This window comes from Salmo trutta, chromosome 38 (assembly GCF_901001165.1).
Source record: "Salmo trutta chromosome 38, fSalTru1.1, whole genome shotgun sequence".
NCBI classification, from domain to species: domain Eukaryota; kingdom Metazoa; phylum Chordata; class Actinopteri; order Salmoniformes; family Salmonidae; genus Salmo; species Salmo trutta.
In genome coordinates, this window is record NC_042994.1 from 7,029,566 (window position 1) to 7,133,413 (window position 103,848).

Consider the following 103,848-nt stretch of genomic DNA (forward strand, 5'->3'; position numbering starts at 1 on the left):
CACTCGTTTGAAGGACTTGCAATTTCGAGAGTGATACTGTATTAGTGAAACATTTTCCTATTGTAAGCCTTCTGCTACACATATTCAGCACCTAGGCTTAGTGTCATCTTGACATCTTCATTGAAAAATATGCTATTGCTAGAAATTCTTCTAATAAATAATGTTATGGAAAACTAGTAGAAATGTATAGAAAATGTCGATTTCCAGCTTTGTATTTGAAAAATATGACACTGTTTCAATGCAAGCTCGGTGCCGTTTTTCTCCCTTTCTCTGGTTCGCAATGCGCGTGCGCTCTGCATCCATCTGTGTACCACACATCGAGGAATTTGTAAGCTTAAATAAAGATGCTCAACGTCTCGGCTCGGTGGTGCCTTCGAATCGGCGATACTGATTTATCCTGAAAGGAAAACAGAAGAGCAGAACTGAATATAGGATTTTAACACACCTTTCCACAACCCATTAAAGTCATAGTGTATCATAAATCAATTCCAGCTATGGAATTGAAGAAATCAATTTCTGATACCGAGCGCTCATTGAAGAGCTACGGCTCTGTATCGGAAACGGAATGGACAAAAGACAAAGGTGAGCGTCATTCATTGCAAAGTAACGTTTTGGCCTGTTATAATGGATATTGCTCTGTGCAGAATAAAGCATGTGGTTTCAGATAGGGGATGTTGCGTTGCAAAACAACACCCGTTAATTACAATGGGTCCGTGCATTATTATTGTTTCCCAAATGTCATTCCCAGTGCCTTTAAAATAGACTGGAGACATCTCCATGCATGTGCTTTGCTTTCAATGCATTTTGGAGGTGCATTTGACCAGTTATTCAGTGATAATAACCATATCATTCATATTTGAGAAGATCTTTCTCAGAAGCATATTACAAAAAAACAGTTCCCATTTACAATAGCTTACCCACTGTATTAACAGTATATATTACTATAGCACAAAGGATAGGAGCCCCGAAATGTATACACGTATGTAATGCCCCATATCTACTAGCCTATTTCCATAACACTAAAGAAGGACTGAAATATGCCCAGCTCTTCGCTTTCAGCTGACTGTACATTCCAAAGTTGTCTGACTGGGTCTTTGGCCTAATATAGTGAACTGTACCCCTTCCAGTCGATGGATGCAGCAGGGTAGAACAAGCTAGAAGCCTACCTGCTGGGCTGTGAGTGTGTGAGTCAATACCAGCATCACCAGCACTGATACCAGCAAGGAAGGTGATATAAACAAACTGTAGAGACAGGCAAGAGGTTTTCATCCTCCTCGTTTTCATCCCTTTTTTTATCAGTAAGATATCAATGCATTATGAAAGGTCTTTCGAAGGAAGATACATTTTAAAATAAATGTTTCAATAATGTTGTTTATATGACGTGCCACGGTCATCTTAATTTTACTGGGATCTATTTGTGATGTTATGGGTAGGCTAGGCTAGTGTCACGAAGCTGTCATCACAACAGTATGATATATGTCTAATAATACAGACATAAAGAGGGTCATGGGGGTAAACAGAGGTCAGAGGTGAGAGGTCAGAGGTCAGGAATGACAGAGTCATAACAAGAGGTCATATTGTGTGCTTTATGTAACCAGAGATCCACAGCAGAGAATCCTGTCATGAGTCAGCCTCACACACCTACAAGGATTAAGTTCAATATTCACTTGACTTATACCGGTAGTTATGTTTCATTGTCTATTTTGTGTAGGACTGTCTGTGTGACATCTGTATAGGCCTAACTGCAATTATGACTGTTTATCTGCATTCAGATGCTCACAATGTCTTCCTATGCTATTTGACCATAACAGCCTGAATCGAACTTTCAGCAGAAATCAGCCCATTGCATCTTGGAATAATATATACTTTGAGTGTCCTCTTCATTAATTCCATTGAGTTAGAACAGGAATGAAAAAGAGAGATGAGAGGAGAGTGGGGTGCAGAAAGTCTGAGATGAATTCTGAGTTCTTCAGCTCATGAATATGAATAGAAGAAGGCTGCAGCTATTTTTAGAGATAGACTCTCTGTCCCCATTCTCCTTCCCCATCCAGTTCACCCCCCCCCCCCCCCCCCCCACACACACACACCTATTCATCATTCCCTTCCCCTGGTTCCTCCTTGTGTGTTCCAACTTTCAACTTCCATCTGTGTTGGGAGACGCATAGCTAGATACTAAAACACAGTGGGGAACATTACAATTAACACAGTACGTCTGGGCCCTGTTCATTAGGAGGACTGAAGACTGAAACAGGGAGGGGCTACCAGACTTTGTCCAATAAGAAAAGCTCATGTTCGTTTTCCATTACAAAACCTATTTTTTTTTATCCATTGCATGCCCTAATGAACATAACCTTGAAGTGGCTGCTACGCAGATGATATTCACATGACAGATCTGCTTCTCCTCATCAAGCAGACATCTGTCCGCCCTCCTCCTTCTGTCAAGGCTCTCATTATGCTGATCAGTTGATTGATAAACAGATGTTCAGGGTATTGATTAGGCAGTTTGTTTTAATGCAATTAGTGTGATTACATTGGGTTAATAACTAGCTTGGCTCTGCCAGTGATGACAGTGAAGCTACATTGATAGGGAAGTCTGGTATTTCTTCTAATAGTGACTGTGGGGACTGGGGAGGATCAAATGATGCTGTTACTGTATAGATTTAGAGCTAGATTCAATCCGTATTGCGGAAGATCGGCATTAAAATGTCAAGGTATTTTTCGACATATACAGCGTTTTCCGCGAACGCGGGAACATTGCCTTTAAATTTCAGCTATAAACCGGATCTTCCGTGATACTTCAGCGATTATTATTATTTTGGCTTTTGCTTTTCGATACAGTTCTGTCTGTAGGCCATACTGTGTCTGTTTTCCTGTAGTAGGTTTAGCATGATTCTTACTTTGTCTTTCAATGCTGCCTTCCATGGTGAAACAGAAAAACAAAACACTTTAAGCAACATTTAACTAAAATAAAACTAGACCTCATCTTGTAGTGGCAAAACTATTGAGGAGTGAATTAGAACACAAAGCATCAGTATCCATCTGCATGTCAGGGACACGGTTTGTCATGCATACAAGTGCTTATTTCAAGACATTTCAAATGTTTGTCTCAGTCATTCACTTTTAAAATGTCTAGCATACCACGAAGGATGCATGCCCAATACATTGCTTCATACTAATTGGTATGGTGCTGTGTATGTTGGAACAGAGCCTCAGTCTTCCATACTTAACATTTGCCATGTAGCCAGGAGTGTATCTGAAGACCCCCATGAGTAATATCTTCCTCCTCTCTAATCCTGCTGATGGCTGAATGTGGGCTACTGAGTACCGGAGTGTGTGCTGACTGAGTATGTACTGTATGTACTGCGTTAAGATAACTTCCTCAGCTCAGAGCAGTCGGCAGTTTAGATCCTTTGTGTGTTGTTCATTATAGACCTGGCTCTCTGCCATCATAATGGGCCAGTCAGGATTTTGTGTGGCTCGGTCCTATTGACAGTCAGCAGCAAATTGTGTGTGTGTGTGTGTGTGTGTGTCTTTGTGTGAGGTAGAAAGAGAGTAGCGAGGGAGAGAAAGAGGAGAGGGTAAAGAGATAGGTAGAGAGAGGAGGGGAGAGAGGGAGAGGGAGAGAACGATAGAGAGAGCAGTGAGGGGTAGAGAAAGAGAGAGAGAGAAACCACTTGGTATAAATCCTCCAAAGTTTACCACACTGTGTTATTGACTGCAGAGACAACTATGTTGGTATCAGCAATGTTTTCATGCTGCGGTTACCACAGCAGGGAAAACACGGCCGTTACTTTTTATTCAAGGACTCGACGTCAAGCTAAGCATTGAATCTCATCAGCTATGAACAGTCACAGGATGCAATTTCAATTCTTGTTACATTTGTCTTCAACAAAAACAGTCACTCAAATGAATGTCAAAATCTCATCCAGCCAAAGAAAAACAATATAGGGACAAAATTGAGTTGACATCATTTTTTGTTAGTTATTTCCAAGATTTGGAACGCCACTACTTTCCCTTTTGTCGATTGTCTTTAAGAGTCCTGCCTCCACATTAGCACCTTGTAAAGGTCTCTGGATGGATAGCATTACCAGTAGTTGGTTGAGGAGTCACAGAACAGTCAGTTCACCATTCTGGCCTCGTAGCCTGTCTCTCTCCATAGAGAAAATCTGTCTGTAAGGCCTGTCTCCCAGCAGTACTATACAGTACGTTCTTCTAACCCTGACTGAAATATTTAAGTCCTGCCTAGTGGGGGGTGGGAGGCTATAGTTTACAATGGATGTCCAAGGTGTGACGTTAGAGGATAGGTGGTTGCCCCCTAGGCCTATGCCACAGGAGGTTGGTGGAACCTTAATTGGGGAGGACGGGCTCGTGGTAATGACTGGAGTGGAATTAGTGGAATGGTAACAAATACATCAAACACATGGATTCCAGATGTTTAATGCCATTCCATTTCCATCGTTCTGGCTGTCATTATGAGCCGTTCTCCCTTCAGCAGCCTCCTGAGACCTATGCACACTTTCTGACAACGGTAGCGTGATGATTGTTCTGTGGCTTAGTGCTATTGACTGCAATATGCGTTTATTAATCACCCCCAGTTCGCTTTCTTGCTGACATAGGTTACACATTGGAGAAGCCTAGGATTATTGTTAGTAGTGTGTTCAGTTGGTTGACATTGGGATTGCGATGATCATTCAGTTGCTTATGCTGGCTTCACGTGCTCGTGGAAAATGGGAAGTCATAAGTCTGACATGATTGTGTTGAAGTGATTTTGAAGTCGGAACAATTCATTAAACAATTTTAGCTAGCTAACATTGCCAATAATAACATTAATTAGCTTGTTTAACATTGACAATATGGTGGAACTAACTTCATTCTCCATATTGATAAGGTTGTAATTGTCAAAAACAGATTTGTTGCCATCTTTTGGTTCAAAAGGTGAAAGGTTGTGGTGAAACGTCACAACTCAGCAACTCGGCTAACAACATTTTCTCCAAGTTTCCCGCTTGGAGGGTTATTAAAGTGAAATTTCCACTAGGAACTAGGAGCTCACGATAACTCCAATAGCACTTGAACGCTGCATTAGTGACTAGCAATATAGGTTAATTATTCCATCAGTTTGCATTTCTATTGGCTTCACTGTGTTGCTGTGTCCGGTCTTTGATTGCTATTGGTTGAATAGGTGGCTTTGTTAGGTCATTGGCCCCAGTTCAGGGTGTATTAGTCCAATCGGTGAAGAGTTACTCCAGGTCATTGATCTATGTCAGTACCAGTATCAGATTACTCTCATCTCTTTGGCTTGAGGCCCTTCCCACTGTCTGCATCCCAAATGGCTTTCTATTCCCTATATAATGCACTATATAGGGAATAGGGTGCCATTTGGGACACAAACACCGCCTTCTAGACCTCAACCAGTCAGCCCTTCCAAAACCTCACTAACACTCAGAGTCAATGACTCCTTCCATTATGTATTTTTATGCTCTTGATTCAGCGAGCGTCACACCAGAGTGCCTGAGCATCTGGCATCGAATTTAAGGTAGTCAGCTACTTCTTTCTTAGTCATCAGCCATTTTACTAGAACCTTCTATTCCTTTTAGGTGGGTACTGTGAGACACAATGACACATACCGTAGCTATCATCTGGACTTGTCTAGGTTTGCCAAGAAGCACTTTGACAGTGTGTGAGTGAGTCAGGTTTTTTGCTTTGAAGACTAGCTTTTGCTTTGAAGACAAGACTTGAAAAAGACAGCTAAAAAGCAACACCGTGCTTTTCATTTAGTCAAGAGAGAAATTCCATTTACATTTCAGATCATTTACTATGCGTATCTTGTCCCTTGACTTACTCGAGCGTCACATTCATAATTAGGACGTTGGATGGAGCAGGGAGTAGTGTTGTATTACTGTAAAATAAATCTGCCAAACAAGCCTTGGGCATTGTACTGGATAAAGGGAGGGGAACAATATGCAAGGCTAGACAGTAATGCAGTAATGCTTGGCAGGACCAAGTCCATTGTGATTCCATGTACTGTTCTTTAAGTCAGAGGAAGGAGGGAATAGGGAATAGGTCTCCTCTTCAGACTATTTGATGGTGGCAACAATAGAATAGGCCCTTTGGTTCTGAAGTCCAGAAGTTGGTATTGTATTGGTATTTTATGAATGATTTATTGAAATATTTAAGACTGAAATATTTAGAAATCTCTCTCTCCCTCCCTCCCTCCCTCCCTCCTGCCCTTCTCCCGATGTGTTAGAATGATGTAACTCACAATAGTGTTAAAACACAAAGTTCCCTCTCTCCCTCCAGGTCAGTCAGATGTGTCCATGGCGGAGAGCATCATGTCTCCAGATGAGATTGAAGTGGAGATGGCTCGCATCCAGCGCCTCAGGGAGGTGCTGGTAAGGAGGGAGTCCGAACTGCGCTTTATGTGAGTACTGTACAGAGACCATCAACACCACGATAAAATAATTACAGACTGCGGCTTTAATAAATCAATCAATCAAATATATTTATAAAGCCCTTCTTACATCAGCTGATGTCACAAAGTGATGTACAGAAACCCAGCCTAAAACCCCAAACAGCAAGCAATGCAGGTGTAGAAGCACGGTGGCTAGGAAAAACTCCCTAGAATGGCTAGAACCTAGGAAGAAACCTAGATAGGAACCAGGCTATGAGGAGTGGCCAGTCCTCTTCTGGCTGTGCCGGGTGGAGATTATAACAGAAATGTTCATAGATGACCAGCAGGGTCAAATAATAATAATCACAGTGGTTGTAGAGGGTGCAACAGGTCAGCGCCTCAGGAGTAAATGTCAGTTGGTCGATCATTCAGAGTATCTCTACTACTCCTGCTGTCTCTAGAGAGTTGAAAACAGCAGGTCTGGGACAGGTAGCACGTCCGGTGAACAGGTCAGGGTTCCATAGCCGCAGGCAGAACAGTTGAAACTGGAGCAGCAGCACGACCAGGTGGACTGGGGACAGCAAGGAGCCATCAGGCCAGGTAGTCCTGAAGCATGGTCCTAGGCCTCAGGTCCTCAGAAAGAAAGAAAGAAAGAAAGAAAGAAAGAAAGAAAGAGAGAGAGAGAGAGAAAAAGAAAGGGAGAATTAGAGAGAGCATACTTAAATTCACACAGGACACCGGATAAGACAGGAGAAATATTCCAGATATAACAGACTGACCCTAGCCCTCCGACACATAAAATATTGCAGCATAAATACTGGAGGCTGAGACAGGAGGGGTCAGGAGACACGAAGACGTGTTGGATTTGAATAATATAGAAGCTCATTGGAATAGATACATTGAATTTCCATTTTATTCCAAGAGTGGGTGAATTTATTATGTACAGTAAAGAGAGTACGTAGACTCTTTGGGACCCTTGAAAATAATGACACCCATACACATAAGCCTAATAGGTTTATACTGTGTATCCTGATGATAATGATATTATCCTGATGTAGATGTAGTAAAGCCATATTTCTGACACTGTGAATAATCAGTTAACTTGATTGCCAGGCTGCTCCATGCCAATACAGAAAGGAGTTGGCTAAAGCAGAAACAGAATGGCATCCATTCTATTACAGTGCCTTAAAAAAGTATTCACACTTTTCACAAATGTTGTTGTGTTACAGCCTGAATTGAATATGTATTACATTTATCACTGACCCACTCGCAATACCCACATAATGTCAAATTCAGAAAAAATGAAAAGCTGAAATATGTTCAACCCCTTTGTTATGCCAAGCCTACACAAGTTCAGCAGTAAAACTAGTCACATAAAAAGTGGCATGGACTCACTCTGTGTGCAATAATAGTGTTTAACATGATTTTTGAATAACTACCTCATCACTGTACCCCACACATACAGATAATTGTAAGGTACCTCAGTCGAGCGGTGAATTTCAAACACAGATTCAACCATAAAGACCAGGGAGGTTTTCCAATGCCTCGCAAAGAATGGCTCCTAGTGGTAGAGGGGTAAAAATGAAAAAGCAGACATTGAACATCCCTTTGAGCATGGTGAAACTATTAATTACACGTTGGATGGTGTATCAATACACCCAGTCACTACAAATATACAGGCGTCCTTCCTAACGCAGTTGCCAGAAGGAAGGAAACCGCTCAGGGATTTCACCATGAGGCCAATGGTGATTTTAAAACAGTTACAGAGTTTAATGACAGTGATAGGAGAAAATTGAGGATGGATCAACAACACTGTAGTTCTCCACAATACTAACCTAATTGAAAGAGTGAAAAGAAGGAGGCCTGTACAGAATAAAAATGTTCCAAAATATGCATCCTGTTTGCAACAAGGTACTGCAAAAAAATGTGGCAAAACAATTCACTTTTCTCCTGAATACAGTGTTATGTTTGTGGCAAATCCAATATAACACATGACAGAGTACCACTCTCCATATTTTCAAGCATAGTGGTGGCTGCATCATGCTATGGGTATGCTTGTAATTGTTAAGGACTGGGGAGTTTTTCAGGACAAAAATAAACTAAATGGAGCTAAGCACAGTCAACATCTTAGAGGAAAACCTGGTTAACTCTGCTTTCCACCAGACACTGTGAGATGAATTGAACCTTCAGCAGGACAATAACCTAAAATACAATGCCATTTTGACATTACAGAGTATTTTGTGTAGATTGATTTAAATCCCTGTTAATCCCACTTTGTAACAACAAAATGTGGAAAAAGTCAAGGGGTGTGAATACTTTCCGAAGGCACTGTACATTCCCATTCATATCGTCTATATGACAATTCATTATACTTACATATAATAATAATGTATTGCATTTTTAAAGCACTTTTCATTATACCGAATATTCTTAAAGTGCATAAAAAAATATAAAATACAAATAGAAGGAAAAAAATGGACACGGCTAGACGGCAACTGACACAAAGAACCCAGCTGATTCTACAAGAGACAAGGAGCTAGGTCCTGGGGGCGTGGAGGAGCAGTCTATCACTTGACCTGAGGGTGCGGGTAGGGTTATGGAGGGGGAGCAGTTCTTTGCCATGAATACACTGGAAAGTCAGCAGAAGGGTTTTGAATTCAACCCGGAATGAGACAGCCAGTGCATAGATGCCAGGATGGGGGTGATGTGATGGTGTTTCCTCACTCACATCAGGATCCTGGCAGTGCTGTTCTGGATGTATTGGAGCTTCTGAGGACTCCTGTCAGGGATCCCGGTGTAGAGAGTAATCCAGCCTTGAGGAGATAAAGGCATGGAACAGCTTCCCTGCGTCAGCCTGAGTGAGGGTGGGACGGAGTTTGGCAATGTTCTTAAGGTGATAGAATAACACTTTACACAGTCGTCTGATGTGGCTGTCAAAGGTCAGAGAGGAATCAAGATTTACACAGTCGTCTGATGTGGCTGTCAAAGGTCAGAGAGGAATTAAGATTTACACAGTCGTCTGATGTGGCTGTCAAAGGTCAGGGAGGAATCAAGCTGTACAGGCAGATTGGAATCTGAGGGGGAAAGAGGAGTGATCTGTCCTGCAATGATGAGGTGTGTTAACGGTGAGTGCTGGTCCTGGTGGGGGGTGCCAAGAAGTAGGGCCTCAGTTTTGCTGCTGTTCAGTTGAAGGAAGTTTTGCTTCATTCGTGCCCTTATCTGCTCACGGCAAGTGTTCAGACGGACACTTGCATCAGAGGGACAGGGGGACGTTTTTAGATACAGCTGGGTGTCATCAGCATAGTAGTGCAATGTGATTCCATGCCGGCTGATGACGCGACCGAGGGGGACCATGTAGAGAACAAACAGGATGGGTCAAAGAACAGATCCTTGTGGGACACCACAGTACTCATACTCAGTCCTGTCTGAGAGGTAGGAGTGGAACCAGCTCAGTGTCCCGGGAGGCGTTCCAGGAGGATAGGGTGATTGACAGTATCAAACACTGCCCTCAAGTCCAGGACGATCAGGAGACAGGGGGAGCCTGCAACCGCCATCAACAGGTCGTTGGTGCGCATTGGTCTTGTCACGGGGTCAGGTGACCAGATGATCAGAAGTTCATGCTTGATTTTCAGGGGAACTTGGACCACCATATTGTGTCACTATTGAGTTATAAACATTGAGAAAATAAACAGTGAAATGTTTTGGTGTGGTGGCAAATACAATCAATAGAAACTGGAAAGAGATTGATGGGAAGTGTGGCTTCATTAGCTTGGATGGCTTCATCAGCGAACAGTGATGCCAATACCTCCAGCTATGTGTGACTCAGACACACACACACACACATTCTGTAGCAGATGGAGTGGCAAAGCCTGCTGGAAGCACCGTTGGGTTCTAGTGAGTGAGTAAACAACACAAGGCAGATAGGGGATAGTGAGGAGGAGAGAAAAAGATGTTGAGGTTGAGAGACAGGAACAAGTGAGTGGGTGAGAAATTACAGGGGGTCGAAAGAGCAGAGGGAGAAGAGGCTGAAGAATGGGAACAGGGGAGAAAGAGGGAACTACAGGAGGTGGAGAGAGATGAAGGGAGGTAGGGAGGATAGCAGGGAGAGGGATGGTGGAAGAGGAGGAAGAGAGGGAGATGAAGAAGAGGGACAGGTAGAGAGTGGAGGAGGCAGAGGGGGAGGTGAGAGATGAAGGGAGGGATGGAAGGAGGGAGTGAGAGGAGACTGAGGAGGAACAGGGAGAGAGATGGAGGGAGGAGGAGGAGGGAGAGGTGTTGGGAGCTGGTGGATGAGTCATCAGTCTGTGATTTACAACAGAGAGACTTAAATCCCTGGTAGCTGTCACAGCGCTGCAGAGAGAAAGGTAGGGATGGATGGAGGGAGGGAAAGGAGGGGAGGAGAGAAAGAGAGAGATGAATGGGAGGGGGTGGAGAGGGAGAGTGGGAAGGGGCAGAGAAGAGAGGGGAAAGAGAGAAAGAGTGAAAGATGGAGGGAGGGAGTGATGGAGGGGAGGAGAGGGATGGATGGGAAGGAGTGGAAAGAGAGAGATGGAGGGAGGGGAGGTGAAGAACAAGGGATGGAGGGAGGATGGGGAGGAGAAGAGAGGGGGATGACATGACAGAGAGGTACCAGTAGGGTCCTCAGGGTGGGTCTTCAGGACCAGAGGATCTGGTAGAGGAGTGATTCATTCAACACTTTTCATCTGCCCACACTCTTCCCTAAGGGGGGGTGTAACTTTATATATTTCCCCCTATAGCTTTTATATGTGGATGTTTGCTTTATCTTTTATATTACTGTAAAACACTATTTGTATAAGATATCTATCTGTCAGTATGACTGCACAGTGTGTTTATTATGTACTGGGCCGCATTGATATATAGTAGGGCATTTTTATGTTAGGAAATGGATAGAGTGGATAGCGGGCACCATACCTTTTCAAATCCTATCCCGTTCCCCCTAGCTCACAGATCTGAAATAACTAAATGAATGCAAATTATATCAATAGGCCTCCAAGAGCCAAGTCACTTAGAGGAACCAAAATGGAACAGGGCCAGAGAGTCACACTGTGCTTTACCCTTCCTAACTGGAAGAAATGTTGTTGTCTTTTCCAGGGCGGACGACATCCAGCTCTGCAAAGACATCATGAGTCTGAAACAGGAGCTGAGGAAGGTGGTAACTGTACCAGGTAACTAACAGCAACAAATAGAGACAATCACAGTCACAACAGTTCCACTGCCCACAGCTATCCTACCCAATAACAGGCAGAAAAATCGACCATATATCAACCATATACCTGAGGTATATATTTAAGCAACAAGGCACAAGGGGGTGTGGTATAAGGCCAATATACCACGGCTAAGGACTGCTCTTAGGTGCGACTCAACACGGATTGCCTGGATACAGCCCTTAGCAGTTGGCCATATACCACAAACACCCAAGGTGCCTTATTGCTATTATAATAAGGATTGGACCCTTTTTTTCAATTTTCGCCTAAAATGACAGTAGCTGCCTGTAGCTTGAGGACCTGAAGCAAGGATATGCATATTCTTGATACCATTTGAAGGAAATACTTTGAAGTTTGTGTAAATGTGAAATTAATGTAGGAAAATATAACACATTAGATCTTGCATCTTTGAAATGCAAGAGAAAGGCCAAAATGTAATATTCCAGGTTAAGCACACTTTTTAATTTGGCCACTAGATGGCAGTAGTGTATGTACAAAGTTTTAGACTGATTCAATGAACCATTGCAGTTCTGTTCAAAATGTTGTATCAAGACTGCCCAAATGTGCCTAATTCGTTTATTAATACATTTTCAAGTTCATAGCTGTGCACTCTCCTCAAACAATAGCATGGTATTCTTTCACTGTAATAGCTACAGTAAATTGGACAGTGCAGTTAGATTAACAAGAATTTAAGCTTTCTGCCAATATCAGATATGTCTATGTCCTGGGAAATGTTCTTGTTACTTACAACCTCATGCTAATCACATTAGCCTACGTTAGCTCAACCGTCCCTGCCGGGGGGGACACTGATCCCGTAGAGGTTAAAAAGATTTTAATCTTTCTGCCCATATCAGATATGTCCTGGGAAATGTTCTTGTTACTTACAACCTCATGCTAATCACATTAGCGCACGTTAGCTCAACCTCCCAGTGGGAGCGACACCAATCCCATGGAAGTTAAACTGGTTACCAACGTCATTGGAGCAGTAAAAATACATGTTTTGTCATAACTGTGGTATACGGTCTGATATACCACGACTGTCAGTCAATCAGCATTCAGGGCTTGAACCACCCAGTTTACCAATAACCATATATCCAGGTAACTAACGGCAACACAGACATCACAAGACCTCCACTGGCTGCCCTCTCCTGTCCAATTGCCTTTCCTATCCTACCTGGCAACAGAGAGAAAAATGTACCATATAGTATTAACCATATATAACTACAGCCAATAAATCCACTTCACCGCACTCCCCTGTCCTATTCTACCCGGCAACATAACAGGGAGAAAAATGAGCCATACTGTGTATCCCTCTAGGAAATAGAACAAGCATATCAGGATGTATCCTCAGTGTACCCTTAGCTTAGCCAAATTGCTTCTGCATGCTGTAGAGCACGTGTCAAACTTATTCCACAGAGGGTCGAGTGTCTGCGGGTTTTCGCTCCTCCCTTGTACTTAATTGATGAATTAAGGTCACTGATTAGTTAGGAACTCCCCTCACCTGGTTGTCTAGGTCTGAATTGAAAGGAAAAACACCCCTGCTGTAGTGAGTATAGACCCAAAAATAGGGTAGAGGAGAAAAACTGCTACCGTATGCAGCTACCTGCTGCTACATGGTGAGGTGATTTGTGGGTAGGTTCACTGCGGTAAAGTAGCCGCACAATTGATTGTAACTCTCAGGGACATGGGAGAGTTATGAGGCGGGGAGGTACTTCCCCTCAGGTAGTTTAGAGCAGGCACAGTCATAATGGCCACACAGGTGCACAAACACACGCACGCATAGCTAACCGTAATGGCTATATGAGCCAATGGTCCATTTCCTGAGACTGTGGCCAAAGATTATTTCAACGAATACTACTTTAGTTATACTTTCCTCCACAAATGATGTTAGGTCTATTTGTGGCCACGGCTGACAGCAGATGGAGTCAAATAGCCACTACAACTTCACAACTCTACAACGTCACAGTCTAGAGTTAGCTGTCTAGCATGATCCCAGACAGCACAAACAGATCTGGTACCAGGCTAGTTTCTCCTTTTACTTATGAACTTGTGATGACATAGTGACTGGATCTGTATTAGTGATAATCTGGAATCGCAACAAACAAGAACAATGGAATTAATTGTTCATTAGAGCACACATAAAGCCTACATACTGTACAGATGCCATACTGCTTACATAGACGCTAAATCCAGTACACTATGCATGACATTCATTGACATTTAGCACACATTCCAAATCAAATCTAATTCCTTACACCATTATGAGTCATAATATACCATACTCTATGTATCAATATGTATGTGACCCAACAAGCTTTGTTATTAACTCAGTACAGAGAAAGGCCCTAGCCCCCGCTGCTTTTCCTTTTCCATTTGACATTCCGATTTCTGCATCCGTCTATGACACTGTGACTCCAGGGAATGGCTGTACAATCCAGTTCTATCCCGGTGGGAGAGAAAGATTTGAGACTGTCAACAACACTGTACACTGTTCTCCATCTATTGCAGTGTGTGTGTGTGTGTGTGTGTGTGTGTGTGTGTGTGTGTGTGTGTGTGTGTGTGTGTGTGTGTGTGTGTGTGTGTGTCTCAGTCTATCACTGGGTCCCACAAGGGTGCGTGCTCAGCCCTCTCCTGTAATTCCTGTTCACCCATGACTGCGCTGCCATGCGCGCCTCCAACTCAATCATCAAGTTTGCAGACAACACAACAGTAGTGGGCTTGATTACCAATGATGACGAGACAGCCTTAAGGGAGGAGGTGTGAGCACTCGGAGTGTGGTGTCAGGAAAACAACCTCTCACTCAACATCAACAAAACAAAGGAGATGATCATGGACTTCAGGAAACAGCAGAGGGAGCACCCCCCTATCCACATCAACGGGACAGTAGTGGAGAAGGTGGAAAGTTTTAAGTTCCTCGGCTTACACATCACGAACAAACTGAAATGGTCCACCCTCACAGACAGTGTGGTGAAGAAGGCGCAACAGCGCCTCTTCAACCTCAGGAGGCTGAAGAAATATGGTTTGTCACCTAAAACCCTCACAAACTTTTACAGGTGCACAATTGAGAGCATCCTGTCGGACTGTATCACCGCCTGGTACGGCAACTGCACCGCCCTCAATTGCAAGGGTCTCCAGAGGGTGGTGCGGTCTGCACAACGCATCACCGGAGGTAAACTACCTGCCCTCCAGGACACCTACAGCACCTAATGTCACAGGAAGGCCAAAAAGATAATCAAGGACAACAACCACCCGAGTCACTGCCTGTTCACCCCGCTACCATCCAGAAGGTGAGGTCAGTTTCAGGTGCATCAAATCTGGGACCGAGAGACTGAAAAACAGCTTCTATCTCAAGGCCATCAGACTGTTAAACAGCCATAACTAACACAGAGAGGCTGCTGCCTACATACAGACTCAAATCATTAGCCACTTTAATAAATGGATCACTAGTCACTTAAAAAAATTCCACTTTAATAATGTTTACATATCTTGCATTACTCATCTCATATGTATATACTGTATTTTATACCATCTATTGCATCTTGCCTATGCCGCTCGGCCATTGCTCATCCATATATACTGCTCAAAAAAATAAAGGGAACACTTAAACAACACAATGTAACTCCAAGTCAATCACACTTCTGTGAAATCAAACTGTCCACTTAGGAAGCAACACTGATTGACAATACATTTCACATGCTGTTGTGCAAATGGAATAGACAACAGGTGGAAATTATAGGCAATTAGCAAGACACCCCCAATAAAGGAGTGGTTCTGCAGGTGGTGACCACAGACCACTTCTCAGTTCCTATGCTTCCTGGCTGATGTTTTGGTCACTTTTGAATGCTGGCGGTGCTTTCACTCTAGTGGTAGCATGAGACGGAGTCTACAACCCACACAAGTGGCTCAGGTAGTGCAGCTCATCCAGGATGGCACATCAATGCGAGCTGTGGCAAGAAGGTTTGCTGTGTCTGTCAGCGTAGTGTCCAGAGCATGGAGGCGCTACCAGGAGACAGGCCAGTACATCAGGAGACGTGGAGGAGGCCGTAGGAGGGCAACAATCCAGCAGCAGGACCGCTACCTCCGCCTTTGTGCAAGGAGTAGCAGGAGGAGCACTGCCAGAGCCCTGCAAAATGACCTCCAGCAGGCCACAAATGTGCATGTGTCTGCTCAAACAGTCAGAAACAGACTCCATGAGGGTGGTATGAGGGCCCGACGTCCACAGGTGGGGGATGTGCTTACAGCCCAACACCGTGCAGGACGTTTGGCATTTGCCAGAGAACACCAAGATTGGCAAATTCGCCACTGGCGCCCTGTGCTCTTCACAGATGAAAGCAGGTTCACACTGAGCACGTGACAGACGTGACAGAGTCTGGAGACGCCGTGGAGAACGTTCTGCTGCCTGCAACATCCTCCAGCATGCCTGCAACATCCTCCAGTCATGGTGTGGGGTGGCATTTCTTTGGGGGCCACACAGCCCTCCATGTGCTCGCCAGAGGTAGCCTGACTGCCATTAGGTACCGAGATGAGATCCTCAGACCCCTTGTGAGACCATATGCTGGTGCGGTTGGCCCTGGGTTCCTCCTAATGCAAGACAATGCTAGACCTCATGTGGCTGGAGTGTGTCAGCAGTTCCTGCAAGAGGAAGGCATTGATGCTATGGACTGGCCCGCCCGTTCCCCAGACCTGAATCCAATTGAGCACATCTGGGACATCATGTCTCGCTCCATCCACCAATGTCACGTTGCACCACAGACTGTCCAGGAGTTGGCGGATGCTTTAGTCCAGGTCTGGGAGGAGATCCCTCAGGAGACCATCCGCCACCTCATCAGGAGCATGCCCAGGCGTTATAGGGAGGTCATACAGGCACGTGGAGGCCACACACACTACTGAGCCTCATTTTGACTTGTTTTAAGGACATTACATCAAAGTTGGATCAGCCTGTAGTGTGGTTTTCCACTTTAATTTTGAGTGTGACTCCAAATCCAGACCGCCATGGGTTGATAAATTGGATTTCCATTGATTATTTGTGTGTGATTTTGTTGTCAGCACATTCAACTATGTAAAGAAAAAAGTATTTAATAAGATTATTTCTTTCATTCAGATCTAGGATGTGTTATTTTAGTGTTCCCTTTCTTTTTTTGAGCAGTGTATTTGTATGTACATATTCTTCTTCCATCCCTTTACACTTGTGTCTATAAGGTAGTTGTTGTGAAATTGTTAGATTACTTGTTAGATATTACTGCACTGCCGGAACTAGAAGCACAAACATCTCGCTACACTCGCATTAACATCTGCTAACCATGTGTATGTGACCAATAAATTTGATTTGAGATCAGTGTGAAGGTCAGGGGAATAAAGTCGAAATCCTTTCCAGAGAATTGGATACGGAGTTTATGACTGCTTATGCAAATGAACCCATTGGGCTCTGGTGAAAAGTAATGTCCTGTGTAGGGCATAGGGTAACATTTGAGATTAATTCCATTAATATACGACTGCTTATGCAAATTCCCCCATTCAGACAGGACATTGCATCATTGAACAGCATTTGCATATTTTGTTTCCCGATTAGTTCTCATGAATTAAACACGAGGAGGACGATTTAAGAATCTAAATATCTAGGACTCTATTCAATCCGCATCGCAGAAGTTCAGCTTTATAGCATGATTGAAATTGAAAGGCAATGTCCCGCTTTAGCAGAGACTGCATTCACGGTATCACTGCATATCTCAGCTCAACTGGAAATTACCTTTACATTTCCATCACTTGAGCTTTACAGATTGAATAGGGTCCCTACTGTTTGTGATGTGAATCACTATTTGGTAGCATGCGCTGCCTTCCCAGGAAGTTTCCTCTTCCCCTGTAGCTCAGTATCTCACAAATGTTGTATCAGTTGAGAAACGTATTTAATATAAGATAAAAATATACTTTTTAGTTTGATATAAAACATCAATCATCTTTGAAATCTAACCCCCTCTCTACCTCCCTCCCTCTATCCCCTTCCCTCTCTCCCTCCCTCTCTCCCTCTCTTCTTCCTCCAGAGAGAGAGAAGACCAAGAAACAGAGACAGTGGGAGGAGGAGTTGATCCTGAAAATCCATAAACTGGTGCAGAAGAGGGATTTCCTAGTGGACGATGCAGAGGTGGAGAGATTAAGGTAGAACTGTGGTCCGAGGGAGGTGGAGAGAGGGAGGGAGATGGAGAGAGGGAGGTGGAGGGAGGGAGGGAGATGAAGAGAGGGAGGTGGAGGGAGGGAGCTGGAGAGAGGGAGGTGGAGGGAGGGAGCTGGAGAGAGGGAGGGAGATGGAGAGAGGGAGGTGGAGGGAGGGAGCTGGAGAGAGGGAAAGAGATGGAGAGAGGGAGGTGGAGGGAGGGAGTGGGCTGGAGAGAGGGAGGGAGATGGAGAGAGGGACATGGAGGGAGGGAGGGAGCTGGAGGGAGATGGAGAAAGGGAGGTGGAGGGAGGGAGGGAGGTGGAGGGAGGGAGCTGGAGAGAGGGAAAGAGATGGAGAGAGGGAGGTGGAGGGAGGGAGCTGGAGAGATTAAGGTAGAACTGCCCTACAGTCTGAGGGAGGTGGAGAGATTACGGTCTAACTGCCAGACAGTCTGAGGGAGGTGGAGAGATTACGGTCTAACTGCCAGACAATCTGAGGGAGGTGGAGAGATTACGGTCTAACTGCCAGACAGTCTGAGGGAGGTGGAGAGATTACGATCTAACTGCCAGACAGTCTGAGGGAGGTGGAGAGATTACGATCTAACTGCCAGACAGTCTGAGGGAGGTGGAGAGATTACGATCTAACTGCCAGACAGTCTGAGGGAGGTGACACATGCCCACAGTTCAACTCCTTATCATCTCCACTTCCTCTTCTACCTAGGCAGCTATCTTCGTCCCCCTTGGTCTCTCACTTACTCCCCATCCTCTGCCTGCTATCTTGGTCCCCTTTGGTCTCTCACTTACTCCCCATCCTCTGCCTGCTATCTTGGTCCCCTTTGGTCTCTCACTTACTCCCCATCCTCTGCCTGCTATCTTGGTCCCCCTTGGTCTCTCACTTACTCCCCATCCTCTGCCTGCTATCTTGGTCCCCCTTGGTCTCTCACTTACTCCCCATCCTCTGCCTGCTATCTTGGTCCTCCTTTCTTCGACATGGAGATTACTTACAGACAGCAGAGCTGATATGAGATCACAGTGTGTTATTCAGTGAATGTATGGAGTATTGAGGATATTGAGAAGTAAACTGCAACGGACAGATTGCGAGACATTCTTGGAAACAAAGCAATGTGCATGGAGATTTTATGTGCCGTAAATAGTCACTAACTTTATGGAATAGGAGTATGGCCGCAGGGTATGTTACAGTCTGGAATGTGACAACTGTTTAGGGGCAAATGCTTTGGTACGTACGTATGGGGGTATTCTACAGACTACAGACTGTGACGTTTTGCCATTGAGTAAGGGGTAACCACTAACTGTAACCCATATCCTCTCTACAGGGAGCAGGAGGAGGACAATGAGATGGCTGAGTTCCTGAGACAGAAGCTGATGCCTCTGGAGAAGCTGGCCAGAGAAGCTGCCCAAAGTGAGTAGTATCCTTCATACAAAACACACACTAGTACACACTCAATAGCTTAAATTCAATACACGTGTAGGACGCAGTGCAATGAAATGCTTACAGGTTCACCCTCTTGACAATGCAACAACAACATAGTCATGGTCACAGTGGCCTTGATGAAAACACTCAAGTACATATTAAAAGCACATATACAGTAAAGATGTAGATATGATATAATACCAAGCAGATTAGTTCTGTCATATCCAGAGTCACAGACCATATGAGTGGCCCTGACTGTCATACAGTTTCATACCAGGCACACTGTCTCTGTCACATTAGGTCAAGACCGAGATAAATCGAGTGGCAACAAGGAACAACTGACAAGCCACGTAATGGAATTAGTGTGATAACAGCTGATTAAAATCATATCAGAATATCGATTCGAGAACAGTCTTAGTTGTTATGGCGTTGATTTAATCTAATCATGGCTTGGACTTTATTCAGACAGATTCAAAGATGGGAATCTTAGAGAAATAGCTGTGCCTTTTTCATTTCCATCTAAAACCACAGAGAACGTGTCCAAATGTGCACCCCTATACGAGGCCCTGGTAGGAGTGCAAAAAGTAGTGCACTATGTTGGGAATAGACATCTCAGATTTGCCCATACTCTCTTACCCCAGATCCCCAGAAGCCCAAGAGACAAGTCCCTGATCCTCCGCCCAGCAAGCCGACCATCACCAAGTCCATCACCATCATCAAGGACTGCTGCGGAGCCACCCAGTGTTGTATCATGTAACCCATGGTTACAGAGGAGTTGAGGACAGTACACCCTCCCATTCACAGCACCACCCTAGTAACAACAACACAGTCACACTGTACATCTGTCACCTGACCTGGTCTCTTGGTGTCATATCACCTATCGTTACATCATTTCCTGGGATCCAGAGAACCCTGGTGCAAAATGGACACCCACATAGAGGTGATAGATGGACAGGCATGGCCACATGTAAATACAGTAAATGATGGAAATGAAATACGTGGCACTATATAATGTTAAAAGGCAATTGGAAATGTAATATATGGGACCTGTACAGTATTGTAAGCAAGCAACATAAGCTACAATGACATTTCAATAGACCAATTTATATTGAAACATTCTTCAGAGATCAATAATGACATTTATTCCTCAGATGTATAAGCACAACGTCCCGTACTGAACCACAAATGCATCACACCAAGGTTCTCTGTCCACCAGGAAATGACATGACTTAATTGTTATTCACTTTGTCATTTTGATAACGGGTATTTACTGTATGCTTCCATTCCAACCCTTTAACGGAACAACTAGAACTCCTCTCAGACTTAGGACTGTATGCTTAACAGGGTGGGCTCAATTCCATTTCAATTCAGTCAATTACTTACCGAATTACCAGATTTTAAAATGAATTGATCCAACCCTGATGCTCTGGAACTGTAGATAATGAAACACTTCACTCACTGTAGTACATTTTTTTGTATCCCTTTATTGTAAAGGTATACTTCCTATATAAACAGTATTACTGAACACAGTTGCTACGATACCATTTACATTGGCAAGCTGCAACAATCGCATGATTGAGTTATTTTGTTATTCTATGATGTATATTAACGTGTCAATAACCAGTATACACGCATTTATGTTGCTAAGACAAAGTCAGCCTTACAACTGGTCATTCTTATCTTCCCCAAAACATAGTGGTAGTTATTACCATGGTATCACTACAATATTATTCATGATTACAATGAATAAGTATTGGAAGGAAAACAATTAGCGTCATACTACGAGTCTTGCAATTTCTACGGCAAAACAAGAAGAGGTGAATGCAATTCTTTATTGTACACGCCTTTAAGATTCTGGAAAATAGTTTGTTGGAATCCAATGTTTGTAGAAGATTAGGGAGTCCTGTTCAACAAAGTGACCCTCTACTTCAGATTATTTTCCTCTAACCCCACGCCTCCCTTTGGGTAGATCTCAGAAATATTTTCCTTGACTCATCAAGTCCTTCTCCTTGCTTCCATCGGAGGTTTTGAGAAGCAAAGAATTGAGGAAAACACTGAGACCCATCCCTGAACTTTGTTCTGTAGTATATTAGTGATGCTTTAATGTCCAAATTGAACAATATGCATAAATGAGCCGAAAATACCTGTACATATACAGTACCAGTCAAAAGTTTGGACACACCTACTCATTACAGGGTTCTTTATTTTTACTATTTTCTACATTGTAGAATAATAGTGAAGACATCAAACCAATTAAATAACACATATGGAATCATGTAGTAACCAAAACAAGTGTTAAATCAAAATATATTTTATATTTGAGATTCTTCAAAGTAGCCAGTCTTTGTCTTGATGACAGCTTTGCACACTCTAGGCATTCTCTCAACCAGCTTCATGAGGTGCCTGGAATGTATTTCAATTAACAGGTGTGCCTTGTTAAAAGTTACTTTGTGGAATTTCTTTCCTTCTTAATGCATTTGAGCCAATCAGTTGTGCTGTGACAAGGTAGGGGTGGTATACAGAAGATAGCCCTATTTGGTAAAAGACCAAGTCCATATTTACATTTACATTTTAGTCATTTAGCAGACGCTCTTATTCAAAGCGACTTACAGTAGTGAATGCATACATTTCATTAAAAAAATTCCGTACTGGTCCCCCGTGGGAATATTATGGCAAGAACAGCTCAAATAAAAAAAGAGAAACAACAGTCCATCATTACTTTAAGACATGAAGGTCAGTCAATCTGGAAAATGAAGAACTTTGAAAGTTTCTTCAAGTGCAGTCGCAAAAACCATCAAGCGCTATGATGACACTGGCTCTCATGAGGACCACCACAGGAAAGGAAGACCCAGAGTTACCTCTGTTGCAGAGGATAAGTTCATTAGAGTTACCAGCCTCAGATTGCAGCCCAAATAACTGCTTCACAGAGTTCAAGTAACAGACACATCTCAACATCAACTGTTCAGAGGAGACTGTGTGAATCAGGCCTTCATGGTCAAATTGCTGCAACGAAATCACTACTTAAGGACACCAATAAGAGACTTGCTTGGGCCAAGAAACACAAGCAATGGACATTAGACCAGAGGAAATCTGTCCTTTGGTCCGTTGAGTCCAAATGTGAGATATTTGGTTCCAACCCGCCATGTCTTTGTGAGACGCAGAGTAGGTGAACGGATGATCTCCGCATCTGTGGTTCCCATCGTGAAGGAGTTGGTGCGATGGTGTTTTGCTGGTGACACTGGCAGTGATTTATTTAGAATTCAAGGCACACAACCAGTATGGCTCCCAGAGCATTCTGCAGCGCTACGCCATCCCATCTGGTTTGCGCTTAGTGGGACTATCATTTGTTTTTCAACAACCAAAAACACAGCTCCAGGCTGTGTAAGGGCTTTTTGACCAAGGAGAGTGGAGTGCTGCATCAGATGACCTGGCCTCCACAATCATCTGACCTCAACCCAATTGAGTTTGACCATAAAGGAAAAGCAGCCAACAAGTGCTCAGCATATGTTGGAACTCTTTTAAGACTGTTGGAAAAGCATTCCTAATGAAGCTGGTTGAGAGAATGCCAAGAGTGTGCAAAGCTGTCATCAAGGTAAACGGTGGCTACTTTGAAGAATCTAAAATATATTTTGATTTGTTAACACTTTTTTGGTTACTACATGATTCCATGTGTTTTTTCATAGTTTTGATGTATTCACTGTTATACTACAATGTAAAAAATAGTAAAAATAAAGAAAAACCCTTGAATGTGTTGGTGTGTCCAAACTTTTGACTGGTACGGTATGTAAATAAAAAGGCATTGATAATTCTCTTATCTAATAAAGGTAAATGAATCAATAAACCATGATGAATTATTAGTCATACAGCAGGTTTAATGAATAATCAATGTAATGATCAATGTAGGGATCGATTAGTCTGATTAGTTCCGTGAAGTCCAGGAACCACTGGAGAGGGAAAGAAATGTGTGTATGCAATTAGTATAGAGAGATAGAGAAGCAGATGGTCAAGGGAGTAAAACTTCAGAGAGTTCCTAACCTTGAAGGAAAGGAACAGGCTGAGCCAGAAGGTGATAAACAGTGTGAGAAGTTTATGGGGGTTGCAGGTCACCAACAGATTGTGTGTAAATGCATGTGCGTAAGTAAGCAAGAACTATATAATGACTGTTTTGTTATCCTGACGCCAGAACGTTCTCTGAATAAAGCTACAGAAACCTTTTGCAGAAAGCTGAGTCCTTGCCTAATTATTATAACCCATTGTCTTACAAACCTTGGGCATTAGTCAAGGCGAATTGATTATTGATTATTATCATCAAGATATAGAATTCTTATAACAGGCATCTTTCAGGAATTCACTGGTTTTCCAAGTCATTTAAAGGGATCGTTCAGTTTGAAATTTTAGTAACATTGCTAAATTACCAGCTAGCAAACCATAAAACCCTTTGCACTTACTGTCACTTTCAGCAAGTAAAAAATAACACCTTTAACTATCCCTTTAAGAGAAACTCAAGTCAAAAATAAGAGGAAGGAGTAATGCTTGAGTGATTTATTCAACAGAAATAATTTGGTCCCCTCAACATCAATGAAACGGTTACAACAACGTCTTGTATGTGTATGGTGAGATGAAGGGGGAACAGGGAGAAGGAACGATAGAATACTTCAGTGAAACAAATACAGAACAGAAAAATTATCACAAAAGATAACCTTGATGACAAAAACTGGAGGGGGGTGAGTTCCATGGGAGTACAACAGAGAGACTAAGAGAAGTGCAAACAAACATTGACAGACATGGCAGTATCCAAAATAGCACCCTATTCCCTATATAGTGCACTACTTTTGACCAGAGTTCATATAAAGTAGTACACTACATAGGGAATATGCTGCCGTTTCAGATGCAGACCATGATATACTCACTTCGAGATACAATTAAATCGCACTATAGTGGAGTAAATTAACCAACGACAAAACCTTGCAAAACAATTCTTTTTTTCACCTCAAATGAACAAACCCACAATAAACCTTTTACAAGAACCAAAGCTATGCAAAGGTGCATACGGAGTACTTTACCAGTACATGCTGCTTTTTACTGATGTAAGCAAACTTATGACAATTGTACCTCTTATTTTAACTCTGCCTTCTGAGATAGTGGACACTGTAGCACCTGGGAGTTAGTTCTAACGTAAAACGCAGTTGTATCTTTCGAGGCCAAACTAAAGTATAATTTAAGTTTTAGTGCACAATTTTAAGGCAACTTTTGTGCCAATTGTCCCTTTGTTAAAGAGAGAAATAAGATTCTGCCCATTGTTAAAACTGGGTCTAACACTTTCGGAAGATTCTGAGCCTTTAAGCCATTATCCCTCAATATACCGTATCGGAAATCGCTCAAGATTCTGGGAAATCCACCTCCTTTACTGAGTGAGTCATGTAATTAGAAACGGGAAGGAAATCTTGGGCTTCAAAACACAAAAGTCTAGTAATTAACGAGGAGAATCAAATTAGATGCTAATTTGAAACACAGTCAACAGGAAAAACACTAACAGGACAGGAATCTGAGCAGCCATATTGGCTCTTGGCAAGGAGATCACGATCATGGGCTCTGGCCCAATTTCTCTGGTCTTCAACTGAATCTCCAACACATACAGTAACACTGACAGAAGGAAGACATTTTGGATCAAAGGAGATGGACATCAGGGGCCCTGGCCCAATTCTCTGGTCTTTTCTGCATCTTCACAGTAGCACAAGAGCGAAAACTGCATCTTTCAACATCCGTTCATAGGGATGCTGTTTTTTTCCTTACATCAAGTCATGCCTTCTACTTTCCAAACCATGCTTGTAGGTAGGAACTCAATGTCATAACTTGGGGTTGGTTGGTACAATCGGCACTCATCAACACGTAGGATAGGCAACAAAAAATAAATCTATAGACCATCACAAGTAAAAAATGTTATATAAAGTCGGATGAGGTATGGTATGTCTCCAGTCCATTCAGACGCCATCCCTTACTAAGCGCCATGGCAGATACAAGCCATTGTAAGAGCCAGGCGTTGTCCAGAGCCACACGAGGGCCTTTGTCCCCTTGATCCTATCGGGGGCCTCCAGGGGCCCCTCTTGCTGTTTCATGTGCAGCTGGAGCACACAAGTGCCCATCTCATCTCTCCACTTTTACTAAAAACACCAAGTCTATCTCATTGTTTTAAAAATCAAAAATCCCAGCTCCTCTACTCAATCAGTAGAGACAACACTGAAGATGTAGACAAAAAGCAACAAGGTTGAACAAAAACAACCACAGTAACCAGGAGTGGGGGGGGGGGGGTGATGTAAACAATACCTCTAATTATGGTTTCTGCGGAAACAAGAGAACTTCAACTAATTTCTTTTAAAAAATGCAGTTCACTAACAGTCTGATTTCTGACCTAATAGGTTTACACCATGCATAAAATGTTTATTTTTTATGCACAACATGCATATTACACACCACCTATAAGTTATTCAAGTGTAAACCGCACTCAATCTCTAAAAATACAAAAACAGAAATTATTTCGACTTAGCTTCCGGCAGCAAACAGTGTCACCATATCTTTGTTCACGCTGCCTCCAAGCTTTTTAACACTTGGTCCAAGTATTCAGGGTCTCGGCTTCTGCCTTGCCTAAATAACGGCCCAAGGCAGACTGGCCCTCAACCTCGCCAAGAGCTCGTTCAAAACTCATCACTGAGGAATCAGAATTCCTTCTCTTTTACACTGTCGTACACATTGGAGACAGAGCAGATTGCGACACCGCATTGAGAACACACAGATACAAGCTTAGATCGATTTGACTGAGACCAGACTGCCGTCAAAGTTACTTCAAAGCCATTTTGGCAGTTTGATCACTCCTGCCATTGACTCGATACTTAACTGAGAAACTGAAAACACCAGCCATATAGGCTACTACTTTATGAAAGAACATAGTCAAGGTGGAACAATGTCTGAGGACTCGAACACTGGAGTGTGAACTGAACACAATGCTAAACATTGCCCAAGAGAGAGTTAAAAGAATGAGATGGGCATGGTTACTCAATAACGATAATTGTCAATACTACCTCCAAAGCTGCCTCAATGGCAAAGCTCAAATAAATATTTTTTTACTTCTAGCTGTATGAAGAAGTGCATTTGTCCGATGACAAAATGCAATGGGGACAACACAGCGGAGAGGGCAGTAGACACTTTACGGTTCCTTTCTTGAAACATAGCAAGGCGGTATCAAAATAACGACGTTTCTCTACATATTTATATAGCTTTCCCTCAGAGCTTCCTTGACACATGATATAAAATCCCTGTATAAGTTCCCATTTTTAAACAAGTTACTGTATTAAATCTCTGAGGGGTTTTGAGTTCAGGTAAGGGTATTCAGCGGTAAAATAGGCATCTTTTGAGTTTAAACTGCAAATCGCGTGGCTACAGTGCCAACTACCTCAGTATTTGTTGTTGCTGTATTGTCCAATGTGGGGAAGTTCTCTTCAACTTTCAGAGAATCATGTTTCCAAACAGCTTATCCATAGTATATAATTAATATCTACCACAAAACCTTTCCGGACATGCATTAATCTGACTAAAATTACACGGCTTTGAAAAATGAATGGCTGTGGCAGAAATAACTGCAACAAGAAAACGCATGGCTTTGTGAAGAAACACCTACATCAACATGATGATTGAGTTTGAAAAGATAAGGGGAAAAGGCAATGAAAGGAAATAATGTCAGTTTGTTGCGGGGGGCATGACTAAAAACAAATCATTCTTTTTGGGGCTTTTTACAATTTAGCCGATCAACTCTTCATTTTCGAGTTGTGTGTGATGAATGTGTGTGTGTGCGTGTGTGTATGTGCGAGTGTGTGCTTGTTCCAGCATGTGATTGTCAGTGAGTGTCTTAGGGGGCGGCTGTAAAAGAGAAGTTAGCTGCCAGCTTCACTTTATTGCGAGGAGCCCTCTTGCTGGGGCTGTTTTCAACAGACGCTGTTTTGCGGGTCACATTCTGTGGAGGCTTGGTAGTCGTGGAAACCAAAGCAACAACATTCTGGTTGTTGTCAGTAGCAGGAGCTGCTACTTCTTCTGCTACAGCTTCCTCCTCAGGTTTATCACGCTCTGAAAAACACACAATGGCAACACATATCCAGGTCAGTCCAAGGGAAGATGTCGGCTGTGTGTATAGCAGAGCACGAGTAAGCTTGAAGCTAATGCCTAGGAGGGCTAACAGTCTCATGGCACACAGAAGACCTGGGTTTGAACCGCGGTTGATCACGTGATCAGCTCACCTGCTGGTGATGGCGTCTGCTCGAAGCGGATGAGGTCAGCCTGTTGGAGAACGGGGTCAGGGTGCAGCTGGGGAGAGGGCAGGCAGGAGGGTACTGGGCCACACAGCAGGTCTACTGGAGAAGTCAGACACAGCAGCTCTGTCTCCACCCCACCAACACCTGATGGAGAAAAAGAGACTTAATTTCTGCTTCAATGTATAAACAACTATTAAAAAGCCTAAAAACACTAACAAGGCTAAAAGAAGAACATTAAAATATTGGTAATAGTGCCTAAGACTCTAGTGGTGTGGTTAGTTACCTGGGCTGTGAGTTCCAGACTCTGTGTTGCTACAGGGGCTGTCTCTCTGGCTGGCCCCGTCCTCAGGCTCCTCTGAGGCTGCAGGGCTGGCTCCAGTGGCTCGTGCTGCTGAGGAGAACCAACCCACAGACAATTATTACACTCTTTCCATTACAGAGTAATCACTGTACCTTCAAAACACTGTTCTGTTCCCATCATACAAGCAAAACACCACAAATTCTGTTCCCATTAAATGTAATATTCAACTTGTCTCGTGTTGAAGGATCATACAACATGATGCCCATGAGATGAACTGATAACAATCCCTTCCCGTATGTTAATAGTAAATGCAGGTAAGGCTAAAGCCATTTGTTTCCACAGTTCCTGCTGCCAGACGGTCAGGCTGATTTGTCTTTACCTTTCATATCGTTCTTCAAAACGATAATCCTCTTGTGGCCATGTCCTTTGATCCACACTACCTGCACACAGGCAGAAGCAACATCCCATTTAATTACCACAAACCCCATCCATCCGTCACCACAGAGTCTGCTGTGGGGCTAAAGCCGTACACAGTGCAGGGACAGAGAAGGCAACTAACCACATTGACTACATCTGCTGCTTCGACAGTGATATCCCAGTGCAGGTCCATATGCTGAAGAACTCTTTAGATACAAGTGTTATCAATTCCCATAACACATCTGTGTATTTCCAACATGTTGTTTAACGAGACGTTTCTTGTCTATCAGCTTTGAATTTGAGAAAAGCACTTCAAAGAAAAGTTTGGCCTAATTCTATACCTGTGGTATGGCGTTGAGCAGGTCGTCTACGCTGCCATAGCCGTAGGAGCGAGGTTGGAGGCCGCGACCGGTGAACTTGGCGTAGGCCCCGGGGAACTCCGTTAGGAAGATTTGGTGGTAGTGGTAGGTGTGGAGCAGGGCACGCACCCTACGGGCAAACTGGTACAGACGGGTTAGTCTAACTCTCTCCTCGCCACGCTCGCCTTCCTCCTCACCCTCACCGTAGAACAGCTGGGGGGGGGGGGGGGGGGGGGGGAGAGAGAAGGGAAGTTATGAGAAACACCAGGGGACAAACTTTGTGGCTCGAGGGCCACATTGGGATTTTGAAATTAAACAGAGGGCCACACACATTTTTTGGGGGGTGGGCCAGAACAGGCAGTTATTTGAAAATGTATAGGTCCATTGTCATTTCAACATATTTTGTCTAGTTTGAGGTTTAAGAGGGTTTTTTTAACCCGCGGGTCGTAGTTTGCCGACCCCTGGTCTAGACCTACACACAAAGACCTAGTGGTCATCATTCCAAATATTCTAACATATAAACCACAGTATTTCATTCAAAAGGATTGTGTAATACGTCTCAGACAATTACAAAACCCGACTAACACAACACTACCCAACTTTAAGACCCTGTGAAAAAGCCATAAAAAATGCTTTCCACAGGAATCCATGATCCTGCATTCTTCAAATCAGACAAATAGGCAGTAGAGCAAAAAGGTTCCAGTCTATAGAACTAAACATTAGTATAGTATGACATCTCTATGGTCCAGTCCACCGACCTCCACCAGGTAAGGCAGGCTCTTCAGCAGCTCGCTGAGCGAGAGGAAGCCGTATTCACAGGGGTTGAGCTGTACCCCATGTACAGAATGATACAGCAGACTCAAGCCCTCCACGCTGACGGAGCCGTCTCCCTCGTGCTGCCCCAGGCCCATCAGCAGGGACAGCAGCTGGCACGTTAACGAGCGCAGAGACTTCCTGTTGATCAGCTGGACCTCACGGCCGTTAGCACCGTCCAACACCTGAGAATATTAATCAGATGTATTTATAAAATCCCTTTATACTGCAGCAGTTATCACAAAGTGCATTCACAGTTGGAGGCAAGAGATTTTTATTCAGAAAAACATGGCTGAATCTGGAATTGATAGCTCATTTCCAATATAAAGATGACTTTTCAACGCACCAATAAGGGGCCTGCATGCTCAAACCTCATCAAAGCCACTTCAGTGACATCAATTCATATCAAGAAATACTGGTGACTCATCCTTAGGGGCCAAAATAATGTTGCTTGTTTAAACACGGTCTTGTGTAGCTCAGGATGTTCTTGTTCAGTGTTGGAGTCTACAACCATCAAAACATGCAGTATCACAACCATTTAAAATCGGTCTAAATCTATTAAGTACAACAGCCCACTACAGATGTATTTGACTGAACTGATACCTTGACGACGTGGCAGAGGTTGACGAGCAGGGCGGGCAGGGAGGAGACGTCGTAGTCCTGGAGCCTCAGGCCGTAGCCGAAGGTCTTGCTGTACTCAGACAGTAGCTGGGCAGCAGGCAGGCTGGAGTCTCTCTGGGAACGGAGCATCTTGACCAGCTGGGCAGCCAGGGCCTTCACACGCTCTTCCTCTGTTAGGGTCAGCACCTTCTCCTCTCCACACTCCAACACCTGGGGAGAGAGAGGGATTCCATAACAAAATGACCACTCTACTCTAGGAATAGTTATTTGTACTGATAATAAATTACCCATGGGACAGAAATGAGATGCACACCAATATTTATTACACACAATTTTTATGGCAGGTGAAAGAAAAATAGCTGCTGGGTACGAGTTATTACTGTCAGACGTTGCAATTAATTTCCACATCATTCCAGATGAAGGTAGTGCTGTGGATAAATTGAGGATAATCTGACATTATCACTGGCTTCTCCTGCAGCACTCTGAAGTCTACAAATAAAAAAAACACACATTCCTCCTGGGATAGAGAATAACTCTGGCCTCCACCCACCACGAGTACGTCGGGGATGGCCTCGAAGAGCTCCATGAGCTTGGTGAAGCCGTAGTAGGCGAGTTTGCACTGGCGTCCGAAGTGGTGGTGGTAGGTAGGGATGAACTTGGAGAAGGCCATGCGACAGTGGGGCTGGTGACGCAGTAGGTCCACCACCTCCTTACCAAACTGCTTGGTCCGCTCCATCTCATCTGATGTACGATCTGAGGGGGACGAGACAAAGGAGGGCAAGAGTTAAAAACTCTGTTTTTTTGTTTAAAATATATATTTTAAATAAGACATTTTAGTTACCGTAAATTCCGGACTATAAGCCGCAACTTTTTTCCCAGGCTTTGAACCTCGCGGCTTAAACAATGGATTTTTCCCGCTTTCGATTTTTTTTCTCTCCAAAAAAACACATTCTGTGACGTGCTCAGTTTTTTGGCGGCATGAAGCTTTCATTAGACCAATGAAATTGCCGAACGGGTTAAGGTCAAACAACTTTTTTGTTTACCGTTTAGATTAAATCGAGCGCTCTCAAACTTCCCATCATTCTGATTACGGTAGTCATTTTGTCACCCTCATCATGGCAAAGACACGGAGAAATGCATATGATGCAGCTTTCAAGTTGAAGGCGATTGTTCTGGCTGTTGGAAAAGGAAATAGAGCTGCTGCAAGGGAGCTTGGTCTTAATGAGTCGATGATAAGACGTTGGAAACTGCAGCGTGAGGAATTGACTCAGTGCAAAAAGACAACTAAAGCTTACTGCAAATGTTTTATTTTTTGTTACAAGCCGTGTTTCGTTAAAGCCTATTTATTTTTGTTACAAGCCGTGTTTCGTTAAAGCCTATTTATTTTTGTTACAAGCCGTGTTTCGTTAAAGCCTATTTATTTTTGTTACAAGCCGTGTTTCGTTAAAGCCTGTGTAAAGTTAATTTGTTTCAATGTACCGGTAGGCACCTGCGGCTTATAGACATGTGCGGCTTATTTATGTTAAAAAAAAATAAATAATAATTCAGTGGGTGCGGCTTATATTCAGGTGCGCTTAATAGTCCGGAAATTACGGTAGACATTTTCTCTGCTGGGTGGTGTCTGCCTGTTGTAATAAACCACTTATTTATAAATTTACTTCAACTTCTCTCTGTTTTGCTCACCAGGTAATTCCTATTACAGGTCATTTAATCTTTTTGCCTTTTTTTTTTATTTGCCATTTTAAAGATTATACAGAAATAACAGGTAGGGGGTAAAACAACCTGATCCCCAACCCCATACCAAGTATAACAGGGATTTTCAGACTTTATTGAACAGAGAGAAGATGACAGTATGGAAAGATAGGAGGTTGTGTCAAAAGGCAGTAGGCCGGATTTAAACCTACTGTATGCCGACACCGTAGACGTGTACCGAAGGCTGCGGCATCACCACTACACCAGCCAGGTCACAGTCAGGAGATAGTCAGGCATATGTGTGTGAAATGCATTTCTTTATTCCATGCCCCCCCATGGCAAGGATATTCTTATCCATATCTAAGGGAATTTCTGAGTTGAATAAATGTGAGAAAAAGAGAAAAAAATCCTCAACAATAAAAGTGACTAATATGTCACAATTTCCCCCCAGGGATCAAATGTACAACTACAGACACAAACAAGCCAACAACCCAACCATCTGGTCCCAAGTTCAACATATTTTCTAAACAAGCGTTACCAATATTTCACGTTCCTTCCAAAAGCTGGGTATGTTCCCCCAAGGGATCAAATGTACTAAAAAGAGAACAACCCTCTGGTAGTTTATCCATAACCCTGATATCAGACCCATTAGGGTTGAAAAATTCTTGTTACTTTCCCCAAATTCCCAGAAATCCCAGGTGGAAGTACACCGGAACAATAACCACGAAAAATACAGAATCCTTCAACCTGAGAATTTTGGGGAAGTTACCGGAATGTTGCGACCCTAAGACCCATAGAGTGGGACCTCATCTCACCTCTCTTGGGTACAGAGATGACAGTGTCCAAGTCCTGGTGTGTGATGGTGATGGTGGTGTCAGGGATCTCAGCTAGCAGGTCCATCAGATCACACATCCCATAGTCCAGCACCCGCCAGTCTCTGGAGAAGCACCTGTAGGAATAGAAACATATTGTATGAAAATACAGACAGGGTGCCATTTGACACAGAAAAAACACTTCAAATGAATTCATATAAACACCATCACAAGTAAATACACCTCCAAATAAGCCAATAGAAACAGAATCCAAATAAAGTCATAAAACTAAAATACTTTACTGTTAAATCAACAATAACTGCCAGGAATGTGCTTAGCTCTTGGGATAGACAACATGATTGGCTGAGAGCATGGGAATGAGCGGTCCTCCTATAGAATTGACCAGTGGTTGGCCTGCATGAATTTTAGACTCTTTGGCTAGACAGTATGATTTGCTGAGAGCGTGGCGGAGTGGGCAGTTCCTGTGGGCAGTTCCTGTGGTAGTACTGACCAATGGTAGGCCTGCATGAAGTCCGTGATGGCCACCTGTTTGCTGGCCTGGAACTTGAGCAGTTTGAGGAGGTCCTGGGTGAATCTCTTCACCTGGGCACGGTGGGTCAGGGTCAGCAGACGCTTGGTGCCCATGCCAAGGATCTGGAGTTGAGAGAGGAAAAACAGATTCATTCATGCTTTGTTTACTTCAGGGCCGCCACCACTTCCTGCTGCAATAATCTATTAGACGTTGTACTAATTGTTTCTGTCAGGGATCTAACCTCAAGGCTGTTGAAGTGTGTAATGAGAAACAAAGTGGGCAAGGCTTTGTCAGAAGGGATAGCAGATGGTCTCCCAGCCTCTTCATTGTGTGTTTGAGCTAGGAAGTCACTAAACTAGCAAGATTAATAGTGATCCATCATGTGTCAATTAATTGAGCTTGAGTAACTGCCATCTTTGATTATCTGTGGAATGGAGCGATTTTTTAAACTGTGTGTGTGTGTGTGTGTCTCATACCTGCAGGACGTGAGGCACAGCCTCCAGTAGCTCCAGCAGCTTAGAGTATCCGTAGTCAGAGACCCTACACTGCTTGGCATAGTGGTGGTGGTAGGCAGGTATGAACTTGCTGATGGGCATCAGGTTGCAGGGCTGACCCTTCATCAGGTCAATGAGCTCTCTACTGAACTGGATCAACTGGGGGTTCCCCACCGGGGACTTGCACCGCTGCGTCCACTGGTCTATGACACACAAACAGCAAGAGGTTAATGACTTCTATTATAATAGTAGTATGGGTGCAGCTCTGTCTTGGAGTGCTGGTATCTGCGTCAGCAGCACAGTATCCACCTACTAAAAATGTCAGGAAAGCAGTTTTTAGCTCAACATATCTCTGACACAATTCTTATTGCCTCCCGAGTATCTTCAACTGTCTTTGAGAATGGTCTTATGCGATAAGGGTTTCCATTTTTAATGACTATAGGGTTTAAATTCTGTAGGTTTGTATTGCTTTTATGAACCCCAGGGGATTCCTCTACGAGTCCAAATAAAGGTTTTCAATGTAATTCTCCCCGAGGGTTAGGGCTTCGAGTCAGGTCAGTACCTGTGTTGGATGCGGGCGGCTTGTTGTGGATCCACTTGATGACCTTGAAGCCGTTCTGAGCAGTGACGATGTTAATGCCTGGTATACAGGTGATGAGGTGCTCCAAGGGGACACTCCCCTCCACCTCCCCCTCCTCAGACACCGCCAGGGGGCCCAACTCTGATGCATAGCACTCTGAGAAACTGTCACAGGAAAGCAAAATTAATATTTATGAAACACAAAATCTAGTAACATTTACAGTATAATACGAAATGCCAAATGGCCATTGTACTCCATTTGTATGAAATGGGTTCTTGAAATATTGATTTAATTAATTAAAAGGTCTTTCTCATAAAAATTCACTGATTTCAAGGCAGATCTCTCCGACTCCATTTATTGAATTGAACTTTATTAAGCATCCACTGTCCGTTAATCTACCCAGGCAGAGACAGCGTTGGTTACCTGAGCAGGGGCAGGGTTCCCTCATGGGACTGTAGCAGACAGTGGACCTGGGAGGCCAGGGTCTTCAGAGACACCACCACAAAAGGAATCTTATACGAGTCTGGGTCAAAGTCTGCCTCACTACAGGGGGGACAGAGAGATCGAGCTCTTATGAAATACTTTTTCAAAAAGAGCCCTGTAAGATTACTTAAATGTGAGTGAGTGTGTGTGTGCGCATATGGGTCTTTCAGTCTATCCCTACCTGAAGTTCTGCTGTGTGTAGTGGTAACTGCAGACAGGCTCGTGGTACTCCAACTGTTCAAACACCACAGGACTACCATTTGCAGAGGACCCCTCCTGGGACTGAGACGACCCCAGAGGGCTCTGCCTGGCCTGGCTACTGGGGAGGAGACACACCAGTCTGCCTCCACCCTGCTCCCTCACCGCCACCACCTCTTGTAGTCTGTATAGGTCGCTCACCACCAGCTTACGACCAAATCTGGGGAGAGGTGGAGGGATGGGTGGAAAGGAATTAATAAAGTACATTGACATAGCCTCCGTTTCCACAGGCAGCCCAATTCTGATCTTTTTTCCCAAATGATTGGTCTTTTAACCAATCAAATCTTCTCACATCAGATCTTATTGGTCAAAAGACCAATTAGTGAAAAAAAAGATCAGGGCCTGTTTTCCCAAAAGCATCTTAAGGATAAGTTCATTAGAACCATAGGATCCCATAGTTCTAATGTTGAACTTAGCATTAAGATGCTTTTGGGATAAAGTGTAAACGCAGCCACAGTACTTAACATTGCATAGGACTAACTCCTACAGAGGTGGAGGGAGGTTGAGTGATGAGGAGGAGAGAAGCAACATGACTCACTTTTTCTCGTAGATTTCCGTGAACTTGAAAAGCGGAAGACAGCTGGCTGGCGCGTCCTGGAGAATCTGGAACATTTCAGAGCTGTAGAAAGGAAAGCGTTTAATACCATCCGAATCCATCTCAAACCAGGTACAAATCGTGTTTTGGCGACATTTAAAAAAAGGATGGTGACGAGTTCCCCGATCGAAGACATGAAACTGCCAAATGATGATGTGACACGTAGAGAGTACTACCTCAATGTTAGCTGTACTGTACATACCGGAGCATGGCTAGAGACTTGTTGCCGGCCCCGGTGATGAGGGAGACGTGGATGCGTTTGCTTCCTATCTTGTAGCGGTGCAGGCTGCTCACAGCACTGATGGCCTGCTGTAGGAAGACCATCTGGACGGTGGCCTTCAGCTGGTAGTCTGTGTGGGGACTCAACTCCACGCATTTAACCTGGAGGAAGACACGCACGTTAGCTTCTCATGTCGTCTACGGTGTCCGCAAATGACACAGAAGCAATTTGACCTCATTGTGACAGTGAAATCCCATCGCCTTCCTCAATGACATTGCAATAGGGCAGGGTTTCCCAAAATCGGTCCTCAGGACCCCAAGTTTTGTTTTTTGCCCTAACACAACACAGCTGATTCAAATAGTCAACTAATCATCAAGCTTTGATCATTTGAATCAGCTGTGTAGTGTTTGGGCAAGATTCCAAAACATGCACCCCTTGGGGTCCCAAGTACAGAGTTTGGGAAACGCTGGCATAGAGTGCAAGCTACCATGTAAATACTACAGAGCACTTTTGGCACAAAAGTCGTGTCAGAAAATGACAGAATAAGTTGAACCAATACAATGACACTAAACTACTAAATCCTGACCTCACCATTTTGCTATTTAGCATCAAATGGGAGACAGATTAAAGCTCTATACATCTATAATGAATAGCATCAGAATACTGTCTGTACAGGACTCACCCGTCCGTGTCTGGAGAAGGCGTCATGCACGCTCTGCTGAAGCTCCTTACGGGACATCCTGTAGTCCAGGTTGGCCACCTGTAAGTCTGCCCCGTCCGAGAAGGGCTCCGAGGCCTGGGGGCCCACAGGCAGACAGGGGCTGCTGCTGCCCCGGGGAGGAGGGCCTATTAGGGGGGAAGAGCGGCTCGACATGCAGGGGGATCCACTCCTGGAGCAGAGAGAGTGAGAGGAGTTGAGTGGGTTGGCAGCACCATAGGAAGGTATAGATTGAAATGTCATGACCAAATCATCAAAGAGTCAGATATTTGTGTAGCTCAATGAGGTTACTTTAAGACGATTTGTGCAGGAAATTTTAAAACTAATTTGGGGGATATTCCCTTGCATTGTTTTTTTGGGACAAAAAAGGCTCAAGTTAAAACCAAGGCATGGACTGACGTCTCTCCTCACCTAAAGACTGCTTACAGGGTAAGGAAACAAACGGGTAATTCTGTAGTGTCGGATGGTCTCACCGTGAGGACCAGGAGCCTTGGGAGAGGCCCTGTGGCTGGGGGAGGACCGAGGCGCTAAAGGTCTTGTGCAGGGTCAGCTTGCTGAAGGCAGAGGGGGTGCTGACCTGGAACTCTCCAGAGCTCCGGTCCACTTGACGCTCAGAGTCAGATGCACTGCGGGGGCTGGAGAGGTCCCTCCTGATGGGGGAGAGGAGAGAGGACATTAACTAGAAGTTTAAAGATTATGGCATACTCAGCTCTCTAAAAACAACAACTGCATGCGAGTTTTAGGCATCACCTCAGCTCCAGTAGTTTGAGCACAAACCACCTCATTTAGAAACAGCTGCTTATTAATTCCTACATCTACCTATGTGTTCTACACTTCCTTGGGTCGATGGACCCCTCCATAGCAGGGATACTTTTTGCAGGCCATTTTACAATATTGAAGGTAAAAACACATACAAGCCTGTGGGAACCAACTGTAACGGAACCGTCTAACAATTAGTACATTTGTTCTTTCTTCATTTTAGTCTGAAAGGGCCCCTGGCGTCCATAGCGTACCTCCTGCAGCTGAACATAGACTCTCCTATGAGGCCGGCCTTGATGGGGTGTTGCTGGGACGGCCCCTCTCCGTTACTGTGGGGGGAGGAGTTGCGCTGGCCTTTCTCTAGGGGGAAGCCCCCAATCTTGGGCTTGGTCTCCAGTCCACCTAGCTCCTGCACCAGGGGGACAACCAAAGTGTTACTAGATATGTAGTGGTGAATGTATTAGAATAGCCATCAGCTTGGCAGAATGGATGTGAAGTGGAAGAGGCTAATAGATAAACGATAGAGCTGAGAGGAAGGGGTCCTTGAGAATGGTGATTTTTTCCAAAGCTATTAAAAGAGCTATACGTTTCCCCCACTGTTAGTATTATTCAACCTCTTGTATTGCCATAACTCTGACATTATCATCACCATTCTCCAGTCTTCCCCTCAGCTCTATTGTCAGGTGGAGACAAAGCAACGGAGCAGCAGAATAAAAAGAGCAGAGAGCAAAGTAACAAATCAAAAGCATAGAAGAAAGAGACCATAAAAAAAACAGACTGTTACGGCCGGCAGGACAGGAAGCGATTACAAACAGAAGCAGGATTCTGACGAGACGAGGCATGGGATAGAGCAAAGATATGGGAGAAAGGGATATGCAATCATTAGATGAAACATTGATCGAGGCATTAATTAACGCGATGAATAGGAAAAAAAAGGATAAGCCAGACATTATATGAAGCATAGGACAAAGTGTTAAAATGCCACACATTGATTAAAACATTACATGAAATGTTGAACGAAGCACAGAAACAGACCAGGCATTAAACTACATGAAGCATGGGATGAAGCATGGCTATAGTTTAAAAGCCACAGGTTAGCGCAGGCAGAGTGGAGGACATGGACAGGGTTAGGGGAGGACAGGCAGCACGCGGGATGGGGGGGGCGGCAGGATGCTGCTGACCTGAGGAAGGGTTCTGGTTTGGGGGGGAACGGGGTAAAGTGCCCCCCCGCTCCCCCTCCTGGGGCTGTAGGGCCTCTCAGGCACCGGAACGGAGAGGGGGAGCGAGGATTCCCTCTCTCTCTGACACTCACGCCTCGCACGCCTTTTCCTCCTAGGGGAGCACAGCTTCTCCAGGGGAAGGAAGGAAAAAGAGGAGGAGGGAAGAGGTTGAACTGGAAGCGGAGGTGGAGTCTCAGATGAGGAGAGTGGTGGGGTCGGGTCGTTCCCCTCAGTGGACGGAGCTGAGAAGGAGAGGGTGATGCGCCGGCCGAACACGTCCTCGTTCTCCATGCGCTTGCGGGCGCGCTCCGTCGCTTCCTGCGAGCCGAAGCGTAGGACGGCGGTGCCAGTGGCCATGGAGACGCCCAGCACCTTGCCCCCGCAGTTGTCGGAGAGGCGGCGCAGGCGGTTGCCCACGCTCTTGCCGTCGCAGCCCGGTGGCAGGTTGTACACATAGAGCAGTTTGAAACCGAGCTGGTGGGGGGAGGAGAGGAGGGAAAGAGAGAAGAGGGGACCGCTCTGGGTTTACATTTTTGAACATTCTTTGGAAATGTGTTTTGAAATGACAAGAGGTTTGCAGGGTCGGAGTCTTGTGATTGTGTTTCGTAGCATTACACTACTAAAGATCACACTGTAGAACGAGAGGGAAGACACAGGACCCGTGTGGCTCAGTTGGTAGAGCATGGCACTTGCAAGGCCAGGGTTGTGGGTTCGATTCCCACGGGGGACCAGTACGGACAAATATGAAAATGTATGCACATACTACTGCACGTCGCTCTGGATAAGAGCGTCTGCTAAATGACTCAAAAGTAAAATGTAAAGAGGTCTGAACCATTGGAAGAGTAAAGGGCAGATTTCAGATCGCCCAGAAGTAATGCCTAAAGGGCAGATATTTTCTCTGAGCAACCAGTCAGAGTACTGTACATTTATTGAAAAAAGTGAACTTCTGCCATTCTGCAATATGGATTACATATATCAGTCAAGCATCTCTGAAGCCTACCTGTGATTTGACAGCCTGTCTGGGCGGCAGGTCGGCTACCATCTCTTCAAAGGCCACGTGGCGGTGGGCGTGCTGCATCAGGGCGTCCGACGTCTGACCGCTCTTATGGACCAGCATCACCTGGAAACCATGGCGATGCCGGAGGTCGCTCAGCTCGCTGGCAAAGTTCACGTCAGCTGCGAAACGGATTCGGAACCGGGGTTAACTACATAGGTATGGAGTGGACAAACGAAATGAAAGAAAAACAGTTTTAACATCCAGAATGTAAAATGAGCACACGCACAAGAGACTAGCACCACAGTAGCAGGGGCAGTGTGTGTTTCTGCAAAGCGCCGTAGGCTCTGACGAAGCTTGTCGTCCGCAGCGTTCTTGGCAGTAGCATTAATGTGCGCTACCGTCACCTGGGAAAAAAATGTGACCAGAAGAGTATCAGACATTGCTCATTTAGGTAGAGTCAGAGACTGAAGAATACAGCGGAACACTTTACCAGCTGAGGGAATCAGATCACACACAAGTTACCTGGCAGTTGTTGAGCTCCTGGATGACAGCCTTGTTCTCCTTGCTGATGTCACAGACGCAGATGAACTCTGCCTCTCTGTGGCCCTGGAAGAAGTGGCTGCGGAGGCGCTGGACCACGGCTGCAGCAGAGCGACCGCTGGGAACGCAGCAGTTCTCTATGTCCCAGAAAACACCCACCGGAGGGATGTTCTCAGGACCTTCTGGAGAACCTGGGAGGGGGGGAGAAAAACACCAAACGTGTTCAGAAATTGAGCGAAACTGGGAGGTACTACTGTCCTGCGTGTCTCTAGTGAGAATTGTTTTTGAGAAAAATGTTGGTACAGTGTGCCCTTCTGAACATGACTCACATTATTACAGTGATACATACCATACTTCGTTGCAGATTTGCCCAGGCTGGAACCCAGCAGTAGCAGGCCGTCGGAGGATGTCCCACAGCCGTTACACACGGGGATGGGCACTGAGGCCGACTGGGCCGGGGGCAGAGGAATGTTAGGCCACAACTTGTCTGCAGGCTGAACACGTTGAAAGAACAAGTTATCATTCTGTAGTCAGACAAAACAACTCATGTCTTCAAATGTCATATTGTACAGTCACGGATGGGCAAAGAGTCATTTCTAAATGATGGGCAAATGACACAAATTGTAACTTGTATGCATGTAACTGAACGAAGTACTGCCCGTTCCTGTATACAAGTGACACCCAATACAATAGAGCGCCACCACCACAGTGAACAAAGAGAATTCCACCAACCTTCGTCAAACAATCCCGGCAGTAGTGCGACCCCGTGCGACAAACTGTGCGTTCAAGATTGAAGTGCATAGCATTAGAAGAACAGATATGTCCCGAGGTGGTTATGTGGGGGTCACTGTGTGCTGCCAATGATCTCTGGACCCCCAGAGTGGCAGGGTTGTAATCACCACCACAGGGGTAATACCCAGCGGGAGTACCCAGGTTACAAGTCCTATGGTGGGGGGCGGAGGTGGTAATGAATTTAGACTCGTTGCAGGGTAAAGGGATGGAGGGGTAAGAGTGGAGAGGTCTGAGAAGGCCTCCTGTACAGCAGGAGCATGGTAGGTGGGAGTGAGACTGAAAGGGTAGGGGCTGGGACGTGGTGTCTACAGAGGGGATGTGGAGCTTGTAGCTCCCAGAGGGGAGTAGTGTGGCTCTAGCATCCCCTCCACCACCACCACCAAGGCTGGGGAAGTGCGGGTGTGAGTTGAGGGCGGTTGGCATTATTTGACTGGCTCCTGGCCTGCTGAAAGTGGCTTCCTGAGAACTTGGAGGGAGGTAGAGTGGGACACCGCTGCTGACACCGACACCACTACTAGCGCTACCTCCACCACGAACAACCCCATAACCACCCCGACCTAATGGGTCTGTGCTGCAGTGCTCACAGTGAGTGCACGCGCTTACTTTGGGACTACCCCCCTGTTGTGGTAGCTGTTGGAGGGAGTCTTGTGGAAGAGGAGGCAGACAGGGAGGGGGCAGAGGGAGGGGGGCGAGGGGGAAGGGCTGGGAGGCAGCGGTGTGATGCGGAGGAGGAGGTAGATCTTTCAGCTCCAATACTGGCTTTCTGTTGTCCATGTAATCGTTCTGGGAAAAGAAGTAAAACAAACAAAAAGGTTATTTCTAAACTAAACAAACAAAAAGGTTATTTCTCAGCATTATCATTTTATGCTTACTACTTATTTTTTTATTTGGCATTTGATTCCTGATTGATATTGTACTGCATTGTTGAGGAGAGTTAGTAAGCATTTCACTGAACAGTGCTCACGTGACCAATAAACTTTGATTTGATGGGGAAATGCATTCTAGTTTACCCTGACCTATCTTTGTACAACTTACACCTCAGCTCTACTACACACCTGTCGTGTCAATGTGACGTTCTACCTGCTACACAGAACATTGTTTTGAGAGCGAATGTAATGTTCTCTTGGGCTGAGATGTTACATACTTGTTTGTCTGTGTTGTAACTTGGGGAGTTTTGCTGCTTGGAGGTGGAGAAGCAGTCTGTGAGTTTCCAGAGCCGGGACGAGGCCTCTTTCTCGGGATGACTGAGCCATGGGAAGGGCCTAGAACTGCATATGGATCTCTCCTTTCCCAGTCCTTCCATCATACAACCTAGCAAAGCCTTTCACCATCTCGCTTCCTTCTCATGCTTCCCTAAGATAGAGAAAAGAGGAAGCCCTTTGTTTTAAAATGTTTCCAAGTTGGTCTTCATACGTTTCCACTGGCTGCAATAGGGTAGCTAGCGTTATCTAGCTAGCTACCACCACAGAATGTTTATACCTACCCCCACAGGGCTCTACAGAGCTACCATTTTGGGGGCATATGCGCCTAAATATTTAGCTGTGCTGCCTGGAATTATAACTTGGGAGCACAGTGCCCCTAAAAAACAGAATCCAGGTAATAATTGTTGAAACGATTTCTTCGCTGTCCCGCAGCTGCATGCAAACATGTGGTGGCACAGAAAGGAAAAGGTAGATTCTTCAGATGAGCTTCATAAGTAGCTAGGATTCATATATTTATTATTTTGGTCATTTAGCAGACACTTATCTAGAGCGGCTTATAGGAGCAATTAGCATTAAGTGCTCAGATTTTTCACCAAGTTGGCTCAGGGATTCGAACCAGCAACCTTTCGGTTACTGTCCCAACACTCTTAACCACCTTTATATATGCCCACTGTTGGCTATCTTAAAAAATCTTCTAGATTTATTCAATTACAATAAACCCTGTAACATTTTTGGACTTATAAATAAATGATAAACCCATTGATTCCTGAAGAGTAGAACTTAAACTGCCCCATGAGCTTAGTTTAACTGTCAGAACCCATCAGAAGCCAAAATATAAACTTGTTTTCCCCATGTTTGTAAACAAAGTAAATGTAAACAAACACTATAGCCTCAAACATGGTTAAAACTGTACTTTTATATCATGATGGCCGGTCTGTGAATTTAAGTGTGGATACATTTCCCACAGCCCAATCCCTCAACCTTTTACCGAAACAGTGACGGAAATCGTTTCAACTGCGGATTGCCGCTTGAATACATCAAATATGTTTGTGTGCTTGGGAGCACGTGTGGAAAATGTCAGCATACAGCACCAAGCAAATTGTTAACTGCAGAGTTTAGCCGATTAAACTCAACGTTTTAAATCGTGGAGTTGTCTATGCAGTTGTGACATGCTAGTGTGGATTTACTGTTTAGCTATACACGTGCCATTAAACTAAATGCGTGTTCCCGTTTGCTATGTTCATGACCAACTTCCCTCATATCATTCACTGGTTAATTTGAGTGGTGAAACGAGTGTACCTAGCTAACAGGACTGTTTGCGTAAACCAATCTCAGTGTTTGGTTAGCAGCTAACCAGAGTGAGCTAGCTACATGGATTCGCTTGAAAGTAGTTACAAAAACTAAACAATTTTGCGGCACAACCCAAACGACAGAGCTTCTTCTCTACAACCATTGTGGCAATTCCTCGTAACATTACCTTGACAAATGACAGGCATTCTCTCACATAAGAGTACCGTTAAAGTTAGCTAACCTAGGTTGGTTAGGTAGCCAGCTAATGCTAACTGACGATTGTTTGTTGAGACAGCACCTGCTACATACTGCTTAGTGGTAGGTACAAGGGCTAACATCGTGCTATGTCAACTAACAGTCAACGTTTTTGAATGGGGTATTTATCTAGATAACTGGTTATTTCTTACCTGACTGGCGAGCTAGCTAGCTACTTTACTTCCTTTCTTCTCATCATATCCCTCCGTAGTATTGTTTTTTGCGTTCTGTCTACCTAGCAACCAGACGTTTTTTAACATACATTTGCCATAAACGATTCCACCACTGTCGCAATTGCACACAAAGCACCCAACTAGTTTCAATGTGTCCTTGCCACTGAGCTTATCGTTATATCCTTGCTAGCTGGTTATCAAATTCCTCAAAACGAAACTTACCATTATTACAACAGTATGCTGATAAAATTTATAGCCATTTTAATGTAAAATAACTACTAAATAACCTGTAATGGAATAAATAATTTGTTAACGAAGGCAATGCACACGTTCTCTCTATTCTGGAACGTCCGTCAATTTCAAATCGTGTAACGTTCCCACTTTATTAGTGGGAAATTGGTTTATCAAATCGAAACCTTTGTTTGTGTCCACGCGGTGCACCGAATGACTAATAAAGTGGACCCCGTTGTCTACACTCACGGTCTTCCAGAAAATATAATTTGATTGGTTGAAATGCCTATGCTTGCGTCATCCTCTCAATCCACCAATGGCGTGCTGTAAACGCGGGGATGTAATCGTTTGGATTTGGGTAGAAGGGCAGTTTATTTCCTGATAGCGGTTTGCTATCTATGTTATTGATCTACTGTTAGCTCGGTAGGTAATATTACATGTTCTTAGCTATCAGCGTTCAGGTAAGCATTCTGCCGTATATTTTACTCTCTGAAAGTCGTAAATCTTCACTATCGTGTATCGCACAACAGTTTATATGTTATTCACGTAACGGTTGTGATGTCGCTAAACTAGCTAGTTAGCTAGCCAACATATTAATGTATTTATTGAATAGGCTAGCTAAAGTAACTGAATAGTTATCTGATCAAACTGGACATTCCAAAAAACATACAGTTAGCTATCAAGTGTCTAACGTTACCTAGCTAACCCTACTGGGCTAACTGTTAAGTATCAACATGCATGCAAGCATCATGCATTCCATTGCATGGTTAATTGATCTCCATAGCTAGCTAACTAGACAAACAAGAGCCTGCCTCAACATGACCAGTGCCATGTTCCTTCTTTACTTTAGATGTTTTACTAGGTTTTGTGAAACCATAGAGTCAGCTGTAACGTTAGACATGGGGGAGCCCAAGACGCCCAAATTTGGGTCAATAGAAGAAGGGCTGAGTTTCTGGAAGGAGCAGTCAGACAAACACCAGCAAAGGTAAGGAATTCTACCAATGGTTGGTAGCTAGCAGCCGAACTGGTTGTCCTAGATATGTGGATAATGGATAGAAGTGAAACAATCCGAATCTGTATCTCTGAAGTTGTCCGTAAGTGTATATCTAGGAAGTTTACCATATATCAATCCTAAACGGTCATGGCTAGAAGGGATCCAGCTTTTGTCAAATTAACGTCAAAAGTGTATTTTTTTGTGTGTGTGTTTAGCTAACCCTAAACCTTTTCCAACTTTAAGAAATTTCTCCTAACTTGCTGTGTAAGTTCTCCTAACCTGCTACAAAAAGTCAAATCTGATGTTAATTTGACAAAAGCTGGATCCCTTCTAGCCATGACCATCCTAACTTCACCCAGTAACAGCGAACAAATGGAATCTAATCCTAGATCAGAATTCAGTGGCGATTTCCTTCTACATAGTTTAGCTATGAAGGTTAGATGTGTTTTTGACGTGTGTTTGTGTCCAGGGCTGAGGAGGCACAGGAGGAGTTGCAGGAGTTCCAGCAAATGAGTAGGGACTATGAGGCAGAGCTGGAGACTGAGCTGAAGCAGTGTGAAGCACGGAACAGAGAACTACTGTCCAACAACAACCGGCTACGCATGGAACTGGAGAACATCCAGGTTAGAACCTAGAACACCTGTATTGTCAAGGCCAACACTACTCATATTCTGTAGTCTTGCATCACCACGTCATATTATCTCGTATACTCTGCATCCCATGACTTAAAGGTTGGGCTCCATATTCTGTATGTTTTAGTAGACTTCAAAGCGCCTTCTGTGTCTTGAGTTGTCTAATAGTACACACACGGTCACTCTAGCATCACTAAATCATAGCCACCATCACCAGAGGCCCTGTGTGTTCATTACCACGGAGCAGCTGACTTCTGAGCAACTATTTATACTGTTGAGTCCAGAGGGAAGGTTAAAGTCATTGAATATTTGATTGTGCTAAAAGCCTTCATTTCTGGGGTCTGGGGGACAGTCAAGGACAAGCCCGTGAAGGGAGAACATCTAAGACCACAAATGAGCAGACATGCATCAAAAAGAAGTGTTCTGTGTTTTTGCAGGAGAAGTACGAGGCGCAGCACTCTGAAGCGTTTAGGCAGATCTCAATGTTGGAGGGAGACCTGGAAGAGACCACAGCGGTCAAGGACCAACTCCAGAAGTACATCAGAGAGCTGGAGCAGTCCAACGACGACCTGGAGAGGGCCAAGAGGTCAGTCTAGACACTTTGACCTCGACTTGGTTGTTATTATTGTGGCGTAATGACACTGACTGTTGTTATGTTGATGAGGGACTTTCAATAACTATGTAAAAAAGCCTGTCTCTGCTGGGTTGTCATTGTATTGTAATTCTGAAGTGTCTGTCTGACACTTCTTTATCCAATCACCCTAATGAGATTGGTGTGTGTCTTGACAATGTGTCCAACCAATGTGTACCCATTTTGTCACAAACTTCATAGGCCTACATACAGATTCAACCATGTCTGTCCTTCCACTCACCCTGGAGGATAGGATGTCATTTAAGATGTAACCATAGTAACTGACTGACCAATGTCCTGTCTCACAGGGCGACCATCATGTCCCTGGAGGACTTTGAGCAGAGGATGAACCACGTGATCGAGAGGAACGCCTTCCTGGAGAGTGAGCTGGACGAAAAGGAGAACCTTCTGGAGTCTGTCCAGAGACTAAAGGATGAGGCCAGAGGTTTGTGTGTGTAAAGGGGGGGGGGGGTCAGTGAAACAATAAGGGTTTTCATTTCATGTTCTAATCAAGAACTGCTGATTTTGCCAGATTTAGTTACCAGTTTTGAAAATATGTGCAATTTGATAGTTGACTAACTGACATTGTAATATAAGGTTGATCCAGCCTTGCCCAATGTATTCCTCAAAAAGTAAGCAGAGCGAATGTGAGATTACGAGTTTGGCATTATGTGTAGAATTTACAGCTATAAAAGTCCTGCCTACTTCCTGGTTCAAGTCCCGTACTGTTTTTTTTGATGGTCTTCAAGCTTATATATCATCATAATCATGAAAATGGGGTCATTTTAAGATATTTACTGTAATTGTATTTGTGAATTAATGTACCTTTACCCAGTGCCTTTTATGAAGGTTTTTGATTACGGAGGAAAAACGCAATCGACAACCTTCATGAAAGACATCAGTTAAAAGTAAATTAATCCACAAATACGAATATAACTTTACATGTACAGTATCTTAAATGATCACGTTTTCATGAATTTGATATATAAGCTTGAAGCCCATTCAAAACTTGAACCAGGAAGTAGGTGGGACTTCCATTGTGTATTAGTGATTACTTGGATTTACTTTTTCCATATTTGTACTGTAGTATCAATGTCACAAATGTCCTCAGTATTGAGATCTGATCTGTTGTCTCTTCTCTCTGTGTTGGGCAGATTTACGACAGGAGCTAGCTGTACAGCAGGTCCAGGAGCGACGCCCCCCCAGTAGCCTCTCTAAAGAGAAAGACAGGACCGAATCATCGTCACGCTCCACCATACCGACCACCCCCTCCAAACCACTTGGTACATTCCCAGGAACCCCAGCCTCAAGCATTCGTCGAGGTGGGTTAAACTGTAATAATGACATATGACTTCATCCTAATTTAAAAAAATATTATTTATTTAATTATGGTGGAATGCTAGTAAATCTCTTAGTCAAAGACAGTACAGTATGAAGATAGATAGGCTAAAAATGCTTTTCTAATAGAAATCCCCGATCACACTTGTAGGCGGTGTCATGGCGACGTTGGCTAGCTAAGCTCGTGCGTAGAAACACGTCATCGGGTTTAACGGCGCGTGAGCATGCCGTCAAATCAATGGCAATCCTTTGATATAAAGTTGTTTTTGACGAAAATGAAAACTTGTCACTTTCACGAGGTTGGAGTAATAACATGTTCAACTACTTAAGACACTGGCTCCAATCATGGTTGTGCATTTAGATTGAGAAAATTTACAACTAAAGAAGAATTTTCCACCAAACCCTGGCCTGGTCTGTTTTGCAAGCGTTCCGGGAATGTCTTGCGATGTTGCGCCTCTGGCTTTATAAACCCTGTGCCTGAGTAGCTGTAGTTTGATGTTGTGATATGTGCTAAATGTAATGTGTTTGTGTTTAGGGGATAACCTAACAGGAACTCCCCTGACTACGTCGGCTCGCATATCTGCACTCAACATCGTCGGGGAGCTCCTAAGAAAAGTCGGGGTAAGAAACATTGTCTTAGTAGGACCTATGCATTTAATACCACCCTCATAACATCACCATGAACCTTCAATGATGTATAGAATAAAATAGAACTCTAATTTAATGACTTAAATGAAAACTCCATACAAAAACGATCTTTTGGTATTTGTTTGGAATTTTCCTTTTTAACATATCTCCGTTTCTGTGTCTATGATGATCTCAGAGACTGTAATACAACTTCTTTCCCCTCTTGGTTGCTCTAGAACCTGGAGTCCAAGTTGGCGTCTTGTCGAGACTTAGTATACGACACGTCGCCAAAAAGACCAGCTCTTCCGTCATGTCCCGGTACCCCCTCTGCTATAGAGGGGGGCACAGAGATCCAGGCCTGCAGCATGAGCCCTCCACACTACGACAGGTAAATGGGTCACTATGGGAAAATCATATATTTTATATATATTTCTGTCTCGTGTGTATCTAGATTCAGCTTTCTTAGTAGTAGTATTTATTAGGATTCCCAATTAGCTGCTGCCGAGGCAGTGGACACTTCCTGGGGTCCAAACAGAAATCGAAACACAACAAATAAAATGCATAACATACACTGAGTATACCAAACATTAGGAATACCTTCTGCACCCCCCGCCCTCAGAACAGCCTCAATTCGTTGGGGCATGGACCCTACAAGGTGTTGAAAGCGTTCCACAGGGATGCTGGCCCATGTTGATTCCAATGCTTCCCACAGTTGTGTCAAGTTGTCTGGATGTCCTTTGAGTGGTGGACCATTATTGATACACACAGTAAACTGTTGAATGTGAAAAACCCAGTAGCATTGCAGTTCTTGACACAAACCGGTACGCCTGGCACCTACTACCATACCCCGTGCAAAGGCACTTAAACACCTCTACAGGATCGGTGGGTCCCCTGTGGGACGGTTGAGCTAACGTAGGCTAATGTGATTAGCATGAGGTTGTAAGTTACAAGAACATTTCCCAGGACATAGACATATCTGATATTGGCAGAAAGATTAACAAGAATTTAAGCTAACTGCGCTGTCCAATTTACAGTAGCAATTACAGTGAAATAATACCATGCTATTGTTTGAGGAGAGTGCACAGTTATGGGCAGTCTTGATACAACATTTTGAATAGAAATGCAATGGTTCATTGGGTCAGTCTAAAATTTTGCACATACACTAAATTGAGCCTGGGCTGACAATACATTATGGCGTTTCTCTTGCATTTAAAAAAAATACAAAAAAACTCATGTTTTTTTCTTTGCGTTATCTTTTACAAGATCTAATGTGTTATATTCTCCTACATTAAATTAACATTTTCACAAACTTTAAAGTGTTTCCTTTCAAATGGTATCAGAATTTGCAGGTTCCTGAGCTACAGACAGTTAGATTTGGGTATGTCATTTTAGGTGAAAATTTAAAAATATTTTGTCTTGCCCATTCAACCTCTGAATGGCACACATACACAATCCATGTCTCAAATGTTAAATAATTATTTTTTTAAGCCATCTCCTCCCCCCTTCATCTACACTGATCGAAGTGGATTCAACAAGTGACATCAAAAAGGATCATAGCTTTCACCTGGTCAGTCTGTCATGGAAAGAGCAGGTGTTGTTAATGTTTTGAGAATGACACAAATATTAATTTCCACAAAGTTTGCTGCTTCAGTGTCTTTAGATATTTTTGTCAGATGTTACTATGGAATACTGAAGTATAATTACAAGCGTCAAAGGATTTTATTGACAATTACATGAAGTTGATGCAAAGAGTCAATATTTGCAGTGTTGACCCTTCTTTTTCAAGACCTCTGCAATCCGCCCTGGCATGCTGTCAATTAACTTCTGGGCCACATCCTGACTGATGGCAGCCCATTCTTGCATAATCAATGCTTGGAGTTTGTCAGAATTTGCAGGTTTTTGTTTGTCCACCTGCCTCTTGAGGATTGACCACAAGTTCTCAATGGGATTAAGGTCTGGGGAGTTTCCTGGCCATGGACCCAAAATATCTATGTTTTGTTCCCCGAGCCACTTAGTTATCACTTTTGCCTTATGGCAAGGTGTGCCATCATGCTGGAAAAGGCATTGTTTGTCACCAAACTTTTCCTGGATGGTTGGGAGAAGTAATATTTGTGTCATTCTCAAAACTTTTGGCCACGTCTGTATACTCGGTGTACATGGCACAACATTTAACAGATTCTCCCATCCAGGGTGACCCACAGCTAGTGCATTCATCTCAAGATAGCCAGACATCTGGACTAAAAAGTACTTTACTCTCCATTTAGACTTATACTGGTCTGAGAAATCAACTAAGTATCCTACAACTAATGAACATGAACTGGGTGGGATCTGTTGTTCTGGTTCCTGTTGCTCATAACATTCTGTCTGATGTTCTATATTAAAATTAACTTCTTCATTTACGTGTTACTCATCATGGTAGATGTTCTGTCTTTCAGTTTGGTGAAGCGGTTAGAGTTTGGACCTGCGCCTCCTCGGGGGGTCTCCTCCCACGGCTCCCAGTCACCATCGGGGGGAGTCAAGATCCTGCTATGAAACGAGGGCCTCCCCTGCCCCCCTCCACACCCCTGCACCAGACTGTACTACCCATCAGTAGGGCTTTAAACTGTGTCCCCCTCTCACTACACTACCAGCTGAACATCCTCCCCCCTCAGTCAAACTACGAACCAGGAAGCCGCTCCCTCTATCAACTTATTTGCTGCATGGACTCTGCTAAGAACCGCCGCATCATGATGCTACGCTAGTTTTATTTTATGAATGAATAACAGAAGTGAGGATTCCTTGACCCCACTGCATGTCCTCCTGCTGATCCCTTGACCTCTGAACCCAAGTCCTGCTACTATGCCACTAACCCCCCCTTACCTCACACCCGGTCCTTCTTGTACCCACATTCTCTGATTGGACTCCATCTTGGATTCTTGGTGTGCCAACTGTAGCAGAAGAGTGAAGTTGGTCGACAGCTGGTGGTGTTAGCATTTAGCATTGCTGCCTTTTATCAATATCACCTCCACATGTAAGTTTTGCCTAGTCATGGTTCCTTCTGTATGTCTAACTCTGATATGTCCGTTCGTAGCTAAGCCACATATGTGCTTAGAGGCTATACGTGTAAAGTGCCCGGAGATGGTAAGTTAGGCTAGTTACACCTTTTGGAGAATGTGTATTATTCCTTTCTTTGTGCTGTGTTGTTGTCATCTGCTGTAAAAGCTAAGGATGGTATGAAGTTTATGGGTACTACTACTTTACAGGTCAATGTTTAAGTTAAAAGCAATGGTTTATTAATATACTTTCTTTTAAAGGTATTCTACCTGGTAACTTGAAAAAGTATTATCTGTGAGAAATGCACAGACTAGCTAGCCACTACCCGGTCATGCATTTGCAGAATGTTTTAAGGTAGGCAAGATATAGGAACAGAGAAAGTACATCGAGTTAACTTCTGAGAATCTAAAATGTAATCTATGTCTTTGGCAAAGACATTTCTTTGTTACCACAGTTGATAAAGTTGCCATTTCTTCAGTGTTTAAGTTTTAGATTTTTTTTCTCTCCATTTGTAGTTCGTTTTTTATGAGTTGGAGAGTTAGGGGGCACCACTGCACTGCTGAATGTATAGAATCTATATTACAGATGTTTCTAATAGGAAGTGGCCTAAAGCCAGCTTTGGTTCAGTTTGAGCAGGACAGTCAACCCAGAATTCCTGTCAAAAGACTGATCTTTTATCAGATCAGGGAGCTATCAAAGATGACAAAATAGCAATAATAGATTTGACAGAATAGGGTTTTGAGAAAGCACAGTTCATACTACATTTCCAAAACCATTATAGATGATGCCTTGGTTACTGTTAATGCTGGACATATGAGTTCTGGTGGATATGTGAATTCATTACGTACTGTTTAAAATGTTTTAGCCTTTTATGTCTTTCCAATGAGGAGCAATAGTCCGATCTCAAGGACAGATATCACCGTAGGGCATGTTACTACTCAACAACAGATGGAACGTTTGTACTTACTAAACAATGTGAATATATCATTGGTTTCATCCATATGTGCTTTATCCAATTCCCCTGTCATGTTCGTGGTAAAGGAGTTGGTTAGAACACAGATTTGAGACCAGGATAATATGTCTACAAAACAACTCTGTTACAGCAGCTGTTCTTATGTAAGTACTCTGCTGTTGTGTATGAACTAAGGACCAGGAAGTACCGTTTGTAGAGCTTCTTTTACAACTGTACATGTAACCGTTGGCAACCGTTTGTGGGTGTGTTACTAACATACTAACTTCTGTCTGGATTTACATTGAAATGTATGCACCTGAGGTGCTCTACCTTTTGACCTGTTGGTTTGCAATCCTTTTTGTATCAAAATGAACACATAAAATGAACATTCTAAACATGCTTTTGACAATATCATTCAGGATGTGGAGACAGACATATAGTAGATGAATAGGGTTACTTTTTCACTCTCATTTATTGTGCAGGTGGTTCCACAATTTATAGATTTGAAGAAGTGGCATGTAAACGTCAATTGAGGAAAAACAAGACAAAACATTGTTGTAAAGGTGACCAGTGGCGGGAAAAACTAAAATATATTTTTGTTGAATATGCATCTGGACATACACAAAATGGCCTTGATGGTATGATGATATTCTACTTGGCAAGGTACACAACTGAAAAAGTACCTGTCTTGTTGATACTATATGTATATTAGACTTTAGGAACAAGAAAAGTCTGAGAGGAATATGTAGGAGAAAGGGGTGACTGGTTTCGGTTTCTAAAAGTAGGACGGTGTTCTGCTACCCATACTTGACAGTCAGAAAAAATATTCAAAGTATGAAATATATATGGTCAATTCACTGTCCTTACCACAGACAAATCAGAACGGTTGCAACCGTGCGCCAATATTGGGGCAGCTATTCTGAATACAAACAAAATACACTTGGACTACATCAGTTATTTTTTAGCTAGGTGGGTATACCATTTGTCATAGTATACATTGACCTTCTATAACGATCTTAAAAGTCAACAGCAGTGTAGAAGACGGGACAAGTCAATGTCATAGAAATAGAATTATAGATTTACATGACTGCTAGATGTATAAATCTAGAAATACAATGTGATGCCTATAATTAATTAGGATTTAAAGTGACGAATAGTAACACCTGGATTTATCCTTCCAGATGAAAGGAGTATAAGGAACAACATGTAACCTACGTACCTTCGAGGGGTACAACATTATGCTAAGGAAGTATCGTAGGGACAAGTAATTCAGTGCCGTACAAAACAGTGTAGCAAAAGAACAAATCACACTAACATCCCAGGCACTAAAATTAAACAAAATTAATTATTACGCCTTTGTCTCTTATGCCTCCATTTTGTCTGTTTTGAATTGTGAAGCCTTATGTGCTCTGAACGAGAAGGCAGTCGATATGTGACTGATTATAGAGAATCATATTTGGAAGTGATATGAAAGAAAGTAAGGTTGAAGTCACTTGTGTGTTCTTTGGTAAAGCAGGTCCCAGACAGTAATACTGAGTCTGATTGGTTGGATGCTTGTAATACTGAATTTAATTGGATGGTTTTGGGCTCTTCTACTCAACAGACTTTGTTCCGTTGTAGTCCCCCTGTGAGTCCCCGTCTTCTTCCGACGCGTCATCGATGACCCCTCTCCGGGCACTGCCCCCGACACGGCGCGGTGCGCTGCTGAAGGAGGGCTCGGTCCCGCGCCTGAAACATAGACAGACAGACAGACAGCACCGATGCAAGACACACAGACACAGGACACACATACAAACACACAAACACACAGATGAGACGAGCTATGGGCAAGACCAGTCTAGGTTTCCTGGTAACCTCAGGACAATGTTGGAGGACTTTTTGCTCCCATTGTCTGCGTCTGTATATCACTCTGCCTTTATCCACCTTTTTGTTTTAACAAGTTAAAATGGATGTCTAACAATACCTACCAGACCAGTTGTGATCGTCACTATTAATAAAGTATTGACATCTTATTACAATAATGGTCCCGCTTTATATAGCATACATAAAAGGCTTCATAAGCACTACATAAATATTTCACAAATCATCTGTGAGCATACGTCATAATATAAATGGTGTATAAACAGCACGTTATGTCACATTTGGCAATTCACCCTACTCTGGTTGTCACATCACCATTTATAGAGTATGACATAGATGCTTATAGGCTTATAGATGATTTATGAAGCCTTTGTGGTTCTTATGAGGCCTTTTGCATGCTATATAAAGCCTTTATAAGTTGTACTTTGTTTAAAGTGGGACTACAATGGTCTATTAAGTTCAAACTACATCATTTCATGTAACTCGTCTATTACGTTTTGTTAGACTTGGGTAAAAAACACTCGTGTTGAACACGAGGAAGATTAAATGGCATCGCTGAAATGCAGAATGAGTGAGATGTTATAGTAACAGTAGGCACGCTGCACACCGGCCGGTTATATCTTTAACTCATTTGACTCCTGTCTAGACAAACTCTAGTCTGGTCCCAGAACTGTTTGTGCTGTATTGTCAACTCCGATGGGCACCGGAGACCATAGGATTTGGCAAGACAGCACAAACAGATCTGGAACCAGGCTAGACAGACACAGAGAAATGAGTTTGGTTTAGGGCAACTAAACCAAGCATGGAGAAAAATATGGTCACCAGTTGTAGAAAGAACACAATGGAAGTGCAATACACTTTTCTTGCACTGTTTCAGACTATGAGCTCTATCAGAGGAGCTCCATTGAAGATATTGACCGATAAACCATATTTCACTCTTTCAGGCGGAGAAATGGCACAGTCAGTTGGACAAGAGTGCATGGGGTAAGTTATGGAAAGTTAAAATGAAATGGTGATAAACGTCTGAGCGCAGAGGTACCTGCTACGTTACTCCTTGGGTTCTGGGATTGGGTTGCCTCTGCAATAAAGATTCAAGAAAGGCTTTGATTTCCAGAGGACTCGCCATGATGTTGGAAACATATACTGTAGTACAGTGTTCAACTTGTTATCTGCAAGCCCCAAAAGGGTGCTTTATGCTCATTTGCCCATTGGGAGAAGATTTAATTGTGGTTGGCAAATGGCTGATTGTGTGAAATGTCAGTGTGGTTGTTGTAAATCTACTCAGTGTTATATATTGGACCCGCCTTGATTTGGGGTGGGGTTATCCTTTTCTATCAAGTGATTTGAGCACAGTGAAACTACAGTACACAGGAGAGGGGTCAGGAGCAGGGACTCTTGCCAAAGACACCGCCCTGACTCTGGGGTCATGGGTCACACTGTACCTGAGTTTGCTCTTGAGGGAGTTGACCTCGCGGCTCATGGCATCGTTAGCCTCGGTGGACTCATCCAGCTCCCTCTGCAGCTTCCTGCGCGCAGCCGTGATGCGCTGAGACTCCTCCTCCGACTCCTCCAGCTGGCGCTTCAGCTGCTTCATCCGCGTGTTGCCCTTTTCTGCCTGGGGAGAGGAGGGGGAAAGGAGAGGAGTAAGGTGGGGGGGTTCATAAGTGTCATAACACTGCCATTAGCAGAAAGGAAGAAGAGGGTGTTCATAAGACTGGTGTCAGCATGACACAACAGCATACCTGTTCCTTGTACTGTTCGGCCTGTTTCCTCTCGTCCTCCACCTGGATCATCAGATCTTTCAGCTTTTTGTCCTTCTGGCGCAGGCCCTTGGCTACGGCCTGCTTGTCTCTGCTCTCCTGCTCCACCTGCTCTTCCAACTGAGCCACCTTTGCCTCCAGGGCGGTGATGGATGACTTGAACTTGGACTTGACCTGGTCAGAGATGATAGAAACCGATACCCCACAATTTAACGGTACACTACACGCCCACTAAGATGGACCGGAAAGTAGGGACACTTAATATTTTTTCAATGGAGAGAAACCCTAGGTAGTCACATCTACGTAAATCTACTACTAACTCTGACCTGGTTCTCCATCTCCTGCAGCTTGGCCTTTAGGTCCTTGTTCTGCCTCTCCATCTGCTGCCGGGCGCTCTCGTTCTTCTGGGAGGTGGTGCGCTCAGTCTGCAGCTCATTGTTCAGCTGGTCCACCTGAGTGTGAAGAGTGGTCAAGATGTGGTCACTGACGCTGTGAGTTCAAAACTTGGTCACTGACGGTTAAAGGTATGGTCAATGTACGTCCAAGAGGTGGTCAATGTGTGTCTAAGAGGTGGTCAATGAGGGTTGAAAGCATGGCTGATAAAAGGTCAAGTTGTGGTTCTAGTGCAGGGCTGCCCAACCCTCTTCCTGGAGATTTCCTTATTTTTTTATTTCACCTTTATTTAACCAGGTAGGCCAGAGTCATTTACAACTGCGACCTGGCCAAGATAAAGCAAAGCAGTGTGACACAAACAACACACATGGAATTAACAAACGTACAGTCAATAACACAATAGAAAAAAGTCTTTATACAGTGTGTGCAAATGGGGTGAGGTGGTAAGGCAATAAATAGGCCATAGTAGCGAAGTAATTACAATTTAGCAAATGAACACTGGAGTGATAAATGTGCAGATGATGATGTGCAAGTAGAAATACTAGTGTGCAAAAGAGCAAAAAAGGAAATACAAAGAATATGGGGATGAGGTAGGTAGATTGGATGGGCTATTTACAGATGGGCTATGTAGAGCTGCAGTGATCGGTAAGCTGCTCAGATAGCTCATGTTTAAAGTTAGTGAGGGAGATATGTCTCCAACTTCAGCGATTTTTGCAATTCATTCCAGCAGAGAACTGGAAGGAAATATCCACTGTCCTGTAGGTTTTTCAGTCCAACCCTAATTTAGCATATCTGATTCGGCTATTTAAGGTCTTGTTGAGCAGCTAATTAGTTGAATCAGGTGTGTTAAATTAGGTTGGACTGAAAACCCACAGGGCAGTAGATCTCCAGGAAGAGGGTTGGACTGAAAACCCACAGGGCGGTAGATCTCCAAGAAGAGGGTTGGACTGAAAACCCACAGGGCGGTAGATCTCCAGGAAGAGGGTTGGACTGAAAACCCACAGGGCGGTAGATCTCCAGGAAGAGGGTTGGACTGAAAACCCACAGGGCGGTAGATCTCCAGGAAGAGGGTTGGACTGAAAACCCACAGGGCGGTAGATCTCCAGGAAGAGGGTTGGACTGAAAACCCACAGGGCGGTAGATCTCCAGGAAGATGGTTGGACTGAAAACCCACAGGGCAGTAGATCTCCAGGAAGAGGGTTGGACTGAAAACCCACAGGGCAGTAGATCTCCAGGAAGAGGGTTGGACTGAAAACCCACAGGGCAGTAGATCTCCAGGAAGAGGGTTGGACTGAAAACCCACAGGGCAGTAGATCTCCAGGAAGAGGGTTGGACTGAAAACCCACAGGGCAGTAGATCTCCAGGAAGAGGGATGGACAGCCCTGTTCTAGTGTGTTTAAGGTGTGGTCACAGTGTGTTTAAGGTCACAGTGTGTTTAAGGTGTGGTCACAGTGTGTTTAAGGTCACAGTGTGTTTAAGGTGTGGTCACAGTGTGTTTGAGGTCGTTAGGAGGATGGATCCTGCCAGTCTAACCTGTTGAGTGCTCTTCCTCAATCTGTCGTTGAGGATCTCCATGTTACTGCTCTCTTCCTCCAGCTCCTCCTCCAGCTGGGAGATCTTAGCCTCCAAACGACGCTTTTCATCAGACAGGGCTGACCTGGAAAAAGCGCACAGGAAACAGTCAGTCACACAATGTTCCACGACACCACCACACAATGTTTCAATCACAACATTCCACTCCTCCCAGAGTGCTAAGAGCCTTGTCGTGACCCTGGACAACACCCTGTCATTCTCTGCTAACATCAAGGCGGTGACCCAATCCTGTAGGTTCATGCTCTACAACATTCGCAGAGTACGACCCTGCCTCACACAGAAAGCGGCGCAGGTTCTAATCCAGGCACTTGTCATCTCCCGTCTGGATTACTGCAACTCGCTGTTGGCGGGGCTCCCTGCCTGTGCCATTAAACGCCTACAACTCATCCAGAACGCCGCAGCCTGTCTGGTGTTCAACCTTCCCAAGTTCTCTCACGTCACCCCACTCCTCCGCACACTCCACTGGCTTCCAGTTGAAGCTCGCATCTGCTACAAGACCATGGTGCTTGCCTACGGAGCTGTGAGGGGAACGGCACCTCCGTACCTTCAGGCTCTGATCAGTCCCTACACCCAAAGAAGGGCACTGCGTTCATCCACCTCTGGCCTGCTCGCCTCCCTACCTCTGCGGAAGCACAGTTCCCGCTCAGCCCAGTCAAAACTGTTCGCTGCTCTGGCACCCCAATGGTGGAACAAGCTCCCTCACGACGCCAGGACAGCGGAGTCAATCACCACCTTCCGGAGACACCTGAAACCCCACCTCTTTAAGGAATACCTGGGATAGGATTAAGTAATCCTTCTAACCCCCCCCCCCCCCCCCAAAAAAAAATATAGATGCACCATTGTAAAGTGGTTGTTCCACTGGATATCATAAGGTGAATGCACCAATTTGTAAGTCGCTCTGGATAAGAGCGTCTGCTAAATGACGTAAATGTAAACTACCACAAAATGTTTCAGTCATACAATGAATGCTCCACTACATTACCACACAATGTTTCAGTTGCACAATGATCCACTATACCACCATCTAATGCTGCGTTCAAGTCACTGTTTCCAATTCATTCCACTCATTTGACTGTGTAAAAATTGTGAAATACAAGAGGCATTATAATGCTGTTAACGTCACACTAATTTAGTAAAGATTCTACTTACTTTCCAGAGGTGTTGCTGGCTAGTTCGTCGGACAGCTCGTCCCGCTCAGCCTCTGCTTGTTTCCGTGCCCTCTCAGCAGCAGCCAGCTCCTACACACAATAGCACTCTGGTCAAAAGTAGTGCACTATTTTTTAGGAAATAGTGTTATTTCACACTTTGCCATGCTATCTACAGTAAGCCAGGCTACGTTACCTCCTGAATCTGCATGAGCTCAGCCTCCAGACTCTTGGCCTTCCTCTCGCTCTCCTTGGCCGTACCCAGCACCTCTTCTCTGGCTGCATGGGCATCTTCCAGTTCCCTCTGGAAGTCCTTCATCTGGGCCTGGAGATGGAATGACATAATTACATTATAAGGCTTTCATAATGCTTTATAAGGTGTGATGGGTTCTGACTTCTAAACTTGAAATATGAAATATCCTTGTTCATGGAACTGAGGGAGAGAGGGGAATGCAGAACGTTTACATTCTGTCAGAACATGTTATTGATAGACATCAGGTATCCTATGGAAAGGGTATGGGCTACAGTCTAGTACAAGTCAAGAGGACAGCCATGAGTTGGGGAGGAGTGAGGAATTTGGGCATCACTAAAGTCCTTTCTAGCAACAGAGACGTATCGGCTGTCCAGATGTGTAAGGAGGGGACTCAGCATAGGAGGATGGTTTAAATACCAGTGCTTGTGTAAATATGTCTTTGTCCTTTCAGCTGTCTGACCAATTGGGTGAATAAACTTGGTTAGAGCTTTTCATAGTTGTCCATTCGTTTTACTCTGTTTATTTAGAACCTAACAGGTGTTATGTCAAAGCCATAGCCAAATCTCACACGAGCTGGATTCATTTTACACCATGAATGTCAGTTACATATGACATACTACATATGACTAAATAAGGAATAGGCTGTCATACTGCTACATAAACATAACAGTATCACTGTAAGGTAATGTGTTACAGTATCATCGTTCACTCCCACTCACCTGGATCTTGCGCAGCTGCTTAATGGCCTCGTCGCGTCCCTTGTTGGACATCTCAATCTGTCCCTCCAGGTCCTTCATATCTCCCTCCAGCTTCTTCTTGGCTGCTGCCGCCGTGGCTCTCTGCTTCCTCTCGTCCTCTAGCTCTGTCTCCAACTCGCGCACCTGGGGAGCACACATACAGAAAGCAAAGGCTGAGCACAAGCTCAATTCAGCAACATCATTTGTTGCTGTGAATGTGTGTCAGTATGGTGTTTCTGTGTAACAAAATGGTGGCTTTTCCTCTTTACAGCTTTTCTTCTTCCCCTACCTGCTTTATGAGCTGTCTCTTCTTCTCCTCTCCCATCTCGTCACGTCCCACCAGGTCCCTTTCGAACTGGGCCTTCAGGGCCTGCATGTTGACCTCCAGACGCAGCTTGGCGTCCTCTGCAGCCTGCAGCTCGTCCTCCAGCTCCTCCAGCTGGGTCTTCATCTCCTCCACCTGGGCCTCCAGCCCACGCTTCCCCTTCTCCAACTCATGGACCTACGGATGGGATGGAGGGGTGGGTGGGTGAGAAAAGGTTGTGGACATGCCTGCCACCTATAGGTTGTTTAAGAATATTTCCATTTAAAAAAAGGTGATTAAACCTAGTCCTGGATTAAAAATCAGGCAATCTCCATGGAAAGAGGCTCCATTGAAAGATCCTTTTAGTCCAGGACTAGGCTTGATCGGTACCTGGGAAACTGGCCCATAGATTCCAGAGAAGTTGATTGTCCACACTCACACTCTTGCCCACGTCGTCCTTAGAGCTGACCAGGTCTTCCATCTCAGTCCTCAGGGACTTGTTGGCTCTCTCCAGCTCCTCCCTGCTGTCCTGGGCCTCCTCCAGAGCACGTGCCAGAGACAGAGCCTTGGTCTCCTTCTCCCTGGCCTCTGCCTCAGCACGGTCCCTCTCATCAGCGTACTTACTGGAGATGGTCTTCTCCTCAGCTAACATCTGGAAGAAAGAGTGAAGTGGAGAAGGTAAGTTCAGATGACTTTCAAGTCCAAATAAATGTGATTTCACTTACACGGCAGAGAAAGTAGTTAAAGAGAAGTCTTTTTTTGTTGTTGCATGGTTGAAGTAAATATTTTCTCCTTATTTACATTCTCCTACACCCTGTTTATCTTTAACATAACATGCATCACAATTGCTTTGATTAGTGTCAGCCATTTTGGTATGTCTGTTGTACCAGCAGGCAAAACTGGTTGGTATTGCGTCATTTCCATCCTTATAATGGTATGTAGACCAGTTTTGCAGTTGGTTGGTTGACTGACCTGGTCGAACTTCTTCTGCTTCTTCTCCAGGTTGGAGACGACGGTCCTCTGGTTGTCCAGGTCCATGAGGATGTCCTCTAGCTCCTGCTGCAGACGGTTCTTGGTCTTCTCCAGCTTGTCGTAGGCAGAGGCCTTCTCCTCGAACTGGGTGTTGGACGCTTCCAGGTCTCTCTGAAGACGCTTCTTGCTCTCCTCCAGGAGCTCATTGTTGCCGGCCATTTCTTCTAGCTTCTTCTTGGAGTCTGACAGCTGGTGATACAAGGAAAAGTGTAAACAAGTGTATAAAATGTACTTTCTTCATGTTTTCATTATTTGTTCATTAAACTGTTATTTTACCCGGTTAGTTGACTGAGAACACCTTCTCATTTCCAGCTAGTTTTCATTTTAAGTGGATGCTGTATTTGACTGTCCCCATACGCTAACTCCGAATGACCACTACAATCTCATGTTTTGGGAACATAACGCACAGGAAATGTCCACTTGAAATGGTAACAAGATGGATCTCTTCACATGCAGTATCCATCTCAATTAGGTTTTACCGTTTCACTCCAGTGTCTGACCCTGTGTGTGAACTCTGACCTGTATGTTGAGGGTGGACACGTGTCTCTCCACGTTCCTCTTGGCCTCCACCTCCTCCTCCAGCTGTTCCTGCAGACTGTTGCGGTCGTCCTCCATCTGACGCAGCTTCGTGGAGAACTGCAGCTTCTGACGGGTCTCCTCAGCCAGCAGCTCCTGAGGAGGGCAGAGACAAGGTCAAAGTTCAGTATCAAACGCCAACCAATGAGCAACAAGTGTTACATACAGGATATCATAAACCAGCATTGAACAACACAGAGCAGTTACAGTGAGTCCTTTTGGTAACTTCTCACTTAAAATATACTTACAATGAAATGTTAGCTTGCATGAATATGCAGTACAGAATAAACAGGATGTATTGTGTGTGTACTTGTGTGTCTTGGACTTGGGCGCTGAGGGTGGAGACATCTTTGCTCAGCTTGATGTTCTTCCCCTCGGCTTCATTCAGGAGGTTGGTGACACTCTCTAGTTCAATCTGTGTAGAGAAAGAGATGGGATATTAAGTCAGTATCTCATCTAGCTAGTGAAACTTGTCTTCTATATCTATGGACCATTTCATCCATTAATCTATTGCATCGTGTGTCATTCTACATAACTAATATTCTACAAAGAACAAAGAATAGGGTCCCTGTGTGGGTCTATGGGTGTTCCAGCAGGTCCACATATTTTATGAATTATGGCCATATGGGCTCTGTGTGATGATGTCATCATTGTGCGACCACTCATCGTCGTCACTCACAGTGATCTTGGAGCAGCGCTCTCCCAGCTCGCCCTTCTGCTTCTCGCTGTCGGTGAAGCGTGCCTGCAGCTCGTTCAGCTGACCTTCGACCTTCCTCTTCTTGTTCTCCACGTCCTGTTTGGCCGTGGTCAGGGAGCGCACCTCCACCGTCAGCTCCGACGTCTCCTTCTCCAGGGCCTGCTTGGCCTTGTCCAGGTTCGACTTCACCTGCGGGACACAGAGCGGAAGGGGATTCAACCAGTCAATGGAAATACTGTATAATGTAGGTAGGCCTACACAGCATCTAATACATATGGATTTTTCCGTATCCTGAAACCAGAGTGCTAATACATAGAGCTTCCATAACAGAACGGTAAAATGTATCCTGTTCTGTGGAAGATGGATTCATGCACACATGAAGTTATCATATGCTTCAGAATGTAGTCAGAGTCACGTCAAATCTGGCCAGTGATGACGTTACACAATCAGATACAGAACTTTGGGCACTTGAACAGGCCTTGCAGTATAGCAACATTTCCTTACCCGTTTGGACTGCTCCAGCTGCTCTGTGAGCTCCTCTACGGCCTGGGTGTGTTTCTGTCTCATCTCCTGCACCTGGGCCTCGTGGGTCCGACCCTCGTCGTCCATGGCCTTCTTCAACAGGGTCACCTCCTGTTCTCTCTTCGCCCTGCAGAGATGGATGGATGGATGGATGGATGGATGGATGGATGGATGGATGGATGAAAGAATGGATGGATGAAAGAATGGATGGATAAATGATGAATTGCATGAGTGATTGAATAGACCAAGTACTACCCTAGACTGTATGAATATACAGACAAATGACCAAATGGCTACGTTCCAATGTCCATACTAGCATTCACTAAGAATATATTGCTTCATACTAAGTGGTATGCCAGTGTGGATATTGGAACAGAGCCACTGCCTAGTATTTGGACTCACCGGAGCTCCTGCTGGGTAGCGGTGCTGTCAAGTGTATCCTCCAGCTCAGACTTGAGGGCCTCCAGCTCCTCTCCCAGGTCCCTCCTGGCCTTCTCAGTCTTGTTCCTGGCCTGGCGCTCTGAGTCCAGGTCCTCCTGAAGGTCTGAGATGTGGCCCTCCAGCTCCCGGATCTTCTTTAGGGCATTGTTCTTCTGGGCCATCTCGTCCTCCAGCCTAGGGGAAAAAGGTGAACATTGTTTATATGTTGTTTATACATTGGTAATACGTTGTTTGTGGATGATTTCAAGATAATAAAACATATCACTAATAAAAGAAGGCGTATTCTGAGCTGATGCTCATATCAATAGATGGCACTGTTACATTTGGTGCTGTGTTTTAGAGGTCATATACAAGTGTAATGTGGACTTTATCACAGTATCATGTGAGGATCTATAAAACAGCTGAAGAGGGCTCAAAAAGGAAAGAATAATGAAAAGTGACACAATTACAAAAAATAAATATCGAAATACAGTATTTGGTGCCCACCTGGCCAGAGCAGCCTGTAGCTCTTCCTCCTTCTTAGCCAGCTGGGCTTTGAGCTCAGCGATCTGGGCCAGCAGGTCGGCTATCTGCTCCTGGAGGTCGTTAGACTCCGCCTCCAGCTTACGCTTTGCTTTGTCCAGCTCCTGCCGACCCTTCTCCTCCTTCTTCAGACGGACTAGAGGACAAACGATAAAGTAATATATGGAATGTTCCTCCATGGATGAAGATGTGTGTAGTGGCTGAATAGCTTCAATAAGTTCTTCAGACAAACTTAAGGACAACACAGATTGGTTACGATATAGGATGCTCCCGTATGAATATGGCTAGGAGTTTTTCCTGGTCAGGTCACATGGTCAGGAAAACCCCCAAAGCCACTATTTGTACAGACAAAGATGTGCATTGTTGCTTGATAACTGAATAGGTGTGGTATCCATTGAGAGTGGTTTATTTGATGTCTGGATGGGGTAAAAGATTGATACGAACCCTCAAGTTCAGAGATCATCGACTCATGTTTGTTCTTGAGCTTGGTCAGGTTTTTGGACTTCTCTTCCTCCTCTGCCAGGTTGGAGCTGAAATCTGCTAGCCTCTCTTCCATTAGTTTCCTCTCCTAAAACAGGGTAAACATGGCAAACAGGTAAACACACAGTGTAAATCCTAAATGTCATAACCCTGCTTTCATCAAATGCCTTTTTGAGTGGACAAATGGAAAATAGGATCAACTGTCATTATCAAATCTTCATTGGACTCATGGACCCAGAGACTTGACAATGCTAGTTTTATGATGTTTGAGACATAATATGGTAACTGACACATTAGTCTCTCTTGATAGACGAAAACACTCAAATGTAACTTTAATGGCCCATAGCCTTTACAATATGTCTCATATGACGCCTGAGACATGGTACTATAACTGACCTTTAACAGTTTGGTGTTGTGGTCCTCCATCACTAAGACATCGTCCTCTAACTTCTTGATCTTGCCTTCACATGCTACCTTCTCCAGTTGCAGCTTCTGACGGGCATCCTCCTCCTCCTCCAGATGCTCTTCCAGGTCCTAAAAACGAACCAAGAAGAACTGCCAGATTTAGGATTCAAACCAGCAACCCTCTAACCTCTAGGCTACCACCATGACTTAACATGACTGGCACAAGCCTAAGCAACACACACCCCGAACTCCAAAATACAAAGTCAAGGTGAAAGACATAGAAGGAAAGAAAAGGTCGAACAAACCTGCATCTGTTGCTGCATCTTTTTCTTGTCCACCTGCAGGGCCTGAGCGCGGTCCTCCTCCTCTTCCAACCTGGCCTCCATTTCATGGAGGATCTCCTCCAGCTCCTGCTTCTTAGCGGCCAGACGCACCCTCATCTCCTCTGCCTCTGCATACAGCTCGGTCTCAGCCTGCAGCTGCTCTTGCAGTGTGTTCCTCTCTTCCATAATCTGGATGGAGGAGGAGCCAGAGAAAAAGCAAAGAGAGCTTAATAGAAAGAAAAGTGTAGGGGGCCCAGCACACAACCCTGTGGTACACCAAACTTTGAGTTTTAATGTTTTTATTTCATAACACTTATGTAAATGCCAATACTTCTTTTTGAGACAATGAAAGTAGTGAAAAGGGTTACAATAGTAATTTAATTCAAACGAATATCTGAAAAATGGCAACATAATCCCTACAAAGATTGTGGAAAGCACATAGACAGGGGGTGTTCCTGGCGAATGGACCCCTATACATACTGTTGTGTGTTTCAGGGTGATCTCCTTCAGCTCTGATTCGTACTTCACTGCAGACTCCTTGGCCTTCTGCAGCTCCTCGTCCTTCAGGCCCATCTCCTCCTCCTGGCGGGTCACTTGCAGCAGAGGCTTGACCTGCAGGTCAGAACGGACTGACTTGGTCAACACTGCATCCGCCACCAAAGTCTAAATCTGATGTCCTTGGTAAGTAGGACAGACATCAATTAATGGAGTGAGTTGAATAGTTAATGTTGTTGAAACTCTACCTTGGTGAAGAGTCTCCACCACTGCCAGTTCCTGAGTTTGAGGTAGGCAGCACAGTTCCTCTGAATCACCTTCATGGCCATCAGTTGCTGCTGTCTCTTAGCAAAGGCCCTGTTAGAACACAGGAGCGGAACCAACATTGACCACTGTAATGTAGCATTTATTGGCTCATAAATGTCATTTTCACTGATTCAGTTACAATTGGGAACTGTGCTAATAACAGCATACATAGTGGCACTTTCGAAACCAGAATCAGAAAAGTAGAACAAACGTCTGTCCTGGGAACGTTACATTGCGACATCCCCTGGACTTTCCTAACATTTAGGGGACGTTCCCAGGACAAAATGTTGTTAGCTGGGTAGAATTGATATATAGACAGAGCTTTACTGTATTAAAGCAGTGTCAACACTAAGGCCATTGCTCACTTTCTGGCCAGGAAACCTCTAGCCTGGGACTGGAAGGCGATAATGACCACAGTAATCTTCAGATCTCTCTCCTCCTCAAGCTGGGCCAACACGCCGGTACGGAAGAAGATCTTACTCTGACCAATCCGGTACAAGTTGGGGTCCAGATCCAGGTGCTTAATCTACAGAACCAGGAAATGGGACAGGAAAGGAATGTGAGAAAAGGGGAATTGAGCTTGGTATGTGGCAGAGTTGGTACCAACTTGGTTTCTATCTTGGTACTTGGTGTCTTGGTAGAATTCCAGAGAAGAGAATATGTAAGGCTGTTTTTATAGACTTGATAAAAGTCCTGATGCTAGGGTTTGAAAATGGCTCCACTTTCTTACCATGAGACCACACGCCTGTTTGCCATCCATGAATCCCTTGGGAATAGCACTAGCCGCCAGGATCTCGTAACTGTAGAGTGAAAATATTGATTTAAGAGAAATGTTTCCCCACAGGCTATGTTTGATACATGCCAATGTTGAATGCACTGGATAGTAGGCAATAGTATACTCCGGTTAAACCAGACTGAACGGTGAAACCATGGTGAGTGACAGTGTCCAGGCTGGTTTAACCAGGCTAAGGCAACAGATTATGCCATTCAAGTCTACTCACCGCTGACGGAACTCCTGGAAGAGGATTCGGTTGGGGAATCCTTGCCGGCAGATACGGATGCCCTCCAACACCCCGTTGCACTTCAGCTGATCCAAGACCAGATGGGCATCCAGTTTCCCCGCCTGAGGACAATGGGTCAGGATATAGGATCAATGAATATGATTACATTTGCTTTACATATTGTATACAAACATCATCAATTTGTTACAAATACCCAACACTAAAGTAAGGGCGAGATTATTTACAGCTCCTTACCTTACGAATAGAAATAAATACATAGAGTTATTCTTTAGATTTGTTCTAAAAAGGTTAAGGTTGAAAGTGAAAAAGTAGAAAAAGCAGTTGGAGAAGAAAATACTTAACACTCCTTCACACCTGGGGGAGGAAACACTTAATTCCATTCAAATGTCCTAAATTCACTTTATCGGACAAACAGGGCATCTTGCCGCTAATCTAATATGGTATTTTTTCCCATTTTATAAAGGGAGTTGCTTGCACACCTCTTCTGCATCAACAAACTACACTTCAAAAGGAATGCCCCTACAAGGGGAACAATAGTAGTGAACTGAGGTAGGCTAGAATTGAATCAAAGAGAATTCAAATTGAATCAAGTGGATTTCTTCACTCCACTTAGACACTGGCAACAGGGTGAAGGGAACCTCCCTCGACTTGCAGCCTAATAGATCTTATTCACAGCTGAACGTTCTATTGAACAATGGCCACATTGTGAATAATGTCTATGCCTAGTGCCTACCCTCTTCTCGTGGTTAGGGATGATACATCTGACGAAGTTGGGCTGGGTGTTGTGCAGCGTGGTCATGAGCTTGGCCAGGGACTCCTTGTAGAGCTGACCCACGGTCCGGAACATGCCCTTCTTGGTCTTGGAGCCGCTGGGCATGGAGCTGTCGGACATCTTGGCCATGGTCTCTAGGCCCACCACGCGGTCCGCTGAGTCACATAATGACAGAGAGGGGGTTTGTTTTAGAATTTGGGTTAGGTTAGGACACTGGCAGCCTGTATGTCAAACATGACACCAGTTGGCTAATCATGGAATAGATCTGGTTACCACACTTAGGAGGCAATATTTTCAATCAGAGCTAGTCACACAAAATTAAAGGGTATATGTATCTATCTTGAGACTCCATCTCGATGCTAAAAAGGCAACTATAAACTGGAGTCCAGGGGGACTTACCATCTTTCCAGAGATCCTGGATAAACGTGTTGGACGAGCTGTTAAGCAGTGCTATGACGTTGTCGTTGAGAGGGTCCATGTTCTTTGTCAACCAATTATCAGCATTGTAGTCCACCTACAGGCAAAACGCCACACATTTCTTGTATTTGTATGTGATCCCTGTGGGAAATTAACTCACAACCTTGTCCCTCTTACCCTCTTACTGAGCCACACAGCACCACAAAAATGATAGATACACACCTTTCCAGCGTAGTGGTGCACAGAGAACTCTGTCTTGCTCTTCAGCTGTTTGGGTTTGCTGAACTTGAGGTGGCTGGCCTGGGTGTTCATGAGTTTCTCCACGAAGGAGACGTCTGTGGCTTTGGGGAACCAGCACTCCTCATCCAACAGGGCCAGAATACCAGGAGGATTGTTCTGTGGAGAAAACATAACTCAAATAAATATTTTCCTGGTTTCGTAATATATATAGGAAAGGTTTCCAGGACACAGATTAAGCCTAGCACTGAACTAAAAAGCTCTTTCAATGTAGAATCTACCGTGAGAATGCTATTTAGTCAAGGACTAGTCTTAATCTGTATCTATTTAATGTCTTGAATGCATACATTTTACACCTAAAGAGTGTTTTTTTACAGTCTTCCCACTCACCGGCCTCTCAATGAGCTCAATGCAGGGCTGCAGGTCCAGGCCAAAGTCGATGAAGCTCCATTCAATTCCCTCCCTCTGGTACTCCTCTTGCTCCAGGACGAACATGGTGTGGTTGAACAGCTGCTGCAGCTTCTCGTTTGTGTAGTTGATGCACAGCTGCTCAAAGGAGTTATCCTGCAAGAGAAGGGAGAGAAGAAGAATTTGAGTTTTCACTAAAGACAGTTTGGTGTGCCACAAGGTTGTGTGCTAGGCCCCCAAGTCTTTTCCTTCATCTTAATACAACTTAACAGCTCAGCTTTGACGTATAGCATGCAGTCCAAGTCTTATCCAAGATATCGTACATACAACCCTATGAAGCCTTCCATGCAATCATATGAATCCCCTCACTCACCTCAAAGATCTCAAAGCCAGCGATGTCGAGGATGCCCAAGAAGGATGCTCCCTGGCGTTTGGTCTTGTCCAGAGCCTTGTTGACCCTAGCTAGCAGCCAGCGGAACAGACGCTCGTACATAGCCTTGGCCAAGGCCTCGATGGCAAAGTCAGCCTGGAGGAAACAGAATAAAATATAGATTGTTTAAAACTATGTTTAGTTTTCAGTTGTCTCAAATTCAGCCCAGCAGTATGGTCTATTCCTGGACCAAAAAGCACTTTTAGTGGAGATTCTCCTTTGAATATGTTTTTTAGTCCAGGAGCTAAAATCTGAGTCTGGGAAACAGGCGAGCAGGATTGTCTGAATTTCAGCCTGCCAAAGCAACATGTACCTGCTCTTTGGTCTGTGCTTTCTGTACCACCTCTCTGCCCACTTTGATGCGAGGCGTGAGGATGGCTCTGGTGAAGTCTACCACGTTGATGCCCTGGAGATGGCACACCTTCTGAGCCGCTGGAGAGTTAAGACACATTTCAGAAAGAAAGCAGATGTGATATTGTCCTACACATTAATAACATACAGCATGTACTACATTTAATATAAGTGGCATAATACATACCATATGCATAGCACAACATATAACATGTACTATAACATACAATGTCAAATAACATAGTGCACAAGTTATGTATATATTATCTGCCATCTCATGTCCTCCTCTAACCTGTGTTGTCAGGCATGGTGGCCTGCTCCTGGTTCCTCTCCTTCTTGAACTCTATGTTTCCCAACTGCAGCACCGTGGAGCACACCTTCAGGATGCCTAGAGGACACAGACAACACAGAGAGTACAGGTCAATTACAGTAAGTACAGGGACAAATCAAAATGGCCGCCATGACATGCCATATTCTATGCCTTGTCAGCCTAGCTAGTCAGTCACCATTAGCTATCTAAGATCTGCACACCTAGTTTACTGTGTCTAATGTATTTGACGTGCTGATGTAGGGCCACCGGGTTATCCTGACCATGTGATCTTGAAGAAAAAACCTAGACCCAAGTCATAGCCTGGTTATTCCTTAATGTTATATCGTATAACATTATAGTGTAACTGCCCTAGTAATGAAGAGTTTGTTGTGATTGAATAGAATGGCTCAGTGCTGTAGCCTACCTATCCCCTCATCTCATGCAGGACTTGTTAAGGTGATTGAATAATTGATTGATGTATCAATTCATTTTTTTGTTGATTCATTTAAATGAACTACTTATCCTCTTGTTCTCAGTGAGGCCCATGATGTTTATCGACACATGCAGTACTTTTTGTGGTGATTTGTTGATTTGATAAATTGATTAATTTATTGATTAATACAGTACCTGTCCTCTCTTCCTCAGTGATACCCATGATGTTCATGGCCTCCATGGTCTCCTCGTACATCTCGTCGTCCTGCTGGCCCGAGATCGAGACATGGCCCGCAATCAGGAAACGGTAGGCGCTGAAGTTCTCCAGCAGAAGCTCCTCTGGAATGACAATGATTCAGTGTGTTCAATTATGACAGTTCTAGAAATTCTAGCTCTACGTTCAATCACATACAGGAGCGCATCTGGAAGAACAGCGGTTGAGGGTTTTCACTGATGGAGTGGAGAGTTCTAGAAATTCGAGCTCTGTATTATCAAGAAATAATCATATTTGATTGTGTACAGAATGATTCCGCTTCTGGTTGTCTGGGGTCAATGGGATGAAAAGTGGGACTTCCACAACTGCCCGTCCTGCACTACAGATTAAATCGCCTACTCTCCTCCACCATGACAATCATCAGGTTGATCAGGAACCCTGATCTAAATCCAGAATGGCACCCTATTCCCTACAGAGTGAACTACTTTTGACCAGAGCCCTATGGACCCTGGTCAAATGGGTCCTACCTAGGGAATAGGAAACACAACCCAGATCTTACCACGTAGCTTGTCCTTGACCCCAGCCACCATGTAGTAGAAGATGTGGAAGGCTCTCTCTGTCTTGGCCTGTCTGATACAACGAGATTTCTCCAGCAGGTCTGAGAACAGCCGTTAAGGATATACATTCTAATGCTCTGGATGGAGTTTCAAGTTTATGCTTGAGAGGAAAACAGTCCAAAGAAACTTATTTACAAACAAGCTTGTCTACTTTGTCATCTTACAGTGAACATACACGGTGAACTATACACAGAATATACATTATATTAGATGACACTGGAGCTTCATTATCTCATTTTCTAATACGTTCTTGGCAATCTGTAAGTGATACCATGGACGGTTCAGCAACTTGTATCTACAGTATGTATGAACCTTTACAAATAGGGCTCTGTGCCAAAACATCTTTAAACAACATGACCCAAATACATAATTCCAACCTAAACATTTCTTATCTCATCATTCCATTCCATGGGAACTTAAGAGTTATTGGAGTGACAGCACTTTTTAGACTCATTGTGCAGATGCCAACGACCTCCCCAGTGTTTACCGTCGGTCACAGGAGAACCCATGACACTTCTAACAGGAATGTGTCAACAGTCCAATACCGCAGGTTTGGGTCTGGGTTCATGTTTACTGTTCAAACACAGAAGTCACAGGAGCTTTTGTAGCTGTTTTCCCAGGGTAGTGAACACAAAAAACAGCTTTTCTGAAACTGGATGCCCCAGTTTAGAGTTACAGTATGTAACACTGTGTAAGGATACAGGTTTCAATGTTGGCTCCGACGATGTAGCCAGTCACGTCAAAGTTGATGCGGATGAATTTACCCTAAAGGGAACAGGTACGCCAGGATTACAGTCAGATGAATGTTAAATAACACAAAAAGATATGGGTCATTATGCAAATTACATTAATCAATAGTTTGAATTAATGAATTGATTCATGAAAAGTGGACACTACTTTGTGACCCACTCAAATACTTTAGGCCTACACGTCTGCGAAAGGTGAACTCACAAATCGCGAAGAGTTGTCATTTTTGATGGTCTTGGCGTTCCCGAAGGCCTCCAGGATGGGGTTAGCCTGCAGAAGCTGCTTTTCCAGCTCCCCCTGGACATAACAACGTAATGACAAACATTAAACTAAATCTGTGACATTCATTTGTGAATAGAATAGTCAAATAAAGGCTGGAACAGCAGCACAAGCCCTATGAAAGTCAATTGAAAAAAAGAACATTTTCTAAAGATAGAAAGAACAGAAAGAAAGAACAGAAAGAAATAGATCCTAAACAACAAACCCAGTTGTTTTCAACAGTTTCGACTCCTATATCATCATCTCTACACTGTGTATATCTACACTGTGACTGGGCCTAATAGCATTATAACTGAGCGGACAGCACCTACTACTCCAGAAGATCTAATCCCCTATTAGTCTCTATGCACTGAGGACACATGTCCTACCAACATGACTTATTTCACTACTAATCTGCCTCAAACTGAGACAACCAGGGCCTGATTGTTCAAATGAGGCCCACTAGAGTGTTTGCTGGTTGGGCCAGGGGAAGGATGTGAGGAGGGAGTGGCTGGAGGTGGTAGATTCAGAGTGTTGCTGGTCTGGAGAGGAGCCAGAGCAGAGGGTGGCGATATGAGTGTGTGCTAGTAGGTAGGCAGTGGGTGTGTTCCAGGTCCGCAGAGATGACAGGATTGTTATTTCTATAGAAAGGTGCTTCCTAGAAATCAAATATTTTGCATTTCTCTAGGCTTTGTACAGATCTGATAATATGCAGTTTGATCAAAGGGCCTGCGTTAGCTTACTGGCTGGGTCAGAGGCAGGCATACCTCTGTCAAACACACACACGGAAATGTGCACGTGTACACAAACACCCACATACTTAATGCTCCTCTGGCTTAGGGGGAGCAGTGGATGGCTTAACCTCTCCCATCTTGACTAGCCGAGAATGATAGCTTGTTAGCTTGTTGTGGTCCTTACACCTGTTTTTTTAATGAGTGTTTTTAGACTGGAGAGTTGAAACCAGGACAATGTTGTGCAAAACCACAGGGCAAATGAATGTAAATGAGGTAAATGATTTAACTGTAGTTCAGAGGTGTCTGTCACATGCCTTTCAGATCTGGATCTATGAGAAAACTATTTGATGAGAACACATCAGCCAAATCTCCTTATTGACAAATTCCCAGTAAGATAAAGATAAACCTCACCCAAGTTAATGGATTTTAAAACAGAATGAGTTACTGGTACTTGAGTGAAAAGAGAGTAGCAACCAGATACTTTACATTTCAGCAGGGAAAAGAAGGCCCTGCTCGCTTCAGACAGCCACTAAGAGAAAGAGAGAGTAAAGAGACAGAAAAACAAAGAGAAAGAAACAGCGAGGGGAAATGACAGGAAGGATCAGTCATTAATATGCTGTTGAAATGGAGAGATAAAGGAGGAGAGGAGGAAGGAGAAGAGAGAGACATTCTAGTTCTAAAGCAGGCGTATTAAGTTCACTGCTGGTGGTAGGCTTCTAAAAAATGTATTACATTCTAATCTCCACACTAGCATACTACTTAGAATGCATGGCCGATACATTGCTTCATACTAAGTACCTACTGGGCACAGGCGTCAATTCAACGTCTATTCCACGTTGGTTCAATGTAATTTAATTGAAATGACGTGGAAACAGCGTTGATTCAACCAGTGTGTGCCCAGTGGGTAGTAGAAAAGGCTGGACAATGAAATTATGATTGGGCTTCACTGCATCTCCTGAAGGTCTTGAGGGGTAATGACAAAGAAAAACACATCTTTTAACCATTGACCTGGAAGTTAATCCCTTCATTGCTGTACAATGATGACTATTACTCCCCTCCCCGTACCCCCAACTATTTGAATCTCACTCAGGCATGATTCTGACAGTAGAGAGCTGTCCGAAAATGCATGTTTTTAAAAAAAAAAATTAAATTTTAAAATCAGGGGTGAAGAGAGCGAGCTGGCTGTTGTGATGAAAAGGTCAAAGGTCAGAGATCACAAGGTCACGTGTAGGTCACATGGTGTCTGAAAAATTCCACACTGGTGCAAATCATCAAAAGTGGTAGAACAACTACTGTGTAACGCTACGGAGGAGCAAGACGCCGCCACAACGCCCACAGGACAAAATGGCAGGTGGTGGATGTTAGGATTAGGGGATGAGGTAGGATATGATGTCGTTTGATAGACAGGAAAAAGGTAGATGGACATGCTCACACTGTGCTCTGTTGATCTGTGACGATCTGTGGTGGTGGTTAACCGTTTCAATGCCGGGCTCCAACCCCAGGCAGTGAAAGAGTGTTTTTGGAAAACCATGGACGACATAACAATAACAACCAAACTCAGGGGGAATATAAAGTAAATCATCTGACATATTATCTACCATTTTGTATTTGGATGAGAGGGCTGCATGTTAATAAAAAAAAAAAATCACTATCATGCAGTTTGTAGTTGTGAGGTCCATAACTGGTAATATCAGGAAGTTATGAGCACACTGTTACACAATGGGGATATGGGATGATATTGCTCATGTTATTGTACATTTTAAATTTATTATTTTGAGCTCAACAACAAAGGAGATGGGGAACTTGATAGGAGGGGGATCTTGTCAGAAATATATTTTTTTACTACAAAAAACCTGTCCGTGATCCACTCTCGCATGCAATCCTTATTTCTAGGAGAAAACACGCATACACCACCACACGCAAAACACACTTGGGTCATTCCCTTTTTACTCACGTGGACAAATGCTCCTGGCTGTGTCTATTTGGAGGAAATTGCGGTACAGAATTATCATTCAACGGGGCAGTTTCCTCACACATTGGCCAAGTCTCCCTTAGAGCATAGAAACCGGCTTGGGGAGGTCCCCACTTTTGACACACAATAGCCACTTGTCATTGACGACACAATGGCAAAAACGATACAAAAAAAACGTTGTAGTTTGCAGTATACTTACAGCACTGGTGTCCTTCTTGCCTTTGTGAGAAGAGGCCACTAGAGCCAGATACTGGATGACCTTCTTGGTGTTCTCTGTCTTACCCGCACCAGACTCCCCACTGGAGAGCAGGAGACACGGGTTAGAGAGAGAGAAACAGAGAGAGGGTGGGTGGGAGAGGGGAACAGAAAGAGAGAGGAGTGGGGGGGGGGGGGCAGAGGGAGAGAGTGACAGAAAGAATTTGAGATAGAAAAACAGAGGGTGAGCGAGAGAAAACAGAACTGACAGGTTGTTCACAGTTCAATAACTCACTTTAATTAAACCGTGAACCACTTGAGTGACTGAGTGAAATAACAACATCAACACCCAAGCGCAATGTTATTGTCATTGTCCAAAGTAATGTAATGCCATCCAACCCCTTCCTGTGTGCCTCTACCAAATGATTAGCCCTACCTACTGCTTTATACCATGATGAAAGGAAACTAAAGGGTCAGACTGCCCCACTACCAGACCAGGGGGTCCAATGAAAAGTCTGATAACCTGAAAAGACCCATGTACACTGAAGACAGATCAAGTAAAACAGCATTTCTAATCCAGTGTATTTGAGGCTTAAGGAAGACTAAGGCAGGGTACAAATGTATTAGACATATCCTACACCTCTAAACCAGAAGGCCAAGGGTGGGTATTGGACATATTTAACAGAGGTAGGAAACTACAGAAGGATGAGGGAGAGTAGTTTATTGGCCTTTGATCTCTAGATGCTGGAGACGCCAACCGCAATGCTGCTGTCTGAATGATCCCAGCCTAGAGTCCAGCTGGCTCTAACAAGTCCATAAAAGGAGAGGTGTTCGTAAGATCCACCAGAGGCTGTCTGTCATGGGGCCGACTGGGCCGACAGGAATCTATCCAGTATCCACCATAAAGATGTAAGATCTTAATTTGACATATATTGTCATAGCAAAATAATAATTTGAACGTTTAGTTCATAATGTTGCTTGATCAGTGGTTAGGTCTATTAGCTGGCCAAAAGTAGACTACATGAAAAGTGCAATACTGTTAATATAACCGTGTGTTAGTGCAGGTTTTCAGTGAATTTATGTAAATCACGAAGCTCATCTGTCTTCCCTGAGGTGCAGGAAAATTCTCAACAATAAAAGTGTGATCAAATTAAGATCCTACATCTGGACCTTATCCACAGGACCTCATCTCACACTATACAAGGTCGCAACCTCATACTACAGCATATACTGTACATCAGGTCTGATTCACACTACACTCCTACGAAGACCTACATTCGTTATGAATGTTATTATAAAATTCTGTCATAACATTCATACCTCACCGAAATACAACAAACCAAGACTCACATCAGGCCCAACATTAACTGTCATACAAAAACCTAAAATCACACTACACTAACTCTGTGCATCAACACACACAGGCCTCAACTCACACACCACTTACAGAGTCACTCCTTACACCAGGTCTAGAACAACACTACCCAGGCCTCAACACACTGTAAAAACACAGAACTCCATAATCCCTGAAAATATCCTCTGAGAGACCTATAGGCCCTGAGACAAAGACCTCCCATTCTGTATATCTAAGTGAGGGGATTCCTCTTCTAACACAGTTTGTCTTAAACCATCCCAGGGTCAGGGTGGCCACCGTGGATCACTGGTCTGAATGGCTGGTTAGCATCCTGGGCTTTGGCCATTTTCATTCCAGACCTGGGTTCAAATGCTACTCAAAATAATTTAAAATACCTTGTCTGTGCTTGATTGAGCTTGCCTGGCTTATTGGACATAATAGAATAATCCCAAACAGTCAACCCCCGCCCATCTGGCACTCTAGGCAGAACAGAGCAACCGCTCAAAGTATTTGAAAGAGTTTGAATAGCATTTGAACCCAGGTTTGGTTCACTTTTGGGAATGATGCTAGGTCTCTTACTACACTCTAATTCTTGTAAAGAGAAAGAGATGACCCCATATAAATGAGATGTCAAGACCCCAAGCAAGGATTTAGTGAGCTATGTGGCTACTTCCTATGCATTATTATTTTGGTTGTAACTAAGGATTGTGAGGAGAAACTCAGCAATGGAATGGGAAACTGCAGTGTGTGTCTGTGTATAACATGTTATTGTCAACACACCACACCCTAACAGCAGTCCATTAGCACGTTTTGTCCATGTTCACACTTATGTGAAACGCATCTTACAAAACTAACCATTTATAAGAGGAGTCTGTCACAAAGCCTACACAATGCTGTTATAAACAGCGCTGTCATATAAATGCTATTACATTGTCATACCAAATGCAATTAAAATCTCTAGACTTCAAAAGATGGCACAGTACATTGTTTGCCGCCATACAGATGTAGGATCTTAATTTGAGACAGTTTGCTACAGCAGGGAAATACTCCAGCAGCAACAGGAAATGTGAATTATTATGTGGATTATAATTAATGGACATTTTTGTAGACGTTAATACATTTTCGTATGGGAAAATCAAGTTTGAAGTGTAAATTACAAACTTCAGAACTCTTTTGAAACCTCAAATACACTACAACCTTTACATTTTCTGCATTGTAGAAAAATGATCCTGCACCAGGGTGATCAAATTAAGATCCAACATCTGTATGTTGATTATGTATGCCATGACATGTGCTATGTCATGTTTATCAATATACTTCACAAAGTAATGCTATCGTCACCAGGTCAAACCCCTGTCTACTATGACGACAACACAGTCAGTCCCTGGTTCATATGTTTTTATAATACATCAGTCTCATTTCATACACACTCAGGGAGCATGTCATACATGGAATTCACTGTAGTGTACGTTTCTCCTATATATGGATAGAGAGCATGCTTATACCTAGCTGACCCAACTAGAGGCAAAAAAAAATCCAAAAGCTCCCAGGTTTTTCTGAAATCCCTGTTGGAGGATGATTTTTGAAATTATTTTTTCCCCCCCTACTGATTCCAGGAATCTTTCAACAGGGATTTTGGAAAAACATGGGGGAAACATTAGGAACACTTCTGGAATTTTGAAACCCTATAGCTCCAAACGTCCCTGCTTCCATCCACAACCCTACTGCATTACCGACCTCCCATTCCCTGACTACAACAAACAAACAAACAGGAAAATGAAACCCCACTTCTCCAAATAAGCCTCCTCTGGTAAATTGTTCAGGCAAAACTTCAGGAAGTGAGTCGATTTGATCAGAGAATGCTGCATCCTGGCATCAATCGGTTTAGAATAGAAGGAGCCTGGAGCTCCAGGGCAGTCTACTTTAGACAGGGACCCTCCCATTTCCTCTACTGGGTACACTGGATGCTTTACAGGAAAGGTGCTCTGACGTACTGTAGAGTAGGGCTTACTGTAAATAGGCACGAGACAAACAACATGCCAAGAGGTGCTGAAGTTTATTGGGTTTTGTTATGTGTAGTAGACCTGACTAGCTAAAACCCCTAGAACTAGGGCCCAAAGATGTTCCTGAATGTTTGGCCTGACAACTCCTAGCCTATATAGTAACTAGAATGAGACAAGAGATTCTATTTCTCTCCCAGAGTGATTCTCAATAATTGCTCTGCAATGAGTAAACAAACAAAATGGAGCCCAAACAAAAACGAATCTGTCTTTATAATCAGGACAGGGCACACTTCCTGTCTCTCTGAGAGGAGAGAGGGGAGAAGAGGAGAGTAGAAAGGAGAGCAGAAAAGAGAGAAGAGAAGTGTTCTAACCCCACAACTCCCTGGATAATGGTTCCCAGATGTAGGATCTTAATTTGATCACTATTTTGTTGCTTAGCATTGTCATGCACAGCAAGAAATGCTAACTTGTAGTGTATTTGAGTTTTCAAACGACTTCTAAAGTTTGTAATTTCCACTTAGAAATGTCAGACTATTTGCCATAAACCAAAAATGTATCAACCCCTACAAAAATGTTTATTATAAGCCACATAATTCACATTTCTTGATGATGCAGGATTATTCTCCAGCTGTAGCAAACTGTCTCAAATTAAAATCCTACATCTGTATGACATGAGTATTTCAGCTAAGATTCACCAAAATACCCACTGAACTTCCTGTCATCCTTATTGTCAAACCAATCAGACATGTCACCATAGTTGTCCCCCAAAGTGTTCAATCCCACTAGACAGACCACAGTGTGTTAGGGTAGTGCAGTAGCAGGCTGGAAAAAGGTAATGTTGATGTTAGAGGTATCTCATTTGTTTAACTGTGGCTGTGTCTGAAATTGCTCCCTATTCCTTATGTAGTGCACTTCATTTGACCAGGGCCCATAGGGCCCATAGGGAATAGGATTCCATTTCGGACACAGTGTGTGTTTATGTAACCCATTGGTTACATAACTGTTACTGTTCCATCTTCAACATCCCCCCCCTCCCTCCCCTCCCCTCATCCAACCATGTGACGTCTAGGAAAAATGTGGGGAGAAAAAACAACAAGGTGTATTTTAGGATCAAACGTACTGTATAGTGTGAAGTGTAGTGGATAGTGTCAAATGTTCGATTTTTTTACTCACGTGCAAAGAATGGACTGGTCCTCACGATCTGCAGAAAAAAATTAAAATCCTGATGTCAGGATAGGGTTGCTCATACATGCACATATGCAGTATAAAGACAGGCATCTGACATCAGTACACCATATAGTAAGACAATTGGATTGGTTAATGAAGATGTGTTTTTCTGGTCCTGGTAACAGCATGGTGCTTGTGGGTTCAATTCCCACTAGGGCCACAAATTCAAAAACATACTCACTCTACTTTAAGTTGCTTTAGCATGATATCTATTAATCATTTCTAAACATGTGTAAATCATATACAGTATTGGTATGTTTGTCTGCTACCTGTACATTTGGATAGTATTTCATTTTTATAACTCTTCCTGTATGATGTATTCAGTAGTGGTGCTCCTGAGTAATAACTTATAAGCGATGATGACGTTCTGTTGTTTCTTGTCTCGATGTACAGTGCAGTCCACAGCCTATCATATGAAACATACGCTTTATTACTCCAGAGAAATCAACCAAGCGTTCACATCTTTGTACAGCCATGCGTTGAACCTTTGTACAAACAGGGCATGAGTTTAATCATCTGCTCAAGTGAGAAATTGGTAGGGCTTTCCCATGCCTAAAACATGAAAACAAGACAACAACAAAAAAAGACAATATTTATTTTCCAAAATCAAAGATGTCCACCTGATGTGTTAAGCAATACGATGACTATCAATTCCTGATATGTGATCCTAAAAATTGACTACGTCACAAATCCTAGGAAAATACTAAAGGTCCATGTAGGGATATAACGAAACAGTATCCCCCTTTAAATGCTAGACAGGGTGTGTATGTGCTTGTGTGTGTCTGGAGTCTGGGGAATGCTGTTAAAAAGAAAGACCATTTGGATATTATTAGTTCAATTATCAAGTTAAAGTATTTGGAGCCCAGTGCAATCTAAACATGACCTATGTGAAACAGCGGGGGGGGAGGGGGGGGGGGTAGAGGGAGAGAGCAGAAGGAGAGCAAGGAAGAAAGAAAGAGAGTGTAAAAGAAATAGAGAGTGGCAGAGAGGGTTAGTTAATCCCCCTGTGCATTATCCTTAATTAACTGCTAATAGAAAGCCCATGGCTCGTATGTTGTGTCATTTAGCGTAACTCCGAAATCTCATACTGAAATCTCTCCTTACTGGCCATCATTCCCATCCCTGGTCCTACTGGGCATGTGCTACGCTAGGCTACACTAGCCAGGCTAGCCTGTATGGCTTTGCTCAGGCTGGAAAGAACTGAGCGCTAGGATGCTATTCCTCATTTTGGACGTGACTTGGCAGTGGGCTAGGTTCCATTCCACACACAGCAAAATGCTGTCTGTTCCCCTTTCTTCCTAATTAAGGCACAGAGGGGAGAGAGGGAGAGGAGGGGCATCCAGGGCTGTGCAGCATTTCCAAACACGCTCAAAACTGATTCAAACACAACACTGACACCAAATGTAACTCTGAGCCAGGGAGTAGAACCTCACGGGGGAAGCGAGGCATTGGGAGAGGGGGAAACGCCAAACAGAGTAGGGGCCGATCTGAAATGGCACCCTATTTCCTAGTGCAAAGCGAGATAAATAAAATACAGAGAGAGAGAGAAAGAAAAAAAGAGAGAGAGACAGACAGAGAGATATGAGAAGGAGTCTCCCAAATTACAATTGGTTTAAAGGGAAAATTCCAAGGTCACTCTAGTCTCATCCCAATCACGAGTTCACCAGAGAGATAAAGCCAAGACCTGTCATCAAATCACCGTCATACAGAACATTTAATTTAAGAGATGAATATAAATTCCCCTTATGACAATGGCATTGGAAAAACAACATTTCAATCATCATCCTCACCAGCTGAAACTTTTTACACAAAACCCAATCGCATGACAACTTCCCATCTCTATTCCCTTCAAACTTCAAAGAGCAGGCAGGGCAAATTTCTAAGCCTTAGTGAAGGAATGTGAGTCTTCCCAGGAGAGATGAGAGCCAAGATTTCACAGAATTGTCAGAGACTCTGATTGTAGATTACATTTTCTTAAGTGTCTTAACAGGGTTGACTCCATAAGACTATCTGTTATTATGTAGCAGACAGGCAAGGCTGCGTCTGGTCAAAAGTACTGGACTGCATACAGTGCATTCGGAATGGATTAAATAATGACAAAGCAAAAACTGTTTTTTATACATTTTTGCAGACTCTTTACTCAGTATGTTGTTGAAGCACCTTTGGCAGTGATTACAGCCTCGAGTCTTCTTGTGTATGATGCTACAAGCTTAGCACACCTGTATTTGGGGAGTCTCTCCCATTCCTCTGCAGATCCTCTCAAGCTCTGTCAGGTTGGATGGGGAGCGTCGCTGCACAGCTATTTTCAATTCTCTCCAGAGATGTTCGATCAGGTTCAAGTCCGGGCTCTGGCTGGGCCACTCAGGGACATTCAGAGACTTGTCCCAAAGCCACTCTTGCATTGTCCTGGCTGTGTACTTAGGGTCATTGTCCTGTTGGAAGGTGAACCTTCGCCCTAGTCTGTACTTTGCTTCGTTCATCTTTCCCTCGATCCTGATTAGTCTCCCAGTCCCTGCCGCTGGCATTCAGGCCAAAGAGTTCAATCTTGGTAGAATCTTGTTTCTCATGGTTCGAGAGTCCTTTAGGTGGCTTTTGGCAAACTCCAAGCGGGCTGTCATGTGCCTTTTACTAAGGAATGGCTTCCAACTGGACAATCTACCATAAAGGCCAGATTGGTGAAGTGCTGCAGAGATGGTTGTCCTTCTGGAAGGTTCTCCAATCTCCACAGAGGAGCTCTGTCAGAGTGACCATCGGGTTCTTGGTCACCTCCCTAGCAAAGACCCTTATCCCCCATAGCTCAGTTTGGCCAGGCGGCCAACTCTAGAAAGAGTCTTGGTGGTTACAAACTTCTACCATTTAAGAATGGAAGAAGTTTGTTCTTGAGGACCTTCAATGCTGCAGAAATTCCTACAAACTCATGGCTTGTTTTTTGCTCTGACACCCACTGTCAACTGTGGGACTTTATATAGAGAGATGTGTGCCTTTCCAAATCATGTCCAATGAATATAATTTACCACAGGTGGAGTCCAATCAAGTTGTATAAACATCTCAAGGATGATCAATGGAAACAGGATGCACCTGAGCTCAATTTCGAGTCTCATAGCAAAGGGTCTGAATACTTATGTAAATAAGGTATTTCTGTATTTTATTTTTAATACATTTGCAAAAAAAATCTAAACCCGTTTTCACTTTGTCAGTATAGGGTATTGTGTGTAGATTGCTGAGGATTTGTTATTCATTTAATCCATTTTAGAATAAGGCTGTAATGTAACAAAATTTGGAAAACGTCAAGGGGTCTGAATACTTTCCGAATGCACTGTAGGAAATAGGGTGCCATATCAGACACTGCCAGGGTTGTTGATAGTCTTGCTCCTCTTAATGTACATGTAGACCCATGGAGAGATCGCCACGGCGACAGGGCGACACCCCCCTAAAGGGTTTGTTTGGACCATACCATTAGTCATCTCCTCTATTCTGTCGTGGGAAATCCTATCAGTCTGTTAACAATAAAAACTCCCAACACTCAAATCTAAATATAGCGACAGAGTAGACAGCGAGCTATTGACCATCCATCGTCATAATGTTTACTCACGACCCTGGATGCACACACCATAGCTGTGTGCACACACTGACATTTCCTGTGTGTACATGCAATTAAGTTGGTAGATTCCTACACATACAGCATATCAACAGAAAGTACGAGTCATATACTACACCAGAGATGGGCAGCTTTTGTAGGCCCGCTGATAAAAAATAAATACAAAATAAGTTGAGTCGGGGTCTTAACTTACTGTTGGGAGTTAGAATAGTAGAACACACAAGGTGCAATTTCGAAATGTTGTTGTGCATCTGCATTTTTTTTCTCGTTATGTCAGTCACTGACAGTCAGCCCATGTCAGCAACATTTTGGGGGGGGTTAAATTAGTCTAGGCAGCTATCATGGTCGAATTACCGACCGGAGGGCCCCTATTGATTTTGTTAGTCACTCTCAGTCAGATATCATATTAAAAACATTTATCTCCACCCTATGACAAATTGTATACAATTGCAGGATATTAGCTATAAAATTGCACATTTCTCTCTCCACACCATGACAATTGAATTGCAGGAAATTTGCAGGAAATTTGCAACATTTTGCTTAGGGCCCCCTCAAATATTATTGTTCTCAGACATTTTTATTTATCAATTTTAGGTGTGTATTAAAATGTATTTGTTTTTTGCTAAACTCTATACACTGAGTGTATATACACTGAACAGCTGCTCTTTCCATGACATAGACTGACAGGTGAATCCAAGGTGTTCCTAATATTTGATATACTCAGTGTATTTTCCTTGTCTAGCTGGAATGGCATGTTCATATCCTGTATATTTGACTGTGATATGGGGTCACCCAAGATGAATGCACTCTAAGTTGTTCTGGATAAGAGCATCTGCTAAATGACTAAAATGTCAGTGTAAATGTTTTACATACTCATTACTGTATTGATTCATTTTTAGATATTGATGTCACAAATCATTTGTACAGTTTTTTTTATTAAAAAACGTAGTCATTTGTTACATTTGGCTTTGTAAAACCTAGCAGTACTACTTATTTCTCTGAGACTGAGGCAGATTGATATAGTTTAGCAAAAAACATGACTATTTTTCTCTCCGAAATGAAACCATCAAGTGATAGATTTTAAACAAATACATGTCTGTCATTGAACAACCCCATGCCATGATTAGATAGTGAAAAAAAAATCAAATCTCTTTCAGAAGTTCTTTAAACAATAAAATCAAATTTTCCAACATTTCTGAAATTGGATATATAGCGTTTTGGAAAGAAACACTTCATATAAGCACGCCTACACATCTAGCAACTTAAAAGATCTTTACAGCTAGACACATTCTAAAATGCTGTTTAAATTACTACACATTTCTCAAAACAGATCAAATCGAGTAACAATCATAGACCAACGTAGATCAAACGTAAAAAAAACAATCACTGTTAAAAACATTAACTATTTGTTATTCTACTCCAAGGTAGTTATAAACGTGTCAGTGGCACAATTCATAAATGTATCCAATGAGGGCTTAACATTCTTGTTGTGGTTTTGTTTAACCTCAACCTGCCTTGTTTCCTGTTCACCTGACAGATCCCACTAGGAGCTGCGTGCACACACCCATATGCGCGCGCACACACACACACACACACACACACACACACACACACACACACACACTTACTTCTGACTAAGCTGGAATGTCAATTGCTATCTGACAAGAACCCACAGAACTGCAGGCAGCTCTCCTAGGGGGATCTGGTGTGTGTGTGTAAATTCAAAGATAACGCACACACACACAAGCCCGGTATCCTGCATGCACACACACAGGCTTAACCTGTGACTTACGAGTGTAAGAAAGTCCATCTAAGACCTAAATCCAAATGATATAAACATGAGGTTTCAAGTTTATGAAGTTGGAGTGACTGATAAAAACAGAGGATGATCAAGTCAGTGTGTTTGCTCTCCTCTTTGTAATGTATGACTAGAAATGTATCCAGTACTTAAACCCGGTACTACATAATAGGGAACTTGAGCTCGAGTAGGAGTGAGGTCATTGTGTTTCTGATTGGCCAGCATCACAGGGCTTATTCTAACTTCTCTCATCATGCTGCAGCACTTTGAACAATGGAGAAGGTTGGTTCTTACATCATTTACAATGTGCTTCCAAGGTCATGTTCTGGGAGGACCCCATTGGTCAGAAAAGGGTCAAAATGAGGTCTAAAGGAGAGATGGTGTTGTTTTTTTTCCCAAGGAGGTGACTATCCACTCTTTGACTGCAATGTTAGGTTCACTAATACTCTTTTTAGACTATCGTACCAACCTGAACCATACTGTGCTGACTCAGATACATTTGTGTCACATTCTTTTCACAACTACCGTAGACGAGTAAGCAGGCCAGTGCAATACGTTTTGGCTCAGCTTGGCTCAGTGGTGTAAAACTGGTGAAGTGTAACCATTCTGAAGTAGTGACTTGGTAAGGAACATTGTATGCCAACAAACTTAGCAGAGGAACAACAGCCTTATCTGCTTCTGCTTGGTGTGGTTATTGATTTGTTTGAGTGAGTTAGATCTAAGTTTTGTTGATGCATGATAAGCAACACAGTGACTGGCTGTAAAAAAGACACAGTCGTAGAAATGTGATAAAACCACAAAGCCCTTGTGAGAACATGTTGTATAGTGTCATTTATCGTCGCATAATTGACATGTACTGTCACAAAAGTGATGATCATTTAAATAAACTGTTAACATTTACTTACAGCTAAAATGTCAAATGTAGAGTTTAAAACATAAAAGGGGCTGATATCCACAATCTGATTAGAATTTACAATAAATTATACAAGTGCTTGAATCAAAGAGGTAAATACAGAAATGTTTGTCTCTGGGAACTTTTGCTTTTGGGCCAAAATTAGTCATTTAAATGGACAGAAATATTGTCAGAAGTTAGCAACTTAAAACTTCCATAGTTTATCTTTAATCCTAAAGCAACAGACAGAAAAGGCAAAATGGAGAGCATATTTTATTGAAGATTCGAACAGGAACTGTCTTCCGACTTCCTGTCCTCAATCTCTAAAGCCAGATGTCAGTAAGCTCCTCTGAAAATCCCCCAGAATTCTTATAAAATCCTTGGGGTCAACTAGGTCCGCATGACCCCTGACCTCTGGCACCACATAACAAAGCCTTGTGGGAAACGCTAAGTTGTCCACATCAGGATATTAGCCTCTTATCCTCTCACAGTCTTAGCACAGTAGGGGCTAGCCAAGAGCCCTTTACTGGCATTTACTGTAAGCAGAGTTAGCCCATTGTCACCTCGTGTCCAGACTTCTCTTCAAATGAGCTACTAAAATGATTTTTCTGCTTCTGTTCATTAACTTCCATTGAAGTAAGCCGTTTTCACATTGTTTTTATGCAGTTTCACAGCCCACATACGTCAGGAAGAGAGGTTTTTGACCATAGAGGGCATTGAAATAGCATGCAAGGCTACAGTATATTTAAGCAATAAGGCACCTCGGGTGTTTGTGGTATATGGCCCATGTGCATTATAAACTGGTTGGGTCGAGCCCTGAATGCTGATTGGCTCACAGCCGTGGTATATCAGACCGTATACCACAGGTATGACAAATCATTTATTTTCAGTGCTCTAATTATGTTGGTAACCAGTTTATAATAGCAATAAGGCACCTCAGGGTTTGTGATATATTGGCCATTTACCACCCCTCCTCGGGCCTTATTGCTTAATTATATCTCTGCAGTATTCTGCACTGCGGTTCAGCTGCTGCTGAGTTTATAAAATATTGTACCTTTTGAAGAGTATTGAAGAGCTAGCTATCGTTGAGTTATTGAAAATGTTGTTTTGTTGGTTTGTTGACCTAAAGACAGCTGACACAAGACTGTTGAAATCACTGTTTTGTAGCAGCTGATATTATGCAAACCACTTTTAATTCTCCCAAGATAGTAGCTAGCTAGATAGGAAGAATAGCTGTGGTGAGATACCATGGCCTTCAAGCAGGGTTGGGATCAAATGTCATTCATTTCAGTCAATTCAGCAGGCAAACTGAAATTCCAAACATTTCATTTCAGTCAATTGATGGACTGAATTGAATCGGCACCTGCCTTCCCAGACAAAGAAGCTACAGTAACAGGAAGAGGTGTAACTATGAACGATGAACCTACCTTGCATCATGTTTCTGTAGGCATTGTCAGTGATGGAGTAGATGTGAGGGGGGACTTCGTGGCGTTTCTTCCCTTTGTACATCTCAATGATTTTCTCAGAGTAGATGGGCAGCATCTTGTATGGGTTCACCACTACACAGAACAGGCCAGAGTATGTCTGCAGAGAGAAAACAAGGATGAGCAGGGTTATTATTAAGCAATAAGGCACCTCTGGGGTTTATGGTATATGGCCAATATACCACGGCTGTCAACCAATCAGCATTCAGGGCTCGAACCACCCTGTTTATTATTGATAATAAGCCAACACTTATTAAATTGCTGTGTTTGAAATTACAATTGACTGTCATGTGTATCACAGTCCTTTTTGCTGGTAGCAAGGACCTCTTTCTAAGTTTGTGAAGACTGAGTATTTATGGCTCTGTGTGCTTCTACGACCATATCTTCTCATGTAGATGGGCCTATCCCACTGGCCACACACTGGTTGAATCAACATTGTTGCCACGTCATTTCAAGGAAATTAAGTTGAACCAAAGTGGAATGGACGTCTGTCCCAGTGGGACAGAATTCATTTACCTCAGGTTGTGTAGAGTGTGTACTGTACAAGTATGACTGTATGTATCTGTGTGAAAGTAGAGTCCAACTCACATAGATGAGTCCGGAGAAGTACCTCTCCCGGATGTTGTGCAGCACCGATGCCTCGTTCAGGCAGGTGAGCTCGGCCATGTCCTCCACCTTACTGAACTTGGGAGGGTTCATCTTCTGGATATCGTCCTTATTCACCGTCACCTTCTTCCCATTGTCGGCCAGCTCAACCAGGCACTCGTCCCCGTGCTCCTCCTTGACGCTCGCCGCCTCGAAGCCATTCTTCTCTGAGGGGATCCACACCAGCTTCTTGGCTGACCAGTCAGCCTGGGCCATGGGACTGTTGATGAAGTCCTTGTCCAGGAAGAGGAACTTCTCATCCTCAGTCATCTGTTTTTTATTAGCCATCTTGGTGGTCGGTGGAGGATCTTGGATCTTCTAAGATCTTCTGTCTTTTGGGGGGGCCAGCTGTAGATGGGGATAGAGATAGGGGGGCAGGTGGGAGAAAGAGAAGACATTTTAAAATGTTAAAAGACTGGCTTGGATTGACTTGGTTTGGTTTATGTGTTTATGGTTTGGCTAGTCATTGACTCAGAGAAGGGGGTTATGGTCTGGGTCGTGCACGGCAACCACAGGTCAGGGGTCAAGTAGTTTGAGTCATTACAAAAATATCAAAAGAAGTGGCATAGCTCCATAAATTGCATGATTCTTTCTGTAAATACTTTCTCACACAGAAAACTGTTTCCAGTCAAGCACTTCAAAAACATACTCAAGGGGTTATTAACTAAATGGTGTATAAGTCAGATACTACATATACACTCTCCTACCACTGCCAGCCATACGCCCACAGAAGGCATGGACACTCAAAGGGTTAATAACATTTCTTCATCCATCCAGAAACTCCCAGAATACAGTAATTCTCACAGACCCCCCTCTTCGGGCTTAGCCTCCTACACGCTCACACACGAACCACAAGGGAGACTTCAACCATGCCTAGTTTAGATATGAAGATAGACTCTGGGAAATGAGTTCTAAGTAACTGTACCATATGCGATAAGGACTTACATCGATCTTCTCAACTCGTGTACTGTAAGTACTATACACTTTTACAAGTGAGGGGTTTACCCATACCGTAATCAGAAAGAAAATGCTCCAACAACAATAAAGTCCTTTTTCCCCCCCTTTCCCTCTCCCTCTCTCTCCTGTGCAGCACCATACGCTACATTGCAGTCCCGTGCTGTGATGCCCATATATGGCCTGCTTCTCTGGAGCAGGCCTTTCGATGGACCTAAACAGCCAGGCAAGTTCAACTCCCAAACAAAGCCCTTATAGGGAAGAGTATGTCTACAGCTGGTCCACACAATATGGAGTTTACTCCAAAATGATAACACGGACGGAGAGGGAGAGCTCGTTTGGGGGGGTTTTCATGTTCATGCTTCACATGGTCCTGCCGCTGTGCTGTTCTTCTCTGTGGCTGTACAGTGTAGTGTGGTGGTGGGAGCGATGATAGCTAGCTAGCTGCTGGGCTCTGAGTCATACCTGTAGGAAATGGAGCCACGGCAGGTGCACAGTTCTATGGCAAACTCAGTGCTAGCATTTTATCATTCAGTGCTGTTATGAATGCATTACTGGAATCTTGGTAATAACTTGTTTAACACCCTAATAGAAACACCAACGGGTCAGTGGAGGCTGCTGAGGGGAGGACGGCTCATAATAACGGCTGGAATGAAATCAATGGAAGCAGCCTCCACTGCAATGGATCCAGTTTATAGTACTAGTGTCTAAATGATTCTGACACACATGATCTTTTAAAGTCCAATCAGACTATGCAGACATAACACATAATTAATGATAAATGTTGACCTTTGTGCTGCTAAATCAAACTACTCTTGCTCGATAAGATTCAGACTATAATCCATTGCACTACATCATGGAGTCCCTGCACCCATCATTCCTATCCAGCCCAGTCACAGTTACAGACTGGCATGCCTTTTCTAGGACTGAAAATGGGAACTATGCAAACAAGTCACAAGTCCTCCTGGGAAAGATTGTCACTGCGTCCCCTGGGACCAGCCAGAGCCAAACTACCCACAAAAGCATAAATATCCACTTAGCCAAAGTGAAACACCATTTTTAGGAAAAAGGACATTGTCCTCTATCCTGTTCCTTATTTGCAATGGTTGTAGAGCACAGCACAGAATAAACTGGGGCCGTACTAGTACACAACACCATGCAGCTCTAACACAGTAGTCCAAGGTTGTGTATGAAGAGGAGACATTACAGCTGATTCAGTATGAACTATTTCCTTTACTGACTGAGGATAAGTGGACTTTTCCTGACACTCCCCTCCAGTGCTGTTACTGTAGATGCAGCAAGACAAGTGTCATCCCTCCCTTGAACTTTTCTGCACCTCTCAAACAATTTAGACCTCTCTCTACTAATTCTATATCCATCTTTCACTCTTATCCCTAATCCTTAACATTTCCGCACCTTCCTTCCCTTCTTGTCGTGTCAACGCATGGTCAGTGGTTCCTCGCCCCCTGCTCTCCTCCCCTCTCTCTGTCTCGCTCTTCATCTTGTTGTGTCAATGCGTGTTCACCTTTGTTCTCAGCCAGCATACACTGACGACAGCTGTCTGAGTAGGGGGTTGACAGGGGGGCAGTTTGCTGATAGGAAGCAGTCCAGCCTGGGTAGAGACTATAAGACCGTACTTGAAGAGCATGATAGGGAGAGAAAATGAGGAGGGAGGATGAGGTGGAGGAGAGGAGTCTCAGAAGATTCTGTTTGTCAATACTGTCAGGAGAATGAGGGGCAGAGGAAAAGAGGGTAGAGAAGAGAGGAGCGGGAGGAGAGGAGAAGGAGGAGGAAGGGGAGGGTACAGTAAAATGATGGTGAAATTCTCAGTAGCAAAGTTGGTCTTTCCAGGAAGCAAAGCCAGAAGATAAGGAATCACTTCATGTATCATCAGATAAGAACTCATTGATTGTCGTATCTAACCCTGGTATCTAGTACACTACAGTGATGTACAGCAAATACCTGAAGGAGTGATTGAGTCCTTGATACTGCTGATCTTTAACCAGACTGGGCCAAATGTCCAACTCATCACAGAATAGTATGATAGAGATTGAGTAGGAACCATTTTAATTAAAGAGTGGAACCTCCTGTGGTCTTACACGCACATCCAGTGACCCGCTAAGTTCCAAATAAACCATTGTTTAAATTATTTGTTTATGAATGGGCTGGTTGCCCAGGAGACCACTTGACCTTTCTATTTGTAGGGGCTGAATGGTGACCCCTGGCCTGTGAAAGGCTTTACTCTCTCCCTCATCGTTCCATCCCTTCCCTGATTCCTGGCTTCATTGCAAAAACAAATTGTCTAATAGTTACTGTACTGTTACTAAACACTTTATCATCAAGCCTTGACGACTCAAGTGGATTGCACTCAGCTATGCCAGGATAAGAGTTAGGCCTAATAAAGGTAATTCTCCCAAACTATCACAGTATCTAACACATTCCCTCCTCTGGTATATCGGCTGGTATACTGCATCAACTAACACTAAGGCCCTGATTTTCTTGCCTGATGACTCAAACTCTGCTCTATGTTCGCTACATACTTCAGTCTGAGACTGCCATCATTGAAGTCGTTTGTGGTGATGTCAAAATGAGGAGTGTTGGACAAAACAAAGTCATCAGCAATAGGATCATTTCTAACTAATCAGAGTATCAAAGTCAATAAAAAAATGTCTAAAAGCAGTCGGGTTTCTGGGCCCAATCAGAACAGTTAATGTGTTTGCGTTCTAGAAATTGTCAGGGAATTACTCAGATCCAGACTCATTGTGGAGAACAAACGTAGCGTTTGGCCAGAGCAAGGAGTTTGGTTAGCCAGGCAACTGATTTGCTGCACTCTGAGTCCTGATGAACTGCAATAGGCCCACATGTAAATGCAGACACAGTTATCCTAGTGGGCGAAAACCAGGTGTAATGATACCGGATTCAAATAGATTTGCATGCTGAGGTATGTGATGATGAATAAACACCCCAATCCAGTACATCCAAATAAAAATGTAAAAGCCTGGTCCTGTAACATTGAAGAAGAATGAAGCCTATGAACTCACAATTGTGTTAGGCCATTTAGAAGTAATTAAGGTTAACGTTGTAACTACCTGCCCAGAGATAGTCAGAGTACGATGCATTTCAGTCTTGGGTTCTACTGCTATTGTGTCTCACGTGTTGCCTGCTCCAAACATCTCTCTTCTTATTGGGCAGTTTCGCCGTTCTCCACCTCTAAAAGTATCTGCCTTTATCTTCTCCTGATAGACCATGTTGTTTTCACTTGTGCCTTAGAGCAGTGCTTTAGTTCACCAAAAAACTTGGATGAAAGTCGATTGAAAACACAATTTAGATGATGCTGCAGGCTCTCTGTGGTGGATCGACAAAGACCGTCAAAATGAATCTCCAAAGTCAACCAGAGACAAGATAGCTGAGAGGTAACAAAGTCCTCAGACTGAGATAGAAAACCACATGCTTGCTTTACTCAAACTCCCATGCAGCATAATCATATGATAATCACTTTTCCTGTCAGCAAACTACTAGGTTATGTTTCAACATCAGGTCAACCTCATCTACTATGATGACGACTCCAATGTCTTTCTGCTCACTCACAGACATTTTCCAGTTTGATGCTGGTTTGTTTTACTGCAAACTGGAGAGGATACGAGTCTCACAAGTGACAAGTCTACCCTAAGCCACCACACCACAAAGTTCAGCAGACAGCTTTAAACTACCATATTAGGACAACAGGAAACACCCTGGTTAGCGTTCAGCCTGTTTCTTCTTTTTTCAGATATACAAAGTCGACTTCCCCTTACTTCCTATACCCTATGGCATGGCAGTACTGGTGTAAATAATTCAGTCAAGCTGTTACAGTATAAATAACATGGCTACTGTATAGCATTACTGGTTAGGGTATAGAAAACATGGTAAAGAAAGGCATTGTTAGGCAATGTTGTGCAGCACTGATAAAGGGAAGAATTCGCTGATAAAGATGGCCAACATGCAGAGGTCACACACCCTTGAACCACATCATCACATGACTGCGTCAGACAGATGTCAGCACAGCAGTTACATTGTATAGGCTACCACTGATAGTCATTTCTTCTGGGGTGATTTGGCTTGTTCTGCATTTACATTAGAGTCATGCAAAAACAGCTGTCAAAAGCATGCAATTGTAACAGAGATCAACAGTGACAATTGATATCTGATATCTATTTTCTGGCCATTTTGCTCAGTAATACATGCAGTGTGTAAAACCTAAACACATGAAGGAATTACAATATAGGCTACATATGATGAACAAAAATGTAAGTTTCAAGAGCCACAATCAATGTCGCTACGCGTGCGTAATTAAAGTGCGCGCAAAACAACAAGTGCACTCTCACTCTCTCCAACTTGTATCAAAGTAAAACAATGGCCTTGCATAAAAATAAATGACTTACAAATTTGATGAATTCGAATCAGCAGGGGGGATTTGGATTCGGAAAGTTATGGTTTGGAGCGTCCTGCGGTTGACAGGGTAGCCTACTCCAAAGACGAACAGTCCAAATTACCCTGGTATAATACCTCGCTTTACCATTTAAACCCGGAGGGTGGAGTCGCACGCGCAGACCCTCCTCTTTATGATCTAACAGCTGAAAAGCACCAAATTCTACCGCAGAGCGCGAAAGTACTGTCCAAGACGGTACTGTTTGAAAACTCCGTGGTACTGTAGTGTACACAGCGTGCTTGACGCTGAAAAGCAGAACGAATTGCAATTTGGCTGCGCATTTTAATTTGACGCGGACACACTTTATAGTAATCTGGTATGCATAGTACAGTTTAGTATCTCTTCATATTCATTTTCTTTCAGTGAGCATAATGGCAAACGTTATGGGGTGTGTGTACAGTAGATATGTATAGCCTACTTGTATGTGCAATTAAATTAATGGTAATAATTTAATATTAAACCTTCATAGAAACTGTTGAATATGTGGGTGATGAGTCATCCAAGGACTATATGACCCTCCTATGGACCCACTGTGGGAATATGGCCCGAGGAGCTCAAGGATGCAACAACATCTATAGTAAGCAGTGGTTATCAGTGTCATTTGTCCGTTTTTAAGGATGATGTTTAGGATTGACACTGTCACTGTCTCTTTCCAAATGGCACACTTCCATCAACACCAAGAGCCCTCGGCACACATCATATCACGCAGAACCTTCGGAAATGACATCAATTTAACTCAAACTTAGCTCCCTTTTTCTCTATTTTGAACTCTAAATCATGGGAATCTCAGTATATCCCATGGATATATATACAGTCTGTGTCTCTACAGTCTGTCTGTTCAATTGATGGTACTTAGGCCTGTCAAAATAAATAATATGGGCAATTCATCTCCATTGGCTGATGTCCATGACACTTCTGATGATGTTAGATGGCACTTTGTCCCAGAGGTTCTGCGGTCCAGTCCCATTGACATACAGTACTATTGTATATACAAGGGTCCAGTCCCACTCCCAACAAGGCAGCCCAGCTGTTACCAGAGGAGAAAATCAATTTTGATGGACTTTAGAGGGGGGGGAGAGAGATTCCCCTTGATACACACTACTGGAGGACGAGGGAGGAAGGGGGAGGATGGGGGAGGAAGGGGATGCGTACCACGTGTTTGTGTGTCCCCATATTGTTACACACATCGCATTCCTCTTCTCCCTCTTTCCAGCTCCTCTATCTCTAGTCCAATGGAACGTCCTATATAAGGACACCTCCTGATTGGCTCAATAAATCACCTTGCTTTGTGATGCTATGACTGGGCTTCTCTCCGGTGCCAAACAGCACATCGCCATTGGTATGTGTGCAAAATGACGATGACAGTTCAAAGGACCAAGATGGAGGGGGATGACTAGGGGTTGGAAACCTGCTGGCTGGGTCTCTGGTCAACATCAAGATCAGGGAGGATGGTGTGTAGTAAGGAAGGAGAGAGAGAGAGAGAGAAAGAGAAATGCAGAGACGCAACGCACTGTGCCATATAAGGACTGTCGGGTCTGGATGGAATCTGGGCTGCTTAAAAGTCTAGTGCAGGTGGCCTGGGCCCCAGTGACTAAATATGGTCCAGCAGCAATGGTATTGTTCAAACAAGTAGGGGTGCTTCTATGGGGATAACTCTGCACTATTTACTTGTAGCATCTCCCTCTGATGACATCTCAGTGCTTTTTATCATAACATAAATCATTAGATAATATATCAGTCTTTGTTATGAGAGTTTTGGTGATCAGTATTGGTTATTATCAATATACATTCATATGTTAATGACATCACCTCGACAGATTAGCATACAATTTGTGTGTTTAAAGGGATAGTTCACTTTTGTGAAATGTCATCTTATTCCTAGGGTGTTGATTCCGTGAAGTTATATTTCATGATGTACTTGCGCTGACTATTTTCAAAGTGCCATTTCTCCAGCACACACCACAGTTAGGAGTTATTTAGTCTGTATAGACTTTCCGCTCCCTGAGCCCTGCTCATCCCTCCACCTCTCCTCTCACTGCGCTTTGTTTGTTTCTTGGTTTATTCATTGCCCTTGAATGACAGTGTAACAGACTGTATCTCAGGCAGTAGACATGATGTATGACCCATGAAAAGTGGGAGGGGCGGGGGGAGAGATGAAGGACGGAGGAGGTGGACGAGGCAGCAATCCAGGCACAGCCTGTAGCCGAGAAAGAAGCCCTTCTGATAGGTTCGAGCCAAGACATAGTCCCCTCCTCTGGTTCTCCAAGATGCCTGCCTCATTCAGCCTCAACTCATCTCTGACAGAAAGTGTCTGACTGGGGGTATGCGGAGGAGGTGGTGATGAGGGTGGGTGTCAACATTTCTGACTGGAAGAAGGTTACTTACAGTAGAAGAGGTAAATGGACACCATTCCAGACAAGGGTATTGTTGTTGTTGATGATCATGTTGTTGATTATAAGAATGGAAAGAGAGATGAAGGGTTTTGCCATGCACAAGTACAGTAATTGGTGCATATTGTAAGTGCCAATCAATCTCGCTGGCTTTGTCCCTCACCTCCAAAAACGGCATAAAAATGTAATGATTTATTGACACGAGTATTAGTCCATAACCAAATTCTCCTTATACAGCACGATCTCTATGGGATCTGAAAACTATCCAAGACAAATACATATTTTCGGAGTTCTATAAGTCATCTACCATACATACACTTTGTCAAGTCCTCCTCTTGTTCACCATCCAAAGGACACAGGGACAACTCAATTTTCCGACTCAATCTTTTTTATTTTTAGTTTGCCTTCAGTTGATTGGTCTGTCCAGTAATTTAGCCAGTAAATTAGCCAGTAAATTAGCCAGTAATTTAGCCAGTAAATTAGCCAGTAAATTAGGTTGTAAATTAGGTTGTAAACCTTTAAAGACAGAACAAAAAGTTACCATCTTAATTAAACATTTTAATGAACTTAAATTAGTTTAAACATTTAAATAGCATTCTAAATAACTAAGATGAATTAACCATTTAAGACTTTTACCATTGGCGTCTTTGGACTGAACCTGTGAGTGAACTTGGAGTTTTCCCTCTGAAGTTTGTTCTTCTGAATGACTGACGCCCTCCATGCCTTCACAGGTGCTCCAAATCAGTGAAAATGATTGATCAGGAGACAAGCAGCCGGTTTGCTGCTGCTGGTGCACTCTGGGAAGTGTAGTTCTTTGACTCACTCCTGATATTCAGCTCAACACCTCCCACTTGAGCTCCTGTTTTTTTCCAAATCCAGAGAGGTCACAAGCCCTTCACACCTCTGTTTGTTCTTCAATGGGTAGTAGAATGACAAGGCGTCTGACATCTCTATGAAGAATTGTGCCTGGGATTTTGGTTTGAAGCCTCTGTTCTTTCACCGTTTGCTCTTGTGGGCCCTTTTTTGCTATTTGACTTTGTGATGTGAACAGGATAGCTGGGAAAAGTCTTCACAAGCACATCTCTAACGATGCCTTTGCTGTCAGCATTGACACCGACCACTCTAGCCAGCTTGTACTGTCCTCTTAGCGCTTTTTGGTCAGCCAACCAGACCACATCTCCAACAGCAACATTTCGCTTTTTGGTGTGCCATTTGTTCCTTATGAACAGATTAGGTCCAGCCAAATTGTCTCCACTTCTTCCAGAAATGGCTTACCTCTGCTTGAATATGTTTAAGTCTTTTGTAAGGGTAGCCATCAAACTGGAAATCTCCAGGGTCTCCCTTTGGATTGGTACGTCCTAAAAGCAGAGAATTCGGGGTGATGTACTCTACACAGTCTTCTCTGCTTTGAGTTCTTGCATCGATGGGTCTCTCATTAGCAAGGTTGGCTGCCATGAAGAGAAAAGTTTGGAATTCTCCCCACGTAAAACCACCATCTCCACCAAGGTTGCTCAACGCCCGCTTCACTACTTTGACAGCTGCCTCTGCGGCACCATTCCTATGGGGAGAGTCTGCAGGGTGGATCTTCCATGACCATTCTGTACCATGCTTGGCAGCTGTGTCTTCAAGTTCAGACTTATTTTGTTGGTTAAAGAATTTTTGAAGTGCGGGTTTGGCTCCCACAAAGTTTGTGCCAGGGTCTGACCAGAGTTTCCTGGGGTGTCCTCTCAGTGAAGTGAACCTTTGATATGTCACTCACCACTTCAGTGTGTATGGCTCGGGAAGCCATGCAGCAGAAGACTATTCCCCATACTTTGAGTCTAGTTCTCTTCTTGACCTCATCTTTCACTTCATAAGGGCCGAACAGGTCCATGGTGGTGAATTCAAAAGGTGCAGCTGGGCCTGTTCGTTCTAGAGGCAAGTCAGCCATGATTTGTTGACACTGTTTTGCCTTGTTTTTCCTGCAGACCACACAGCTGTCAACCATTTTCTTGGCAAGTCTACGGCCTTTTATTACCCAGGCTTTCTTCCTCATCCGGAGAAGGGTTCCCGCCACTCCCTCGTGGTTTGCTTTGTGGGATTCTTGTGCCAGCAGTGTAGACACCCATGCTTCAAAGGGTAAAACTGGCACTGCTGTCTTATCTTTGTTGAATGTCTGAATTCTGCCTCCACAAACTAGCAGCCCAGACTTCACATCTTTGTACACTGTCAGTCTGCTTAGAGTTGTGTCTGAAAAATCTGTACCTTCTTGAGCTGCGAGAAAAAGGTCTTTGAGTGCATCTTCATGTTCTTTGACAGTCGGCACAGCTTGCTTGGGTGATCTTACCTCCCTCTTTGCCTGTTTAGGGGCCCGGCCCTTCCTCTTCAGCCACTGCTTGGCTGCTAGACAAACCCAGGCAACGACTCTCACCAGTTTGGACAGGCTACTGAATCTTCTTACTTCCACAAGATCTTTAACCCAACCAGTGGGCTTCCTTCTAAGAAGAGTTGGGTTCACCACAGGTATTCCCTCTTGAGTTTCACTCTTTGGACTCTCCTGAGTGCCTTGTAGGTCTTCTTTCTGCTGACTACTCCTCGCTTCAGCTCTTGTCAATGCACCTGAAAATGCCTTCCTCTGGAGCTTGTTTACACTCTCCCTGGCATGAGCTGCAACCTCTCCAGCTGATTTTATAGGCCACTCCTCCACTGGCCACTTTAGGAACTCTGGTCGCTCTTGCCATGTGGAATTCTCCTTCAAATCTTCAGGAGCACCCCCTCTTGTTATGATGTCAGCTATGTTTAGATCCCCACGGATCCACCACCAGTCTTGCACTTGTCCAGCCTTCTGGATTTCACCCACTCTGTTTGCAAAGAAGGTTTTGTACCCATAACCGACTCTTTGAATGGCTCCCAAGACCGTTTGACTGTCAAGTAGATGGAATCATCTCTCGATCTTCATTCGAGCATGCTTGTCCACATACTTCCTGATCCTGGATGCGAAGACAGCACCACAGATCTCAGCTTTTACAGCGTCTTCCTTCTGATCCAGGGGTGTCAGCTTGGCTTTTGATTCAACAAATCGAACTTTAGTGCCTTGACTTGTCTCCCATCTTAAGTACATCATAGGTTTTATCACTTCCATCAGAGAATGTGATGCCCCACGGTTTCCCTTCCCAGCCAGCTGGTGTGAGGCTCCTGTGGAATTTCACCTCTCCAAGCTGCACATATTCTTCAAAAAGCTGGATGGCTTCTTCCCTGAGGCTTTCTGAGAGAGGTTGGTCCCAGGTTTCTTGGGTTAGTTTCACACCCCCTCCCTCTTGGAATGCTTTTTGAACAATAATTGCTCCCTTCTGTTTGGCAGGTGTAACTAAGCCAATTGGGTCGTACAGTCCAGCCACTTGGCTTAAGAGGGCCCTCCTTGTCAGTGGGTTAGGTGTCTCAGTTCTCACCTCCTCCTTGAGAAGATTTTTCCCAACTCTCATCTTCTTTTTCCTTTTTGAAAAGTTAACTGAGGTTAACATGTAGAGCTTGTCTTCATCCATTCGGTAGCCGATACCCAAGGCTTTGTTGTCTTCGTCCCTCATTTGATTTGGAAGAATTAAGGTTTTACTTTGTGCCTTTGATAGACCCTCCACCTCCATTCCTTGCCTCCCACTTTGCCCTGACCGGACCCACGGTTTGAGGAAGAACCCTCCAGCTTTCAAGATCTCTTCTACATTTGCTGTGATTTTGTCAAGTTTATCCAGATAATTTTGGGAGGTTAAGAGGTCATCCACATAACTGTCCTCTTCAATGACTCTGCGCTCATCCTCCAAGTGAAGAAAGTTGGGCAGGCGTGCTGTTTCCCTCATAGCCAACTGAGCAATGCAACCAGCAGGTCTGTCCCCAATGTTGACTTTGGTTATTGCATATTCACTTATCTCTTCAACTGGGCTGTCCCTCCAGAGGAACCTGTGAAGATGCATCTCACGCTCCTTCAGCCATACAGAGTTGTACATCTTTTTGATGTCTCCTAGAGATGGATACGTCCCCTCTCTGAACCTCAGCAAGACAGCTCTTATAGGGTTGAGAACGTCTGGTCCCTTCAGAAGAAGATCATTCATACTCACGCCTTTGTATTTCTGGCTACTATTCCATACAATACGAACCGGTGTTGTTACCGAATTAGGGTTTGGTGCCACCAGGTGGCTTACGTACCACACTGGTCCATTCCACTCGTCCATGATTTTGTTGGTGAGTTTTATGGCTGCGTCTTGCTCTACCATTTCATGGATTTGGGTAGCATATGCAACTTTCCAGTCTGGCTCTCTGCTTAGTTGTTTTTCCATCCTTAAGAAACAAGCCTGGACTGCACTTTTGTTATTCGGGAGAGAGGCTGGATCTACCGTCCAAGGATACTTTGCATCCCAATGTGGAGCCGGTGTGTGAGCATCCCCCTTCTCGTAGGCGGGGCCTCCTTTAATGATCTCCAGTTCCCTCTCCTCTGCCAGGGTCATTTCTTTTCCTCCCGGTGGACAGTTTCCACATCGGCATCCTCCACATCTTGGCTCACATGCAGCTCCGATGCTGTCCCAGTGCCACCACTCAAGGAACTCACGGTTACTGGCAGCTGTAAATTTGGTCAGAGTCACATCCTCCTGCTGTAGCTGGGCTGTGTCAGTTGTTGGACTTGTGATTTCTTGATATTTGACAGCTGCTGTCCTCATGGAGCGAGCAAAGTGTGTTTTGGACTCATATAGTGCAACCTCCACTTCTTCAAATAAGTCGGGATGTGCTCCACCCACTGTTTTCCCCAATGGACCCTCCCACAAGACGAGGTCTCCCATGATTTTTACCCTCTGGGGAGCGAGTCTTCCCACTCGGTGGCTAATGAGAAGTTCGACCTCTTCTGGCCTTTCCAATTCTGTAAGTTTGACTTCTGGGAAGAATTTTTTCAACTTCTCAGGTTCAATTACTTGATGCACTCTGGCGATTTCATCCAAGCTGTAGCAGACCATTTCATGAGCTCTCTCTGTCCCTTTAGGTGTCTTGACTCTGACTTTGAGGAGATACCTTAGTGTGTTCACTTTCATGGTCATACCACCAACCCCATGAACAACTAAAGTTATCTTCTCATGTCTTAACCTCAGTCTTTCTGCAGCCTTATGGGTAATGTAGTTTGTGTCTGAAGCAAGGTCAATTAAAGTCCCAATCTTCTGCCCTGCGTTCGCCGTGACTTGCATCAACATCATGATGACAGGAAGTTCAGTGAGCCCATTTCTCTGCAGTAGCTCAGACTGGCCTGAAGCATCGAGTGTCACTGCGGTTTTGTTGGTGTTGGTGAAAGCCTTTCTGCATCGATCTGCCATTTCCTGGGAAAGTTCAGACAAGATCTTCTCTTGTTCCTCCGTTAGCTTGCTTTCACCTTTGCCGTCTCTTCCACTCTTTCTCTCTTCCCCTCTTTTGACTTCTCCTTTTGGGCAGAGGAAAAAATGGTGGTCTGGGGCACCACCTTCCCTTTTACAGTCTTTGTTTCTGCATAGGAAAGTGTCTCTGCAGTATCCATCTTCATCATGGCATCCGAGACATTTTCTGCATGTTCCCAGCTTTCTTAATACAGTTCTCTTTTCAGGTAGCTTAAGTCTTTTGAACTTTCTACAGAAGAATATCTTGTTGTGCCCACTATCACCACATACACCACATACCTCATCAAGCTCTTCTTTCCTTGTGGTTTTTGTTGAGGCAATCTTTCTGTCATACTTCTTGTCCAAACGATCCGATTTTTCCACCTTCTCCTCAGTTCTGAGCTGTTCGAGTCTCTCCAGTATTCCTTCTTGACTTTTCAGGAACTTCAAGAGCATAACAAAGTGGTTGTCTGATGTGACATCGTTTCTGGGTTCAACCATGAACATAACCCAGTCTCTTTTAATGAAGTCAGGCAACTTGCTTTCAATGGATCTAATTACCAGTGGGTTATTTATGGCTCCAGAGTTTCCTAACTCTGTGAGATCTGCTAGAGCCTTCTCCACTGACTGTATGAGATCAATGACCTTTCTTGGTTGGTTCCCTTTCACATGTGGCATCTTCTCCAGCTCTTCCAGGATTTCCACTATGATGGTTGACTTGTTGCCATACCTGTTCTTCAGGACTCTGAACATGTCATCGGCAGTGGTGTAGGTTGAAAGTCTGAGGTCTTTTGAGATTTTGTCATCCACACTCTCCAGGAGTTGAATTTTCTTAACTTCAGTTGATCCGGATGGCTCTCTCCCTGCTTTTGCAGGCTTTCCCAGTCTTTCCTCCATCTGTGATATTCTCTCCTGCTTCCATTGAAGATAGGTAGAGAGATTGGCTTGATTCTCACTATTGGTGTGGATGTTGCCGGTTGGGGTAGTAGTTTCACTCCTGTGCCTTGCTCATTGGTCGTCCGTGCAGTGGCAAATTCAGGTCTCCTTAACTCAAGCCTGTAGTAGAATGCTCTTACGTCCTTGACTCGTCCATCTAATTCGTCCTTTAATTCTACAGGGATCCATCGCTCCCATGATGACATTGCTGAGATGGCCTCTTTTATCCTCTTGTCCAACAGAGCGAGGTGCACTTCATAGCCCTCTAAATTGGCACTTTCCACTGGTACATAAGCCGCTTTATCATTGGCTTTTTCTGCTTCCAGGATAGCCACAAGAAGTTCACTCCTTCCATACCTCGACCACAGGTTTGTTTGAACAATGTCTCTTATTTCACCTTCATTTACAGATCTATCAATGTCAGCCTCTTGCTGTTCATTAAGACCTGGTTCCTCAGTCATGTCAGCCTCCAGTCCAATCCTGTAGTCATCGTTGGCATCGAGCATCTTTCTGAAACAATCTGAAAGCTTAGCGAATTCCTCCTTTAACTCCACCTGAAGCATACTGCTTGCTCCTCTTGAAATGAAGTTGGCTTGTCTGGTGAAGCTGCTTTTTGCAGTGGTCCTCTCCTTTTTGAGCTGCTGGACCGACTTCCCCAGGACATCTTCCGCCATCTTGACTTCCTCTGCGTCAACAGCTTATTTCTGGATCTGAAGCCGTTTATCCTCAGGGCCAGGCCGCTCCGCGTGGTTTACAACTGTCAAGTCCTCCTCGTTCACCATCCAATGGACACAGGGACAACTCAATTTTCCGACTCAATCTTTTTTATTTTTAGTTTGCCTTCAGTTGATTGGTCTGTCCAGTAATTTAGCCAGTAAATTAGCCAGTAAATTAGGTTGTAAACCTTTAAAGACAGAACAAAAAGTTACCATCTTAATTAAACATTTTAATGAACTTAAATTAGTTTAAACATTTAAATAACATTCTAAATAACTAAGATGAATTAACCATTTAAGACTTTTACCATTGGCGTCTTTGGACTGAACCTGTGAGTGAACTTGGAGTTTTCCCTCTGAAGTTTGTTCTTCTGAATGACTGACGCCCTCCATGCCTTCACAGGTGCTCCAAATCAGTGAAAATGATTGATCAGGTGACAAGCAGCCGGTTTGCTGCTGCTGGTGCACTCTGGGAAGTGTAGTTCTTTGACTCACTCCTGATATTCGGCTCAACACACTTTATGTCCCCCGCGGCCCCCCTGACTACCATTTGTAGCCATAGATGGACAAACAGTTGACAGAGCCATATGTTTGTAGATACATTTGTCCCCATAGAAATGTAATTGTGTTCTAATTTAAGCTCAGAACAAACATTGCTGCTCTCTGGTGCAGTGTGAAGCAGCACTGTACTCATTTGTATTTATACAGATGTTGCACACACTTCCAATGTATAATATAAATGGTGGAACAATGCTACCTATTTTCAGGCAATCTGCCCAGTGAATAACAACAGTCATAGTTCTATTTCCTCTGCATATATAGCTATGTATCTGTCTGAGAAAAGATGTGGACTGCCTGAGCAGAGGTGCAACCTAGGCAAGGCTAGGGAGATCCGCAGATAGAGCTGTAGTTCTACGAATTAGCTAAAGAGTTCTAGGAATAGTGCATGGCATCACTCCTAGGGATGCCAAAAGCAGGTTGCTTCTGTAAAGCATCTTTGCTGT

The 103,848-nt window shown here is 43.8% G+C and overlaps 4 protein-coding genes across 15 annotated transcripts; 2 read left to right on the forward strand and 2 right to left on the reverse strand.

The window, feature by feature from the left end:
- The first annotated feature begins 280 nt into the window (after nucleotides 1–280).
- LOC115178558 (uncharacterized protein C16orf45-like) lies at nucleotides 281–21,414 on the forward strand. Its single transcript, XM_029739816.1, has 6 exons — nucleotides 281–582; nucleotides 6,298–6,418; nucleotides 11,501–11,574; nucleotides 17,652–17,766; nucleotides 19,098–19,183; nucleotides 19,837–21,414. The coding sequence occupies exons 1-6, from the start codon at nucleotides 495–497 to the stop codon at nucleotides 19,950–19,952; spliced, it is 600 nt and encodes a 199-aa protein (XP_029595676.1). The 5' UTR covers nucleotides 281–494; the 3' UTR covers nucleotides 19,953–21,414.
- Nucleotides 21,415–23,722: 2,308 nt separating this feature from the next.
- Nucleotides 23,723–44,142, reverse strand: LOC115178887 (meiosis regulator and mRNA stability factor 1). 6 transcript variants are annotated; one of them, XM_029740288.1, is made up of 27 exons: nucleotides 43,598–44,142; nucleotides 41,843–42,051; nucleotides 40,639–41,481; nucleotides 40,256–40,355; nucleotides 39,889–40,097; nucleotides 39,653–39,770; nucleotides 39,370–39,545; nucleotides 38,331–38,843; nucleotides 37,404–37,558; nucleotides 36,864–37,040; nucleotides 36,355–36,562; nucleotides 35,655–35,833; nucleotides 35,396–35,476; nucleotides 34,781–35,017; nucleotides 34,540–34,659; nucleotides 34,099–34,280; nucleotides 33,519–33,739; nucleotides 33,022–33,164; nucleotides 32,514–32,647; nucleotides 30,557–30,759; nucleotides 29,989–30,216; nucleotides 29,331–29,570; nucleotides 28,555–28,785; nucleotides 28,176–28,236; nucleotides 27,779–27,886; nucleotides 27,481–27,639; nucleotides 23,723–27,310 (listed from the first exon to the last, which is right to left on the reverse strand). In XM_029740288.1, exons 2-27 carry the CDS (start codon nucleotides 42,002–42,004, stop codon nucleotides 27,096–27,098), a joined length of 5,403 nt encoding a protein of 1,800 aa, XP_029596148.1. In that variant the 5' UTR covers nucleotides 42,005–42,051; nucleotides 43,598–44,142; the 3' UTR covers nucleotides 23,723–27,095. The 6 variants fall into 6 exon arrangements, with proteins under 6 accessions (XP_029596148.1, XP_029596145.1, XP_029596146.1 ...); XM_029740285.1 differs by having other exon boundaries at nucleotides 40,256–40,400; nucleotides 43,841–44,141; XM_029740286.1 differs by having other exon boundaries at nucleotides 27,779–27,883; nucleotides 40,256–40,400; nucleotides 43,598–44,141.
- Nucleotides 44,143–44,167: 25 nt separating this feature from the next.
- On the forward strand, nucleotides 44,168–52,447 carry LOC115178888 (nuclear distribution protein nudE homolog 1). 4 transcript variants are annotated; one of them, XM_029740293.1, is made up of 8 exons: nucleotides 44,168–44,272; nucleotides 44,700–44,834; nucleotides 45,313–45,466; nucleotides 45,913–46,061; nucleotides 46,415–46,551; nucleotides 47,261–47,428; nucleotides 48,308–48,459; nucleotides 50,507–52,447. In XM_029740293.1, the coding sequence occupies exons 2-8, from the start codon at nucleotides 44,749–44,751 to the stop codon at nucleotides 50,810–50,812; spliced, it is 1,152 nt and encodes a 383-aa protein (XP_029596153.1). In that variant the 5' UTR covers nucleotides 44,168–44,272; nucleotides 44,700–44,748; the 3' UTR covers nucleotides 50,813–52,447. The 4 variants fall into 4 exon arrangements, with proteins under 4 accessions (XP_029596153.1, XP_029596152.1, XP_029596151.1 ...); XM_029740292.1 differs by having other exon boundaries at nucleotides 44,169–44,310; XM_029740294.1 differs by adding an exon at nucleotides 47,980–48,065 and having other exon boundaries at nucleotides 44,170–44,834; nucleotides 50,507–50,822.
- A 62-nt stretch (nucleotides 52,448–52,509) lies between these two features.
- LOC115178885 (myosin-11) lies at nucleotides 52,510–93,522 on the reverse strand. Of its 4 annotated transcripts, none has more exons than XM_029740280.1 (42): nucleotides 93,393–93,522; nucleotides 87,961–88,365; nucleotides 87,316–87,472; nucleotides 79,547–79,574; nucleotides 75,021–75,120; nucleotides 74,804–74,827; nucleotides 72,062–72,154; nucleotides 71,812–71,875; nucleotides 71,053–71,151; nucleotides 70,475–70,618; nucleotides 69,830–69,925; nucleotides 69,500–69,618; nucleotides 69,130–69,282; nucleotides 68,739–68,912; nucleotides 68,334–68,507; nucleotides 68,094–68,208; nucleotides 67,656–67,849; nucleotides 66,902–67,023; nucleotides 66,631–66,700; nucleotides 66,266–66,426; nucleotides 65,843–65,951; nucleotides 65,580–65,711; nucleotides 65,082–65,288; nucleotides 64,768–64,905; nucleotides 64,336–64,459; nucleotides 63,856–64,027; nucleotides 63,331–63,543; nucleotides 62,911–63,055; nucleotides 62,389–62,595; nucleotides 62,020–62,124; nucleotides 61,653–61,805; nucleotides 61,074–61,322; nucleotides 60,541–60,753; nucleotides 60,087–60,299; nucleotides 59,780–59,941; nucleotides 59,004–59,132; nucleotides 58,812–58,900; nucleotides 57,603–57,726; nucleotides 56,003–56,128; nucleotides 55,659–55,850; nucleotides 55,359–55,531; nucleotides 53,649–53,784 (listed from the first exon to the last, which is right to left on the reverse strand). In XM_029740280.1, the coding sequence occupies exons 2-42, from the start codon at nucleotides 88,303–88,305 to the stop codon at nucleotides 53,649–53,651; spliced, it is 5,943 nt and encodes a 1,980-aa protein (XP_029596140.1). In that variant the 5' UTR covers nucleotides 88,306–88,365; nucleotides 93,393–93,522. The 4 variants fall into 4 exon arrangements, with proteins under 4 accessions (XP_029596141.1, XP_029596140.1, XP_029596143.1 ...); XM_029740283.1 differs by lacking the exon at nucleotides 93,393–93,522 and adding an exon at nucleotides 54,956–54,994 and having other exon boundaries at nucleotides 87,961–88,305; XM_029740281.1 differs by lacking the exon at nucleotides 93,393–93,522 and having other exon boundaries at nucleotides 52,510–53,784; nucleotides 87,961–88,305.
- Between the last annotated feature and the right edge of the window lie 10,326 nt (nucleotides 93,523–103,848).

Coding starts and splice junctions, on each gene's coding strand:
- LOC115178558 (XM_029739816.1), top strand. CDS start 495: ATGGAATTGAAGAAATCAATTTCTGATACCGAGCGCTCATTGAAGAGC. Junction 6,419..11,500: donor GAGTCCGAACTGCGCTTTAT/GTGAGTACTGTA, acceptor TGTCTTTTCCAG/GGCGGACGACATCCAGCTCT. Junction 11,575..17,651: donor GAAGGTGGTAACTGTACCAG/GTAACTAACAGC, acceptor TTCTTCCTCCAG/AGAGAGAGAAGACCAAGAAA.
- LOC115178887 (XM_029740285.1), bottom strand. CDS start 42,004: ATGATGGAAGGACTGGGAAAGGAGAGATCCATATGCAGTTCTAGGCCC. Junction 40,098..40,255: donor CAAATCTGCAACGAAGTATG/GTATGTATCACT, acceptor CCCCCCTCCCAG/GTTCTCCAGAAGGTCCTGAG. Junction 27,887..28,175: donor TTTGAAGAACGATATGAAAG/GTAAAGACAAAT, acceptor GGTTCTCCTCAG/CAGCACGAGCCACTGGAGCC.
- LOC115178888 (XM_029740291.1), top strand. CDS start 44,668: ATGACCAGTGCCATGTTCCTTCTTTACTTTAGATGTTTTACTAGGTTT. Junction 44,835..45,312: donor TCAGACAAACACCAGCAAAG/GTAAGGAATTCT, acceptor GTTTGTGTCCAG/GGCTGAGGAGGCACAGGAGG. Junction 46,552..47,260: donor ACTAAAGGATGAGGCCAGAG/GTTTGTGTGTGT, acceptor TGTGTTGGGCAG/ATTTACGACAGGAGCTAGCT.
- LOC115178885 (XM_029740281.1), bottom strand. CDS start 88,305: ATGGCTAATAAAAAACAGATGACTGAGGATGAGAAGTTCCTCTTCCTG. Junction 65,289..65,579: donor TCACCCTGAAACACACAACA/GTATGTATAGGG, acceptor TCCTCCATCCAG/ATTATGGAAGAGAGGAACAC. Junction 61,806..62,019: donor CCCAAGTCCAAGACACACAA/GTACACACACAA, acceptor TGCCCTCCTCAG/GAGCTGCTGGCTGAGGAGAC.